The sequence below is a fragment of the Caretta caretta genome, chromosome 4 (genome assembly GCF_965140235.1).
Source record: "Caretta caretta isolate rCarCar2 chromosome 4, rCarCar1.hap1, whole genome shotgun sequence".
Lineage (NCBI taxonomy): Eukaryota > Metazoa > Chordata > Testudines > Cheloniidae > Caretta > Caretta caretta.
Genome location: NC_134209.1, coordinates 105163249 through 105307427, shown reverse-complemented (window position 1 = coordinate 105307427; position 144179 = coordinate 105163249). Strand labels below are relative to the sequence as shown.

The following is a 144179-nucleotide window of genomic DNA, read 5'->3' as shown; positions in this document are numbered from 1 at the left end:
CACTTAGCTGCCCTGTGCCTTTGAAAATCTGCCCTTGGCTGCTACAAAAAGAACTTTATTTACTGCCACTCTTATTATTGTGTTTTAAAAGTGTGTTTTGTTTTTCTGTGTTCACTTCTTGCTCAATATCATTATATTTGGAATTATGGCAAAATAAGTGATTGTTTTCTTTAATTACAGATAAAGTCTTTCTGTTGCAGTGTGTGTTGTTCACAATTTTTTATTACTGCAACAGTGTAGCAATCACTATGAATTGCATTGTTCATTTGGTTCAGTGATGCAGCACCAAGGTCACTGGGTTTCTTTAAGCTAATGGACTATAACTCTAGAAAATGTGCATGGAAATCACAGGGTCACAGTGAGCATATTGTCATGGTCACAGATGTTATTCTTCTGAAATCACTTAGGGGCATCCAATATAGATAAACTACAACCATTGTGCACCTCACTGACTTCTAAAGATGGGCTAGCAGGAATCTCATGCAGGTAGAATACTGTTTAAACAGTTAAATCAAGGCTTGTAAGTAGAAAATCAATTATTGGCCATTGTTGGCTCTCCCTTCCTGCACAGCATTTCTAGCACCGTTTATCTAGCATCACTGGTGAGAACCTGTACATCACTGATGCTAAAGAGGTAACAGGAGCTCCTGTGAGCCTTCAGTTAGAAGGCAAGAAAGTGGGAGAAGTCAGCACATCAGCAGTCATTTAGCATTAGTTATCTGAGATTATAGCTATTTAGGGTAGCAAACAGTTATAGAATATGCTAGTGTAGCCAGGTTGCTACTCACTGCTAATATAACTCCTTGTGTTTCAGGCTAGGAATGCAGCTCTTGTTGCATTAGTTGCCCCCAGCAGCTCACTCTGCAATTGTCTTTTTTCTGGTAACTTGGCCCTCCAGCCAGGTTACCACATAGTTCACCCCTTCTGGTATTACAAAAGTGCTGTTGCCAGACAGCATTCACCCCCTCAGGCTGTGTAACACTATACCAGTGCTTGGCAGGGGAATCCAGGCCTACCTGCTACATCAGGGAATTACCAATTACCAACTGGGAATTGGTCCTGCTTCGAGCAGGGGGTTGGACTAGATGACCTTCTGGGGTCCCTTCCAACCCTTATATTCTATGATTCTATGATCAGGCCTTAGCCCAGGGACCCTACAGCCAGCAATCCATGCCCTCAGTCCCTATGTAAGCGGGGGAATAGTCCCGCTACTGTGGGGAACTTTCCTGGCTTCTGCACTACCCCGGTGAAGTGGGCTAGCGAAAGGATCAGAGTCCTTGCTCCCACTTCCTTTACCCAGTGGCCTCCCTGCCCTTGAGGGCTCCCCTTCCACTCTGTCTGGCAGAGTCCTCATAACCCCAACAAGGCTGGGCCCAGGATTCCTGGGGGCTTGACCCCCAACCCTGCTGTGGACACCTAGGACAGGGGTTAGGGTGTCCCCACTGCAGGGTACTCTCTCTGCACTGGGCACTTCTCTGATCCACTGACCATTACATACAATTTAAAGCAAATGCCCGTTATTTAATCAATTAATATTAAAAATAAGGAAAAACGGAAGAGGTTAAAGGAGACATCAACCCGCTCTGTGGCAGGGAACATCACAAACAGTATCTCTGGAATGTCAGGGCAGTTCATAGTCTGTTCCTTGTAAGTCCCAGGCCTTCTTCTCAGGCCCTGGCTGTGCTACAGGTTGGACACTTGCTCTGGTGGTGGCCACATGCTCTCAGTGGTAGGACCCTTCTTCCCAGTGTCGCCCCTGCCCCGTTGGGGTTACGATCCAAGCCTGGCCGCAGAGCCTCTTGGCTGAGGCATCTCCCTGTGCTGGGCCCACTGCCCAGGGTCCCCCTCGCTCTCCGCAACTGCTTACTGCACCCAGCTCTGGACTGCTCCAGCCCCAGCTCCAGCTCCACCACTCTGTCTCAGCACTGCTGCTGCTGCTCTGCCTCCAGCTCCCTGGGCTGCTTCTCTGGCCCCTCTGCCTCTGGTTGCTACAGCTCTGCGCCCAGGGCAAGTCATAGAATCATAGAATATCAGGGTTGGAAGGGACCTCAGGAGGTCATCTAGTCCAACCCCCTGCTCAAAGCAGGACCAATCCCCAATTAAAGTCCACTCTCTCTGGGCTGTGCCTCTAGCTTTAAGGCTGCAGCTCTGCTCCCAGGACAGGATCTGCTCTCTGGGCTGCTTTTCTGGTCCCTCTGGATCTGGCACAGCTCTGCTCCCCAGCTTAGCTCAGGCCCCTGCTTGCTCCTTAGCTCAGCCCCACTCTGACTCAGGCAATTCCAGCTCACAGGGAGGACGGGACCCCCCTGGCCTCTTGACTCCCCAATTAGCCTGCCCGCCCTGTCATTCAGGCTCACCTGAAGCACTGGCCTCTCCCCATTGTTCCAAGGGACTGGAAGTCTCAGTGTCCCAATTCCCCATTGACCCGTTCCCCTTTTAGTACTGGGAGCTAGCAACTAAAACACCCCCACTGAATGTTAGTAAGGGGCAACAGTCCCCTTACATCCATCCCTGTTGCTATTTCTCTGTGCTCCTTCTTTCCATCCCTCCCTAGCTTCTCTCTCCTGGCTCTGGGTTTACCATTGGAGCCTATGGTGCTCCCTGTGGCTACTTCACCTCTCCTCGTCTCTTGCCAGACTCCATACTGCAGGGAACGATTCCAGTGCTTACGCTCCCCTGGGCTTGCTCCTGACAACCACTCTCCTTCCAGGGACTCACCATAGACTCCTTCCTCTATAGCCCCCTTCAACTGTCAGTCTCTTGGCTTGACAGTGCTGGCCCAGCTCTCCCCAGATGGGCAGCACTCTCAATTAACTCTAGCCCTCCTCAGGTGATGCTGGGTGACCTAATTGGCCTCTCAGGCCCTCATTACCCCCATCAGGGCTGGCCAGAGTGGTGCACACCCCATCACAGCTAAGTCAAGTATTTAACATATATTTAACACAGTACAGTGGTGATCTGGGCTGGCTGCTTTCTGATAAGCATAAATGCTCTAGTTTTGCAGTTACGTCAACAACATTCATATTTTTCCATACATAATGTGTGCTTTACAAACTCAATAATTAGAAAACAAATGCAGTTTTCTTGGAAGCGACATGCAAGAGGTCGAATTAGCATGGAGTAAATGGGAGATTTGCAATGCACTTTGCCCTACTAGTCAGTGTATGCTGATCCAGGACATTTAACAGGATACTTTATCCTTTGTAACCCTGATGCATGTAAGGTGACTTAAGTGTGTGACATACAGGTGCTCATTACAAGGACCGTGGTAGTACCACAGATTTCCACAGACCTGTTTTCAGAGTATCATTCTCGCACCAATGCTTCCCCTTTTGCGTGGAACAGCCACATATGCTTGGACCACCACAATACAGTATTTAGGCCAGGATTGTTTTGAACAAGAGGGCAAAGGGTGCCCGTACAAACTTAACTTTGGCATGTTTTGATTTTGGGGTTCTTAACTTTGCAACCTTAGCACTTCCTTAATGTAGATTTGTTTGTATCTCTATTCAGGGCTTTTGCTAGAGCCTTTACACTTTTTTTAATGCCCTTCAGTAGATAATCTGGCTAGACAGCCCTGGGAAGTCAAAACTGGAACTGGCTTTACCTACCATCACACTGAAAATATTATCTGTCTTATGCTCAAAACTGATAACAGTGCCAGGCTCCCATTACTTCATGTGGAAAACTTTGTGAAGGAAGCAAGGGCTCCTCCTTTAGAGAGTGTGCACCTAACTACACAGTGCAAGAGATAAAGGCCTGGATTTGCAAAGGTACTTACGCACTTTAAACTGAAACTTAGGGACCTAACCCACAGACTTAGGTGTCACGGTGATCTGCCCAACTCCCACTTGGCTGCCTCTTAAGACTGTAGGCACCTAAACTCACTCAGCACCTATATTTTTGAAGTAAAAGTTTCATCACCACCCTGGGCATGTGCACTCTAGGTATCCAGGCACCTATCTTCTGCCTAAGGCCCAGAGCAATCCACAAACAATGGGGAAGAGAGGTGTTCATCTGCATAACTCATGTGTGGGACCCAACCCAGTAGGGGTGGTCAGAGGCCACCGAACTCCACACAAAATAGCCAGAGGGTGAAAGCCCTCCCTTATAAACTTTAGTCAAGCGATTAGCACCTTCCTACAGGAGGCGGGAGACCCCTAGGTCAATTTCCCCCTCTTCCTGAGGAGTAGAAAGGGATTGGACTAAGGGGTCTCCCACCCTTTAGGCAAGTGTCCTAATCACTTGGCTATGGAATGCTCTGATATGGGGTTCCCCAATCTCTCCTATTGAGGTTGTTGCATTGTAATCAAATAATTGAATAATTAAATCATAATTTGATCAGACAAAGACTGAGAATGACTTTATAGTCCTCTGGTTAGGGAGCTCACTTTAGAGGTAGCAGATTAGATTCTAATCTCTTCTGATCATCAAGAAGGGGGGCTTGAAAAGGGGGTCTCCCACATCCTGGGTAAGTGCCCTTACTGCTGAGAAAGATTGTTATTAAATCCTTGTCCTCCTCCAGCTGTGTTGCATGGAGTTAGATGGCCTCTAAGCACACCTACTGTATTGGTCCTAGGGTCCTAGCACATGACATAGGTAGCAGAATGCCCAGCTTCTCCCAGTTTGTGGGTTGCTAGCAGAGACAGGTGCCTCCCTGTAGCCTGGACATAAGCCCCTATCTCTAGGGAGGGGATGGAGCTTAGGACACACCCCTCTCCTCTGCATCTCTCATTGGCTAGCATGCTGGCTTTGTGGATCACATTCTAAGATGCCCTTCTCTCCCTATTCACTTTACCTGGAGTGAAGGCACCTTACTTAGGCTTTGTGGTTTGCAGTGTTGTTCCTGTGGTTTTGCTAAGCACCTAACCATTAGGCACTGTAACATCTAAGCCCCTTTTGTGGAGCTGGGCCAATGGCTACTGCAGAGCTCTTGCCTCATTCATAGAGTGCACTTATTGTGCATTTAAAAGTCCTAGAAATATGTAGTGAGTAGTATGGAGCAATTACTGATCCACACCTGCACAGTAACCAAAAGTTGCACTTATCCAGATTTTTTTAATATGCAAAAAAGATCTGACATGCTCATTGCAACACTGTTGGTATTGGCAGTTATTAAAAAGTGCTATTATCTTTAATCTACTGCAGATGTGCCATTCAAACCCTCCTAATTTAGCAAAGTCAAATGGGTTTTCATTACAAAATGAAAGGCATCTCTCTCCTTAAGGGTTATCTTCCACCTCATTTCAACTTTTTGTCCCCAACTGGTTCAAAGCTAGAAGTATTAAAAAGGTTGCAAATTTATTTTCGAGTGAGAAGAGTGTGCTTTTTTACTCTGTGTGCTCCAAAAGAGCCGAACAGTTCGTCAAACTTGGAAAAAGTAAAATCACACAACACCAAGGACCTTTTTTCCTACCACCAGTCTGGTAGTATTTTACACTCACTTTGCTATCGTCACTTTACACAGGTGTAATTAACCACACAAGGCTCAAGACAGTGGAGAAGCAGGCCCAAACCCTGGACAATTCAGCACAACAGGTAAAGTTTCAGAAAATTATAAGCAACTGAAAAAGGGGTCTTAGAATGAAAATGCTTAGGCAACCTTAGCTAAACCTGTTGCTCCAACTGTTATTTTTATCTCTCTCTCCATTACACACACATCCCCCCCCCAATAAACAAACAGGTCAATAAGAACAAAGGGCATGTTCTATTGGAGAAGCAATTAGAACACAGAAGCTTAGGACTTCAATTTAAGAGCTAATTACAGAGGCACAGTAAAACCTCCATATTATTTAAAAACTAATTATGCTTTATGAGTTTGCAGAAGTTCACTGAGAGTATGCAGGCAAATTAACATTACCTATACAGTAAAATATTATGGGTCAGATTTTGTGCTGGTATAAGCTGACAGATTCTTTGAAGTCAGTGATGTTTTCTCAAGTTACAAAAGCAGAGAATTTGGCTCTATCTACAGAAGGACTAGAAAACAATTCAGGTCAATATCAGCACATCTCACTCTCTCTACTGTCGGCAAGTAGTCTGACTTTCATTAGCCTCTTGTAAATAAAACCATAGTCACTGTGATCTTAAACAGGATGAGACAAACGTCTTCTCTCAGGGGCTTCCCTTGTTCACTCTCTGAGCTGTTCTCTGGATTCTCTTTACACTCCATTCTATTTTAGAGGAGTCTCCGACTCATTTAAGGGAAAAGTAAATCAACATGCGCTTTTTGGACAGCAGGACACTCCAAAACATTCTTGGGCAGCATCAGCTGTAACAAACCTTTCAGTTTCTGGCAACAGCATCATTCACTTAATAGTCTGGTCTGAAGCCTCACAAGTACATGATAATTTCTCAGTCTAGTTGACCATACCTTCTACAGAATCTTCTGGAACCTTTCCTCCATATCCCTGTAACATGACTGCCAATTTGCCTCTTGTACACCATATGTGCCCTGTTGAAATCATTGTTTGAAATGAGAGAAGAGAGGCTAAATAACCATGCTTTTTGTGTGTGTGCAGTTTGTAAATGTAGCAGGATGGCCACCGCTCCTGCCTCTAAGGGCCTAAAACAGCCCTGGGAGAGGGCTGGGGAAAAGCTGGGCTGATTGGCAGAGCAGCCACAGCTGGGGCCTCACCCTAAACAGACCCAGCAGGCCTTATAAAAGCCAGGAGTAGAAGAACTCTCTCTAGCCCCGAGAGGGAGGGACCTGGCTGCAGAGACCTGAATACAGGATCCAGTTTGGAGCAGGGCTGGGGAAAGGCCAAGGGAGCTCCAGCTTAGGAAAGCCCGAGGCTGCAGGCCTGGGAAGGCCTATTAGGTACAGGGGTTGCAGGGGCAGCCACGGATAGGCAGAGGCAGCGGTCCCTTGCCTGTGATGAGTGGCTTATACTGCAGTATGCCCCAGGGAGTGGAGGCTAGTTGGTGCCTCAGTCTTAGGCTACTGCCAGTCAAGGTGAGGCTAGTTAGTGCAGTGGTTCCCCTGGGAAGGGGGAGACCCAGAACTGTGGGGTACTGCCAGGGGGAAGCACCCAGTTAAAGGGGCACCAGGGTCCTGGGAGGGACACAGGAGCCAGCAGCAAGGTGAGACACCAGCCAACAGAGGGCACTCCAGAGGCTGGAAAGCTAATTCCCTGAGACAGCCAGCAGGAGGCACTGCCAGAGAGTCTGTGCCCAGTTACAGTAAATATTCAAGCTTGAATTTTCACATTCATAGTGAGGTGTGGCAGGTCTGGCACCACAGCACCCCTTTGTGGCAGGGGTGGGTGAGGTGTTGGTACCTCACCACTCGAGTTCCCACACCCACCCTTAAAAGGGTATCCTGTTGTGGTCTAATAGCCAGTCTCCCCACATTCATCCCTTGGTCAGGGTGGTGGGCCCCAACAGCCAGAATCCATACTACTTCCCTGAGTCATAGGGCAGTGAGTCCCAACAGCCAGAGTCCATACAACTCACCCCACATGTCAGGGAGGTTAGTAGGGGGACCCAGACCCATCCTCTCTACCAGGTCCCACTAGTAGCAGTGTTTCCCTTGCCCCAACTTCGTGGGGATCCATCCACAACACACCAAGCATCCTTACAGCACCAACACTATTCATCTCTAGAGTTCCCTTGGGGCACTTCTTACCAGAACCACTGGATTCTCCACTTCAGGGGGTCCTCCAGTCTGCTCTCCTCCCGTGGCATCCTCTATCCGGGCTTCAGGGTGCGTCCTGGCTACTGGATCCAAGAGTACTAGCAGTCTCCCCTCAAGGGCCAGCCGCACACCTCCTTCCCCTCCAGTGGTCAGCCTTGACTGAGGCTGCTCTGCAGGCTTTTATACTTGTTCTCCAGTTGGAGCATGCCCTGCAAGGCTTCCGGGGCATGGCTTCCTCTGCATGGAGGGAAGGGTTAACACCTGCGGTACCAGTGTGGGGCCACTCTGCCCCATCACATGAGGGTAGCGCAGAAATCAGAAGATAGACCATAAAAATGATTTTTGCTACTTTTTAAAAGTTAATGATTTTTAAGCTAATCTAACGAGTAGCTGGGTTCTGACTCATGATTATTGAACTATTAGTGGCAACGCTAAAAAAAAGTTAAAAATTTGTGTGTGTGTATATGAGGAGAGGAGAAAACATGAATTAAAAATCACAGCGTGACCAATTATTATTTTATAATCTTCTCTTTAGCAAGTTGAAACTAATGGCCTACCACACTTTTCTTTAATCTTTCATGCAGGGATGCGGGGAAATGAAATAGCCTGGTACAAATAGTCCAGGGGGGGAAGAGTATGGTGCTGTTGGGTTGGTTTTGGGAGAAGCATGTCCAAAACAAAGCAATGTGATGGTGATATCCTGCCGTCACACATGCGTGTTTTGTAGTGATTTCACTTGAGGCCTGATCATTTTCAACCTATTGTCTCTTTACATTTCCGTTTCACTACCGTTACATATTGGAGAGTAGCACAGTGATGTTGTTACTAACTAAAGGCCCTTTAGAAGTCACCTTGGTAAAACTGACTAGAGAACCAAAGAAGATAAGAGACTAGAGGAATGCTAGCACCTTATAATGCTTCTTTCAGGTGGAAAAGATCTGAGGTATCATGAGTAAATTAGGGGGGTGGTCACCAATTCATGTGTTTTCAGTCCCAGCCTGTCTCAATCTGTAGGAGCCCCCACATCCATGGACTAGTGGCAAAGAAGCTTTTGCAGGTTCAGAGGAAGAGGAGGATTCTACAGAGTCACTGCCCCTACAACACACATTCACTGGCTTCTGGTCACACTGGTAAAGAGGAATATAGACCTAAATCTGCAAAACTTTGAAGCACACTGAGATGTGTAAGAATGAGACACTGCATTATAGACACACTAACTCCTCCAACAACACACTCTATTTCATGTGCTTAGCCAACTGTGATAACAAACACAAGTACAAGCAAATGCCAAGTTATTCTTTCCTTGGGTTCCCATTGTCATCTTCTGTGGGTTTTTCTCTTGGAATTAAGCTATTTGGGGTATGTTTTGTCTTCATTTTGACAAGCACATATTGGCGCTTAATAAGTAGAATCAAATAACAATAGTTGCATCACTTCGCATCACACATTTTCTCTTCTCGTTTGCATTTGTTCTGTCAATGGCCCTTTGATGGCAAAGTTGCAAGGTGTCCTTTATTTCCTTAAGTTATGCTTGTTGTTTATTAACATAAAAACATAATATGGAGGGCTTGTTTCACTGCTGCCCTGTACCTTCTGTAGTCATTTACCCTAATGCAGAGTGAGTGGAAAGTGGGTATAAAATGCTGCCAGGTCAGAATAGAAGCATTTTACACCTCTTTTGCATTGGTGGAAATGGCTATACAATGTGCAGGACAACTGTGAATCAGGCTTTGATTGTTTAATTTTTTAAAATGGAAAACCTCTAAAACTCTCTCAAAACATAAACACAGCCCTTAATTTATTTGAGTTGTCTTCTTGTTGCTGTGTTATGAAAAGTAAGTGAAGCTCTATGTGTATCTTTCCCTCTTGGTGGAGGTGGATGAATACAGCAAATATTTTTCCATAAATAATCAGTAGAATTTTTAAAAGAATTTGGTCAGTTCATGCTTGTGCCCCTTTTGCGTTTGTTCCCTGACAACACTAGTGTGATCAAGGTGTGCTGAAGTTCAGCAAAACCAAATTTCAAAGTTGCCCTCACAAGCATTCACAGCAATCAGCTATTAAATTTTCAAAGGCAAGTATTTGCGCCAGAAGTGGTTGTAGGGCTCCTTCAATAAGGAAGTAGAAACACATAGCATGTGGCTCATCTGAGCAATCACTACTAACCCGGGCCCCAATCCTGCAAAGACCTACAAAGGTGATTAGTTTTACACACTCTGAATAGTTTCACTGAGGTCAGAGGGCCTACTCACCCAGCACAGAGTTAAACGTGTGCATAACTCTTTGCAGGATCGGGGCCCTAGTCAATTCAGATAGTGAACACTGAATACCTACACACAACTATTCACTATCAATCCACAGAGGTAAAATACTTAGCAGAAAATTCACTGAATAGTTTTCAATAATGAATACACTGGAAAAAATCAATGAATATTCCTCAAAGAGAAAAATGGGTAAAAACATTTATTACAATCTAGTTTATCATTATGTTTATTATTCAGTTCTGCCTTTACAGTGTTGTTTCTGGAGCCTTTTTATGACTGCATTCTTCAGTTTTTTTCACTAATAGAGGATTCTGCCTCTTAAAATGTTAAAACATACCCAAACATTTTATTCTCTTCTGATGGCTTGATACTCCCAATAGTACTTTTTGAAATATTTTATGCATTTTGTGCTCCAGCATTGTTACAAAATTGTTGGGTTGCTGTAATACTAACAGCAGTGAATAGATTTTTTTTTCCTGTATACAAAATGGGTGAGATCTGTACTTTGCTGGCACAAATGCAGTTCTGCCTTTCAGGAGAAATATTTAGTAGTTACCTTTGCTTTGAGCAGTGTTTTTTTCTGCAGTGACAGCAGGCAGTGGTTTAGTGGCAATTTTAGACTCTAGCATTACTGTACATTATGTACAGTACAATGAGGCTTTGCAGAGCCACATTTATTTAAAAAAAGAAACCAAACAGAATGAGGTTTCTAGTTTGCTTACTTTGTATTGTAACAACTTTGCTCTTGCTGTCCATCTTTGGCAATTCTTCAACATTATAAACAAAGGCTGTTCAACCTCTTAAGAAAAAGGAAAGACTTTTTTTAATGTTCATGTAAAATGCCAAATTGAACATTACTTACATTAAAACAATGACTTTAAACTTTTCACTTGAGTTACTATGCCTATAAAATACTGCATTGTTATTGCTTTTCACTTACCCCTTCCACAATACATGTTATCCCCATCGAAACACTGCAAGTACACAAAAAGAAAAGGAGTACTTGTGGCACCTTAGAGACTAACCAATTTATTTGAGCATGAGCTTTCGTGAGCTACAGTTCACTTGCTGTAGCTCACGAAAGCTCATGCTCAAATAAATTGGTTAGTCTCTAAGGTGCCACAAGTACTCCTTTTCTTTCTGCGAATACAGACTAACACGGCTGTTACTCTGAAACCTGCAAGTACACAATCATTTTTTAAAATGACATTTTATTTTGCAGATTTCCTCCCTAAATACCTTATTTTTATTAGTATCGGAGCAAAATGTTTAAGATTTGAGACTTTTAGAATGTCATTATTAAAGTTATCACCCTGTTTCTATTTCTTTATCCATCATCCATTAAGAAAATAAAAGGTAAATCACAATCTATTTTTTGTTAATGGAGTTTAATGTGAATCTAGGAGGACTAAAAGTAAAAACACCCACACAAATAGAGTATAATCAGGCTGCCACAAAGTACATTTCAGAAAACAGTCAGAAGTGCAAAGAGTCCATAAAGTAGAGCACAGGGATAAGCCACGAGAAGCTGCTGGCCTTCCATGGCTAATGCAGAGATAAAAATTTTGGAAGCTGACAGACTGCACCATCCAATAATAATCAGAGCTAAGGAAGTTCCAAGTATCCCCCTATGAAGCAAAAATAAAACAAGGGGAATCCACTGGTTAACATGTGCAGAATGAAATCTTATCAGAGTCTAGTTCATGTCTAAGATCTTGTTAATACGGCAGTAGTCACTGGAACAAACAAGGAATGACTTATGTAATGAAAGTCAAGGTTGAGCAGTGAATTAAAACAATAAAACATCAAGCAAAATGGCATTGATCCATTTCAGATGGCAACAACAGCTCTGTCAATGGTATTACTTGGAAGACTAGCAAGCTTCCAACTACTTTGTCCAGGTCTGTAAGCAAAACTGGGCTCTGAGCTTTTAAATTTCAAAGTGAACAGAAGTCCCCAGCAGCTAAAAGCAACATGCACAATATGTTATGATTTAAATGGAGCTATATGGATTTGCACTTTTTACCAAGGCAGCCTCATGGTCTAGAGGCCATGTGTGGTAGGGAATATGAGCTTGAGAAAAGACAATGTCTTGTATCACACACTTGTGATCACTCACACTGGCTCTTACATAATTCCTTCTCTGCCCCACTGGCATAGAGCACATACTAGAAGCATGTCAGGAGAAGGAAAGGATGTAGCAGGTGCATGCTGTGCAGTAGCAATTCCCATCTAGCATAATAGCACTTTGGGGGGCGTTGAGAAATTGGTCCAATTTAGAGTAGAACTGTGGCTGCTCTGCTTTGCACTGGGGGCCAAATTGGCCACTCCAGGCTGGCTCCAGGATTGATAGTGATGGAAAGATGGCATAAAGTCACCTTTTCCCCCAGTCAGCCAAGAGCTGCTTAGCTGCACTTAAAGATTCAGTTCTCAGTCTAACAGCACATTTCTGCTGGAATAAATGGTTTAGCACCAGTATGGCCCTGGTGCCAGTGGTGTCTATGAAGGTCAAATCCTCAGGCACCTTCCAGGAGCACAAAAGTCTCAAAATGCAAGGAAAATGCTGTGCTTATGATGCATTGAAGGACTGGACAACAGAGCCTATTCAGGCAGGCTGCATTTGTGTGCCATGGAGCCAAACTCGGAGGTAGCAATTTGCACAGGAACATGGAAGGGGATTTGTGGTTAGTACCAGGATAGGTGCTTGGGATCTGCACACAGCATGGAGCTACTGACCAGAGCACAAAGTTGGAGAATAATTGCTGACCACGTCTTCACATACCCTGTAGATGGGCCCACATCTGTGCACCAGTTGCTGCAGACTGGGCCCGAGGATTCCATTCTTCAGCCTCATGCTCACTTACCTTAGCACACAGCCCAAATAAATGGGATATTCACTCTGTTCAAGGATTTTGTCTAAAGAAGGGTTTTCGGGGTAGGGATGAGGAAGGGAGATCAGCAAACTGCTTATTTAAATCTATTCTTATCAGACACTATTACCCCTAGAAAATGTAATCAGCTTGTGATTAGGCACATTGCCATCTTAGATTGACATGAGTAGCCCTGTGAAAAACTGAATTTTGTTTCACAAATATTTCCATGAAAATTTTGGCCATTTCTTTTGTGCCATTTTGCACCCTCCTTATCCCAAATTTTGTTTCATTCAAAGTTAAAATGAAATTGCTAATTTTGCATCAAAAATATGAAAAAATGACAATTTTCATGTTTATGACCTAACAGCTATCTTTGCTAAGAGAATGAGCTCGGTTCCAATTACAGAATTCTCTCTGTAACTTATCTTAGGTAAATTTTCTGTGAAAAAGAGACCAAACTAAAGCTATTCACAAAATTTAAAATTAGAAATTGACAAAATGCTTAATCAAAATTTCAAACTTTGACCAAAGAAGAAAAAAAAATCACAAAACAATATTATAATGTTTTCTCTGATGATTTTGATCAGCTGTATTTAAAAAACAAATAAACGCTTCCTTGAAAACTGCCAGTTGCCTTTAATAGCTTGCAGTTAGATGACCTCAGTATTTGTAGTATTGAAGGCATTTCCTTTTGTAAGTAAGGATGCACAAGGGAACATTGCAGATACTGATGTAATCTTATCTATTTCTGATAAAATTGGCAAGTTTTAAGAGCTACCACTGTAAATATTTTTGGATTTCTAAAGATAGACTTTTAGTAGGTTTACAGCGTATTACAAATGTACTGTATGTGCTTGGGGATTTTCTGAAGCAGACACCAGCACCCTGATCAACTGTAACAGCTGCTTTGGAGTTAGCCCCATCTGTACTGTAAATACATATGTGCACCTTTTATAAATCCAGATTATTAAACAGGCTAATCAAGTAAATATATATATATTGTTGAGACAACAGAGGGTTCCCTGACTGTCCATCATGTCAGGGAGAACATAGAAACTCTTGAATACATGGATTATGGCCAGGATAGACCATAACAGATCCATGGAAATGTGAGGCAAGGACACTGTCAGTGTGCTAAAAATGCTTATGCCAACAAAAACATTTGCTGAAAAACAATATTTAGACTTAATTGGTGCTTTTCTAAATAAAGTAACTGAGAGCAGATTTACATTTTCTAGCTACAGTCTTCTAACTATGCAAGGCACATTCCATATTTTTTGGTGTTAAAAACAAAATAGAAATAAAATAGATCGGCTTTAAGTTTTAATAAGTGGGGAGATACTATTTATTATCTATTTTGCTGTGGTGCCCAGAGGTTCCGGTCAGGGCCCTGACCTCCTTGTTCTTGGCACTGTACAGAGGCAGATACAGACCCTGTCTTAAAGAGCTTACAGTCCAACAGGCAGTCCAATATATGTATAGTCATACTATTTTTTTTGAACCTTGCAATTAGTTTTTTAATTATAGTACTTTTTTGCTGAGTTGCCTCAACTACCCCTCAGTCACCTGCTCTATTGCACCTTAGGCTAATCGTTAAGGGTTTGCTGATTTCTCATAGGTGTAACAACAGAGCTGGGTCATGACAAGGGATGGCAATGAGAGGATGTGATGCTGTCTGGAGTGGTTCACAACCATGAGTGCGCACTTCAGGGCAATATGTGTGAGGTAATATCTTTTATTGGACTAACTTCTGTTGGGGAGACAGATAAGCTTTCGAGCTTACACAGAGCTCTTCTTCAGGTCGGGGATCATACTGTGGCACTGTAAGTACTTTTCCCAGACCTGAAGAAGAGCTCTGTGTAAACTCGAAAGCTTATCTGTCTCCCCAACAGAAGTTAGTCCAATAAAAGATATTACCTCACCCACCTTGTCTTTCTAATATCCTGCGATCGACAGAGATACAACAACACTACTGACCTCAGGGCAGACTGTTAAAACACAGGGCAGAGACCCCAAACTGGTTGTATAATCTATAATTAGATTTCACGAACCCAGTAACAAGTGTGAACTCCTAAAGCAGTATAACAATCTTACCATGGAGTCAGAGACAGTCCCCTTGGGCACTCCAATCTATCTTGCCACCCAGGAAAGATGGACTTAGTGATAGATGATACACCAAAGATCACAAAATATTCAGATTATTCCCAGTCCCAAATGACTAGTCACTCACCCCAGGTCAGGTTGTACCTTAGATCTCACACCAAAGACAATGTTTGTTGCCAATCCTATAGTAAACTATCAAAGGATTTATTAACTAAGAAAAGAAATGAGGATCATTACAAGGTTAAAGCAGGCAAGCACAAATACACAAATGAGTTAGTCTTATGGTTTTAAAAGGTGAGAGAGTTACAATAATCTGTCAGCTCGGAATGTCTTTTAGGGCTAACACAGACTGACCCCAGGGATTTCTGCTTCAGTTTTGTAGCTCCAGCCTTGTGAGAGTTGAAACAGAAAAAAAGATTAAAATTTTTCTTTATCAGTTATTTTTATTTCCTTCTTTCCAGAATTCAAGCTGATGGGATGAGCCCTTTTGCATATAGTCTTTGCATGGGTGCAAAAGGGCAATTAACAAAGTTTTTGTATTTTGATGGCCCATTTAGTTTTGATAGGCAGGAGACACTCCCTCCTGACTGGGTTCACAGTTTAAGAGCAAACATTTTTTACAGTTACAAAGCAAAAACTTAAATATTACCTTATAGCAGGTGATGAAGAAGTTATAAGCGAGGTTAATGTATGCAGCAACTTAATAAATTCTAAACACATTGTTATGAGGCCAATATCCATCTTAACCATACTAACACATAGGTGAAACAGGCTAGTTTCCAGCAATGAATTTGTCAGTGCTTGGCTGAGGCCTATAGCCTTGGCAAGAGTTGGCACCTGGACTGCCAGTGTCACAGAGGATAGTAGATTTATGTTGCTGAAGGCAGTTGAAATTAGAGATGGGCCAGTACTAAAACCATTTACCCAAACATGGAGGGTTAGTACAAAAAAGTTGAAACCTGGATTTGACCAAGTAGTGGTGTGGTTTTACAAAACAAAAAACAGAGTAAAGGAGATCTGTCAAATCAAAGCCAGCCTCGGTTTTGAGCACAAATTTATTTTAAATAAAGATAGTTCCAAACTGGAACTATTTATCCAAATTCACCAAACTTTGGGGCTCATATAAAGTGGGACAGATCTCTGAACCATTCTAGAACTAAAAGTACACACACACCCTCTCTCTCACACACACACAATTTGTCCATTTCCACCTGAAAATACTAACATTCTTTTTCGTTCCTTCATGTACTGATATTTTCCTTCCAATTTTTAGCGATATAAAGTATCCTCTAGTCTTAGCATTAAAAACCTTTGTATAACGCTAGTCTAAATTATAGTAATCCTTATGGGTTCTGCCATAATACTCTGATACTTACTGTAGTGAGAAGAAGACTGCACAGCTGGACAGGACCACCATGGGTAGCAGGCAGTAGCCCAGTACACTGGCAACACAGCCATACGAGACACCTGCTATGCTCATCAGGTTCAGTAAAGCATGTATTCCTAGGCACCCAACAGCACTGATGCCATATACATAGCCAAAGTGAACTTTTCCTGCCTGAAATAAATATGAGTAAGTACAAAACAGCACACATGTACCATAAACACTGGGAGGAAACAGAATGAAAGCATGAGGTGTGATCCTCTTTCTGCTTATACATATTTTACACTTACTTCAGTTATGCCATTTTATGTGTGATCAGAATCAAGGCCAGTATTTTGGGATTTTTTCTCCCCTCAAATCAAAATATCCTAAGATAAATCTTTCATTAATAGTTTATATTTTAATTTGTATTGAATGGATAGAAATACAGAACTCAATTCTCCTGTACTAATCAGGCTCCAATGAAGGACAGGAAATGGTTAGGGAGACTCAGGAAGGTGTTAGGAGTCCGAAGATAAAAACAACTAAATTAAACTTTTGGTTAAATATCAGGAAAATCTGTCGGATTAGGAGATGTGAGGCTGTGGGCCTCCCAAGAAAAGTGGTGGGAGGCCCGTCACTTTAGACATTTCATACTAGATTGGTTAGTGGGGATGCCGTACTACTTTTTTGTAAAAAGAAAAGGAGTACTTGTGGCACCTTAGAGACTAACCAATTTATTTGAGCATGAGCTTTCGTGAGCTACAGCTCACTTCATCAGATGTTTACCGTCGAAACTGCAGCAGACTTTATATACACACAGAGAATATGAAACAATACCTCCTCCCACCCCACTGTCCTGCTGGTAATAGCTTATCTAAAATGATCAACAGGTGGGCCATTTCCAGCACAAATCCAGGTTTTCTCACCCTCCACCCCCCCACACAAATTCACTCTCCTGCTGGTGCTAGCCCAGCAGCATCACTTGCCCCATAACCTCAGCCATGCGGAACGCAATGCCATCCACAGCCTCAGAAACAACTCTGACATCATAATCAAAAAGGCTGACAAAGGAGGTGCTGTTGTCATCATGAATAGGTCGGAATATGAACAAGAGGCTGCTCGGCAGCTCTCCAACACAAGTTTCTACAAGCCATTACCCTATGATCCCACTGAGAGTTACCAAAAGCAACTACAGCATTTGCTCAAGAAACTTCCTGAAAAAGCACAAGATCAAATCCGCACAGACACACCCCTGGAACCCCGACCTGGGATATTCTATCTACTACCCAAGATCCATAAACCTGGAAATCCTGGGTGCCCCATTATCTCAGGCATTGGCACCCTGACAGCAGGATTGTCTGGCTATGTAGACTCCCTCCTCAGGCCCTACGCTACCAGCACTCCCAGCTACCTTCGAGACACCACTGACTTCCTGAGGAAACTTCAATCCATCGGTGATCTTCCTGATAACACCATCCTGGCTACTATGGATGTAGAAGCCCTCTACACCAACATTCCACACAAAGATGGACTACAAGCCGTCAAGAACACTATCCCCGATAATGTCACGGCTAACCTGGTGGCTGAACTTTGTGACTTTGTCCTTACCCATAACTATTTCACATTTGGGGACAATGTATACCTTCAGATCAGCGGCACTGCTATGGGTACCCGCATGGCCCCACAGTATGCCAACATTTTTATGGCTGATTTAGAACAACGCTTCCTCAGCTCTCGTCCCCTAAAGCCCCTACTCTACTTGCGCTATATTGATGACATCTTCATCATCTGGACCCATGCAAAAGAAGCCCTTGAGGAATTCCACCATGATTTCAACAATTTCCATCCCACCACCAACCTCAGCCTGGTCCAGTCCACACAAGAGATCCACTTCCTGGACACTACAGTGCTAATAAACAATGGCCACATAAACACCACCCTATACCGGAAACCTACTCACCGCTATTCCTACCTGCATGCCTCCAGCTTTCACCCTGACCACACCACACGATCCATCGTCTACAGCCAAGCTCTGCGATACAACCGCATTTGCTCCAACCCCTCAGACAGAGACAAACACCTACAAGATCTCTGTCAAGCTTTCTTACAACTACAATACCCACCTGCAGAAGTAAAGAAACAGATTGATAGAGCCAGAAGAGTTCCCAGAAGTTACCTACTACAGGACAGGCCTAACAAAGAAAATAACAGAACGCCACTAGCCGTCACCTTCAGCCCCCAACTAAAACCCCTCCAACGCATTATTAAGGATCTACAACCTATCCTAAAGGATGACCCAACACTCTCACAAGTCTTGGGAGACAGGCCAGTCCTTGCCTACAGACAGCCCCGCAACCTGAAGCAAATACTCACCAACAGCCACATACCACACAACAGAACCACTAACCCAGGAACTTATCCTTGCAACAAAGCCCGTTGCCAATTGTGCCCACATATCTATTCAGGGGACACCATCACAGGGCCTAATAACATCAGCCACACTATCAGAGGCTCGTTCACCTGCACATCCACCAATGTGATATATGCCATCATGTGCCAGCAATGCCCCTCTGCCATGTACATTGGTCAAACTGGACAGTCTCTACGTAAAAGAATAAATGGACACAAATCAGATGTCAAGAATTATAACATTCATAAACCAGTCGGAGAACACTTCAATCTCTCTGGTCACGCAATCACAGACATGAAGGTCGCTATCTTAAAACAAAAAAACTTCAAATCCAGACTCCAGCGAGAAACTGCTGAATTGGAATTCATTTGCAAATTGGATACTATTAATTTAGGCTTAAATAGAGACTGGGAGTGGCTAAGTCATTATGCAAGGTAGCCTGTTTCCTCTTGTTTTTTTCCTACCCCCCTCTCCCCCCAGATGTTCTGGTTTAACTTGGATTTAAACTTGGAGAGTGGTCAGTTTAGATGAGCTATTACCAGCAGGAGAGTGAGTTTGTGTGTGTATGGGGGTGGGGGGGATGTGAGAAAACCTTGATCTATGCAAGAAATAGCCCGACTTGATTATGTAAAGAGTTGTCACTTTGGATGGGCTAGCACCAGCAGGAGAGTGAATTTGTGTGGGGGGGTGGAGGGTGAGAAAACCTGGATTTGTGCTGGAAATGGCCCACCTGTTGATCATTTTAGATAAGCTATTACCAGCAGGACAGTGGGGTGGGAGGAGGTATTGTTTCATATTCTCTGTGTGTATATAAAGTCTGCTGCAGTTTCCACGGTAAACATCTGATGAAGTGAGCTGTAGCTCACGAAAGCTCATGCTCAAATAAATTGGTTAGTCTCTAAGGTGCCACAAGTACTCCTTTTCTTTTTGCGAATACAGACTAACACGGCTGTTCCTCTGAAACCTACTTTTTTGTAATTATGTATCATTGTTTTCTTAAAAATTACCAAGGACACAATCTGTTTAGTAGATAGCAACACTTCTGTTTTCCTTTGTGCATTGGGGACATCATGTACCCTTTCATTACAGCAGTTTGAATCTTTCATAACAAAACACCATACTTGGCAAGACTTGGAGTCTCTTTCCCCTACAAACCCTAAACTCTGACCAGGCTTGATAAGTTTGTGAACCTTTGGGGGATGTATGTTGAATTTCAGGGTGAATTTATCCCTTCCTTCCCTTGGCTATGATAGGAAAGTCACTGTTGCTTCTGAACCCAACCCTAGCATGTATAGCACAAAGTATTGTGACTCTGCTTCTTCATGGTATATGTTCTCTGCCACATTAATCTTTCCAGTAACCATCAGCAAATCTTTTTTTGCTCCATTTAGAGAGTGATTCTCCAGCTCTTTTTCAGAATTTCTTTTTAGTGAATGTAATGCTTGTGAAAGGTACCTGGCCTGACAGCTCTGGAGACATATCTTCTAATTTATCCACAAAGCAAGTACAATACAGGCAGCAGCCACAGGACAAATTTACTCATGACGTTCCAATTCTAATTTTGATGAATCACCTCTAGCTGTGAGAGAATAGCTCAGTACCCATTCCACATGAAATGTTTGACCTCTCAGGCTGCTAACAAGTGGACTGAATGCTGACAGTTGGGGTAGTATTGAGATTTTGACACCTGTTTTTTTAGGAATTAGAGTTCTGGGTTGTAGCCCAAGGTCATCAAATTTGCGCCTCTGGCACAATGGAACTTCTTACCATAAGGATAAAGCTTGTCTATGCAGGAGGCAGAACTTTCTTAGAGGCTGGCTCAAGATTGTAGAACTAACTCCTCAAGGAACTAAGGGCCATCACAAACCACACCACCTTCCACTCCAAGTGAAAGGCACATTTCTTTGACCTTGCTTTCTAAACATAAACATACTCCAACATGAGTATACTATATATATATAAAAATAAAATACATTTGTATAGATCGTAAAAAAATCCCAAATAAGATATTCTACTGAACACACAATTCTCCCCCTGGAGAGACGATGAAAGAACAAACATGAGAGATGTTAGTCATTTTGCTTAACACATTCCGGGAATGTGCTCAGATACTACGGTGATGAGCATGGTATAAGTACCTATATGGATTAGATTAGAATAGAAATTGCACTGACCTCACCACCATCATTTCCAATAGTCCAATCAACAGTCTTTAGATTAGGTAGCAACAAGCTGCAGGCACCACTGATCTGTGCCAGATTTGAAACAGTGACCAAGAAGTAAAAAGCTCTATATCTCATTACTGACAGTATATCTACATGGGAGATGGAAGGTATAGTTTCCAGTTCAATTAGACATACCCAGATTAGCTCGCATCAAGCTAGTGTGCTAAAAGTAGAAGTGTAGCTGCAGTGTCACAGGCAGCTAGCCTTCTGAAGTATGAGTCTATCCAAGAACTAACCCAACTCACCACCGCGGCTACACTGTTATTTTTAGTGCGATAGCTTGATCAGAACTAGCGCAGTTACGTCTACACCAGCTGGAAATTACACCTCTGGCTCCAGTGTAGAATACTGTATCTTTCTCCATCCTGATATAGACCATGCTGATATTGGTTAGGGCACCTTACCTCTTCTCAAGCTTCTGTTATAGCCCTTTCATATTAACCTAAAATATATGCATATTTTTAAAACCCTAATTGTTACATCAGATTACTAACAACTACCATTGGAGTCATTGCAGGTTTTTAATAGGTTTAACATTTCCAATTGGTTTGGGCAATAGTTTTTAGAGATCAACTGATGCATCTGTCTGCAATACAGCATGTAACAACAATCATCAACTAATATTTTATATTGTTTCAGAGTATTTAATTAATTGACACAGCCCTACTTAGAAGCTTAATCTAAGATTAACAAATTACTATGACAGAGACAAAAGAAGGGAGGTTAGCAGCTAAATGAAAATTCCACTTCGAGCACTGTTTGATTTACAGAGAATTTATGTCTGGTGCAGTAGAAAGGAGGGAAAAAAAGAGGATATAACTGAAGGTGATGGCCCTGATTTTCTTCTCACACCATTTTTGCACCAGTGTAGCTCCCCTGACTTCAATGGGGATAGTCCCAAAGTACATGAGATCAGAATCAGGCCCTACTAGTTTGGCAGAATTTGAACTGGGATGTGTTAAATTTAGTGCACTCAGTCTTGTGGAAGGAACAAAATTAAAATAAAATAAAAATCTTGGGCCTGGATTCTCCACTGCCTTTCATCTTGTGTTCTCAGACCTGTGTAAAGTGAGTATAAAATGCTACCACTTGTGCAAGTGAATGCAGAAGTTTGATTTGGTGGCATTTTATACCCACTCTCCACGAACGTGAGTACGCACGGTGCAGAGCAGTGGAGACCCAAGGCCTCTGGGTCTGATTCTGCTGTCTGTCACCTCTAACTGTAATGGAGTTGCCTGCATGAGAGGAGAATCAGGCATTACTTCCACTCTCACAATCCTTACTAGTGTCCTTCCTTTTTTACTAATCTTCAAAAGAAAGGCTACCATTTGAAGAACTTTTCCATAGCAATAAGCTTAAAACAAAATGTAATTTATAAATTATTTTCTGGAACAAGCCTTCAGTTAAATTATGTTACTATTCCTATTATAAGAGAATTATTTCATTCAGAGGTATACCACAGCTTGCAAGGCTGAAAAGCCAGTTCAGCATTCAAATATATCAGAGATAAAACCAAACAACTTGAAATTGTTAGATGGCATATGAAATCCTGCATTCTTACAGGTCAGAAGTTTTGACAATAGTCTGGCACAGCCATATGGATTTGAACCATTTTTTGTTTACTGAACCTTATCATTAGCATGACTGTAATTCCTAGGAGCCCTAGTCATTGACTAGGGCCCCATTGTCCTACACACTTTACACAGAACAAAAGGATGGTTCGTGCCTCAATCTGCCCATTGGCCCTGATTCACTATCGCTTTATTACAGTTTCACTCATTCATTGGAGTCACAGCAGGGGTGAAAGTAAGTTAAAGGACTTACCGGTACGCGAGAGTCCTGAGCAGGGGGCGTGGCCTTAACTGGAAGAGGCAGGGCTTTAAATCCCTGGGCCCTTTAAATCTTGATTTAAAGGGCCTGGGGCTCCAGCTGGGAGCCCTGGGGTCAGGGGCAATTTAAAGGGCCCAGGGCTCCAGCTGCTGCTACCACAGCAGAACCCTGGGCCCTTTAAATCACTGAGGAGCCCTGGGGGATCCCGGCTGCCACTACCCCAGGGCTCTGGGCTGTGGCAGAGCTTTAAAGGGCCTGGGGCTCCGCTGTGGTAGCGGCTGTTGGAGCCCCAAGCCCTTTAAATCCCCGCCTGAGCCCAGTTGCCCAAGCCCTGGGGTAGGGTCGGCTGGGCTCCATCAGGGATTTAAAGTGCCCTGGGGCTCCAGCCGCCGCTACCGCCCCGGCCCTTTAAATCCCTGCCGGAGCCCCGCCGCCGCTACCCCAGAGCTTTAAATTGCCATCTGGGAAAGCCGGTCCCGGTACGGCGCACCAGTATGCCGTACCAGGGCGTACCAGCTTACTTTCACCTCTGAGTCACACTGGCCTAAAACTGGGGTAACGGGTGAATCAGGCCTCGTATTTCTACACCTCAGGATGAGCAGTCTCAGTGCCTACATTTCTAATGATGTTTTAGAATATAGTATTTTAGTAACATTTGCTATAAAAAAAGGTGGGGATGCAATAACTGAAAAAACAACAAAATAATGAATATTTTCTTTCCTCCTCTCCTTTTTTCTGGCATTTCCCACCAGTTTTCTGGGTGTAGTCATAGGATTTAATAGCATTTCTCCTATGGCCTTCTTCTACCTGGCCTCCACTCTCTTTTCCTGTTGTTTCCTTACTTTCCCTCCTCACTCTTCTGCCTCCTTCCCTTCAGCTTTTTCATTGATATAAATAACAATACTCGCTATTTATATTGAAGTTTGCATGTTCAAGGCACTCCACAAATATTCCTAGGATCTGTAAGAGTGTTCTGATTCAGCAGTTTATCATAGAGGAAATAGAGAATTAGAGCCTCCCTGCCACCCCCTGAATTAGAGTGCCCCATTGCTAGGGAAGCACTCCATTCCTCAAAATTGCCACGCGTTTTCACTCCCTTTCTGATAAACAGTTGCCAACAACCAGTGCAATGCTTTAGTAGCAAAGGGGATCCCCATTGTCTCTGATCAATGGTTGAATTAGGAGTCTTTGGTAGCTTCTTGTTCAGCTTTCCTGCTATCAAACAGCTAGTTAGTAGAGAGGGGTAAGGCAGGAGATGGGGGACGGGAAATAAGAAAGAAGGGAAGAAGTTTAAATACAGCCCATTTTTTACGCTTGCAAGGACATCTGAAAAAAAGTACTACCAACATTAATTGACAAGTATGGCGAATTTTGAAAACTAAGGTATTTTGAAGATTGTTCACATTTTCATACTGACTGACTGCTAGCTGCACAAGGAGAGATTTTCAAGAATTCTTTCCTTCCCCACAATAATAGTGAGAGAGGTCCATTTGCAATAGCAACAAAACTGAGGATATATTCATGCTGGAATATCTTCCTAGTCTCATTCCAATTTCAGTGTGGCCCAAACCCCACAGATCGAAAATCATGAGTCAGATTCTCAAAAATCATGAGACTGGCCCAAAAAAAGCATGAAATTGTAAAATAACCATTATCAAATCACATTTTTCAGCTGTCTTTTGACTTTAACTCTCCTCTATTCCTCTGCCAATGTGTGTGTGATAACTGCAGGCTGAAAAGCCAACCTTTAATGCACACAAAATTGCATGCCTCCCTGGCTGCTCAAATATAGACTTCACTTACCCTCTCCTCACCCCTAAGATAAGGGAACTGCCATCTGTTTCCTATTGCTGCCTCTTGCTGCCCCCTGACTTCTCTACCTGGGGCCCAGCAGCACCCCTTCTCTGACTTCACCCTTCCCCTGCCTCCTTCTGCCACAGGACCCTTTCTTTGCTATAAGCTCACACAGGAAGGCAGGACTCAGTGGCAGGACAAGTCTGTGTCCTTAGCTCCAAGGCTTTTACACACAACTCTGCCCAGCTCTGAAAATCACGGGATCAGAGGAGCTTCTCACATCATCCCTCCAAAATCCTGTGATTCGCGAACCATCTACATGAGTTGGCAATGCTGACTTCCCCTGGCTGCTCAGAGGGGACTCCTCTTACCTCTTACTCCTCTTACCCTGCCCTGAGGCTGGGGGAGCTACCATTCTATCCCCTCAATCTTCCACTCCATCACTGTCCTCTGCACCTCCCTCAGCCTCCCTCTTCCCCCCAAACCCCTCTTTACCCTATTCCCTTGCAACTCCTAAACCTTCTTCCTGTTTTCCGCAGTGCTCTGCCTCTCCTCACTCTCCCCATCCAACTTTCACAGTGTCTCTGCTGCTCCTCACAGTCCTTGGGTCTTGTTTAGCTTCTTGAACCACAAAGTGGCAGCTATTTTGCCTGTGGGGATGGCTTCAATCTCACTGGAAACAGGGGGAGGTGGCAGCAAACCTTGTTGAGAGAAGTCTCACTTCCACATGCAGACAGACTGTAGGGAAATGGTGGCCATCTTGCTTTTTTCAGCCCCTTTGACAATAATAGGAGATGGTGCCATTTTGAATAAGGGGGAATTCGTGACTTGGCACCTTTCATCATGTTTTCATGAGACAGGTAAAAAAACCCAATATCGCTAGAGTCACGTTAAAATTGCTAGAGTTGGCAGTATTGCAACTTAGGTCTTGACCCTGCAAACTGCTCCATGTGGTGGATTCCTTGTGAGTGAGTGGAGTCTCCTTGACACATACATTGTATAAAATCTCTCTCTCTCTCTATATATATATATATATATATATAGGCATATATGAAGCCTCCAGAAAATGTGCCCTGCTCTTATACTTTTATTGAAAGCATTTTACCTGTGTTACATCAAAGTGTAATTTTATATTTAAATACTGTATATACAAGCTGTACAGCAAAAAGATGTTCTTATATCCACTCTCAATAGATGCTGAAGAAACATTTCATAGATCATAGAATAGAATCATAGAATATCAGGGTTGGAAGGGACCTCAGGAGGTCATCTAGTCCAACCCTGTGCTCAAAGCACGACCGATCCCCAATTAAATCATCCCAGCCAGGGCTTTGTCAAGCCTGACCTTAAAAACTTCTAAGGAAGGAGATTCCACCACCTCCCTAGGTAACGCATTCCAGTGCTTCACCACCCTCCTAGTGAAATAGTTTTTCCTAATATCCAACCTAAATCTCCCCCACTGCAACTTGAGACCATTACTCCTTGTTCTGTCATCTGCTACCACTGAGAACAGTCTAGAGCCATCCTCTTTGGAACCCCCTTTCCGGTAGTTGAAAGCAGCTATCAAATCCCCCCTCATTCTTCTCTTCTGAAGACTAAACATCCCCAGTTCCCTCAGCCTCTCCTCATAAGTCATGTGTTCTAGTCCCCTAATCATTTTTGTTGCCCTCCGCTGGACTTTTTCCAATTTTTCCACATCCTTCTTGTAGTGTGGGGCCCAAAACTGGACACAGTACTCCAGATGAGGCCTCACCAGTGTCGAACGATCACGTCCCTCGATCTGCTGGCAATGCCCCTACTTATACATCCCAAAATGCCATTGGCCTTCTTGGCAACAAGGGCACACTGTTGACTCATATCCAGCTTCTCGTCCACTGTCACCCCTAGGTCCTTTTCTGCAGAACTGCTGCCGAGCCATTCGGTCCCTAGTCTGTAGCGGTGCATGGGATTCTTCCGTCCTAAGTGCAGGACTCTGCACTTGTCCTTGTTGAACCTCATCAGATTTCTTTCGGCCCAATCCTCCAATTTGTCTAGGTCCCTCTGTATCCTATCCCTACCCTCCAGCGTATTTACCTCTCCTCCCAGTTTAGCGTCACCTGCAAACTTGCTGAGGGTGCAATCCACACCATCCTCCAGATCATTTATGAAGATATTGAACAAAACTGGCCCCAGGACTGACCCTTGGGGCACTCCACTTGATACCGGCTGCCAACTAGACATGGAGTCACTGATCATTACCCTGTTGAGCCCGACAATCTAGCCAGCTTTCTATCCACCTTATAGTCCATTCATCCAGCCTATACTTCTTTAACTTGCTGGCAAGAATAGTGTGGGAGACCGTGTCAAAAGCTTTGCTAAAGTCAAGGAACAACATGTCCACTGCTTTCCCTTCATCCACAGAGCCAGTTATCTCATCATAACTTTTTCATTTTGTACCTGCTCAGCATCTTCCAAAACTGCACATAGTTGTTATTTTACAGTTATGAACTTTACAATCTCATGACTTCTGCCTTACTGTACCAGTAGCAGTGTCGCTCCAAGGGCCAAACAGAAAACCATGGGCCCAGTCAGGTCTGTCTCATTCATAATGCTGCCATCCACTGGTTTTATTGAGTTTAGAACTGTTAATGTTTTCAGCCATATGTGATCAAAATTAATCCCAAGTTCTGCAAAAGGAAAGTTCCATAATTATCCATGATTTTTAGAAGCCTTTATATACAAATCCACTAGATACCACAAGTCCAAAGTAACAAAATGAGCCGCTTTTTTTTTTTTCCACAAGGAAATAAGAGTGCAGTAGAATGTATTCTGATTCCAGCTTCTCATACAGTGTCTTTAGGACTGAATTCTGACTTCAAGCTGGGATAATTAATTTATTAAATTGAATCTTATGTGATAGACCAAAAATACTGACAACACTGTCCACATAATGTTTGGTTTTCCTATTTTTACAATATATATGTTTCTAAAATCTTATTAATGGAGACCTCAAATAATATGCTGATCAGCAGTAACTGCAGAATTCAAGGCTTTTTAGAACATCAAGGACATCAGAGATACATGCTTTAATTGTGGAAATCTGACAAGAGAAGTGTCTTAATGCTGTATTGCTAGAGGCATTTAAAAACATGACACACTTCCCTTGGAGGAAAAGCAAAAATAACTTATGTATGGTTTTATGGGCTTTTTGCACTTACACAATTATTCCTGTGGATTACTCAATATTGGATGAAATCCTTCCCCGTTGAAATCGATGGGAGTTTTGTCATTGACTTCAGTGGGGCCAGGATTTCATCCTTAATCTCTGCAGAAATATTCAAACTCTCAGGAATAACTTTTTTCCTGTAATGCTCCAGTGCGGGTTAGGACAATATTGGAATTGGATAGCTCGCATTTGTGGGACCAACACCCAATTCAAAAAGCAGATGTCCAAGTCTTGCACTCTGCCAGCCCATTTTTTTTGAGAGAGAACACTGAGACCAGATATACCGTCTATACTCTTTCTAATTATGCTACTGTAAATATAAATTTTAACTGGAAATGGGCCTGACCCACACCCCAGATCTGAACACCTCTGGAACTTTGTGGATCAAAACAGCCTTGTTAACTGCGTGTGGTGCTTGCTGCTTGCAGGTTTGGGACTTCTACATTCTATTTACAATAGGCACAACAATCTGGCTCTTATGGAAGTCAATGGTAAAAATCCCATTAACCTCAATGGTGCAGGATCAGGCTGAATGTGCCTAGAATTTACTTTGCTTCATTATGTTGAATCAGTGACAAACAAGTCCAGTTTTACCCTTATCTATTTGTTACTTATAAAGCAGCAATATTTCTGTAAATAGAAAGAAATCTTCACCTGTTCATTAGCTAAAAGTATTAAGACTTGAACATACCTTGTTTATAATAAACAGCACCTCTTTTACAGTCTAATGGTCAACTAGCTGAAGGTATGCAGGGTGCACAAACTTTCTCCAGTTTTCCACTGAAATAAGCAGCCTTAAGTCTTTTTAACTAGTAAATTTATGACTAGGTATGCAAACTATATTATAATACATGTTTATTAATTATAAGTACCCTCACATGATGTCTTATTGTGGGATATAAATACAGAGGGGGAAAATTGCTATGAAGCCGGAATACAAAATTTATTGTTATGCTGTCACCTAGTGGTAGTAAAGTATATGATCTATGGGCCATAAAAATGAATTAATACTTTTGTTTTCTATGCAAATTGTGGCACTGCCCTTCCAATCATAAACATGTGTCTATGTTAGAAATACAAGATAACAAATCAACAGTAAATTTTTCTGATTTGACAGTCTAGGATTGATTATTATTTCTTAAAATGCACAAGTAAGGATTTTGATTGTGTGTTGTCAACTAGCCAAAAGTTACAGTTCTTATACAAAAGCTTACCAAGTGAATTTGTAAAAAGTCTGGTTTTGAGACAAGGTATGCTAATACAAATGTAAATGAGGTGAGGTTTGGTTGTTTGTATTTATTTTGAAGAGGCTAGGGGATTTAATATTACTTCCAGTTTAGGACAATACCTAATACCTATTAATATGTGGCTCGGATCTGGGCCCTGGTACAAAGATCTGCCTACATGGATGCAATGCAAGACCTTGGACACACTCTCCCTTTTTTCTTCTCTAAACCTGATCCTGAAATCCCCACTAATGGGTATTTGGAGTGTGCAAGAACTGCAGGATCCAGCTTCTGGCAGATGTCCATCCTGCAGGATTCAGGGATCTTGGTTGAAGTGATGGAGAGGTACAGGCTAATATCAAGTCTAACTATTGGGGGCGGTGGCTCTGCTGGATATTAATATTTCTCTAGTGACTTTCATGAGTTAACAAAGAGAACGATATATATATATATATATGTAGCCACACAAAGTTAATATTTTAATTCTTTACCTTCTAGCAAAGGAGGTTCTTCATCAAAACTGTCAGCATAACTAGAGTGAGATAAAAACTCTGGATTGTATGTTGGGTGCAAAATCTGGCCTATGTAACTTTGAGAAGACGAAAGCATTTCTAGAGGGACAAAAGCACCAGGTTGAGGTGAATCCTGTGCCTGGCACCTACAACAATAAGTACAGTTAGACATCTGGGTAAGTACTAGTCAGTCAAACAGGCAACTTGTGACAATCAACCTCACAATAACCCAAAGCTGTCCACTGGTGTATTTCCTTTGTGATCAGACTACCAGCTCCCTCCCTACCTAAATACACTGCACTCCTTCCTCTTTCATTGTACCCTGCACACTGAATAAGGAAGGGGTCCCCAGGATAAAATTATCTTTAATTTCATGATTACAAATGATCATAATACAGGCACACACTAGGGCATTTAAGGTTGCAAGGTCAACCTGATTTTTTTTTTAAACTTTATAGCCTCAATGACACCTTCAATTTATTTATCTATTTTAATGGAATATATATAATTATATCTGAATGTATGTTTTTCTTAAACACCTGTAAAAAGTTCTAGCAATGTGTGATTAAAAATCAGTATTAATAACATGAAGCCTAATTATTTCCTAATTATTATTATGTAGTGTACTTGTATTCCTGTAATGCCTAGAGGCCCCAGCTAAAACTAAGCCCTCATTGGGCTTATATATAGCACTGCACATATATATATAGTGTCCCCAGAGACCTTACACTCTAGATAGTGAAGATAGACAAAAGGTGGGGAAAAGCCATGTTGCTCATGTGGCATGAGGTACAGAGAGAATAAAGTGATTAGCTCAAGGTCACCCAGGAGGTAAGTGGCAGAGTTGGGAGTTGATCACAGATCCCCTGATCCCCAGTCTTAACCCACAAACCATTCTTATTCCCTGTGAATTTCAACATAGATTCATAGATATTAAGGTCAGAAGGGACCATTATGATCATCTAGTCTGACCTCCCGCACAATGCAGGTCACAGAATCTTACCCACCCACTCCTGCAATAAACCTCTCACCTATGTCTGAGCTATTGAAGTCCTCAAATCAAGGTAGAGGGGGCCTGATCCTTGGATCACTTGTGCAGACTGGGGGACTTAATTGTTTCCCTGGCATCATTCCATTTAGCTGCAATAGTGTTGGGGATATGGAGATGGGAAAATGATTGGCTGAAGGCAGCAGGGAAAGGGCTTGTGGGGTGTGTCCCATAAACAGTGGCGGCTAGGGGAATCCAAAGGAGTTGTGCTGTCAGGGAGCCCAAAGGGAATGGGGGAGAGTGATTAACCTGGCTTTTAGTGGATCACCTTGCCTCTACAAACTCTCTGATTAAGGGGGGACATGGGCAAAAATCCCATCTGCTATGACAGCATCATTTTTGGAAAACTTGGTGATGGGAACCTCCCAGAGTTTTCCTTTTATCAGAGCCTCTCTCTCTAGGAAAGACTAAATAGTCCCACCTGTGCGGGAGGAGCGGGGGTGGGGAGGAGGAGGGAAATGTTCTCTGTCTTTCTATTGCTACTGCATCCATTTGGCTAGTCACATGAGACCTTAAATGCCATTGAACATTTTGACATCATTTCTGGCAATTAGACATTGTACTTTGTTGCTAAATGAAACCCCCCTTTTTTAAAATAAATCAATATTTTCTTCTTACATGGAGTACTTACTTTTGGCTTCCATAAAGATTTTCATGGGCCCCTGAATTGCTATAACCTTGATCTTGAATATCAGTGGCATAGTTAGACTGGTAAAAGTCTGATTCAGATTGCTCAAAGTTTGACATTCTGGGGAAAAAAAGATTTATAATATTGATTAAAGTAAATCTCTATTTTTTTTTGTTAGAAGTACTAAATTGAAATAACGAATGGTAAACTCTAGAGCCTCAAACTTAGATGCGTAGTTTCTCAAGGTGAACTAACATTAATTTGAAGTGACAGAAATAAATACAATTTGAGCTCACTTTTGGTATCACCATAGAAATAATTTCTTACCTGCCAGCTCTCATGTGTGCTAGTGTGTATTACTTTAAAAACTTAAGGAGATTTAAAAAATTACTAACTCTGAAGAAATCTCACATGACTGCCTGCCTGGCAGCATTATCAAAAGTGACTTCAGAGGCAACGTCTCAGTCAACAGTGGTTTCGAAGGATTCATTTTCCTATTTTAAAACAAAACGATGACCATGTCTGAGACTTAGTGAGATGAGCTATTACTTTTTTAAAAAGAGTGGTTTGGGAATTGAAGACAATAACTCATTGACTTTCAGGCCAGAAGGGATCATCATGATAATCTAGTCTGACCTCCTGCATATCTCAGGCCATATAACCTGACCCCCATACACACTCCTGTAGTAGGCCCAGAACCTGTGGCTGAGTTAGTGAAGTCCTCAAATCTTGATTTAAAGACTTCAAGTTACAGAGAATCCATCATTTACTCTAGTTCAGTGGTTCTCAACTGTGGGCCACTGCGTGTTCAGGGAAAGCCCCTGGTGCGCCGGGCTGGTTAGTTTACCTGCCGCATCTGCAGGTTCAGCCGATCGCAGCTCCCACTGGCCGCAGTTCGCCGCTCCAAGCCAATGGGGGCTGCGGGAAGTAGTGCGGGCTGAGGGATGTGCTGGCTGCCCTTCCCGCAGCCCCCATTGGCCTGGAGTGGCGAACCGCGGCCAGTGGGAGCTGCGATTGGTTGAACCTGCAGACACAGCAGGTAAACAAACTGGCCCAGCCTGCCAGGGGCTTTTCCTGAAGAAGCAGTGGACCACAGTGGAGAACCACTGCTCCAGTTCAAACCAGCAAGTAACCCACACTCCTTGCTGCTGAGGGGGGCGAAACCCCCCAGCGTCTCTTACAATCTGATCTGGGATAGGATTCCTTCCTGATCCCAAATATGATGATCATGTGGGCAAGACAGCTGGGAAAGAATTCTCTGTAATACCTCAGAGCCCTCCCCATTTCCTGTCCCATCTCCAGCCATTGGAGACATTTGCTAATAGTTCATGGATGGGCCATATGCCATTATAGGCAATCTCATTATACCATTCCTTCCATAAATTTATCAAGCTCAGTCTTAAAACAAATTAGGCTTTTACCCTCACTGCTCCCTTTGGAAGGCCTTCATCTAATTTCTAGATTTAACTTATTGATGTCCAGTGTGTATATATAACTATTTTCTAAGTTGCTTGTTTTAATATATTGCATGAGTATCATAAAATAATGGGCTGCTTAAAATTGGGAAATGGAAATTTTACAGAACTTGGTTATAGGATTTCTATATATCAGCATTCCAATTGGAGTATTGAAGTTGCAGGAGATGTACTTATTTTAATTGGTGATCTAAAAAGGGATGAAATATTGTATAATTTGGGTAATAAACTAGATATACAAAACCATTTACACTGGTTTTACACTAGTTCTCCTACCAGCCACTGCAGATGTGGCACAGGCCAAGCAGAGGACAGCAGGCTGCCTGGGACAGTTTGTCGGAGAAAGATTTTGTTACATCACCCCAGGAAGGGGAATACATATGGTGACCCACTCGGAGGGCCGAGTCATGGAGAAGGCTGAAGTTCCTGGAGTGAGGGGGCAGCAGGACAAGAGGACAATGAAGAGATACCGCCAGAGGAGGATGCAGCAGCTGGAAGAGCTAATCCCAAGGATCGTCAGGAAGAGGCACAACCAGCAGTGAGTTGACCCCAAGACAGGGGCCAGCCATGCCTTATTTTTTCTGTAAAGTGTCATACATGTTTATGGCATTATAGAAATTAATAAAATATTCTACACACTGTATACATCTTGCATTAGTAAGTCAGTAGCACTCCCAAATTTGACTGAGGTGCCTCTCTTATTCTAATTACAGGTAACTATGGTCCAATATACTGGTTCCAAACCTGCCACTCTTACTCACATATGGAATCCCTTTTTCTTTAATGGGGCCACCACAAGATTAAAGACTGAGTCTCTTATGTACAATTAGTACAAATATGCTGATACCCCATGATTGGCAAAGATGTTGACCCTTGTGCAGCCTCTCAAAATCTTGCAGTTCCTGCTCAGAAGAACTGCATTAGTTCGTCTGCATCCAGGGACTTAGGCAATGCAGAGCCAGTGGGTGAGCAGAATTTGCCCCAAATGTGTAAATGAATATTCATTTGGCAAGCAGTCTAGAAAATGCCAGCATTTAAAAGGTTAAACTCTTTAAAATATTTATAGAAGTTAAGCAGCCTGACTTATAACCATGACTATGTCCGATTTGACTTCTTGCTGGATTTTAATATTTGACTTAGGATTCTGTATTATTTCTGCATTCCTTACCTTGCCCTGCTTTCTGTTGTCATCCCACATTCCTGATTCAAAATATGCTTTTCACCTAGGCTACTGTACAATTGCTGCCTAGCCTTTACATGTCTCAAGCACATCCTGCTCACAGAAAAACTCTTTGCCAAAACAACTTATTAAAGTTAAAAATATCAGTAATTCCTTGGGGTGCATATGAACTGTATATTCAAAAAGTTTCATATTACATCCCATAATCAGACTAATCTGCTAGAACCTGATCCCTTCATTTATCAGAAAAGTTTAAAGTAACAGACACATCATATATCAGTGTTTTCTTAACAGTAAACAAATCATAAAGGTTTCCCTAATTTAGGAAAAACTGATTTATGTTTGCTAAATTGAGTAACACATGGTTTATTAGAAACCTGATACTAGTTCTGAGTTATGCACAATAAAAAATTAGGAGCTCAAGTGTAATAAATCTTAGAACACAATCTAAATCTTTTAAAATTTAATTTCTAGCACATCTTATGCACTGAGGTGCTTTTCACATTGCTCTAAAGTACGAAACAACATCACAAGCCGTTATTTTTCAAAGTATACTAAAATTCATGTATTATAGAAGATGTAAACTCAATTTCTTAAATGGTTAGGAACTAAATGTAGGTAACATACCTCTCATTATATTAAGTAAAAAATCCTCCTGTACATTGAACTTATATGTTGGAAAAACAACTACGATATCCTGTTGCATTAACAGAGATGAGCTTGTGCTATTTATAATGTTCTAAATTTGTCCTTTGAACAGATGCAAATGACTGAAAAGAACCTGTCAGTATCATGGATGACATTTAATACCACATGCAAGAGTTTACTAACAACAATACTAAGCAATCACTGGTGGTGGGGGGTGGGGGGCGGAAGTTCTAGGATTTTTAAAACCCAATTTTAACTTAGATTGTAAAATCTTCAGGGGTAAAGTCTCTGTTTTTTTACTACATGATTATATAAAACGCAGTAAAATGAAGTCCTCAACTAAGTCTCTAGGCGCTACTGTAATAGTAATAATATATAGCATGCATATAACATTCATAAATGCTGCATAAATTAATATACATATGGATGCGTGTTCTATAATCTGGGTTGCTACAAAATGACTAGTATGGTAAGGATTTACAAATAGGGTACTTTAGCAATCCCCAAAGATAACTCTCGATTGGCATGCATTTTAGCACCAGATATTTAGCCAATCATAACAATCTCTGCCTTTCTTGAACCATTTACCTGATTGTGTCTTGATAAGCACTCGGGCGGATTAAGGAACAGGACATTAAATGGGATATATTACTGGGTCATTAATCTATGCCTCAGGTGCATTTTAAACTATTCAAGGTTAAAAGCCAGATTACTTCAATTTCACATGAGGTGTATTAATGGACCATTAATACATGCCCTACAGTGCTTTAAAACTAGCATAATATAGGTTCCATTTCATTTGAAAAAGAAAGGAAAATACTGACATATTACACTTTCGCTGCATATACACCTCCAGAAAAATAGTTGAGAAGTGAAGGATAGGAGAAAGTAGGAGAAAAATATAATGTCAGTTTCAGCTAATTAAAAGGGTTTTCAAAAGTAATTTAAACTGTAATATTTATTAGGGCTGCTATTCAGGGCTTGTCTACATTGCCCCATGGTTCTGATCATGGGAGTGTGAACAGCAGTGTGCACCAAAGTACAGTGCTGTAACTCCATTGTGTGGATGCTGCAGGTGTGGTTCCTAGTTTGCATTTATGTAATCCTCTTCAAACAGGATTACTGTGGGTAAACTAGGAACCTTTTATTTTGTGCCTCCACATCCTTGTGGGGGAGTTACAGCACACTGCTATTCACACTCCCATAGTCTGAACTGTGGGGCAGTGTCGACATAGTCTTCTTAGACTTCCTCTTGTGATGCTAGGCTCCTTTTCTGCCATTGGTGCACTAATAGCATTCACTAGTGCTTCATTGGTCTGCTAAGTGCCTTTTCAGTTTCAACACGGAGTAAAGCAGTAAAAAATCTAATTGGAATGGTCCCAGCTTTGGTAACATGGACTTGATCCTGTTCCTGTTCAAGTCAATGAAAAAACTGCAATTTACATGAATGGGGCAGAAAGGAGTCCTATATTTTTAAGATGGTGAAAGTTTGAAAAATAGACATGGTCCTATTATGGGATGATATTGAAAGCCATGGTCCCACCTCCAAATCTTTGTTTAAATAAGAGTTTGTGTTTTCAAACTATTTCTTTCCTCATTTTCTTATTGGTGTGCCCAAACTTTTTTACCTGCGTACCTTAAAACGGTGTTGAGACTTGTATTAGAGAAATCCCAAATTTTACCTTATCTTATTGAATCCCACCATAACTAGAGCTTGCCAAAGCTCTACAATTTTGTGGTTAAAATTAATCTCACAATGACAGTATTTTTATGAGGAAACCTTCCAAGTTCTGGGAAGCCAAGTGGAATTTCACATTGGACATCATCAATAGAAACTTCATTATTACATGACTAAATAGGCACACAAGCACTGTACTAATTCATGGGAACAGTGCTTGCTTGGTTAACATTGTCAGTTTGAGGTTGAAAAAGATGACAAATTCCAGAATGGCATCAGCAGATTAGAGCAGGGCTCTTATGCACTTATACCAAGTCGCCTGATGTTGAAACTCTAGAAGTCAGTTTATGCTGAAAAGTTGAAAAAATAATTTGTGTCAATCAAAATGGGACATTCCCTTCCCCCCCCCCCCCAAAAAAAAAAACAAAACCCACCAACAACCAACCTTCAAGTTAGGAGTAAGGATTGACGTTGATATAGGCTGAGAGACTTTGCCACATTGAGGAGTAACTTACGACCTGCTGAGAAGTGCTGAGCACCCATAACTCCCATTAAAATCCACTGGAGAGGCAGGTGCTCAGCACCACTCGGGACCTGTAACTGTGAGAATTGGGCCTCAGCTATGAAGGATTAAGGGGAGTGGTAAATAATGAAGGGGACAGGATGCAATCAAACAATATGCATTTAAATGCACTCACCTCTGAAAAAAAACCTCTAGGAACAAACAGTGCAGGCCATACTTACAGGAAGAGAAACACTATCCTAGGAAACAGTGACTGAAAAAAAAAAATAGGGGTCATGCTGGATGATCAGCTGAACATGAGCTCCCAGTGAGACACTGCAGGTAAAAGGGCTAAAGCAATCCTTGGATATATAAACAATATCAAGTAGTAATATCAAGTAGGAATAGGGAGATTATACTTGGTATTTGGCACCAGTGCGCTCACCAACAGAATACCGTATCCAATTCTGGTGCCCGCTCTTCAAGAAGGATGTTGAAAAATTGGAGAGGGTTCAGCGTAGAGCAATGAGGATGATTAAAGGATTAAAAACATGCCTTACAGTGATAAACTAAATAGATTGAGCTCCTTGAGTCTATCAAAGAGAAGGTTAAGGGGTGACTTGGTCACAATCTATACATATGTAAATGGGCAACAGCAGTTTGGTAACAGAGGGCTCTTCAGTCTAGCAGAGAAACATATGACAAGATCCTGACTAGAAATAAAGTGCAAATTTTTAACAGTGAAGGCAATTAATCATGGGAACAATTTACCAAGAGTTATGGTGGATTCTCCATCACTGGACATTATAAATCAAGATATGCTCTACAACCACAGCTACCGGATATGAAGCAGGAATTAAATCAGGGAAATTCTATGTCCTGTGTTACGCAGGAGGTCAGATTAGATGATCACAGTGGTCCCTTCTGGCTTTAAAATCTAAGAAAAAGAAATTAGAATACTCAAAGAGGTTAGAAGACATGGAGAACCATTCTTGAAAGAATAATCTTAGACGAAGAAAGGGATCAGAGAGAAGTATTAATCAGAAGATGGGAGTCAGAGGTAAAATGAATACAATATGTTATCTTGTTACAAATGGCTCCAAAGCAATGAGCCTGAGTGATGGGACGACTGTACCCAGCAGTTATACAAATATTAGCTGAATCACTAGCTGACTTGCCACAACAAAGGAGGCCATGATACAACTGGATGAATTTGAAAACAGAAATAATTACCTGTGTAGGCCTCATAACAGAATACCTATCTAATCTCGAGACTTCTATTCACAAGTATGAAAAATGTTAATAACTTGGGAACAGACTGTCATGTATAAGGATGAAAATTTTATTGTCTGTTCCAAGGGAAGGTGACAACTGGAACCACTAGAAAATGGTAAGCATGTTTTGTGGGGGAAAAAAAAAAGATTTTTTTTCTAAGGGAAAATCAAATTGGTTTTCAAAATCAAAATTTATTTTTGTTTTCTACCTTCTCTCCTCCCCCAACCCTTTCATAAGTGACAAAGTTAAAAAGAGAAAGGGGAAAAAACAAAGTATTTTCAGTTTTCAAAAACAGACATTTTAAATTTTCAGTTTTTTGTGGGGGCAAAGGGCAAAACAGGGAAATTTTCAAAATGAAAATGTTTGATAAAAATATCTGTTTTTGAAAATTTTTAATTAAAAACATTTCTATTTGCTCTAGTGAGAACAAGAGAGAGCGATGACAGAAATGGATTGTTTTGGTTATAAAGCTGCTACATTATACTATATTCAATATTTTTCTTTGTTAGCACAGAGAATCAGTTATGATTATCAGAGCAGTTATTCTGTAGGTTTTTCAAATGATTCAATTCATCATATTAAGGAATAATTCAATAGTGAAAAGTAAGCTTAATTACTTACATTTACAGGCAAAATTGTAATTTTATAAATGGAGCATTATGAAAATGTCACCATAGAAAATAGGGTAATTTAATTATTTAATAGTTATATAGTTTAATACTGCTATTAAATAATTATTTACTGAATTATTGATTTATCATATAAAGTGCACACTAAATTATTATTATTTATTCCCAGGATATGCCAGCTAACTGGGTATATGCTAAGGGTCAAAAAATTATTGCAGAAATACCCAAACTAATAACTTCACACTTATGGATATCTACAGAGCACAAACAGTTTGATAGACATTGAACACACAAGTAGAAGATATGGGTTCCTGCCCCAAAGATCTTATAAAGCAAGGCAGACGTATACACAAAGGATAGGGGAAGTTATGGAACAAAAATTAGATGATTGACTAGCGATGCTTAGCAAGCCTCTTAATGTACATCTACACTGTGATAAAAGGCCCGCGGCACGGCTGCCGTTGGCCTGGGTCAGCTGTCTCAGGCTGGCAGGGCTTGGGCTGTGGGGCTAAAAATTGCAGAGGAACCACCTGTTGTTAGTGCTGCTGTGTGCCTTGTGTTGCTCCTCTGCTGTTCATGTTATCTGCACCAGCGTAGCTTGCAGCTTGTTGATTCAGCAGACCTTGATGTTACTCCTAGAGAAAGACCTCAGGCTCAGTTCAGTGGCAAAGGTACTCGACCATGTTTATTGTCGTCAAAGCATGGTCCTAGCGCGCCATACAAGCTACACTAATACATGTATGCCTGTGACAAGATACCAGCTCAATCAGCATAATATGATGTTGTCCCCTAGGCCAATACAAAAATTACTTCTTTTATACATTGATACACTCCAGATGTTGTTACCATCTTGTACCTCATAGTTCTCAAAAAATAGCCTCATCCCTTATCCTGTCATCCCATCCTTATTTTTGCGAGGGGTTGTGTGTTCTTGTACCATCCTCTCCTATCAGGAATTTTGTGGTTAGCCAATATCTGGATGTTACTATTCTGACAAGGCCTATTTTGGTTCACTCAGGGCATGCAGAGGAATAAAAATTTGGCCACTTTTGGGGGGGCACTTTCTGTTCCCCTGAAGTGAAGAAGCTGGCTTTCCCCCCATCCCTTCCCCAGCAGCCACAGGAGATGGATTTCACCCCACAGCTCCATGGTCAGAGGAACTGTCATCTGCTGCCTTGGTCTGGGGCCAGAGGAGTTTGCTCTTCCCACCACAGTCCCAGAGGAGTTCTGTGCCCCCTCTGATTGGGATGCCTGTGTCCCTGCTTGCCCCCCCTTGCACTTACCTCTGGTTCACTGCCTTTGGTTCATAGTGTTAACCATGCCTAGGGCTCCAGCAAAGCCTAATACAACCATTAACAACTTCAATTAAATTGGTGATGAAGACTTTTCTGCTGGATTCTTTTCCTTGTGCTACCCCCTTAGTGTCTACCCCTTTTGGCTCGCTGAGAATGTATTTCTTTCTGTGTTTTGTAGATGTGTGATCCATACCAGCCTCTACATTTGAGGAAATTAAATGACAAAATGATCACATACATCAGTTTGTAAGCATATAAAGGAGAAAGTGAATATAAACCCCAGAAGAACTTGAATGCTTCAAGGCTTCAACCAGCTACTTGCAAGAGTTGGGAGGAGATTCCCCCCTCCCCCCCACTATAAAAATTTATTCTGTTTTGGGTTTTTTTGGTGGGGGGCAGGGAGCTTGGTCTCTTTCCTATGAGCACCAGGGATGGCCACAGCTGGAGATGGGACACTGGGTGGGGAGGACTGGGAAAGTCTCCCCACCCAGTCTGAGGCAGCACTGAGCATTCTCTGTCTCAACTGTTTACCTGGCTGGTTCTTGCCCACATGCTCAGGGTCTAATTGATCACCTTATGAGAGGTTGGGAAGGAATTTTCCCCCAGGTCAAATTGACAGAGACCTTAAGGGGTGGTTTCCCTTTGCTGTCTAATGTGTGACTGTGGGTTGCTGGCCCATATTATTTGGCTATATCTCACTTAAACATTTCCCTGCCATTGCAGAGGCCTCAGGCATTGGTGCGCCTCAGTCCCGCCTATTCTTTGCCTGTGGCACAGAATAGTATCATCTCCTATGTGCTTGTAATTCTTTGGTCTACTTTTGGTTGTTGGGTTTAGTGTGCAGGTGCTGGGTGCTGTTGGTGGCCTTTAATATACAGGAGGTCAAAGTAGATGATCCCTTCTGGCCCTAGGACACTATGAATGTAAAACAGAGATTTATATCTAGGGAAGAAAAGAACAGCATGGTTAATATTTGAAGCGTATTTGTTTCCATTGTAATTGTTTTCTCTTTATGTTGTATATACATGTATATTAAAATAATCAGTAATAAAAGGAATATTTCAAATAGATTCATAATAAAAGTAATAAGGGCTTTTCATCCATAGATCTCAACGTGCTTTCCAAATGAAGTAAGTATCCTCTCTGTTTTACAGATGGGGGAACTGAGGCACAGAGAAGTGAAGTGAATTGCCCAAGGTCACTCAGCAAGCTAGTGGCAGAGTGGGAACTGAACCCAGGTCTTTTGAGTCCCAGTGCAGTGCTCTCTCCACTATTAAAAGGGGTATGGTGTTTTACCAAATAATCTATGACTGTTTCTAGAAGAAACCTTGAACAAACTCCTGGGACTGTTTGCAGGCAAAGCTGTGAAAAACACTATTAAGAGACTCAAGTTAATGTTTGAAAAATAGGCTGCATAGTATTTTTGCTTTTCACGACATTCTTAGTGGATCCACAACTGCTCGAATCACACATCCTACATAATCATCATGGTCCCACTGAAATTGTATTGGGATCAAGAGACTTGGCAGCATTTTAATGAAAGTTTCTTATACCCTTCCACTGAGGTTAAGACTTCTAAGGTAGCACTGTAATGATTTCTTTACAATAGCATGCACAAACACTATATACTACATTAGCTAGAAAAGAGCAGGTACAGGATTCTGTGTTAATAATCAGTGGATTAAGAGTTGCCTAAAGGGAGTGTAAACTACAGAAGGTTTGTTCTAATTTTTGGAAAAAACAACACATACCCAGGCCTCATACCCCTAAGGGGAGGCACAGCAGCATGGCAATTTTGGAATAAAATCTCAGCTTCCTACCTGAACTTAAGTAGGGGCAGATGAGCATAGTTGGGCTCAGAGCCTCATAAAGGAGGTGGACTGCTTTCAAGGGAAAAAGACAAACTGGTTGTTTGTAAATGAGGACAGGGAACTCTGGAGACATAAGTTGCTTTGTATATATTGTATTGCTTTGGGTTTGTATTGCTTGCTTAGAATTTAAACAATGTTACACTTTGTGAACCAAATATGGCTAGAGACTGTTGGTTGGTGTTGTTTTGGTTCCACCTGGTGGGGGAAATGAGGAACCCAAACCTTGTGAATAAACCTAAAACACCAGAGACAGTTTTCACTGATTAATCTGGGACTCCTGGTGAATTTCTGTTTAGCTGAGTGGATCCTGACCTTGTCAAAAATTGGAACACACAGATACAATGCAGGTTACAGTGGAAGGAAAACAGTCAGCCAAAACTGAATCACTGGTAGGAGAAATATGAACCAGGGAAGGCCCATGAGCTGCACATATGTAGTTCATGGCTACTTTGTCAGCTAGTCACTAGAAAGAATATGTCAGCTGGGGTGAAGTCTTCAAGAGAACAAAGACATATGCTGTGTTCCTCCCTTCCACCCAAAGGAGGAAGAGAGGGCCAGTAGGACTGTGTAAGGAGTTACATGGACAAGCACTATGGACATGAAAAGAAATGGAACCACATACCAATCAAGAACCAAAGTCTTTAACCATTATTGCACAGTAGGGTACCAAAACAGACACCAAGGAGAGCAGAGAGCAATGAAAGCAGGAATCTGACCCTCCAGGATCGTGATGGAAAGGGCACGGCCTTATCAGAAGTAACATAGGTCACAGAGTGTATACCCATCAATCATATTCCAAATAACAGATTGGCATTGAAGCAGGACACACTGTCAGTAAAGGCATAGTTGGTAGCACCATCTATAGTTAAAGTTGACCAACACTCTCCATTATAAGAGCTGGTTTTCTGTTACTTTTAACTTTGCCAAATCTTAAATGCTCAGGTTGAAACTTTCCATACCAGGAGTCTGCCTCAAGGTGAATATTTTTTTTAAGCTTCAGCAAGAATAATTCACCCATTACGGAGAATGGGTTTAGGGAAAAATATGTTGTGGAAAAAACGGTATGTGATCTTGCAATACAGGCTATATTACAATGCATACTCACAATTATTGTTATTTATTATTTGTTTTTATTATTTGTTCAAATTAAGGTTGCATGGAGAAACGTAAATTCTGACATTTCCTAACTTTTGAATACTTAACATGCAATCTTAACATTTTTTATGTAGTTTCTTGAGTGTATTTATCAATCATTTATATTACAGTAGCACACGTAATTTGTTAGATGATATCCATACCGTTAGGATCACACCAATTGGCCAAAAGTCAATAGCAAAAGTTTGACAGACAATTTTGTCAGAGCACCTACAGAGCAGAGACGAAGTTATCTGCAGCAAAGGACAAATACCAGGCTTGTTGTGTGAATATCCAGAGGCAAAACTGGCAGTGGGAAAAATGCACTTAGGAGTGTTTATTAAAATGATCATTGTTCAATGTAAACTTTGCTAGAGTTGGTTCCAAATGAGAGAGAAATCAGTCTGAGTTTAAACTTTGCCTGGCAATTAAAGGAAGAGGAAGAGGTAAGAAAGCTCAATTTATGGTCCAATTTGTATCAGTTTACCACTTCCAAAACAGGTATATCTGCTAAAACATAGTTATTTTAAGAAAACATGTCATGATCTATTATGTTAAACAGTTCTTGATTATTATCATTTAGGGCTCCAGCAATGCCCCCAAAATGTGCTGTTTCCCAAAACTGTGGCAGACAGAGTACCTGCCCTGAAGATCATGCAATCTAACCAAAACTGATATTGCCCTCTTGTAGGAAAGTCACCAATCATAGGCCAACCATCATAAACTTAAGAGAGACTGAGTGAGGGAAATCTTTGCTTAAACTTTCTCTGGAAAAAAAAAAAACCAGTGTATTGCAATAATCATCCACAAGATGGTAGGATTTTTAGAATCAAACCACTCTGGACAGAAAGGATCCTTCAAGCCATTCCTTTGGGATATCTTTAATATTTATATCTCTTAGAAGCAATCCTCCCTCTTCAGAATGCTCAAAAGCATTTGGTTTACTTGCAACTCATATCTGAGATTACCAGCAATACAAGATTATAACTGACCGCCTCTCCTCCATTGGCTAAATCTAGCTGTGTAACACAGACAATTTACTCTGAGAGAAAAGCAATTAAAATAGGGATTAATTAGCTTGACCTGATCTGTGTCTGGAGGGAATTAAATCGAAATAGCAGGGAACATGGATTTTATTCCTTCAGACATGGATCATATGCACTCATAGATTACTGATTTGATCCTCCCAAATGTCCCACATAATGTGACCTCATGTACAAGCAACAAAATGAAAATCTCTGATCATGTCATAATGTGTCATTTATGTTTCCATTTCAGGCACAGAAGACCTAAAGAAAAGAAGGTGTGACAATACTTTCCTCTTCAGTAACTTTGGCTGGTGAATTACTTTAAAGATATATTTAATTAATAGAAGCATAGTGACTATATTACAGGAACCAAATTGTGTTATACCATGTGACTATTGCACTAAAGGACATTCCCCAGTACGGGAAACTTTCTTATGTGGATGGGCTCTTGGGCACAGTAATGAAATCCGAAGGCCATGGTTTTTCAAACTTGAATATTTAAATTTAATTGCCTAAATCCATATTTAGGTACTCAAATAATTAGCCTGATTTTTCAGAGACAATGGAGCTCCCACTGATTTCAATATGTCCTGACACCAATGCATGTTGTGTTCATGGGTGTAACATTTATTTTGCTGTCTCTTGACAAGCCCTCCTCAAAATCAACCACCCCTGGCTTAACAAATGGTTGAGTGTAAAAGCCTGTTGAAACGATATATTTGCAAGAGGGTAGATGAGAAAGCTGGATTCCTTTGTGGGCTTGAAACCTGCATCTGTACTGCACAAAATAAACACCTATATTCTGCATGGGCCACCATAATGCCAAGTGTCATGCACAGGCCTGGGATTGTGGTTGACTTCCCCACTCTCTTCATTCAAATACTTCTTATAGACCCACTTCCTCTGTGAGGCCTATGTATTTAAAAAAATTAATATACAGATTACATGAAACCTTCTTGTGGCCATTCAGTGCATTTTTTTCTATGTCTGTGTCTCAGATGGTGGTATCTCTTGAGCTGTAAACTGGGACACAACTTCCGTACAAGATTCAAAGTCCTTGAGTCTCAGTGGTGTCATAAAACATGGCATGCTTGCTGTGTATGTGCCAAAGGGTCAAAGTACCACATCAGCAACAGTGATCGAAGGACCACCCTTTAATGCCACCAAAATATTCTGTGCAAAGTGACAGAAAATAAGGACATTACCATACCCAGAAGCTTTGCAGAATGACAGGTGTGTGCGCTACATCACTGCTGTGGGATTGTCAAGGTTCCTTCCTCACTCTGAACTCTAGGGTACAGATGTGGGGACCTGCATGAAAGACCCCCTTAGCTTATTCTTACTAGCTTAGGTTAAAAACTTCCTCAAGGTACAAACTTTGCCTTGTCCTTGAACCCTATGCTGCCACCACCAAGTGTGTTAAACAAAGAACAGGGAAGGAGCCCACTTGGAGATGTCTTCCCCCCAAAATATCCCCCCAAGCCCTACACCCCCTTTCCTGTGGAAGTCTTGATAAAAATCCTCACCAATTTGCATAGGTGAACACAGACCCAAACCCTTGGATCTTAAGAACAATGAAAAAGCAATCAGGATCTTAAAAGAAGAATTTTAATTAAAGAAAAAGTAAAAGAATCACCTCTGTAAAATAAGGATGGTAAATACCTTACAGGGTAATCAAATTCAAAACATAGAGAATCCCTCTAGGCAAAACCTTAAGTTACAAAAAGACACAAAAACAGGAATATACATTCCATTCAGCACAGCTTATTTACCAGCCATTTAAACAAAAGGAAATCTAACACATTTCTAGCTAGATTACTTACTAACAAGTTCTAATACTCCATTCCTGTTCTGTTCCCAGCAAAAGCATCACACAGACAGACAGACCCTTTGTTCTCCCCCCCCCCCCGCCTCCAGCTTTGAAAGTATCTTGTCTCCTCATTGGTCATTTTGGTCAGGTGCCAGCGAGGTTATCTTAGCTTCTTAACCCTTTACAAGTGAAAGGGTTTTGCCTCTTGCCAGGAGGATTTTATAGTTCTGTATACAGAAAGGTGGTTACCCTTCCCTTTATATTTATGTCAGGGACTGTGTGCCTTTATTCATAACTTACATTACAAAGCCTTCAACTGTCATGATAGTCAGACACTGATTAGTTAATTTATGTTGTTTTTCCAATACAGACATAGGAGGGTCACAGAGAGAGAGAGAGAGAGACAGAGAGAGAGAGAGAAGCACAATATAGTTTGGGGAGAAATGCTCCTGGGACCAACAAGCAAAAATGCTGTTAACAATTTTCTGCACCACGGGTGTAGAGTAGGTAGGGTGTTAATAATTGTATGAGTATGCAGTCACCAAGGATGGCCCTCTCTGAACTAACTACCATCAACCAACCCAACAATTATAGACTTCCATGTAAAAAATGACTGGCCTCTTGTCATTGGCTACTCCATATGAACGTATCTCAGTTCCTTTGTCCTTTCCCTTCACTGCTACCAACTAAATTAAGGTAGCTGTTCCCAGTGGATCAGGAGAAATTGCTGCCATGGGCCACCATCTGTGGCATGTATGGCTTTGTAATGGTTCCCAGTCCACTTCTTTATGGCATCATTTATGTTGTATCTCACTGACTGATAGAAGTCGTTCCTGTAGCATTCATAGCTGGCGAGCGAGCTCTCCAAATGGCTCTCTTCACATATTGTGAGACACTGCTCAAATCTGCGCAGAACAGAGTACTCGTTTTGTTTATCACCTTCCCCATGAAGATGTTACACTCATGACTAAAATTGAGGTTTCTACACTTCTCCTTCTCTGCATTCTCCCCAGTTTGGCCAAACACAACTGGTATAGAACCATTCTGGATTGTGCTTGGAATTTCTGCGGGGAGGGTATTGTACACTCCCAACAATGGATTCTTTGAGAGGCCAAGTGCCTGTGGAGCCATGGATGTCTGTTCCATAGGCTCTTCCACTTACTATAGCCTGACACAACTAGGTGATGCAAAACTGTGGGATCTGAACATAGAGTTTGCAACAGCAGAAAGTAATGTTTTTACATCTTTCACGAGGAAATTGCATCACTTTTTCTCAGATAAGGACCTAGACATTGTCATACAAACTTTGATGTACATCTTACACCAGTGGCTCTCAACCTTTCCAGACTACTGTATCCCTTTCAGGAATCTGGTTTGTCTTGCATACCCCAAGTTTCACCTCACTTAAAAACTACTTGCTTACAAAATCAGACATAAAAATACAAAAGTGTCACAGGTCACTATTACTGAAAAATTGCTTACTTTCTCATTTTTATCATATAATTATAAAATAAATCAATTGGAATATAAATATTGCACTTACATTTCAGCGTATAGTATATAGAGCAGCACAAACAAGTCATTGTCTGACTTCGGTAGTGCTTTTTATGTAGCCTGTTGTAAAACTAGGCAAATATCTAGATGAGTATCCCCTGGAAGACCTCCGAGTACCCCCAGGGACATGTACCCCTGGTTGAGAACAACTGGTTTAGACTACTGCAATTCTCTCTACCTGATGTTGAACAACCCCCCACACAAAAGTTGAAGTTGGAATAGCATATACACCTCTACCTCGATATAACGCTGTCCTCGGGAGCCAAAAAATCTTACCGTGTTATAGGTGAAACCGCGTTATATTGAACTTGTTTTGATCCACCCGCCCCTCTTTCCCCCTGGAGCGCTGCTTTACCGCGTTATATCTGAATTTGTGTTATATTGGGTCACGTTATATCATGGTAGAGGTGTAGTAGCATACTTCATATGAAACAAAGGCAGGTGCCAACACATTACACGTGTGCTTCACAAACTCCGCTGGTTCCCCTTTCTCTTCAGGGCAGATTTCAAAGTCCTGGCCTTAATTAATAAAGATCTTAAATGGATTATGATTGATTACCTGTGGGCCTGTCTCACCCTGGAAGACAAATACAGTTCACAGGACAATTCAGATTGAAAGTCCAAGCTTAGACTATCAGGGTCTATGGGCATGGTCGGATAATGCACTTTATGGGGTGTGATTTCTAAAGCACACTAACGTGCATTAATTGGTCTGTGTAGAACCTGCTGGTGTGTATTAAAGGCTCCCTACTGTACTTTAATATAGTACTACTTCAGATATCACTATGTTAAAGAACACCAGCAAGGTGGACCAATTAACACACAACATGTTTGTGCACTTTAGAGATCGCACCCCGTAGAGCTCATTACTCCATGTAGACAAGCCCTAAGTGGCAGGACAATGGCTATGGAACTTCTTGCCAGTAGATGTCAAATTGATATCAAGTCTGACTGTATTTATGTCTACACCTTTTAAAGAAAGAATAGCACCTGTAATAGGGCCCAAAGAATAGTGTCTATACATGATGTTCCCAAAAAAACCCACCACCACCAAAATAACATAAAACCTTACCATTTAAAATCACACACTCCTGTTCATTGGAAAGAAGGAAAGAACATCATTTTCTCTATAGACTCTGACACTTCTTAATCTTGGATATTGGGAACCATAGTGACAGGCATTTTAGAAATACCTAAAGTAGATAGATCTGTAGATTAAATTAAAACAGGATGCATCACTGAGCAGACCTCTGGTATCTTCATGATACAGCTCCGGGCCTTGCCCACCGGTGACAGCAATGATGCTCAAAAGAACAATAACCCATTAGAAATATTTGCTCTTGCTGAAGGACAGGTAATTACAACAATCAGTAGGTACACTGACAGAGGCATCCCTTCTAAATGGAAATTTAAAATAGCAACATCCATATTGCACAGTAAAATGACACTCAGAATGTAGAAGATGTTTTCATTTTGTTGGTGCAGATTCTGTGCAGCAAACCAGAGATCTCCTTACCTAAATATTTTTAACTGGTTGGCCCTCAATCTCTTCAGCTTCTGGGCAGTCTATGGTGCTGCCACTTCATTAATTAATGCACTCTGCAGCTGAATGGGGTAGAATTATTAACTTTTTAAAAAAATATTTATTGAGATTCTATCTAGCCACACTTGCAGGACTGATCTCCTATTCCATTCCTCCTTTTCCCCCTTCCTATTAACTTCTGGAACATCTGCTTTCCAATTGTACAGTCAGTAACTGTGATGACATTGGTGTGCAATAAAATTAGTTACATCTGATCTGGAAAAGATGCTTTTAAAAATCAAAGAGACAATTTTTTCTTTAGAGACAATAATTCCCATTGACATCACTTGAGATTGGATACCTGTATGTAAAGGTAGAATTTGGTTCTATAGCTTAGGTTAATGCTAGCCAGTTTACAGATGTCATCAACAACACTTTGTTGTACATCTTTTTCTTATCCTACTGCTTGAGAGGATAAGGAAAGGTAAGTGCAATGCCAAGGCTTTGTGTAATAAGTCCCCAAATAGTTTTTAAAAGTTTGACATGTATTTATTTAGGGGCTAAAAGAATTGGGATGTGACCGACAGAGATGGTTTTGTGGTTTAGAAGCCAGGAACACTAGCATTCTAATTCAGGCTCTGAAAATGAATTTCCTATAGCGCTGAGCAAATAAATTGACTTGTCTACCTCAGTTTCCCCATATGTAATAACAGTACTCTTTCCCACAGCCTTCTTATTGTAATGCTAACACATAATTGGTAATCACCAAACTGTTACAAGAGCAACACCTTATTTAAAGCAGGCAAGTTTTTACAAAGGAAAGGATAAGGAAAAGCAAAAATTATTTCTATTTTAATTAAATTGCAGTATAGTTTTGGGTGTCCAAGTTCATACTGAAATGGAAGTAAAATGTTAGCAAGTAGCATTCAACTCCTTAAATGCTCAAATGTCTGGTTAAGGAGCTCCAAAAAAACCTTAATTCTATATCTTCCCTATCCCTAGGATTATTCATAATCCTGCTAGGCTTTTTTATTTGTTTTCCTTTCACCATTCTCCAGCAGTAATAGAGTCTCAGGACTGCCCTATATATTACTTATATCAATGACTCTAAAATCCAGAAGTAAAGTAAAGGCAATAAATTGTTTTTGTAGTTTATTATTTTTAACAGGCCCATGGAAGAGACTGCATTCTTTTGTCTCCCCCATCTCTATTTGTAACAGTAAACAGATCTACACAAACTATTCAGACTGAACCTACTATAAGTTAATTTTAGAGGTTTGATTTTTTTCTGGGGGGTGGGGGCAGTGGCAAGGATAGCCATTAAATCAAAATAAAATAATAATTAATAAAGACCTGAAAATGTTTTACACTAAACCACTAACTGTAAAAATCTGTAAAAGCCATCTGTAAAATTTAGAACCTTCTTGAAAGATTAATCCAATAACACAAGGATGAAAACACACTTTAAAATGTCACATTACTATGCAAAAGAAGATTCATAAGCAATAAAACTCTTCTAATCAATAATGTTTACAGGGCAAATATTCTCTTCAATATGCAGTTTGTTAAAATGATGCAGCCTATAAATATGTTTGAACTATTTTGAAATCACAAATCCAGAAGAATATGACAACGCTCATTAGGCACACCCAAGGAATTCTAACCAGTTCTAAACCAAACTGGTTCGCTCATGTAAAGCCACTATGTCAAGGTTGATTCCCCACTCTGGCACTTCGAGTGCAGAAGGTGGGGGCCTGCAAGGATTTTAAAAATTAATACTTGCCACTCCAGGCTTGTATTAAACTCCCAAGGTTACAGCTTTTCTCTGACCTTGGCTTGGTAAATGCTGCCATCACCCAAATGCAACCCACCCCCCTTTTTGGAACCCAGGAAGGTGCACTTGGGAATTCCCTCCTGTGGGGTACCCTCAAGCCCTTTCACCACCAGCCCCCTCCGGGGAAGAGCTGAGAAAGAAAACAAAGGAAATTAGCTGTTGCCCACAGCTAATTAAACATATACACAAACCTCTTCGGACACCAAAAATATCCAATCCTGTTCTTAAAAAAGGTAAATTTTCTTAAAAACAGAAAAAGAAAATACATCTGGAACTTAGGCTTTTGCTAGATTTAAAAAGAGCACTTCCAAAAACTAAGCAGCCAAAATAGCTCTCTTGAGGTTCAGCTTAAAGGTTACAAGCAAACATAAGCATCTGGGGTTAGCACAGAGGAGTTCACTAGCCAATAAGAAATAATCCTAATTGCATCTTCTTAGACATTCCCTGATTACTTACATATTTGGGGTTTCAGATAAGCAATCTTTAGGTATGATCTGATGATTTCTCATACCTGGCTTTCAGCTTCTCAAAGCATAACTGCTCCCTGTTCCCTTCTTTCCTGGAGAACCACACAGACAAAGGGAAGTTTTTTCCCAATTTTAAAAAGTTCTAGCCCTCCCATTGGCTCTTTTGGTCAGGTGCCCACTCCTTTCCTTTTACCTGTGGGCTTGTTAGCCCTTTACAGGTAAAGCAAGTAGAGAACAGCTTCTAACAGGGGTTTTATAGCTAACTGGCTGGCTGGGTGTCCATAAAAGGGAGCTACCTCCCACCCTCCTTCATTTATCACACACTAATTATACTTTACATCCTAAGAACTTAATTTGGGGTGTGGGGAAGAAATAGCCTTCCGTATGGCTGACTAGGATGTGTTGGAATTATGAATGCTAGAAAGTAAATTAGAAAATAACTCTGATACACTGATATTCCACCAAATGGACTGTAGAGGATAAATGCCACATAAGGAGAGACCTTTCTGACTTCTCCTTTGCTTATCAAATACTGGATTTTCTTAATTTTCTCTGGTGTAGCTAAAAGGATTTTTGATGCCTAAAGGGTAAAGCTTCTGCATTTAGGGATATTACAGTATCTATTGATGGTCTCCCATGTGGGAACTTGGTACAGTCTTGCATTTTATAAGTAGCTAAGTGACACTCTCATTTTGGTACCCAAAACGTTGTGCCACTCCTTCCTTTTCACATATGTTCACTATTCCCAGAGACTTTCTTTAATTCAAGGTGGCATATTCATGCTGATCAACAAGATAAAAGACATCATAGCCTTGTCTTGCAAATTTCTACTCATTTACCTTTCACACTGACAACAGGGTTCTAACAATTAGGGCACCATTAAGATACTCTGGCGCCTTAGCACACAATGACATGCCCCCTCAGGGCCGGCTCTACAGTTTTGGCCGCCCCAAGCAGTGAAAAAAACTGCCACCGCGAATGGCAAAACGAAGAAGCTGCCGCCGAATTGCTGCCACGGCGGGCGGAACAGAGACGCTGCCGCCGAATTGCCGCTGTGGTCGCAGGAACTGCCGCCCCTTTCTAACTGACGCCCCAAGCACCTGCTTGGAACGCTGGTGCCTGGAGCCGGCCCTGTGCCCCCTCTTCCCATGGTTCTGTCCCTGTGATCCTATCCTCCCTCTTAGATTGGCAGTGGGATCCCCTCCTGGCAAGGCAGGGGGAGAGGTGCGGGCCCCTACTTCCTCTGGAAATGGCAGAACCCCCCCCCCCCCCCCCCCCCCCCCCACACACACACACTTGAGTAGCTGAGGAAGAAACATTGGTCTTTTCTTCCCTACTCTGGAGACTGAAGAGTAGCAACAAGAGAGCCCCCTGCTAGAACTTACCCAACAGCCAAGGTATTTCTGCTGGGGTAGGTGGGTCAGGCACATTGCATTTTTCTTCTCCTGCTACACAGTGCTCTGTTGGGATGGCATTGGCATCTGCCCCCAACCTCCAACCACTTTTGGTGTAGTTGACGTTCTATTAGGATGCCCGGGGCAGTTCACATTTCCCACAGTGATTGTTTCAGGCTGGCTACACTCATGTTTTCAAGCATTTCTTCACAACCACAAGGGCTAGAGAACTTACCTGTTTTTTAAAAAATGAAAGCTAAGATTCTTGACATAATCACATGACTCCAGAAACTGAGGCCGTAGGTACAGGCCTATATTATCTATGCCTTATTCTGGGCCTGCTGAGAAATGCACCTTTTACATTGATCAAGAGGCATCCCTCCCTTCATCCCGAACCTAAAATGTGACAAGAAAGCAATCCTGCATGCACTCAGTGTGGTTAGCCTTAAATTTTAACTGGAAAGAACAGGAATATTTAGACTTACTGATTGGCATTTAGTGTGTTTTGGAGCAGCAAAAAATTGGAAAGCAGCTTCCAAAGCCTTGATTTCCCAATGGATTTACTGAGCTCTTCTTCAAGCACACTTTATTGAAAGCGTCCTTTGTTTCCTATTAGTCAAAGCCCATCAGATCATGGGTCTTGATCCAAAGGGGCCTGCCTCTGTAAAAGAGATTTGCAAAGTGGTCTCTTGGCATTCCACCTACTCATATATTAAAAATTAGAGGATATATGTTAGTATCTTGTCTCACACACTGCATGGCCGGGGTGTTCTAAGGGCTGAAATTCAGTAGTCTTTTCTTTCTCTCTTTCAAGACTCAAAAGGTATATGTTCCCCTCCTTAATTCAGCTCCTTGGCAATGCTGTTTAAAGCCTATGAATATGGATTTGGAGCTATCCCCAGCTGAAAAGGGTATTTTCCCTTTACCTGTTATATCACTTCACTGTGAGATTAGTTCAAGTTATCCTTATGCCTGCCCAGTTGTTATTCTGAACAGCTGACATTTGATGTCAACTCATTTTGTGAGTGTTAGTTGTAGAGAAGTGACTCTCTTTTGTGTGATGCCCTGTGGAGAGGGCAGAATCCATTACTCTCACAGAAACCCATTTGACAGATTAAAAAGAAAAATACTTTTCTTTTTACTGGCATCCTGGAGACTATTTCTATTTTTACCTTTTCATCTCCATAGTTTCACAGTACTACGACAGATTGCTCCCAAATACTTGTATCTGATTGAATTGAAAGTGGCATGTTTTATACTATGCTTAATAGATACCATCAGTTACTGATCTGTTTGTTGTTGTGTATGCATCTATATCATGCTAAGCAATTTTGACTGCATTTAATAAGCTTGTATATTTCTATCAGCGGAAAAACTTGTTTATTTTTTATAGGTTTCAGAGTAGCAGCCGTGTTAGTCTGTATTCGCAAAAAGAAAAGGAGTACTTGTGGCACCTTAGAGACTAACAAATTTATTTGAGCATAAGCTTTCGTGAGCTACATCATCCAATGAAGTGAGCTGTAGCTCACGAAAGCTTATGCTCAAATAAATTTGTTAGTCTCTAAGGTGCCACAAGTACTCCTTTTCTTTTTACTTTTTATGTTATGTATCACATTACCGTGTGCTATTTTATCTCATATACTCTTTGACTAGTTGCACTTATGAGCATTTTGTTGATGAATAAGATTACTGGCTTTTATAAATGCTCACTTTTGCAATGTGGTCAACTTGTTGAAAAACAAAACATAACACTTCTTGTCAAACCTGAGGTAATTCAGGGTATGACAGCATTTCAATTAGGAGCCATATTTGCTTCTATTGCTTTGCATTGCCAATACCTCATGAGAATGAAATTGCAGTGATGAGCACAAAATTGAATGCTAATTGATTTTAAACTCTGTAATAAAAACTTATTAACCCTTTGATTCCAATAATTATTGACAGTCTTTTCAACATTTCATCAGTGTGTAGTGTGACGGGGCAAGGCCAGATGGCTATAGAAAAGTAATGGGAGAAAGATATATTAGCTCCAGGCTACACAAATCCCTGGTACCAGGATAAGTTAAATGTCAGCTGCTCCAGGTCAATTAAGACACTTAGGACCAATTAAGAACTTTCTAGAAGTTGAGCTAGGTTGATTGGGACACCTGAAGGCAATCAGGGACTGGCTGAAACTAGTTAAAAGCCTCCCAGTTAGTCAGGTGGGTGTGGATGTCAGGAGCTGTGGGAGGAAGTTGTGCTGTTGGAGAGACTGAGCAGTACACATCATATCAGGCACAAGGAAGGAGGTCCTGAGGTAAGGGTGAAGTGGAGCTTGAGGAAGTGGGGGGCTGCTGTGGGGGAAGTAGCCCAAGGAATTGTACAGGTCATGTTTCTAAAAGGTCAGCTACCATAGTTGATACTATTAGGGTCTCCGGGCTGGAGCCTGGAGTAGAGGGTGGACCTGCCCCACGCAATTAATCACTGAGCCTGGGAGACAACAGAGACTGTGCAAGGGAGGATAGCTTCTCTTCACCTCCCTTGCTGGCTTATGATGAAAATGACCCAGTAGACTGTGACCCTTGTCTCTAGAGAGAGAAGGGTTATGTGGAGGGTCACAGTGAGCCTCTGAGGCTAGCAAAATCTGCCAGGAAATGCAGGACCCACAGAGACAAAGAACAGAGCTTTGTCACAACCGGTGTTAGGAGGGGGATTTTGTTCACAGCTTGGTGGAAGAAAGAGGCTTAAGAAAAAGTGCACTGGGGTTTTGGATTTTTTTTGTTTTGGTTTGTTTGTTTGCTTTGTACCACAATGGAGGATGTGGTAAGAGCTCTGGTACAAGCCACAGCAGCCCAGCAGGAGGCCCTGGGTTCAGGCAATGGTGCAACAGGAGTCTATGTGGCTACAGCAGGAAACCAATCAATTATTGATGAGCCAGGTGACCCAAGATTGTGCCCTCTTGAGAGAGAGGTGGTGGACCAGCTGAAGATGCTCATCACCCAGGCCCAGGGGTCTAACAGGACGTGAACCCTGAGGGCCACTGGTTGTCTGCCAAAGATGATGTCAGAAGATGACGTAGAGGCATATCTCTGCTCATTTGAAAGGACTGCTCAGAGTGAGATGTGGCCCCAGGAGCAGTGGGCCAGCATTCTTGCCCCTTTTTTGTGTGGAGAGTCCCAGAAGGCCTACTTTGACTTGCCTGCCACTGACTATACCCATCTGATTGTGCTAGGATCTCTGCCTTCAGATGGGTATAGTCAGTGGCAGGCAAGTCAAAGTAGGCCTTCTGGGACTCTCCACACAAAAAAGGGGCAAGAATGCTGGCCCACTGCTCCTGGGGCCACATCTCACTCTGAGCAGTCCTTTCAAATGAGCAGAGATATGCCTCTACGTCATCTTCTGACATCATCTTTGGCAGACAACCAGTGGCCCTCAGGGTTCACGTCCTGTTAGACCCCTGTTAGACCCCTGGGCCTGGGTGATGAGCATCTTCAGCTGGTCCACCACCTCTCTCTCAAGAGGGCACAATCTCCTCCAGCTGGAGACCCTGGTCATGGACCATTACATGCGGGGACTGCTGCCAGATCTCCACAAATGGGTAGGCCAGAACGATCCACCCACGTACGATGAGACGATCATGCTGGTAGAAAGACGGCTGACAGCCAGGGAACTGACCTGACTACCCAAGGAAGGCCCCTTTCGAAGCAAGCACCCAACCCTGGAAGGTTGGGCAGCCAAACCCCCGGGGAGTCCAAGGTGGAAGAAGGGGGGGGCAAAAACCAGCGGTGACCTCAGAAGGAAGGGATTGGCCTGAGTGTGGGGAACCCCAGGACTAAAGCCGCTAACCCCTGGGATAGGGGAGTGATTAAAAGCAATTATAGATGTTATGCATGTGGGGAGTGGGGACACATAGCAGCACAGTGTCCCAGCACCGAGGAGTTTATGCAATGTAACTTGGGGGATTGGGAGGTCCCATGCTCCCTTATCCACCTCGCGGGGATCGCATTAGCCCTGCATAATTACACCAGGCCAGTGAGGATAAATGGAGCAGAGATTACAGCGCTTGTGGACTCTGGGAGTACTATCATGCTATATCAGGTAAGCTGGTAAAAAGTAGTCAGCTGCTACAAGCCAAACGCGTAGCAGTGATGTGCGTGCATGGGGCCGTGAGCCATTACCCCACCATCCCAGTGGAGATAGAGGCTCAGGGGAACCCCATTGAGGTGACCTTGGGTGTAGTTCCTAAACTCCCATATCCTGTAGTCATTGGGAGGGACTATCCAGGGTTTGATAATTTACTCCCCCTGGAGAGGCTGGAGGGAGGTGGGGACCCTGAGGACAGCGACTTGTCACCGGGGGAATGTCAACCCCCAATGTTTGCTGAGATTTCTCAGGATCTGTTCTCAGCCCCCCGAAAGACCCGGAAGACAAAAAAAAGAGGAAGGCCATGAAGACCTTGGGAACTTGGATCCTGACCCAGGGCCAGAAGACCTCCCTTGTAGACAGATGGACACGAGCAGCCAACAGAGAAACTTCCACCACAGAAGGTGAGCCAGAGGCTGCCCCCAGCCATGACAGCGGCGAACCGTTGGAAGAAGCAGAAGCTGGCCCCTGGGAGCTTGGGCAGATTAGTTCCGGGAGAGAGCCTTTCGGGCAGGACCAGGTGGAGGACCCCAAATATGATAACGCCAGGAAAGAGGTGGCCGAGATCGATGGGATACCCATGGATGGAAAGGTCCGGGGTCCCGGACCTTATTTTATAGTGAAGAAAGATTACCTGTACCGTGTGGTGCAAATGCAGGAGCAAGAGATACAACAACTTCTGGTGCCACGAAAACATCAAAAAACCATATTGAGTCTCGCCCACAGTCGCCTGTTTGGAGGACACCTAGGGGTAGAGTAAACCCAGACACAGATCCTGCGGAGGCTCTTCTGTGGTGAGGTTCTTCAGGAGTACATGAAGATGTCCGGCGATACTGCACCTCTTGTCCAGAGTGTCAGTTACATAGCCCTTGCCCACACTTGTGGGCTCCTTTGATACCTCTTCCAATAATAGAGGTTCCTTTTGAATGGATAGCCATGGATCTGGTAGGGCCCCTAGAGAAGACCGCTCGGGGCCACCAACATGTGCTTGTTATACTGGACTATGCAACCCGGTACCCGGAAGCTGTTCCCCTATGCAACACAGCTTCCAAGACAATAGCTAAAGAGCTAGTACAGATCTTTGCCCATGTTGGGCTACCCAGGGAGATATTGACTGATCAAGGGACACCTTTCGTGTCCAAGTTGATGAAAGATCTCTGTTCGTTGCTCCATGTACAAGCCCTACGGACCTCTGTATACCACCCGCAAACAGATGGCCTTGTGGAAAGGTTCAATAGGACCCTCAAGGCCATGATCAGGAAAGTGGCGAGCCGGGATGGGAAAGATTGGGATACCCTCTTGCCTTACCTCTTGTTTGCCATCTGGGAGGTTCCGCAAGCCTCCAAGGGTTTCTCTCCATTCAAACTACTAGATGGGCACCACCCCCACGGCATATTGGATATATGAGAAGCCTGGGAAGAAGAGCCAAATCCTGAAAGGAACATAGTTGAGCATGTACTGCAGATGAGAGATCGGATAACCCGAGTTATGCCCATTGTACGGGAACACTTGGAAAAAGTACAGGAGACCCAACGAACCCATTATAACCACCAAGTGAAGCTTCGATGGTTCTAACCAGGGGATCGGGTGATGGTACTGGTGCCCACAGCAGAAAGTAAACTGTTGGCCCAGTGGCAGGGACCCTATGAAGTAATCAAAGCCGTGGGAGAGGTGAACTATAAGGTGCAGCAGCCAGGCCGCCAAAAACCAGAGCAAATTTACCACCTCAATCTTCTAAAACCTTGGCACGATTGAGAGGCATGCTTAGTCATACAGGAGACCCTTCCCCAGGAGGATAACTTACATGAGCAAGTGAGGATATCATCTGACTTGACGCCGATCCAGAAGATCGAGGCATCACAACTGAGATGTGCTCGCTACAAAACCAGGGAGGACGACTGAGACCTATCACCATATCCATACGATCCCCGTAGCTAAGGTAACATTGAGACCCTATCGAATCCCAGCAGCCAAAAAAGAAGAAATCAAGGCCAAAGTAAAGAAAATGTTAGAATTAGGGGTTATTGAAGAATCTTACAGTCAGTGGTCCAGTCCAATTGTTCTAGTGACTAAACCTGACGGTACTACAAGATTCTGTAATGACTTTCGCTGACTGAATGAAATATCTCAGTTTGATGCATACCCCATACCACGCATCGATGAACTGGTTGACCAACTGGGTCGTGCCCAATTCTTGACTACACTGGGTCTGACAAAAGGGTACCGGCAGATTCCTCTGACTAAAGAAGCTAAAGAAAAGATCGTGTTCTCCACCCCAGACAGGCTATTCCAGTACACCGTCCGCCCTTTGGGGCTACATGGGGCCCTGGCCACATTCCAGCACTCACAGCACCTCATGGATAAGCTGCTGCGCCCCCATACTAGTTATGCAGCAGCATACCTAGATGTCGTCGTCCATACGCCAGACTGGGAAACCCACTTGGAGAAAGTTTGAGGCAGTACTGTACACCTTAAGGCAGGCTGGCCTCACTGCTAATCCCACTAAATGCACCATAGGGCTAGCCGAGGCTAGGTACCTGGGATATATTGTGGGAAGGGGCATAGTGAAGCCCCAAATGAATAAGCTAGAGGCAATTCAAAACTGGCCCCGGCCTACCCGAAAGAAGCAGGTACACGTGTTCCTAGGCGTGGTAGGCTACTACTGACGTTTTACTCCCCACTTTGCCAATAGGGCAAGTCCCCCTAACGGACCTGGTGAAGGCCCGAGGTCCAGACATGGTAAAGTGGATCAAGGCAGCAGAGGGGGCATTCACAGACCTTCGGACGGCCCTCTGTATTGACCCCGTACTCATAGCCCCGGACTTTAACAAGGAATTTATTTTACAAACAGATGCTTCCGAGGTGGGGTTGAGGGCGGTTCTGTTGCAAATGGTGGGAGAAGAGGAACACTCAATCCTCTACCTAAGCAGAAAGCTTCTCCCAAGAGAACAGAAATATGCAGTAGTCGAGAGAGAAGGCCTTGCTGTCAAATGGGCTATGGAGACACTGCGTTATTACCTCTTAGACCAACGATTTATTCTTGTGACGGACCATGCACCCCTCCAGGGGATGCAGCAGAATAAAGAAAAGAATGCAAGGGTCACCAGGTGGTTCTTATCCCTCCAACTATTCCAGTTCCGCATACGGCACAGGGCTGGATGCCACCATGGCAACACTGATGGTTTGTCACGAGCATACTGCCTGGCATCCCAAGTTGCCCAACTCCATGGTGTTGAACAGTGGAGGGGGAGGATATGTGATAGGGCAAGGTGAGATGGCTATAGAAAAGTAGTGGGAGATCGATATATTAGCTCCAGGCTACACAAATACCTGGTTCCAGGATAAGTTAAATGGCAGCTGCTCTAGGTCAATTAAGAACTTTCTAGAAGGCAGGGAGATTGCTAGGTTGATTGGGACACCTGAAGCCAATCACGGGCTGACTGAAACTAGTTAAAAGCCTCCCAGTTAGTCAGGTGGGTGTGGATGTCAGGAGTTGTGGGAGGAAGTTGTGCTGTTGGAGAGACTGAGCAGTATACACCATATCAGGCACAAGGAAGGAGGTCCTGAGGTAAGGGTGAAGTGGAGCTTGAGGAAGTGGGGGCTTCTGTGGGGAAGTAGCCCAGGGAATTGTACATGTCATGTTTTTAAAAGGTCAGCTACCATAGCTGATACTATTAGGGTCCCTGGGCTGGAGCCTGGAGTAGAGGGTGGGCCTGGGCTCCCCCCTTTGCCCCTCCCCCCCAATTAATCACTGAGACTGGGAGACAACAGAGACTGTGCAAGGGAGGATAGTTTCTCCTCACCTCCCTTGCTGGCTTATGATGAAAATGGCTCAGTAGACTGTGACCTTTGTCCCTAGACAGAAGGGTTACGTGAAGGGTCACAGTGAGCCTCTGAGGCTAGTGAAATCCGCCAGGAAACATGGGACCCATGGAGACAAGGACAGAGCTTTGTCACAGTAGCTACATGAATCCCTTACCTTGTGAATTACCCAGGAAATTAAATCAATATATATTTGCAGTACATGGTATGGAGCTAGCTAATTTACCCTAAATATTGTGGGTTTTACATTTTAAATCCTGAATATCAGTAAGTACCTGAATTTTTCAAAACATGTAGCTGATTTAATGTTATGCAAAATAACTAAAATAATTTACATAGACAACTTTTATTTACAGTACTTTCATATCCCCAATAATGACTAGTGCAGTACAGAATATGCAAATTGCAGTGGTATGCACATCAAATGTAACAGGATTATAAAGACCCTAAATTCCAGCCATGTACCACTTCTAAATTTATATGTAGGGAAGCATCTTGCTCTCTAACACTTTAGCATGTTTTCTTTTTGAATGGGACATATTTTTGTGACCTTACTCATGGATTGTGTATTGCTCTGTATTGTGCTGTATACTGTATCATCTCCTCACAGACCTCCTGTGATGATCCTTGATGTACATCTTGTAGTGTTTACTTGCACGTGTAATGATTGTGTGTTAATCTGCTGAATGCAATATTTAGCTGCACCTGTGGGAACTTTTTTTTCTAGGCTCCTCTCAGATCTCATATACATGCTGTGTTGTGTACAGTGCTGTGGTGCTTCAGCCCATTGGCCTACGTAAACGCATGAACACATCCCTTTAACACACACAAACACTGTGTCTGGTGATTTTGTATCTTCTTCTGCTTGAACACTCTTACGATGTGTCAAGACAATACTTTGGGAACAGATACTGCTGTATGCTCAGTGAGTTCAGTTGAATGGAAGGTGTGTGGTTCTTCTCATGTTAAATCTGGTGTAGGGTACCAGCTATTATTGGATGGCTCTTGCAGTGAAAGTGTGTATATATGTTCTGCATCATTACACTCAGTTAAATCAACATTTTCAATGCATCATTCTAAGTTATCCACGTGCAGCAGAAAAACGACTGATCTACTCCTCATCTGTACCCTACGGATCATGCTTTTCTGGATTCATGGCCCTTGTCATACCCATTCTCCATTTCCAGAACACCTTTATCTTCCCCATATCATCTCCTGGACTTGCTTTATTTGGCATGTCTTTAGACAAAGAATCTGATACAAATCTTTGCAATTGTCTTAGCTGAGTGGCATGCTGGTATTACCTAAACATTTTATTCAATTACAGCTGAAATCCTGATTAGATGGGACAAGTGAGAATAGAAAATCAAATATATCTAAACTGAGTAATTAGTGAAATTAGACTCATAGATGTTCACCCCTGTCTAGGAAACATTTACACAATATTTCCATAGAAGAAAAAAGCATGGACACTAAAAAATAAATGATAAGGGTTAAACTGGGGGAGGGGAGGGTTTCAAGGGTTCCTATAAGATTCAAGATTAAACAAGACATCAAGTTCTCATAAAATGATATGAGACACAGAGAGAGCGAGACCACCACAAGCTGGTCTGAAATATGTGAAAGATTTGATAAGATCAATTTGCAATAATTAACATGAGGAAAAACAGATAGGAGTGAGTTTTCTTTAAATACTCTTCTTGTAAAAATTTTTTTGATTATTAAAGCAGAATGGACAAGGTTAAATATCTATGCTTTGGGTTAGGTGTAGACAGATGACACATGAGATAAAAATATTAAATGCTTTCAAGGTAACAAACTATTATTTGTACTGTTGTAGCATTTAGGGCTTTTAATTAGGAATCAAGGTTCTATTGTGCAGGGCACTTTAAAAACAAATACAAACAAGGCAGTCCCGTCTTGAAGAGCTTACAAGTATAAGATGAAAGACAACAGGTGGATGCAACAAACAGATGTGGGGAAAACAAGGCAATAGTGAGAGAGTAATGAACAAAATGTAACTGTCTGATAACACAAATGATTTGGCAAATAGTGAGAACACCACACACCACCAGGATTCCTGTCTCACAGAAGGAATTTCAGTGCAAGTCTATTACCAAGTAATTTCAAACTATACGTAGCATAGTATAGTATAAAACCAGTGTAAAGTTCTCAAAAAAACTGAAGGAAATGTAATCAGAAATGATCACAAGAACATATCTGTGGAGAGCTTCTGAAGCTGTCAAGAGAATCCTGGTAATAAAGAAAAATATATTACTTTAATACATGGGAATAGAGAAAGTGCTTTCCTAGATTTGTTATACTATGTATTTATATTTTTTGAAATTGAAAACAAAAACTATTTAGAATGTTGACTCACATTTTCTCTACACTGCCTATATTTTTGTTGTGGTTAACAGATAAAGAAATTTTTAAAAATTAATTAAATGTAATACTTCAAATGGATTTGTACAAGACAGTCCATTATGTGTACCTTGTTTTGGAAGACTATGATGGCAGATTAAGAAATTAACAGTTGGGCCAAGTTACCTTATTTCTCCATTCATAGGTAGGAAAGTTTTCTATAGCAGAGACTTCCTTGTACGTATTCTTATATATTATTAATAAACCTTATATTTCTTAATTACCTTTCATCTGAAGTGCTTTATAAAAATAGGCCCAAATCCTGAAAAGGGATCCACTTAATGGATCCTTATTCATATATGTACCATTTGTGGATTAAGGCCAAAATAAGACCTCTCTTGCAGAGAAGAATTTCATTCTCACTGCTGCACTAAAAATGTTGCTGATGAATTTATAATTTCAAATATGATTTAACTGAAGTCAAGGTTTCCAGTAACATGGCAACTAAAGACAGCCTTTAAACTAAATGTTGCTTCTTCTATACAAATGTATTTAATCAGCTATTTAGATTAACATACATTTATTCAGATTCTTCATTTTTACATTATTATTATTTTAGTAATGGTGAAGGATGCATTTACTTAATCGATGACTGATTTTGTACTTGTGATTTGTGTCAAGCCACATGTGGATGGAAACTGGGATTCAATTAAAAATGCACAAAACCAGCATTTTTAAATTGTTTTTCATTAGTTAAACAAACCCCCCTTAAGTAAGTATGTTTATCAAAACATGTTTTGCATTTAAAAATAACAAATTTATTAACAAAGGAATAATGATCTCTAATTAGGGAATTGGGTGGGATCCACAAATGGACTGAGGTGCTTAACTCCCATTTTTAGGCACCACTATGGTCCACAAAACTCCCACTGAGCTGCCACCTAACCCTGTAGGGGCCTATGATTTTACCTCTGGAGAGGCACATGGTAGCCTCACTGTAGCTGACCATCTTAGCATGCACACTGCTGCCTCATGATCGGTATCCGGATACCTATCATCTCCCTCCTAAGACCCAGACGGGTTCACAATTGGGAAAGATAGGTGTTTAGCTGCCTAAATTGCATGTGGGGACCAGACCCAATCTAGTAGGAAGCTTTGTCTCCCTTTGAGGGACCTGCTGCATCACCCAGATGGGAGGGGCAGCAGGGACTAGAAAATGGGACCGTGATGGGCCCAGCTCCATGAGGAAGGGCTGCTCAGGCTGAGCAGTTATCACTCGCTGTGGTCTACACTGCGGTTACAAAAGGAGTACTTGTGGCACCTTAGAGACTAACAAATTTATTTGCGCATAACCTTTCGTGAGCTACAGCTTAGGTTGACATAAGTCGGCTTAATTTGACCTATATCCGTGAACACACTACGGCCTTGGTCCTGCCAATGTAAATACCCTACTTACACTGACCTAACGCCACCTCCGTGAGAGGTGTAGGGCTTATGTCAGTGTAATCAGGGTGATTCACCATCCATGTAGACACTGTGTTACTTACACCGGCTGTTATTCTTTCTTGACTTTCCTGTCCAATTCCATAGAGACCTAAAATTGACAAAGTCCACCCTGCTCTCAGCCTGGCTGCTGACAGGGCTTCCCCCTTGGAAGTGGGCTGCTCCCCGCCCGGCTGCTGCCCAGGCTCCCCCCTCGGAGTTGGGCCACTCCTGAGAGCGCGGGCGGCGTCAGGATCCCAGCAGGGAACGGAGGGGCGGGGGCAAACCAGTGGGGAGCCAGGAACCCCAGGGGCAGCCCGGCTCTGAGGGGCGCGGGAGGAGCTGCTGCAGGCGGGAGAAGCCAGGCTCGCAGCCCGCCCACCCCCAGGAGGCGGCTACTGCAGGCATGCGCTGTACGTTGCCCTCACGGAGGCGGACGGAAGGCCGCGGGGTAGACGTGCCCTGAGGGGCAGGACCAGGAGAAAGGGCAGCTGCTTCCCCCACCGCCCTTCAAGCCGACTCCGCGCGTGCGCAGTTGCTACAGAGGCCGCTGCCCCTCCTGGACCCCGGCTCGCCCTTGTGCTTCCGGGTCAGCCTCTCACCGGCGCGTGCGCAGGGGCCGGCCTGGGACTGGGGCTTTGGCCCCGGGCAGCGACTGGCTCGTGCGGCTTGGCGGTGAGAGCCCCCCGCGGCGACCGGCCCCGGCCCCGGCTCCGCCCCCGGCCCCGGCCCCGGCCCCGGCTCCGCGGGCGCTGCGCCAGCCGTGCGGGGCTAGCAGGGAGCGGCTGAGCCGGGCCCCCGGGACAGGGACGCGCTGACAAGCCGGTGCGGCTGGCCGGGGAGCGGGCTCGCGCCCCTTGGCCCGAGTGTGACTCTGCTCCCGTCTCTCCTGCCGCAGGCTCCCGCCGCTGCCCTGGGCGGGGCAGGTCCCGCTGAAGCTTCCCCTGGATGGATCCCGCAGCTCCCCTGAGCCGGACGGAGCGGAGGCGGTTCTGCGGAGCCCGCGGCTGAGCCCCGCGTGGCCGCTGCCTCCGCGCGGGCTGCGTGTGATCCCTGCCCCTCGGGACAGCATGTTGTCGCTTGTGACCAGGGCAGCGGGGGTCTGGGGCAGGCTGCGGCGCGCTTGTAGCGCTGCTGCTTTGTTATGCCCTCAACCGTGGATGGAAAAATGCCCCGCGGATCATGTTGTGTTCTCCAGTCCCTATAGTTCTCATAAGAAGGTGATGAGCTTTTTTTTTGTTGGAAATAGATACAATATTTGAAAACTAGTAGTACTGTAGGGTAGGGGATGGAAATCCCTTTAACCCAAGTGGATGTCTCCTTCGCCCTTTAACTTTTATTTCTCCTCTTAGCAAGAAGGCCTAACTCACGCTGTTTGCGAGGATTAACCCCTGTTTGCATTTAATGCATACATCAGACAGAGTGAGTTAAGCCTTCCTGTTAAGCAGTGTTCTCAAGCATTTCTATGTTGTGACCCCTTTTCCTATTTAGCAGTATGGGATAGGCAAGATGGCTGCGACTTGCTAACATGTTCTTGACACACCCCTCCCCCAGCATGAGAAGACTGGTCATAAAATAATTACAGGAACAGGTTTCAGAGTGACAGCCGTGTTAGTCTGTATTCGCAAAAAGAAAAGGAGTACGTGTGGCACCTTAGAGACTAACCAATTTATTTGAGCATGAGCTTTCCTGAGCTACAGCTCACTTCATCGGATGCATACCGTGGAAACTGCAGCAGACTTTATATACACACAGAGATCATGAAACAATACCTCCTCCCACCCCACTGTAAATCTAGGTCACTTAACAGTACTCACTGCCAATAGCAGGGATCTCTGTGCATATTCAGTGGCCAGCATCTGCCTTTCTCCTCCCTGACCCTGGTTGTGTATAAGCCCTGGTCTACCTCAAAACTTAGGTTGACCTAGCTATGTTGTCCAGATTTTAAGCCCTGTGAAATATAGTTAGGTTGACTCCCACCGTAGACACAGTGAATCGATAATCTAGCTGCTGCTTCTGAGAAGTATTTAGCTATATTGACAGAAAAAAAAAAAACGTTTACATGGACCTATGAAGTGTCTATAGCTGCACAGCTGCAGCACAGTAGTTGCAGTGTAGATTCGGAATGTTTTAGTAAGGAGTTGCTGTTTGTGGTTCCTGGTTCAATTTCCTGTGTTGTTTAAAAAAAAAAAAAAAGTTTATTGTCCTTAATAAGAGAACAAGCAGGAACATCAAGGAAATTTGAGTATTTTCCATACATAGTAGCTGGGATGGTTCATGCTCCCTCCCTTCCCCAGCTCAGAAAAAAAACCAAAAAAACCCACACAACTCAAGCTTTTACTTTCATGAGGAAGAGAGTGGGGAGTCTTCATCGTTGGGCTGGCACTGCTATGTATATCTGTGTTCTGTATTTTCACCCTTAACTTACATCAGTTCGAGTAAAAGGTGGTTTATGCTACGTTCTTACAACTGTCTCAGCTCTAGTCACTGATCTTGCAATACTTCCATAAACCTTCAGGATTACATCCTGAATAGTTGATTATCTTGACGATGATAGGTAATTTTATTTGTACAAATTTAAATAAATGTAAATTGTACAAAATATGTAATTGTCACCCCACGGAAAAAGTATCAAGCTTTGTATTTTTCATAAAAAGTGTGGTATGTCTAACATTTACAGCAAATTTAATGACTGATCTAGCACCTTTTAAAAATTAAGGTGGCTTATAAGAATGTAACAAACAAACCGAATTTCATTGGAATACAGCAGAACGGTATTGAGCTGGCATTTTTGTAAGCATAACTATGGTCAGTTCACTGCTTCAAAAGATAGTATATTCATATCAGTCATTTCCCAAAAATGTTGTTTTGGTGCTTGCCTATTTTCAGTCAGTTGGATTTTAATGTTTGCTCTGGTTCTAAATAAAGTTTGAAACTCAACTGTGTCTAATGGTCTGAGCTCAAATTGGGAGCTAGGTACTTGAGTCCTAATTACAGGTTTCAGAGGAACAGCCGTGTTAGTCTGTATTCGCAAAAAGAAAAGGAGTACTTGTGGCACCTTAGAGACTAACCAATTTATTTGAGCATGAGCTTTCGTGAGCCACAGCTCACTTCATCAGATGTGTACCGTGGAAACTGCAGCAGACTTTATATACACACAGAGAATATGAAACAATACCTCCTCCCACCCCACTGTCCTGCTGGTAATAGCTTATCTAAAGTGATCAACAGGTGGGCCATTTCCAGCACAAATCCAGGTTTTCTCACCCTCCACCCCCACACACAAATTCACTCTCCTGCTGGTGCTAGCCCATCCAAAGTGACAACTCTTTACATAATCAAGTCGGGCTATTTCCTGCATAGATCCAGGTTTTCTCACTTCCCCCCCACCCCCATACACACACAAACTCACTCTCCTGCTGGTAATAGCTCATCTAAACTGACCACTCTCCAAGTTTAAATCCAAGTTAAACCAGAATATCTGGGGGGGGGGTAGGAAAAAACAAGAGGAAACAGGCTACCTTGCATAATGACTTAGCCACTCCCAGTCTCTATTTAAGCCTAAATTAATAGTATCCAATTTGCAAATGAATTCCAATTCAGCAGTTTCTCGCTGGAGTCTGGATTTGAAGTTTTTTTGTTTTAAGATAGCGACCTTCATGTCTGTGATTGCGTGACCAGAGAGATTGAAGTGTTCTCCGACTGGTTTATGAATGTTATAATTCTTGACATCTGATTTGTGTCCATTTATTCTTTTACGTAGAGACTGTCCAGTTTGACCAATGTACATGGCAGAGGGGCATTGCTGGCACATGATGGCATATATCACATTGGTGGATGTGCAGGTGAACGAGCCTCTGATAGTGTGGCTGATGTTATTAGGCCCTGTGATGGTGTCCCCTGAATAGATATGTGGGCAGAATTGGCAACGGGCTTTGTTGCAAGGATAAGTTCCTGGGTTAGTGGTTCTGTTGTGTGGTATGTGGTTGTTGGTGAGTATTTGCTTCAGGTTGCGGGGCTGTCTGTAGGCAAGGACTGGCCTGTCTCCCAAGACTTGTGAGAGTGTTGGGTCATTCTTTAGGATAGGTTGTAGATCCTTAATAATGCATTGGAGGGGTTTTAGTTGGGGGCTGAAGGTGACGGCTAGTGGCGTTCTGTTATTTTCTTTGTTAGGCCTGTCCTGTAGTAGGTAACTTCTGGGAACTCTTCTGGCTCTATCAATCTGTTTCTTTACTTCTGCAGGTGGGTATTGTAGTTGTAAGAAAGCTTGACAGAGATCTTGTAGGTGTTTGTCTCTGTCTGAGGGGTTGGAGCAAATGCGGTTGTATCGCAGAGCTTGGCTGTAGACGATGGATCGTGTGGTGTGGTCAGGGTGAAAGCTGGAGGCATGCAGGTAGGAATAGCGGTGAGTAGGTTTCCGGTATAGGGTGGTGTTTATGTGGCCATTGTTTATTAGCACTGTAGTGTCCAGGAAGTGGATCTCTTGTGTGGACTGGACCAGGCTGAGGTTGATGGTGGGATGGAAATTGTTGAAATCATGGTGGAATTCCTCAAGGGCTTCTTTTCCATGGGTCCAGATGATGAAGATGTCATCAATATAGCGCAAGTAGAGTAGGGGCTTTAGGGGACTTCAAATCCAGACTCCAGCGAGAAACTGCTGAATTGGAATTCATTTGCAAATTGGATACTATTAATTTAGGCTTAAATAGAGACTGGGAGTGGCTAAGTCATTATGCAAGGTAGCCTGTTTCCTCTTGTTTTTTCCTACCCCCCCCTCCCCCAGATATTCTGGTTTAACTTGGATTTAAACTTGGAGAGTGGTCAGTTTAGATGAGCTATTACCAGCAGGAGAGTGAGTTTGTGTGTGTATGGGGGTGGGGGGGAAGTGAGAAAACCTGGATCTATGCAGGAAATAGCCCGACTTGATTATGTAAAGAGTTGTCACTTTGGATGGGCTAGCACCAGCAGGAGAGTGAATTTGTGTGTGGGGGTGGAGGGTGAGAAAACCTGGATTTGTGCTGGAAATGGCCCACCTGTTGATCACTTTAGATAAGCTATTACCAGCAGGACAGTGGGGTGGGAGGAGGTATTGTTTCATATTCTCTGTGTGTATATAAAGTCTGCTGCAGTTTCCACGGTACACATCTGATGAAGTGAGCTGTGGCTCACGAAAGCTCATGCTCAAATAAATTGGTTAGTCTCTAAGGTGCCACAAGTACTCCTTTTCTTTTTGAGTCCTAATTGTGGCTCTGCCACTCACTTGCTGCGTGGGCAAGCTCACCTATGTTTCCCCATCTGTAAGATGGGAACTCTTACTGAACTTGTGGGTATTTGAGGTGTGATTAGTCAATATTTGCATACTTTTAAAACAAAGCAGAGTTGTAGTATTACCATAACTTAAAAGGCTCCAAAATGTTTGGCAATAGACATGGAAGGATAGCTTATCTATTTACTGTTCTGAGTTTTTTATGCATTCTTTCCCTTTTAAAGAACAAACAAAAAGAGGTCCCATTATTTCTGCTGAACATAGTGTGATAGCATATTGCAGCAGCAATATTGCTTTTTTGCTTCTAACAGTACTCTAATTCAGTGCAGTTGGAGACTAAGCAGTCCCTGAACAGTGCATGAGTTTTGTTTTTTTGGGGGGAAAAATGAGTTACAGCATGCATAACAGTGCCTGTTACATGGCCCAGAAAATGGCCTATATAGGAGACTTAGGATTTGATCCTGCAGTCTTTATACGGATATCACCCATGGAAGTCAGTGGGAGACTTTTTTGCCTAAAAATTTACATAATTGGGTTCTGAGACTCAGTTGCGCAATCTTTGTAGCTGATCGAAGGCTAAAAGTCAGCCACAGAACAAAGTTTGCTTCAGAAATTTATAACATCCCTCCAAAAAGGACTTGATTGGCCACTTGATGTACTTACATGGCCGGCTGGCATATTCACATTCTGCAGAATTTAAACTTTTATTAAGGTTAAAAAAGTTGTAAATGTATTTTCTAAATGTAAGCATTTATACACTGTTTTTTCCTGCATCTGCAGATAGTTCAAAATAACTGTTAGGTGTTAACACCCCACAACTCCAATTAAACTTATTGGGATGTTAATACCGAAGACTGTCACTTTAAAAGGCAGCATTTTATTTTGCAAGTATTAGCAGCTAGGATGGGGAAAGGGTTGGGTGGGGGTAAATTGCTGCAGGAAAGCAAATATAGATGCGAGAAAGAAGCAGAGGAGGCAGTGAACCAAAGTAGTATGAGGAAGGAAGAGACAGAAATAGGAGGGATCATGAAGCTGAGCATATTTTCTTGCTGAATGGGTCAATAAAATATTGACTAATTAACAAATCTTAATACGTAGCGGCATAGTCTTCCCTGAGTCTTTGCACGCTACCTGCTGATATTAGTGAGAGTTCCACTTCGGATTGCTCATATGCATGCCTCAGTTTATACCCTGGTTCTCCCTACAGCTAAAAATGCAATTCAGTCCGCTCCAGGAATAAGTTTGACATTCTTTGACTAATATATACAGAGGGTCATAAGCAAGGACCGTGTCCAGATTTATTTTTTTTTTGGTTTAGGTGACTTGGTCCTCTTCCGTCTGTCACCTCGTTCCAACTTTCTACCTCCAGTGCCTGAACTGGCGAGTTGGTGACCAGTCTGTCTTTGAAAAGCTATTTGTGTGTCTTTTCTTTGCCCTCTAACTCTCCTTCCTCTTGGTAGTTTAATAGAATTGATACTTAGTAATTATTGGGGGAATGGTTCCGAAAAGACTAATTGTGTAGTGGAATTAATTGCTCAGGTTACACTTGCAGCTGGAAATGAAACTTCACAGAATGAAAAGGTGAGCCATAGCATAATCTCAATTACCTAGTGTCTGAAACACTTGCACTATTTACCTTATTCCCTAGCTTGTCCTCAGAATTATTTTAGAATGCTTAAACATGTGCAAAGCTGCTTCAAAATACTCTATTTACATTTTTGTCCCGATAGAACATTGAATAGATTTAATGGTAGCTGTTCATGTACTAATCTCACAAATGTTTGTACAAGTTACTGAAACAGACTTCAGTGGCAATGCAAACCCTGATGGGGAAAGGAAGAGGAGATGGAGGAGAAGTAACGATGAAACTGTTTTTCAAGTTCCAAAAAAACAAGGGAATGAGGAGTTACTAGTTTCATGTATACAGTATCATTCTGCACCCTGGTTTGTGAAATTACACCCTAATCTGTTTGTGAATAGGAATCTCTACATTTTATGTTTTTCAGGAAAAACTGGATATGTCTATATTTCCTGTTGAAAATATTAGAAATTTCAGTATCATAGCTCATGTAGACCATGGCAAAAGCACTCTAGCAGACAGGCTATTGGAAATTACAGGTAAGCATTGTGATTAGACATGGTGTTTTTAGTTATCTGTACTTCTTATGTGGGCAGGCACTGTGCAGACTTCTTAGTACAGTTCTACCACAGCATCTCTAATATCCATGCTGTTCTAGTCCTGGGCTTCTCATGTACATACACCATCAGTTGTACAGCAAGATAGATTTTGGTGTATTGCAAAATAATCTCAACTAGACAAACAAAAAATAAAATGAGGAGGGTGGAAAAGAACCAGGGAGGGGATGTGTTGGGGAGTCGGATGAATAGATTATATTTAGAAATGTAGTGGTCTCTGTGCAACTCCTGACAAACAATAAGTAGGTCAGTACCTACAATATTTATTGTACTTATTGTCAGAGTTTGTAGGGCATAGAAAATTTTGGGCAGTCAGAAGGGGACTGTTAAAACCTGGAAATTAAGAGAATGGTTTTGAGGGGTAAAATTTAACACAAGTACTTCAGGGTCATCCCTCCCATTTCGATGATGGCAGATATTGCTGACTGACTTTGGAGCAAAAAAGTCTTTTGTATGTTCTTGTGAAAATGGAATGGTCAGGGGAAGGTATGTGTCACATACTTTATAGCTTGGTGTACTGGGCTGAGATGTGGGAGATCCAGGTTCATCGCTCTTCTCTGTCTGATTTAGTTCTTCTCTCTATGTGCCCCAGGCTCAAAAACGTTCCTGGCAAAATTTTGTGGAAATGCTACATATCTACAAAATATTTAGGCTTTAACAATATAGCACGTTACACAGAAATTTCATTTAGATGAAAATGTTTCAACCTGCTCTAGTTCACATCACTCTTAGGAACAAGTAGTGGACCTTGTTTCATGATTATGGCGGTGTAGCTTTCATGAAATCAGTATGGCTATATTATATTCTGGGTGAGTGTATGCTGGGAATGCACACCCATTTGTTGACCTGTCTCTGCAGTGTGCACATTAAGAATTCAGTGCAGATCCTGTGGGGTCTCTGCTGTTTGCAGATCTGCTGACTGTTTCATGCCCGAAGTAGAAAAGGTGCAAGTGGCAGAGATGCTGCTTCATTTGTGAGGTTGGATTTCTAGTAGACATGAAGGAAGTGTGCTGCTATTGAATGATCCAAGGGGTAAGAATTCCTTCGACCCCGACCCCAAAGGAACTCCCAGGCTATGGTCTGGAGTATGATTTATAGGTCTTTAGCCTCCCTCAGGGTCTCTGTAGCTTCAGAAACATAACACTGCATCATTTCACATTACAAGAAGTTATTTTTGTAATCACAAGATCTTGAAACTTTTATTTTAATCAAAAGCTTAGATTCTGCATAAACTGATGGATAAGCCCCACTCATGAAGGAAAGTGTCCTGTGTGCCTTTGGAAAGTGGATTTGTCGAGCTTTGCTCTTACATAAAGTCACCATTTAAATCTATATTTAAATTTTGGGGAAGGAATCGTTTCCCCTTGGATCACTCAGTAGTTTGCTATGGTCTGTATTAGAAACTATTATACTCCTTTTAGACTGTGCAAAATTATACTTGCGTAAAATAAGATCCTAATTCAATTTTTAAAACGTGTTTTTAGGAACAATTGCTAAAACTGACCAAAATAAACAAGTGCTGGATAAACTGCAAGTGGAACGGGAAAGAGGGATCACAGTTAAGGCACAGACTGCATCTCTCTTTTACAGTTATGAAGGAATGAACTACCTCTTAAATCTCATTGACACACCAGTAAGTTAAGTATTAAATATGGCTAAAAATCATATGAACCCTAAATGTCCTTACTTTAAAATACTCTTACTCTTTTGAAATGTTAGGTTTGCCCATCATTCTGTGCTATTAAATTTGTAAATTAATCCTGAATATTTTTCCTCCACAGGGGCTTGAGCTGATGTGTTAATATCATACAGATGAAATCAACCAGACTCCTACTGCAAATGATTCTAGTTAAAGTTGTACTTGGTGTTTTAAATACCAATTTTTCTTCACAGGGTCATGTAGATTTTAGCTATGAAGTATCACGGTCACTGTCTGCCTGTCAAGGTGTCATTCTTGTAGTGGATGCAAATGAGGTAGAGTTCCAAATTCTTATGTTCTGCGTAATAAAAAGTATTACCTTATGAGGTTTCCTAAGTCGCTTAAACTTCCACTTTTTTGTTACCCTTTGGAAAAAGTGCTATTGCCACCTCAGCAAAGAATGAGAAAATGACTTCGGAAGTACCAGTTAGACATGCGCCTGTGGATATGCTAGTTCTATGAAATGAACATGTAATAAGCTTAACCAGTAATATTGCAGGATTAGTCCCCTGCTTCCTACAAAGTGCTGAACTCATCCTCTGGGCTGTTGAGTGCCTTCAACTCCATTAAAGTCTGTGGAGATGAAGGCACTCAGCTTCTTCCGGGAAGTGCTCGGCAGCTCACAGGATAAAGCCCCCAGAGCCAAGTTGATTCTGGAATTCTGATGCAGTAACAATGCAAATCAGACCAGTGTAAGACAAGTATACTCATTTTGTTTAGTTTTGGGATACAGTCAGCAGCACTTCAAACTGTTAGATTTTGAATTTAAAATTTTGCTTTGGGGAGCAACTCTATCTATAGTATACTATTGCTAAAAACTATACTAGTTAACTGGTAAACTAGTATACTAGTTTAGCTATACTAGCTAAAAACATAACTCTGGTATTTGTGCCTCTTCAGAGGGCCAGAATAGATATCTAGTAAACAGTTATTTTCAGGAAAATTCATCTTGTTAAAGCAACAGGATATCAAATAACATTAGATGTTGCTATATTTCTGAAAGTGGACCCAAGTCAGTAGTTGTAGGCAGGTAAATAGTGTTAAACTGTGTTTGTTTAAACTTTAATTTCAAATAGGATGTGCAGTTGAAACCTGAAGTGCTTCCCAATAATGGAGCTATAGAACACTGAAATGAGATTGATTTGTACAATTATCTGTCATACTTTATATTGAAGTTTCATTTATAAATAGTTTATAAAGGGCTAATGATTATTAGCGGTTATAACCATGTTTCAAACATTAATATCTGCAAACTAAGTGTATTCTCTGCCATTATTCAAATCATTTATGAATATATTGAATACATAGATAGTGAATTATGATATTTTTTGTCTTATCTATCCCTTTTCTAATGGTTCCTACCATTCTGTTTGCTTTTTTGCCTGCAACTGCACATTGAGCGGATGTTTTCAGAGAACTATCCACGATGATTCCAAGATCTCTTTCTTGAGTCGTTACAGCTAGTTTAGACTATTGCTTTGTACGTGTAGTTGGGATTGTTTTTTCCAGTGTGCACTACTTTACACTTAACACTGAATTTCATCTGCCATTTTGTTGCCCAGTCACCTAGTTTAGTGAGATCCTTTTTAAGTCTTTACAGTCAGATTTGGTCTTAACTATTTTGAGGAATTTTGTATTGTTTGCCACCTCACCACTCACCCCGTTTTCCAGATCATTTATCAATATGTTGATCAGCACAGGTCCCAGTACAGATCCTTGGAGGACCCTGTTACTTACCTCCCTTCATTGTGAAAGTTGACCATTTATTCCTATCCTATTTCCTATCTTTTAGGCAGTTGCTGATCCATGAGAGGACCTTCCCCCTTATCCCATAACTGCTTATTTTGCTTAAGAGCTTTTGGTGAGGGACCTTGTCAAAAGCTTTCTGAAAGTCCAAGTATGCTATATCCCCTGGATCACCTTTAGCCACATGTTTGTTGATCCCCTCAAAGAATTATACTAGATTGGTGAGGCATGATTTCCCTTTATAAAAGCCATGTTGATCCTTTCCCAACATATGTTCATCTAAGTGTCTGATAATTCTGTGTTTTTGCTGTAGTTACAACCTGTTTTCTGGATGCTGAAGTTAAGCTTACCAACCTGTAATTGCTCCCCGCTGGAGCTTTTTTAAAAAATTGGTGTGACTTAGCTACCCTCACGGGGTCACTCACCACACTGGTGCCTCCTTCTTGGGCGTCTCAGGAATTAACTCAGTCCTAGAGGGTGCATCCTCAGGTGATGGTGGCTCTTCCATCCTCTCCTCCAAATGCAGACCCGTCACGGCTCCTTTCTCTTGGCATCTGCTTCCTGGCACAGCCCTCCGGCCATGTCAACAGCTGGTCCCCCCAGGGGACTCCAACAAGAGTCTGGCCACTCCTCACAGCGACTTGGCAGTCCACAGCTGGGCCGCTCCTTCCTTGCTAGCACCCGGCCATCCCCGGTACTGGTCTCTCTGTAGCCCTCTAGGATGCCAGTCTTCTCCCTAGGGCTCCCTGCAGTAGACTAACTCACTCTGGTCTGCAGCTTCCTTTTATATGACTGGCTGGGCCCTGATTGTCTGCAGCCACTGCCCGAATTGGCTGTTTCCCCTGCAGCTACTCCTTTGGCTGCCTGCCACTCAGCCTGGTTATCTGGCTGGTCACAGAAGCTGATTTAAGCAATAGGCTATGTAACACAGTAGTTCTGTAATACCATGTTAGCATTTCTTCAGAGCTCTTAGGTGGATATCAGCTGGTGCTGGTGACTTCTTATTGTTTAAGTTATCAATTTGTTCCCAAGCCTCCTGTATTGACACCTCAATCTGTGACTGTTCCTCAGATTTGTCACCCAAGACATCAAATGGCTCTGCTGTGGGGATCTCCCCCACGTCCTCTTCAGTGAAGACCGATGCAAAGAAATCATTTAGCTTCTTGCAATGGCCTTGATTTCCGTGAGTGCTCCTTTAGCACCTCAATCATCTGGTGACCCCACTGATTTTTGGGCAGGCTTCCTGCTTCTGGTGTACTTAAAATTTTTTTGCTCTTAGTTTTTCTGTCCTTAGCCAGTTGCTCTTCAAATTCTTTCTTGGCCTGTTACCTTATACTTTTATGCTTGACTTGCCTGATTTTATGCTCCTTTCTATTTTCCTGAGTAAGATTTGATTTTCAATTTGAAAGGATGCCTTTTTGCCTCAGACTGCCTTTTACTTTGCTGTTCAGCCATGGTGGTATTTTTTGGTTATTTTATTGGGTTTTTTTGTTTGTTTGGGGTTTTCATTTAGTTTGAGCCTCTATTACAGTGTTTTTAAGTAGTCTCCATGCAGTTTGCTGGCATTTCACCCTTATGACTTTTCTTTTTAATTTCTATCTATGTAGCTTCCTCATTTTTGTGTAATTCCCCTTTTTGAAGTTAAATGGTACTCTGGTGAGGGTTTTTTCATTCTCTCCCCCCAGGATGTTTAAATTTAATTACTGAGCGGTTCAGTTATATTCATCTTGTCAGTCAGATTCTCTGTTCCATTTAGGATTAAATCAAGAATTGCTCCTCCTCTTTTGGGTTGTAGGACAAGCTGCTCTAGAAACAGTCGTTTATGGTGTCAGCATCCCTTCCTTAGGAGACATAATTGAAACCTGTTACTGTGGGGTTTTCTGTTTTTGTAGTCCCTTGAATCTCCCTGAGCATTTTACAGTCAGTCATCATCCTGGTCGGGTGGTAGGTAGTATATTCCTATTGCTATACTGTTAGTGTTCAAGCATGGAATTTCTATCCTTAGAGATGCTATGGTACAGTTTGAGTCATTTAAGATTTTTAGTTTGACTCCGTGCTTTCTTTCACATACAGTGCCACTCCCCCCCACCAGAATGACCTACTCTGTCATTTGTGTATATTTGGTATCCTGGGATTACCATGCACCATTGATTATCTTCATTCCACCAAGTGTCCGGGATTCCTGTTACATCAATATTTTCATTTAATGCCAGGCATTCCAATTCACCCATCTTAGTACTTAGACTTCTAGCATTTGTATATAGGCACTTGTACATTTTGTCAGTATTCAGTTGCTTGTCTTCATGTGTGATGTTTAAATGGAACTGTTTCATTTGACTGTTCCACACTAGCTCCTACCTGTACTTTATCAAAATCTTTCCTATCCTCTTACTTGGATATAGAGTTCCCCCTTTAATAAATTCATTCGTAAATAGGGTGACCAGATGAAACCAACAGAATACTGGGACACATGGGGGAAGCAAAAAAAAAAAAAAAAAAAAACCGGCCGGAGTCGAGTTGCCGAAGCGCAAAAAACCCCCCGAAAAACACCAGAGCGTCCAAAGCTGCAATATTGGGACGTCTGGTCAACCTATTCTTAAAGGACGTCTTTGCCCAAATAGTCTGTACCTCTGCACCTGTTGGCTTTCCCCTTGCCCTTACTTTAAAAAAATCCTCTACAATCTTTTAATTTTACATGCCAGCAGTTTTTGTTCCTCTTTGGTTTAGGTGGAATCCATCCGTCCTGCATAGGCTCCTCTTTTCACAAAAGGTTCCCCGGTTACTAATAAACCTAAACCCCTCCTCCCTATACTATCATCTCATCCATTTGTTGAAACCTTCCGGTTCTGCCTGTTTTTCTGGTTCTGTGTATGTGTAAATGGAAGCATTTTGGAAAATGGTACCATGGAGGTCTTGGACTTAATCTCATACCTAGCTGCCTAAATTAAATTTAACAATGCCCAAAACCAAATTTTTTTGTTGCAAGTTGAATGGGATGTTTTGTTTGACCTGAAATTTTTTCCAAATTTTCGATTCACTGGAAATTCTGAAAAAATTCAGTTTTGGTTGACCAGAAATGATTTTTTTTTACAGAACTGCCAACCAACTAACAAATCAGTTATTTGTACTGCTCTAGTTATAAATACATCAGTAATAGGTGATTATTGACCTCCTGGATTCTCTAACAATTGCTTTATTAAAATATCTATTACTTTTTAACCTTTTATAAACAGAACCTTAATATTAGGTGTCATCCAATTATCGTTTAAACAGGACTAGGTTCATACACTATCGTAGAAGGGAATTATTTTTCAGCATTAATAAATTTACTATTACATTATGAATATCCTCTTACACTTTTAGATAATGGTAATATAAAAAGCATGGAAATAGGTGTATTATTGAAAACCAATTAAAGAAAATAACACCTCCCAAAAAGAAGGGATGTGTGTAATAGGAAAATAGGCTTCTTTCTGTTAATACCCCAAACACAGAATGTAGTATTGGGTAATAAAACACAGTAGTATTGGGTAATAAAATGTTGTTTATGAATACTTTCCAGGGTATTCAAGCACAAACGATGGCAAACTTCTATCTTGCTTTTGAAGCACAGCTGGCAATAATTCCTGTTATAAACAAGGTAATAATGTTTTAGACTTATATAAATAGCAGTTTTTACATAACCGTGACAAAATTATGAAATACAAGAAATGTATCACCAAATTGAAGAATGCAACAAAAGATGGAGTGAAGTTTACTCGTGTTTTAATCGGTCAATCTGAAATAAATATAGTTGTAAATAGAGAGTTATCCCCTGTTTAGTATTTTAAGCTATTTGCAGTGAATTTTAGTTGCTGTGAAAGGTGTCATTTTACACAGTATGAGAGGTAGGAACTTTACTTGGGTGACAGCAATGAAAGATTCCCCACACAGTGGACGTTAAGCTTATACAGCCTTGTCTATGCTAGTGTTTTAGGATACGTCTTGTGTTTTAACAACTCCCTTAAATCCTAGTAAAGGCAAAACCAAACTGGAGGGTGTAAGTTTGGAGGATTGGGCCAAAAGAAATCTGATGAGGTTCAATAAGGATAAGTGCAGGGTCCTGCACTTAGGACGGAAGAACCCAATGCACAGCTACAGACTAGGGACCGAATGGCTAGGCAGCAGTTCTGCGGAAAAGGACCTAGGGGTGACAGTGGATGAGAAGCTGGATATGAGTCAGCAGTGTGCCCTTGTTGCAAAGAAGGCCAATGGTATTTTGGGATGTATAAGTAGGGGCATAGCGAGCAGATCGAGGGACGTGATCGTCCCCCTCTATTCGACATTGGTGAGGCCTCATCTGGAGTACTGTGTCCAGTTTTGGGCCCCACACTACAAGAAGGATGTGGATAAATTGGAGAGAGTCCAGCGAAGGGCAACAAAAATGATTAGGGGTCTGGAACACATGAGTTATGAGGAGAGGCTGAGGGAACTGGTATTGTTTAGTCTGCAGAAGAGAAGAATGAGGGGGGATTTGATAGCTGCTTTCAACTACCTGAGAGGTGGTTCCAGAGAGGATGGTTCTAAACTATTCTCAGTGGTAGAAGAGGACAGGACAAGGAGTAATGGTCTCAAGTTGCAGTGGGGGAGGTTTAGGTTGGATATTAGGAAAAACTTTTTCACTAGGAGGGTGGTGAAACACTGGAATGCGTTACCTAGGGAGGTGGTAGATTCTCCTTCCTTAGAAGTTTTTAAGGTCAGGCTTGACAAAGCCCTGGCTGGGATGATTTAATTGGGGATTGGTCCTGCTTTGAGCAGGGGGTTGGACTAGATGACCTCCTGAGGTCCCTTCCAACCCTGATATTCTATGATTCTATGATAAGTTAAACTGTCCCCTCAGCTCGTTTACTGTGCATCTTTAGCTCGTTGGGGTGTAAGTTATGTTAACTTAAGGTACTTAGGAACATGTACCTTGCATCACTTCTGAGCTTGACTCACTCTGAACCTTAACCTTGAGAAACACAGAAAAACAGCATTGTGGGTGAGATGGTGTTCCCTTACTCTGTTCACTCAATTACTTCTGCTGAAACTATGAAGAAAGGTAAATTAATGTTAAATGTGTTGGTACTTTTTCTTGATGGATTTGCTCGATAATATTGCAGGCCATCATGATGAAAATGCATTCATTTAAAACACTGTACATCAGTCTGTTACAGAATTCTCTGTCTTTATTTTAATTTCTGGTAAATCACACAGCCAGCTTTCTTCAAAGATCACTTAACTTCCACCATGGTGTTCATTGTATTCCAGCATGCATTTTCAGTCCCGCCACCCCTTCTATTTTCAAAGGTGATACGTGTGTGAGAGTATTTGGCTTATCTCTTAATCAGTATTCAAGAAATATACTTTAATGAGCTTTTAAGAAAAACACTCCACAAATGACAAGATCTACCTGTAGGGTTGTGTGGGTGGAAAAGCAGGCGATAGGTTATTGTTTCACTAGTTAAGTGAAATGTGTAGACGTAAAATTTTTTTCTCAATATCTGCGCTGGAAATAAGGCTGAGTAGTGTTTTACCCTTGTGCTAGATGCAGACTTGCAACATCACATTAATTTTTCCAACTGAAGTACAAAACCTACTTTCCTTCTTTTTATTAATAATTTTTTGTTGCAGTAAAGCATTCCTTTCAAAGGCACCAAAGGGGGGGCGGGGGAGAGTCTTGCCAGAGGTGAATAAGCAAATAGACTTTTACAGTGCTGGGCTATAGTGTAGTTTATAAAGCTATTTTGAAACTTGCGCCCTGTCTTTACCTTACTAGCAATCTTGTTAGCGCTATTCTATAAGAATTGTTGTTATATGCAGGTCTCTAAAAGATGGGAGGACTGTTTTAAGACTCATTTTAGGGAACACTTTAGTATGAATCCTTCTGATAAAGACAGCTGTTTATTTACTTGCAGTATTCATGATCTCATTTTTTCTAAAATTTTATTTTGGTGAACTAGAATTCTGACATGCAAGAAGAGTGTGTGTGTGTGTGAGAGAGAGAGAGACTAGTATTTCAGATGTGTAACAGGAATATTGTTTTGTAGATCGACTTGAAGAATGCAGACCCTGAAAGAGTTGAGAAACAAATTGAAAAGCTATTTGATATCTCTAAGGATGAATGTATTAGGGTAAGATCTTTTTAAAAAATTTTAAAAATCTGGATGTTTAGCAACTGGATGATTATTAAATTTCTTAAAATCCTGTCTGGAGCTGAAATGAAAAATGTGCACTCTTTAAAAAAGTAAATCAATTCCTGAGTTTTTTTTCTTTTTCGATATGCAGTGTATATTTCGTCTTACTGTGTTAAGGAGAGGGCAAAGGTCCTTTTTGAGATTAATGTCCATCTAGAAAACAGAAGAGTAATGAAAACACTTTCAAATAGAGTGTCAAATTTTGGGGACTAATGGATAAAGGCTTCAAGGAAAATTCTGAAATTTCCTGTACTGTGGGTGTGCCAGATTCTATCATGTTCTCTTTCCCTGACGTCTTTCCGTCTGCGTGAGATGTGTCTGTTTCTCCACTATGGAATGTTTAATAGAGTTTAACAAAGTCTTGAGTTAACATGCCCAGCAGCTTGCCCGTTGAGTCTGTAGCTGAGCATCATACTTTTAACATGTCAAAATGAAGATGGCATTGTCCGTTTAATAGATAATGTATATCAGCAGACTTATTCCCAATAAAACTTTTTTTCTGAACTTGTTCTAGATTTCTGCTAAACTAGGAACGAATGTGGAAAAGGTGCTTCAGGAAGTTATTGAAAAGGTTCCAGCGTAAGTTTTGGTGTTTTATGGAGCCAGAGGTAGACTCTGCCTATTTATGATAGTAACTAGCTTTTGGTAACTAGACAGATTTTTGAGCTGCCCTTTTAAATTCTTATACCAAATCCATTCTGCATGAAATTTCTCAATTTGTGGTTTCCTGTTACTGGAGTGGAAGGGCAGGAATCTTATTTTTGAGGTGAATAGGACAAGATTATTTCATTTTGAGAAATGAAATTTGGAAAAGAGAAATTTTTCATTGCTTGGTAAATCCTTTCAACCGTGTATGTATTTACTCTCCCTCCCACCCGCCACTGTATATATGGGAATTATTAAAGATGAATATAACACAAAAACCATTAACATAGGTAACATTATATGAAGTGGAGAGAGAAAGAAAATCCATTACATTTGAACACTACTGATGTAAGCCCATCAGGGGAGCATAGAGAAAGCAAGACAATTTTTAGAGTAGCAGCCGTGTTAGTCTGTATTTGCAAAAAGAAAAGGAGTATTAGTGGCACCTTAGAGACTAGCCAGTTTATTTGACCATAAGCTTTCGTGAGCTACAGAAATGAGCTGTAGCTCACGAAAGCTTATGCTCAAATAAATTGGCTAGTCTCTAAGGTGCTACTAGTACTCCTTTTCTTTTTGCAAGACAATTTTTGTGATTGGTTATTTAAATTTCCTTTTTAGAAATGATGTACTTTCCCCAGATATTATTTTGTAAGTAACTGGAGATCAATCCCAGTATGACTCAGGGAAGCACAAATTTCTAAAATATTTATATTTAATCAAATGTTTTAGGTTTTCATTCTCTCTTCTGAGCATTACATTGTTTAGTTAAAATTGTTGCAGGGGCCCGAGTTATGAATACGTATTTTCAGCTTTTACAGCCTGAACTGCAGTTTTATCAAGACTTTTATTTGGAAATTTGACCATTGTCAGCATGTCAAGAGAGGCTGCTAAATCCCAGTTCATCTCTGAATCAGTATTTTGCTTTTCATTCTGTTTGTTTCTTATTAGGTATTACCTACAGTGATAAATGCCAAACAGAACCCAAACGATAATGAAGTCAGTGGGGGATGGAAGAACTGTATCAGGGTGATATTCTTGATTATCAGAACTTTCGTGGGGAAAAAAAACACTGCAATGGTTTAAAATTAATGTCTGCCATCCTGCAATAAAGCTGAGAGACAAGAACAAAATATACACTTAATTTGGAACATTAATATTATTAAGAGAACAATCTGCTGGCACAGGTTTACGATCAGAAATAGAAGTGTGGAATGGCTTAAAAATCTTCTCATAATATTCTGTATGCCATAAATAGCCAATCTCCTGTTTCACACAGCTTCAAGATTTTTGTTTGCTGCACTTAGACTAGCATCTATTTTTGTATGAACATTTTGTTTGAATGTTTTGAAATAGATGAATTTACATTTGACTTTCAATGAAAAATAGTGTACAGTTCATGCTCTTATTTAATACATATTAAATGTATTTTGTACATTTTTCTTAATAGACCCAGTGTTAACATTAGTGACCCATTGAAAGCCTTGGTGTTCGACTCCACCTTCGACCACTACAGGGGTGTCATAGCTAACATTGCGCTCTTTGGTGGAGAGGTTCAGAAAGGACATAAGATTGTGTCTGCTCACACAAGGAAGACCTATGAAGTTAATGAAGTAGGAATTCTGACCCCAAATGAACAGCCAACTCATAAATTGTAAGTAAGAAGTTCTTTGGGGGGAAAAAAAATCATAAAGGAGTATTGGAATAATCAGATATAATGTCTTGAATCTCTAGATCATCTGTTCAGTTTTAGCCTTGGACAGCAGTTGAGGCGGGATTGGGGAGGATTTTTGAAAGCACTCAGCATTGTTTCTCACTGTTCCATTTAAAATTAGGCCAATGCTGAGCATTTTGAAAATCCCATTCTGAAATTCTCTGTCTAGGAGCTTCATGGCTTGAGTTGCTATTCTCAGTCCAGTTCAAGTAAGCAAGTGTTCACAACACATAAATGCAAACCATCAACTTCACTGTTGGGACCCTTCTTTGCAGTGTGAACAGAAAAATCAAGGACTGAATGGGTTTGGTGACAGAACTACCCTTTCATCTATAGAGCTGGTCTCCCTACCAGTATGACTTAAGCACACGTTTAGGTTAGGAGCTTACTGCATAGCTGTTGCTCATTGTATACCAGTTCTTCAACTAAAAGACGATTTAAAACTGCCTAAGTGACTTAGGAGTGAAAAATATTGTTGTCTTTCAATGGGAATTATGATCATAAGTCACTTAGGCACTTTTGGAAAAACACCTTCAGCCTCCTGAGTTATCCATCCGGCACCTTTAATGATCAATCAATTCACACATTTTTAGTGTGTAATGGATGATAAAAGCTTTACTTTCAAGGACACACAATCCCTCCCATTTGACTACACAATGCATTGCCATCAAACCAACACGTTTGGCAGTGTGATATCACATTAATATAATAAAAGTGGCAGAACAAAATGAAATGAGCCACCCTCTAAAAATCCTGAAGTCTGATTTGTATTTTAAAACTATATTTATGATTTTAAAAGGTTTTCAGACTACATAACCACTCCTATGTATGGTGAATCACACCCCCTTGAGATAAAATAATGAGAAGAGAATAACGGCTAGTTGGTCTGGGAGCCTCCTGCCTGCTTCTTTAACAATCACTGGCATTTACTTGGAGTTGGAGACTGTCTACTAGGGGAAGAGAGGTGAAGGGGAATGGGCATTTTAGGCATAAAAATAGGTAGAGGTTTTATTTATTTAAGGTAGGGAAACATGATTTCTTTTTAAAGGGTGTCTAGAGCTAAATGGGCAGCCTAACTGCTGATGGTATTTTAATTGTGAAAGCACTCATAACTCTGGTGCTCACACTTGTTATGGAGCAAAAATAAATTGTGCACTGGGTTTTTCAGGGTTTTTTTTTTTTTAAATTTTCTAGTCCTTTTCCACCTAAATTTTCTGGGGGCACTGATCTGATATCTGGGACACAGAAGCTATCAGAGCAGTGCTTGAATAGCATGCTGAACATGTAGTCTGAGCCTCCAGTTGACCCATAGAAGCTGTCTTGGGTAAGAGTGGAAGTTGGGGGCATCATCTTATAACTGCTGCAGGGACACTCATTGAAGTTCTGTGCATAAGTGCAATGCAGAACAGCATGGAGAGGGGGTGTGTGGTCAAAGCAAGTGAGGCAGGAAGCTGTTCATCTACCCAAACAGGGAAGGCCTTTAGTTTGTCTCCAGATGCAACTGCTGTTGGAAACTAGTTCATCTTCCCGGCAGCGTGAGAGAAAGCACGTTGCCATAGTCAAAGAGTGGAGGTAATTTCTGACACCATTTGCAGATGAATGCTGATTAAAGGCCCTTCTCAGAGGTTTTCAGTGACGCTGGGGAAGGCTGAACTACCTGCTTTGCTAACTGCACAACTCTACATTTAACCATCTCCCTTGGATTCCCATACCACCAGCAGCATACGATGGTGATCCACCTGCTTCCACAACCCAGGTAGTTACTGGGGTTTGAGGGCAAACAGAAGGGTGACATTGCTCCTTGCCCAAGCAGTCCTTTCCTAGTATCTGAAACTGGCTTTGGTAGTGTGTGGGTATTGCTTACTTCTGTGTCCTACATGTCAGAAAAGTACCTCCCATCCCCTGCCTTCAAACAGGAAACCAGGTAGGGCTGGAAATCCAAAATCTCAGCCTCACAAAGACATTTAACCTCTAGTAATAATTAGGTCCTAGATCCATTTGTAAAGAGTCTCTAGGGATATGTAAACAAGGGAGGAACAATTCGGGGTTGAGTATGTGCACTTTGGGGGAGAACATGTGCTCGTATACCTGAGGGGGCTAACTGCAGAGGGAAAAACTTGAAATATTGTTAAATACAATAAATATTTCCACATAATGCCAATTTTATTTAGATATGCTGGACAGGTGGGCTATCTGATTGCTGGGATGAAAGAGGTTACGGAAGCCCAAATAGGAGACACGCTGTATTTACATAAGCAGCCAGTGGAGCCTTTGCCAGGCTTTAAATCAGCGAAACCAATGGTCTTTGCAGGTGAGGAGTATACCAATTCAGAAACTGGAAGCAGTTTTATGTTTCCTACAGGAGTAGGAGAGCTACTCAGGCAACGGAAATTTATGAACATGCATCCACATTAAGGGGATGTGAAAACAGCACACTAGCAGAATGTTACTCTAGAATAGGGGTGGCCAACCTGAGCCTGAGAAGGAGCCAGAATTTACCAATGTACATTGCCAAAGAGCCACAGTAATATGTCAGCAGCTCCCCCCCCCCCACTCCTAGCACCTTGCACCCACCAGCAGCAGTCAGCGCCGTACCTCCCGCTGAGCTGTTTCGCGGCGTGCAGGAAGCTCTGGGGGGGAAGGGGAGGGGGCAGGAAGGGGTGGAGTGGGGGCAGGGCCTCTGGCAGAGCCAGGGGTTGAGCAGTGAGCACCCCCTGGCACATTGGAAAGTTGGCTCCTGTAGCTCCAGTCCGGGAGTCGGTGCCTGTACAAGGAGCCGCATATTAACTTCTGAAGAGCCGCATGTGGCTCCAGAGCCACAGGTTGGCCACCCCGTTCTAGGGTGGTATGTGATGCTTATATAACCTTGTAAAATTTTCCTGTCTTTCACTTGGATAGACAAGACTAAGAAAGCTTGCCAGTGGCTTTTAAATAAGATGCTAACACTTATTTTCACTACGGGAGGATCATCTTAGCTCACATAGGCCTTTCATGGCTGAAAATAAACTTGTACATCTTCACGAATCGTGTAACTAATTTGGACTTGTTCCTCCTGATAAGCAATTTCTGCTGTCTATTATGAAGCATTTTCCATGGGAAAAGCCTTATTTTATTATTAGCAGCCCTTGTTTCACACTTTTTTAAAAAAAAAAAAAAATGTGTGACCAAAACTGATTGTCAAAATGATCCTGCAAAACATTTAAGTATGTGCTTAACTTTAAGCATGTGAGTAATGACGCTGACTTTCTGTCACTGCCTGCTCTCGTAAGTTTACAGGAGGCAATATTTCTGTCTACAGAAGATGAGGAAATAATCGTAAGGAAAAGCAGCAGAAGAAAAGAGCCACATTAATTACCTTCTGAACCTATATTGAGAGAATGGGAAAAGTTTATTTACTTCCTCAGATGCCTGATCATATTGGAGGCTATAAAATAAGATCATTATCTTGGGATAATTTGCAATGTGCTTCTGTAGTCCTTTTCTCATTTGCCAAAACATGAAGCTAAAATGTATCTTTATGAAACAACTGTGAATCTAATGTAAAAGTAAAAAACCAAAAACAAACAAAGAACCCTCAGAATTTCAGGGGTAGGGAGTTCACATACAAGTCTTCCTTTCTTTAAAATCTTCTGCTCAATCTTACCTTTGTGACAGTTGCTTTCCTTTGAAGTTGGATAAAAATCTGAGTGTCTTCTATTCTCATCACGGGCCCTTAGGCTTTTGCTAGGCTGCTGCTTGACCATTTGCATCTTTAACTATGTTTGAGGGAAGGAGTGGTTTACCCATCTGAAACACAAAGGAATGGAGCAGGAACAGTTAATTCTGGCATGTCTTAAACTTTTGAGGGTTTAGCGTTGAAACCTTAATAATGTCCTTCTAACATTTTTTAATGGAATAATATATAGAGTCATAGAGTTTAATGCCAAAAGGGATCACAAGATCATCTAGTCCAGCAGTTCTCAGACTTCGTTGCACTGCGACCCCCTTCTGACAACAAAAATTACTTCACGACCCCTGGAGTGGGGACCGAAGCCTGAGCCTGCCCGAGCCCCACTGCCCTGGGTTGGGGGGGGGGGTAAAGCCTGAGCCTCACCATTCTAGGCAGGGTTCAGCCAAAGCTGAAGCTCAAGGGCTTCAGCCCCAGGCAGGGGACCTGCAACCTGAGCCATGCCACATAGGGCTGAAGCTCTCTGGCTTTGGTTTCGGCCCTGGGCAGCGGGGCTCAGGCTTCAGCCCTGGAACCCATCAAGTCTAAGCCAGCACTGGCAACCCCATTTGGGGTCCCGACCCACAGTTTGAGAACTGCTGATCTAGTCTGATCATCTGCATATGATAGACCTCTGCCACCACCACCATTGTCACCCAGGACCCACACACTAAATCCAACAATGGAAATGAGATAAAAATAAATGAGACCCACAGGAAACTAGACTATTAGGTGCCAGAGGCAAGTGAATAGGACAGACCGAGGTGCATCAGTGAGTGAGGCCCCAGCAGTGGCCAGGAAACGATTAAATGAGATATACTGAAATAATCCTGGTAAGTGACCTGCACCCACATGCTTCTGAGGAAGGCAAAAAAAACCCCAAGGTCACTGCCAATCTGACCTGGGGAGGGGGATTCCTTCCCAACCCCACTTATGGTGATCAGTTAGAGCAAGAACCAGCCAGCCAAGCACCTGAGAGAGAAAATGCTTGGTGACACCTCAGAGCCCTGGCCCACCCTGCCAAGTGTCCTGTCTCCAGCTGTGGCCATCCCTGATACTTCAGAGGAAGAAGATAAAAAAAGGCCTCCCAGAATATATGGGCACATGGGAGGCGGGGAGATCACTTCTTGATCCCTGCAAGTGGCCAGCTAAATCCTGAAGCATGAGCTTTCGGAACATAAACTGGAAGTGAGCCCCAGGGCTGCTGTTCTCTGTCCCCCACCATCACAGGCAAACCTGTCATGCAATTGCACTCATAAATGTGTCCCGCTCTCTCAAAACTAAAGTGTTTGCCCCCACAGCTACTACTGGGAGGCTATTCCAGAATCTCACCCTTCTGATGGTTAGAAACCTTCTAATTTCCAGCCTGAATTTGTTCATGGCCATTTTATATCATTTGTTCTTGTGCCAACATTGTCCTTTAGCTTAAATAGCTCTTCACTGTCCATGGTACTTACCCCCTTGATGTATTTATAGAGAACAATCATATACACTTTCACCCTTCTTTTTGTGAGACTGAACAAGCCAAGCTCTTTTAATCTCATCTCATAAAATAGGCCTTCCATTTCTCTATTCATCCAATTAGCTCTTGTCTACACCTGTTCCAGTTTGAATTAATCTTTCTTGAGCATGGGTGACCAGAATTGTACACAGTATTCCAGATGAGGTCTGACCAATGCCTTGTACAATGTCATTAATACTTCTCTATCTCCACTGGAAACGTCTCCCCTAATATGTCCTAGGATTGCATTTACCTTTTTCATGGATGCATCATGTTGGTTGCTCATCCTCTGATTGACTTATGCACCCAGGGGTCTCTCCTTCTCTTTCATTTCCAACTGATGAGCCACCAGCTTGTAGCAAAAAGAAAAGGTTTCAGAGTAACAGCCGTGTTAGTCTGTATTCGCAAAAAGGAGTACTTGTGGCACCTTAGAGACTAACCAATTTATTTGAGCATAAGCTTTCGTGAGCTACAGCTCACTTCAGAAATTCTGATTATTAGACCCCAAGTGCATGACCTTGCATTTTGTACTATTTAATTTCATCCCATTTCTGTCACTCGAGTCTTCAACGTCATTCAGATAATCTTATGTACTAATCTGATCCTCCTCTGTATGATGATGCCTCCAAACTTTGTATCAACAGCAAATTTCAAGAGCACACACCTACTTTTTGTGCCAGGATTATTAACAAAAATATTGAATAAGATTGGTCCCTAGACTGATCCTTGAGGAACGCCACTAGTATCCTCTCTCTAGTCCAATAATTCACCTTTTCACCTATTCAATCTTTTAGATAAGCAAAGTGCAGTAAAAGTTATTTTCTCAAAAGATGAAATTAGGTTATTTCAGCATGATCTACCATTGGTAAACGCTTTACCGTTTACCTGTATGAATTTAATTATTCTTTCGTTCACAATTTGTTCTCAAACCTTGAATACTACTGAGGTCAGTCTAGCAGGTTTGTAATTGCCTGTATCACTTTTTTTCCCCCTTTCTTAAAAATAAGTACAACATTAGCTATTCTCCAGTCATATGGTTCTACCCCTTCGTGAATAGATTTATTTCCTTAAATCCTTGCTACTGGACTCACAATCTCATGTGCCAGTTCTTTCAATATTCTGGGATGGAAGTTATCTGGTCCCCCACCCCTAACCCCTTCCTCCCAACTTGAAGGCATCAAACTCTTTAAGTTTTTCTTCCACCTCAGTTCCACCTCTAATTTCCATTTCTCAGACATTCATTTCCATCAGCCATTGTGCCTTCGTGAACATGTTCCATATTATCCTAATCATTGAAAACCGAGGCAAAGTATTCATTTAGTTTTTGGGCCATACCTAGATTATCTGTAGTCTCCTTCCTAGCCACACTGCATAGCTGCAAACATCATCCTTCCTTTTTCGCTTTTTTATTTATATAACTAAAAACCTCTTCTTTTAATTTCTTTGGCAAGAGCTAATTCAGCTTGACTTTTAGAAATTATCACTTTATTCCTGCGTTTTCTAACCACCATGATGTAACTTTCTTTGCTGGTAATCCCTTTCCCCATTCCTTATAGGCCTCCGCTTACTCTTAATAACCTTTTTGAGGTGGTTATTCATCTAGCTGCAACTGGAGCCTTTCCGTTCAAGTTTTTTCCCCTTCCTTGGGATGCAGATTTCTCAGATAGTTTTTGTATAGTTCATTTGAAGAAATTCCAAGACTTCTCCACATTTAAATCATTGAGCTCTTCAGTCCAGTTGACTTCTTTGGGAAATTAAGGTAATTAGTTAAAATCTGCCCTTTTGAAATCAAAATCCGTAGTTGACAACCTGGTTTTGATTATCCTTCTATTTAATGTATCAATTTGTGATCACCTGATCCAAAGCTAGTTCCTATAACCAGCTCTTCTACTTACTAAAACTAAGTCTAAAATTGCATCACCTCTTGTTGGTCCAGTGACAGTTTGATGAAGAAAATTGTAATCTGTCACATTCAGGAATAACTGGGCCCTAAGAGCATTAGTAGCATTTATGCTCCAATCTTTATCTGGGCCGTTAGTCTCCCAGTATGATACAATTTCCAAAAGAACTTATTGCTGATTGCTATCCATATCCAAGTCTCCTTGGGGGGAGAAAAGACTGTAATAGACCCATAACATTATCCCAACAACACCTCTTTTACAATCCTTCCTCAAAGTGGTTGTGACCCAAATACATACTGTTTTTTTCCATACTATCACTTGTATTTCTTTACAACAGAGGTTCTCAAACTGTGATGTGTGGACCACCAGTGGTCTGCAAGCTCCATTCCGGTGGTCCGCAGATAGTTCCTTCTAAGATGCGTGCCTGGGCGCCCACACATAAGAGAATGAAGGGCCACCCACCTAATTATTGGAGCCGTGCAGGCATGGCTCCACTAATTAGGTGCCTGGCCCCTGGAGAAGACGCACATGTAAGGTGAGGTGGTGGCCTTGTGGGCAATAGGGAGTAGGTGGGAGGGGGAAGTGTGGTGATAAAATTGGGTAGGGGGAATTCGGGATGTGCAGGGCTGCGGCGGCCAGAGAAAGAGGCGACTTTCCCCAGCTCTAAGGCTGCGGCTGCCGGGGAGAGACGGCCCTCCTTGCCAGCCTCAGCTTGGAGGCTGCCACAGTAGTGGACAGAGGGAGAGACACCCCTCCCTTCTTCCCAGCTCAGGGGCTGCCGTGGCGGGGGAGAGTGGGCACTTCGATTGCATTAGAAAGATAAAACCACTAATATTAAAATATGAATTGTGTGCTTCTATTTGAAGAATAAAAAAAGTTTTTTTTTTTTTTTTTATTATTTAAAGCGCTTTACAATAGTTAGCTAACAGTACAAGCAACATTTGGGAAGATCATTAAGTGGTCCGCCGAGACCCTCAGCAATTTTCAAGTGGTCCGCGAAAAAGAAAGTTTGAGAACGACTGCTTTACAGTTTACTGCTTCATTGATGTACAGTTCCAAACATGTTTACCTTTTATTTCTCTCTTCTTAACCACACATACTCTTCAATGCCTGTATTCCAGTCATGAGTGCTATTCCACCATGTGTCTGTAATCCCTATAATTTCTGGTTTGACCTCCTGCAACAGTAGTTCCACTTACTCCATTTTATTGCCCAAACTCCTTGCATTCTTGAATAAGCATTTCAGTTGTTTCCCTGGTACCTCACCTAGTTTTCTAGCTTGTGGTGTTCCATTATCCCTTACTGTGTCTTCATTTAGCTGATTTTCCTGCTTCTATGTATTGATGCCAGGCATAGAGATATTTTCAAATCTCTCCCAACCTTATTCCCCCATCTTATTTAAAGCCATTCTTATCAGTCATGCCAGCCTTAATCCCAGAAGATTAATACCCCAGGTACTCAAGTGGAGTCCATTAGTTGAGAAGAGTCTTGTTTCCCTAAATGCCTCCCAATAGTTGATCATCCCAAATCCTTGTTGCACCAATCCTTGAGCTATTTGTTGATTTTAATTGTCTTGTCATGCATTCTCCCTCCTTCTCTAGGGACCAGAAGTATTCCACTGAAAATCACCCAAGCTTCCTCTTAGCATCTTACTGAGCTGAGCATAGTCATCCTTGATCTATTTCAGTGGGAATCTAGCAGTGTTCTTCATCTTGACTTGCAGTACAACTTGTGGATTTTTGCCCACTCCTCTCAGGATCCTCTTCAGCTCCATATCCACATCTTGGCGCCTGGGACATAGCACACTCTTCTGTTCTCTGGATCTGTTCTGGTTATAGGCCTGTCAATTCTTCTGAGTATAGGTCACATATACCTGATCATATAGACCTGTCTGTTCCTTGTATTAGTATGAATACTTGCATGTTATCCTCCATTTTCCTTAGGCTCGGGTCCATCATCTCTTCCTCTTTTTTCTGCAGGAACTGGTTTCCCTTCTTTTCTTTCTTGCCACCGCATCTTCTGCCTGTTTTTTCTTCTCATTCTCCAGTGCAGCAAAACTGTTACTTAACTCAGTTTCACACTAGGTGGTCTCTTCCTCTGCTTTGTCCTTATGGTTACGTTTTCCCATGGATCTGGCAGTCCTCCCTTTAGCTCCTTTTGTTTGGCAGGTGTCCACAGATCTTTAGTTGCTGTACCACCTTCTCTGTCCTCTTCTGCATTATACCTTCAAATCCCCTTCTAAATTTCATCATCTCCAGCTTCATCTCTAATCCTTGGATCTTCTCTGCCATGAGCTCCGTCAAGTGACGTTTCATACATAAGTAGCTCCCACCAGTTGTACGTCTCCCCAGCTTCTGCATCTAACCATCTTCTTTCCTATCCTATCCTCCATAGGAGCCTCAGTAGCCATCATTGTTTTATCTTCCTATGCACTATTCCTGGTGGTGGGAGGGGGGAGAAAGGGAAGTATCTCATTCCCCAAACTCTGCTGTTAGCTGTTCACTGCTCCAGTGTTTGTTAGTAACTGGCTTTTAAATCTGACTTTTATTGGAAAGCACAGTAAACACTTATGGTCCAGATTGTGCCTAGGCCTTACATGGGCATGTGCAGGTAAATGGAGAAGTAGTAGAGTGGTACTTCCACCATGTTGGCCTGGCAGTGTGCACCAGAGAGGGTGGGCCATGTTGTTTTCACTCCTCTGCACTGTTCCTCAGACCTGTACCAGCACCACTAATACCATTTGAGGAAGACAGCAGGGCTAAGATACCCCCTACATTGAGAACTCCAGGAGGTAATCTGTGTCCAGGAGGGGAGCTTCTTGGAGCAGAGCAATCTACACTGTTCGCAAAACATGGCTGTGCCATAGAAGCACAACAGAGCCTGTAACTAGCACGAATTATGTGAACCATTTGTCACCCCGACAGTTTCACTATTTAAATGTTTTCACTTCTTATGATTTGATGTGGCACATTACTTTCTTGCTTTTTGTGCTGCACATGTATTTGGAAGGAGCATCTTATCGAAAGGCATTAATTCTGTTTGTGTGGTGTAAATTTATATGTGCAGGGCAGGTTACAGCAGGAGTTATATAAAACTACAGATGTTGTTTTATTGCTTGGGAGGCATTTGAATATTAATCCCTTACAATAGGCCAAAAATGTGTGGGTGTATCTTTCAGAACCATTCAGTTTCTCATAGAGCAATCTTATTTGTTGGGTTTGAATTGTAACTATTTTTCATGATCTTTCTATCTCAGGGGTTCTCAAACTGGGGGTCGGGACCCCTTAGGGAGTTGCAAGCTGTCAGCCTCCACCCCAAACCCCGCTTTGCCTCCAGCATTTATAAAGGTGTTAAATAAATTAAAATATGTTTTTTTAATTTATAAGGGGGGGGTCACACTCAGAGGCTTGCTATGTCAAATGGGTCACCTGTACAAAAATTTGAGAACCACTGTTATATTTGAAGTAATCCTGAAACTTTAAAGTTGCAATTGAAATGTATTCACCTCGTCCTGGTGAATTTCTAAGAATGTGACCATTTCTGGACATTCAGTTCTTTTGAACTCTTTCATATGAGATGCATATTTCTATAGGACAGGTGAATTGGAATGGAAGAAAGGTATATCTAATTCACATTTCCCTATTCATTACATTACATATACTTAGGGGTGTAAATTAAAGATAAACTCTGTCAAGATGTAGCTAAATGGCTCGAAAGGATAAACTGGTTCAGCAAAATCAGGTTCTTTATCATGTCAAGTTTGATTGAATGGTGTACAGTGTAATGTGTTTCTACAGGAATGTACCCGGTAGACCAGTCAGAGTATAACAACCTGAAAAGTGCTATAGAAAAACTGACACTAAATGATTCCAGTGTAACTATTCATCGGGATAGCAGCCTTGCCTTAGGAGCTGGATGGAGGTGAGACTTACTACAATTACTACACTTTAATTTTAGGAAGCGTCTTATAATATATGGGGGGGGCTTGTTGATGGTATAGGTCTTTTACTTCTGGGGATTTTAATTCTAATTCATATTAGGCCTAAAGTGAGTGCTTGATCTTATTTCTAGTCCATTTTCGTGTACAGCACACAATTTGTCTTGATTGGCAGTCTTCCTTCAAGAGAAGCCCTGGAGTAGAGCTGGGAGAAATTTCTCAGATTAATAGTTAATTTGCCAAAAAGTTCAGTTTTTGGGGTGGGTGTGTTTGTTTCTGTGTGTCTGTCTCACTAACCACTGGGCTAAGAGTTATAACACAATTGGGCTGAGAGGAGATTTGAATCCACATCTCTGACCTACCTTACCTACCACCCAGGTGAGTGCCCCCGTTTGCTGGCCAAACCAAAAAAACCCACAATTATTTGCTTGGCTCTATCCTGGAATCAAAGGGCATAGATGTCATTGGTCAGGATTAAGGATTGCCTTTACTGTGCTTGACATTGCCATATCATTTAGTTTCCTAGCACTGTATTAATAATGTAAAATAATACCATAGGAATAGAGTGCACATTTTGAATAACAAAGTATTTTTTTTTTAGGTTGGGGTTTCTTGGTCTTCTACATTTGGAAGTTTTTAATCAGCGCTTGGAGCAAGAATACAATGCATCTGTCATTTTGACTGCACCCACTGTTCCATATAAAGCTGTTCTTTCCTCAGCAAAACTGAAAAAGGTATTGTAATTTAGTTACAGGAGCTTGAAATGAACAGCAGCCTAAAACCTTTTCTAAGCTAGTAAAATAAATTGTAGATCAGTATCTTATAGGTGAAGCAGCAGCGTCTTCTCACTTGTTTAGGTTCCTTAGCACTATACATTAGAAAAATTCCTCAGGCTGTGGGTTCAAAAAAAAAAAAAAAGGAACTCTAGTGTCTCTAAAAAGAAAAGGAGTACTTGTGGCACCTTAGAGACTAACCAATTTATTTGAGCATGAGCTTTCGTGAGCTACAGCTCACTTCATCAGAAGTAGCTCACGAAAGCTCATGCTCAAATAAATTGGTTAGTCTCTAAGGTGCCACAAGTACTCCTTTTCTTTTTGCGAATACAGACTAACACGGCTGTTCCTCTGAAATCTAGTGTCTCTGTGGCTTGCAGCACAGCATTGAAATTTGGCAGGGATAGTTCTGGGAAAAAGGAGGCTCTTTTGCTGGCTCCTTGTGCACATGTACAGAATTGGCTGAGGTACGAGCTCTTGAAAATTGCCATTTATGCCCTGCATTTGTCTTGATGTGAAAAACCCTGCATGTTCTATATGTGCCTGGTAGGGCTGTCAAGCGATTAAAAAAATTAATAGCAATTAGTTGTGCTGTTAATAATAGAATACCATTTATTTAAATATTTTGGATGTTTTCTACATTTTCAATTATACTGATTTCAGTTACAACACAGAATACAAAGTGTATAGTGGTCACTTTATATTTATTTTCATTACAAATATTTACACTGTAAAAACAAAAGAAATAGTATTTTTCAATTCGTCTAATACAAGTACTGTAGTGCAATCTCTTTATCATGAATGTTGAATTTACGTGTAAAATTTTAGAGCCTAAAAGTCCACTCAATCCTACTTCATGTTCAGCTAATTGCTAAGACAAACAAGTTTGTTTACATTTGCAGGAGATAATGGTGCCTGCTTCTTGTTTACCATGTCACCTGTTTTGGATCGTTATCGAGCAGAACCTGTCATCAGCATGGACGCAGGTCCTCTGGAATGGTGGTTGAAGCATGAAGGGACATACAAATCTTTAGTACATCTGGCACATAAATACCGTGCAATGCTGGCTACAAACATGCCATACAAACACATTTCTCACTTTCAGGTGACGTAAATAAGAAGCGGGCAGCATTATCTCCTGTAAATGTAAACACACTTGTTTGTCTTAGCGATTGGCTGAACATGAAGGAGGACTGAGTGGACTTGTAGGCTCTAAAGTTTTACACTGTTTTGTTTTTGAATGCAGTTATGTAACAAAAAAAATCTACATTTGTAAGTTAGTTTCACGACAAAGAGATTGCACTACAGTACTTGTATAAGGTGAATTGAAAAATACAATTTCTTTTGTTTATCATTCTTACAGTACAAATATTTGTAATAATAAATACTGTGAGCACTACACTTTGTATTCTGTGTTGTAATTGAGATGAACGAATTTGAAAATGTAGAAAAACATCCAACAATATTTAATAAATTTTCAATTGGTATTCTATTGTTTAACAGTGCGATTAATCACAATTAATTTTTTGAGTTTACTGTGTGAGTTAACTCCGATTAATCGACAACCCTAGTGCCGCGTCATAACTCCATAATTATGTCTGTGGGGGCATGCAAACCTGATTGATGAGGAAGAACCTTCTCCACCTGGAGACATGCTCTTCTGTTAAATTTTGTATTGCAACGGAGAAGCATTCATGTGGAGCTGCTGACAGATAAAAGATTCTCTCCCCTTCACTTTTGCCTCCCCCCCGTCATGTCTGTCCCCTCATCCAGTGTCAACTTCCAACTGAGCTTAACGAAACAAGACAGGTAATACACAGACTTTGTTTGGAAGCAGTTAGGGTTGCTACACACCTCACATGCCAGGTGTACAAACCCACAGAAGCAAGGAAACAAAGTTAAGCCGCCTAACAGTACATACGATCTATCCTTGCACCCACAGGTACATTATCACTATTACAATTACAGACCACACATCAGAACCGTAACTGTTCATCTACGGATGCCAGCCTTCCATGACACCTTTTATCTACCCTTCAGCGTACATCGCTCCTTGCTAAACTTCCTTTTAGCATACCAAACATCCACAATTGCCAGTGTTGGAGAAAACATCTGGAAAAAGGATGTGTGCAGAAGGGTGCAGACAGGGAAAAATTAAGGCTGCAATCTGTGGCATGTGGTATTACACTGTTTGTGGTATTGATAAGTTGTGTGCTTGTGCGTTGAGGGGTAAGCTAGTCATATTACAGTAACTCCTCACTTAAAGTCGTCCCGGTTAACGTTGTTTTGTTGCTGATCAATTAGGGAGCATGCTCATTTAAAGTTGCACAGTGCTCCCTTATAACATGCTTTGTCCACTGCTTGCAGGAAGAGCAGCCCGTTGGAGCTAGCTGGTGGGGGCTTGGAACCAGGGTGGACCGGCAGCCCCACTATCAGCTCCCTGTTCCCCTAAATTCCCTGTGCGGCAGCTGCCCAGCAGGCTATCAATTGCCAGCAGTTCAGCTGTCCCTCCCCCCATTGCCATGTGCCACACATAGAACACTACTGGGGACACTGATAATATAGATTCTGCACCTATTGCTGGTGGGAACCAAAGAGACATGAGCTCACGTCTCGCTTGTTCTACTGACTTGTGCCCTTCAAAACCCTTATTATTGAGCAAGGCCTCCTATCCGTTGAGAGTTTACACAATGGGTTAGAATCTAGGTCTCTGATATGGGGACCCTGGTGTCAGGCTGGCCATTCAGTCACACTGTCTATAAAAAGAAAAGGAGTACTAGTGGCACCTTAGAGACTAACCTAGTACTCCTTTTCCTTTTGCAAATACAGACTAACACGGCTGCTCCTCTGAAAACTGTCTATAAAAATTTTCCAAATCTATCTACTCAGCTAAGCTGTCTATAAAATGGGACTACTGCATATTTAACCCTCTGTTTGAAAAACATAATTTGTGGTCATGTAACTCAAGACCCACATCATAATGCATCTGCACAAGGGGGCAGAATTAATGTTGCGCAGGCAGGCAGCTTTAATTCTGGCACTTCCTAACTTCAGGCTTATGAAGTCCAGCACTCAGAATAACATTATTTTATTTTTATGTAATTAAGTCTACATTGTGCTGCCTGTGGGAGATCCTGTCTCTAAGTAACTTCGGATCTTAGTACTGAGAGACTGATATACAGACCGCAATTTCTCTGTGACAATATTTCCCACATTTTTCTCTCCCAAAAAGCTGTAACAAGATTTGAATTGAACTATGAAAAGACTCTTGTGATGCATCTGTATAATATTTGTTTTGGCAGGAGAGACAGAGCAGAATTATTTTAATTGGAATACAGTCAAGAATAAAATGGCAAACTTTTCAGTTGTTCATGAGTTTAGTGCTGTCTCATGTAAAGTGAAGGACTTCTGCAGCGTGCCACTCGAGCTCATAAATTTCCCATTGATTTTAATTTAAAATTAGTGAATACCTGTTCCATGGGAGCAATTTACTTTTCAGCACATCTCATTATGGGTTCCACAGATAATGTTTCTAGCAATACAATTATGCAAAATATAGAAATTGCATTTTCTCTGAGCTGTAGCCTTTCAGTTACAGTTCAGCACAAACATAGCATGCAAGGGATTCCATCTCTTCTCACTTTCCTGAAAGTGACTAAAATTGGCATTCACTGGAGTTCAAAGACGAAGGAAGAAATACAGTCATGCCATGAAGCAATATCTCATAATTCAGGTGGTTCTGTGCATCCTTTTAGATACACACAACCCCTTGATTAAAAGGTGACTGTTTCAGAAAAGTGATGGTCATAAGGATTAAAAGTTATGTTGGCCTGAAGTCCACAACTTGTAAGACCAATGATAACACTCCTGGAGCGATGGGAGTAGTGACTGATTTCAGGTTCATTGTCTTGCAAACCATTAGGGCTATAAAAATGAATGCTGTACAGTGCTGGACAGCTTGAAAATGTATCAATAATTTCTTAGCTTACTAGGTCAAGATATCTGACTTTAAAATAACATGTTCTGAGTATCATCTTGCCTTTTCCCAGCAACTTCAATTTTCAACTGATTTTGGTGGCTGCTGTCTCAAATTGTTTAAAACCAGAGCCAATTCTTTATATCATCTAAAAGTCTGGAATCCCAGCAGTCAAATAGTGTAAAGCATTAATCTGTAACTCAGCGTTTGAGACTCCTGCCTCTTACTTGTTGCAGAATTTAGTCAATATGTAGTGAATAATGAAAGTGCCCTTTTCCAGTCTGGGGGTTGGATGTTATGCAGTGAATATTGAACAATGAGGATAAAAAATAAATATTGAGCAAATGCTTTATTCACTGGTCACCTTTCAGCCTTAATGATCTTTTAATGTAGTTTTTGTGTGAAATTCTTCTTCATTGGTATTCATAATAATCTTTCTACATAATGTTTGGACGGTGCATGAATTTTCATAGTGAAAACGAGAGGCTTTTAAAACCATCTTTTGCAGAGGTACAGTGCTCTTACATTTCAGCTATTCCTTTAATCTAATATTAATATTATGATAACCATTGACAGTAGACAAGACTGTATGGTATTTAGGAGATTTTAATTACATTGTGTTTTATTCCTATCCTTCTGCATTGATGGTAAATCTGTTTTTCGGTTCAGTATTTAAACATACCAATTTAGATGGCTGACATTTAAAAATATTCCATTCAAGTACTTTTATGTCTTTGACTGAAATGCGATGTCTGGTAGTGCTTTAAAATCATATTTGCCATGAATTTGAGATAATCACATTTCTCACAAGTGTTTCCCCAAACAATTGCAATATACAACAAGGAGTCCGGTGGCACCTTAAAGACTGACAGATTTATTTGGGCATAAGCTTTCATGGGTAAGAAACCACTTCTTCAGATATATGGAAGAAGTTGGTTTTTTATCCACGAAAGCTTATGCCCAAATAAATTTGTGAGTCTTTAAGGTGCCATTGCACTCCTTGTTGTTTTTGTGGATACAGACTAACACGGCTACCCCCTGATAATTGCAATATAATTTATATAATCTCACAGCATGAAATTTTGTGAAGCTTCCCCCCTTTCATGTATTTTAAATGGGAAAAGTCTTCTAGAAATACTGCCATTGACAAAAAGGGTGGGAGCTAGTGATATACTGCGCTTACGAATAAAAAGTCATTTATATATATGGAGGTCAGAGTAGATGATCATGATAGTCCCTTCTGACCTTAAAGTCTTTGAGGCTATGTGTTTTATGTGACAATTTTTCATCCATTGTAACACCCCTGTAGATTTTTTTTACAATTAAAACTAACTCAATTTAATAAATTGAAAAATTGAGCACTGATGATCCTTCTTTACTTTCAGTGTATTTTAAATTAACCAGAATTAAGACTTACATGTAACAAAAAGATACACTTGTCTATGGTAAGCCACCACAACATTCTGAAGAGAGGTTATAGATGCTCTGCAGCAACGCTTTATTCATTCAAAATAAACATTGATTTGTGTTGACAAAGGGCTTGCTTCTGGGAGTTTTGTGTGAGAAATGCTTGCAGAATTGGGATCACAGTCATGATGCCTAGTTTTTAAAAGTAAACACTCTATTTTGGTCCGCTACATTTGGCACAAAAGTAAGGTAGAGGTAAAATTGTGTGTTTTAATCTACTTGATATTGGAGATAGTTACCTGCCTTACTGTACCAGACAATCATTAATACCTGAGGCGGCAAAGGTAGCTTTACATTTTAATGTTGCTGCTTCCTTATACTTAATGAACATCAAAAACTTATGAAACAAGAAATAATAATGTTAGTGTTCTTATTTTCATAAATAAATTTCCAGAAATGTCTTTCCTCTAATCAGTGGTCTGAGAATAAAGTTCACTAGAAGTACTTGTAAAGGGACTCTAGTGGAAGCAAGTTCTTGATTCAGTTGATGTCTTTCCTTTTGTAGGAGCACGGAAAAGAGGAGATTACTGTTATCAACCCTGCTGAGTTTCCTGATAAATCTTCAGTATCAGAATATTTGGAACCAACCGTTTTGGGGACTATCATAACACCTGATGAATATATTGGAAAAATAGTAACTCTCTGTCAGGTTTGTATAGAATTTTAGTTTTGTGATTGCACTCTTAAACCAGATGTGGTATCTAGATACCACAGTGATGGGTACCATAGGAATGTTTAGTAATAATACTCTCTCAATAATATCAAGATTTAAAACTGTCAGGTCTGAATGACATCACTTTTCTGAATTATAAGGTCATCTAGCAAGGTAATATCTTTTATTGGACCAACTTCTGAAGAAGAGCTCTGTGTAGCTCGAAACTTTGTGTCTCTCACCATCAGAAGTTGGTCCAATAAAATATATTACCTCGCCCACTTTGCGTCTCTAATGTCCTGTGACCAACACGGCTACGACACTGCATACAAGATTATCCAGTGAAAGATAGCTACTCAAGCTCAACCCCGGAGAGTCTTTTAAACAATTGATCCAGCTCCCAATTAAAGAGATGGGGTTTTGCTAGTTTGTTTCACCACTAAGGAGGGGAATCACCAATGGGAGATGCTGGCGGTATTAGGTACAGCATATGTAGGAGTAATTTAATTAAATATAATTTCTATCCACAGACCTGAATAACAGCAGTTTCTCTTGCTTAACTTAGGGAGTTTTGCAGTTTCTTGTCTCTCTGACAAGTGTTGCAAATATGATATGCTTTACCTGACTCTGCCATGTACATATGTTGAACAAAGCAGGATGATGGAAATTATAGTCAATGATTCAAATAATCCCATTCTGGTAGAAAACTAACATTGTTTCCATTGATTACATCTGCAGTACACATTTTAAAAGCTTGATTCTTCGCCCAAACACCTTCCCCTGTTGCATGTGCAATATTTTACTCTATTTTTTTTTAAATGTGTACATTAAAAATAAATAAACACTGTTCCTAAAAGTAGTATTTTATATGGTTTTGTATATACAAACTTTGTCACAAAATGTTTTGTAGTATACAAAATTACAGTATACCTAATTCAGGACAGTATATTACTATGTCTGTTACATTAGTGCCGAAAGTATATATGGGATGAAGACATTGTATAGTTAAATAAATAAATATATAAAAATAAGACTATTGAAAGGAGTTGGGCCCTGATCCTACAAGCGCCCCATCATGGCTGGTCTCCTGTGTCTAACAACCTTGACTTTATTGGGGCTGCCTGTAGATGTAAAGCCCACCCACTAAGAACTGCTTGCAAGATTAGGACATTAGGGAGCAGCAGCAGAAGCTCTTAAGATTTTCAGTGATGAGACAAGAGGCATTAGCAAATATATGCATGGGATGGATCTCTAGACCATTAGTGCAAAAATAGCCGCCACTTGAATTATGATGCTGTAATTCTCCATGAATTCTGGGAATCTAAACAAAACTACTTAACAAAAAAAAAAAGTGCTCAAACTGTCTGATGGCTTGTTGCCAGAACCTTTCTGTGTAATAATAGCCCCATATTTGCCCGTTTGTTCTGTATTTGTGTTGTGAGATTTTTCTGCTGAGGAGAGTTCATTCTTTTAAAGTGTCATATTTATTAGACTCGCAGGGCTGTTCAGAAGGACATGGTGTACATTGATGAGCACAGGGTTATGCTGAAATATATCTTCCCGCTGAATGAAATTGTGGTGGATTTTTATGATGCTTTGAAATCACTCTCTTCTGGATATGCTAGGTAATTTTTTTTCTTAAAATACAGTGTAAGAATTTTGAGTAAGTGCTCAACTCATTATTATCATTAAACACCATATTCAGAGAAGCATAGCCATGTGTAATAGCATTTCCTCAAGGAGTTTACAATGTAGATTAAACATAATAGAGAAGGGGATGACAGATGGTGGGGGTGGGGATATGGCAAGGACAAGGGATACAACAGTGAAAGATTGGATAAACTTACTGTTATGTTCATGTTTGACTAAAACAAATACATCTTTGCTCAGACTGCTACCAGAAAGCTTAAAAAAAAAGGGGGGGGGGTGAATGGGGTGGGGAGAAGGTTACCAGTAGATGTTGAATGTTTCACCAAAATAAGATTTTGTGAAATGTAAGAGATCTTGACTTATGTCTATTTATAATATTGTGTGTGTGCGCGCGTGGGCGCGCTATGAATATTTTGCATACTTAGTAAGGGCAGTGTGTAACCATGTTAAAAATAAAACTATTAAAATCTAATGTTATTAATAAAACTCTACTACAGCAGCTTCTTTCATAAAAGCTGTAGAACGTTCCTGTGGAATAGGAAGATATTAAACCCATTTTGCAGATGAGTAAACTGAGGCAAGGCCATACTGTACATCACTGACAGAACTGGGAATAAAACAGAAGAAACCCGACTTGTAGAAGAAGAAACTCCTGACATTCCCTTTTCTTATATATCAGTTCTGCAATAACAATGGCTAAATGACACACATTGTAGAGAGAAACCATGTATAAGGTATAAGTACAGTACCTTCCACCCATTTTGGGTATTGTGATTGTTATTGGGAATGGAATTTCCTATTATCAGTTCTTCATTAAGTTACACTCAGACCTGCAGGCAGAGGTTTGAAAATCCCAGCCTAATAAATCAGGTCATGTTATGAAAATCAGTGGCAGTCAGTTTAGAAATCAGCTAACATAATTTACTGTGATATATAACTATCCCCTTGCCAGCTGTACATTATGCAGTGTCCAGTGCTCTAATGTGAGAACTAGCATTATCTACTTGTCAAAGGGAACCTTGACAATGTACTTTTATTCATTAATTCTTCTTTCCAGTGTGAGAAGGAAACCTTTCAAAATGTTAATTCATTAATACAAGTCTGAAGCCCAGATGAAGGGATATATTCTCAACTTTGTTCTGAGAATTAAGCAAATAATTTTCTGCATATTGAGATGAAATTTTGTTCCTTTAGGTAAAATAATCTTTACATCTGGTAGCTATAAAAATGTGCATATACTTACCAGCAGCCTTTAGGAGTTTAGGTGAAAGGAATATGTTGCGAGATAAATGGGATTTAAGCCAACAAACCTGCGTCTTATTATTGAAACCTGATCTCAGGAGTTTTGGTAGTAAGATGCATTATGCTTTGATACTGGTCTCATGATTTACTTTTTAATATCCACAATTGTGTTAGATATTTTACTGGCATAAGAATAACAGTTCCCTGCCTAAAAAGATTGCAGTTTAATCAACGTTCATATAATTCAATGGGTAGCAAGAGAGAACTCTTTGATTTACAGTGACAGGATTGCAAGATTGGTGGTTCTGCATGTTGTAGTGAAGTTTTTGGTTTTGTCCTTAAATATGTTTTATGAATATAGGTTTGATTGGATGTTGGGGTTTTTTGTGTGTTGTGTGGCTGAACTGGTAGGGAGAAAGAAAACAGGGAAGGGGAGAGGGTGGATAAAAAGAAAAATGAAGGGGGAGGAGAGTCAGAGGGAGGGAGGTGATTAAAAAGGGGTGTGGTGGAGGGTGGAAATGAAGGTGAGAGAGATGGGGAGAAGCATGATGGCTGGGGGTGGGGGTGAGAGAGAGGGAGGTCTGGAAGCAAATTGAGCATTGGAACCTGACAGGAGTAGGCAGAGAGCAACCAATTAGTCAAATGGAGAGCATATAAAAAACAGTTTGGAGTTTGTTTTGAGGTTTAGGATTCTCATTACATCAGAATATATAAAGGCTCTGCTGGAGCCACTTGGAGGGGAAGTTTCAAAGGCTGAGGCTTTAAGGTTGGTCCAAAGAAGCTCCTCACACTGGTGCTCTCATGTTGGCTTGGTGGGAAAGAAGTTTCTTGGATCTGGTATCCCTGAGTGGCTCCTGGAGAATCCAGTGGGGATGGTGGGTCCTGAGGAGAAGGGGGTCCTATAAAGGTAGCCAGCGAGTCAGGCAGTGGCATAGACAGCTGCAGTGGCACAGGAGCCAGCAAACAGAGCTGCAAACAGGGGAGTTTGAGTGGGAGTTCTGTTGGAGGAGAAGGTATTTGACTTAGGTGAGAAGGCTATGACAGGTGCAGAGGCAGCAGTGGTAGTGACCCAAGCAGCGGAAGACACAATGAAGATGCCTGGATGTAGAAGCTGTGGCATGTACATGATCCTGAGGTGGTACCTGAAAAGAGTTTCGTCTGCATGAAGTGCCGCTTGATAGAGCTGATGGAAGAAAAGATCTGAGGATTGGAGATGCAGGTGGAAACTCTGGTTGAGTTTAGAAGAGGGTTCGAGTGGATGATGGAGCAAAGACATTAGCAGGACCCAAGACCTCTGAGGGGAGACCACTGGGTGAGAAAAGTGGACAGTGGAGGCATGTGACTAAGAGAACCAGGCAGAGAAAAAGATGGGCTAGTGAAGTAGAAATGGAGCTCAGGAACAGGTTTGCAGAGTTGGAAAATGAAGGGGCACAGCAGGTGGTCACTGAAGGTGAGAGGGCAAGGAAGAAGAGAAGAGCACCTAGTCCTACAGGAAGAGGGGAAGAGTCAATGGAGATAACACCAAATATGAGCCCCAGGAGGATACGGGATGGGTTGCAGAGGATTGCAAGGGACAATAGGAATCGAGAGGACTTGCAGCGAGAGGGAACGGGATAGACCAGAGAATCGCACCATCACCAGGAAAAGGCAGGTCTACATGATTGGGGACTCCTTACTGAGAAGAATAGACAGGCCTGTAACCAGAGCTGATCCAGAGAAAAGAAGGGTGTGCTGTCTGCCAGGTGTGAAGATACAGGACGTGGACCTGAGGCTGAAGAGGATCCTAATGGGAGAGGGAAAGAATCCACTGATTGTCCTTCATGTGGGAACAAATGATACGGCTAGATTCTCGCTGGAACGTATCAAGGGAGACTATCCCAGACTGGGGAAGATGCTTAAGGAAATTGAGGCTCAGGTGATCTTCAGTGGGATTCTGCCTGTTCCTAGAGAAGGGCAACAAAGGTTTGATGAGATTATGATGATCAATAGATGGCTCACACAGTGGTGCTATAAGGAGGGCTTCAGGATGTATGGCCACTGGGAAGCATTCATGGACAGAGGACTGTTCTCTCGGGATGGACTTCACCTGAGTAGGGAGGGAAATAGACTTCTAGGATGGAGGCTGGCACAACTGATTAAGAGAGCTTTAAACTAGGAATTTGGGGGAGATGGTTGGGAGATGTCCAGATAATCTCCACGCCAGATTTTAGTATTGAGAGGGAAGAAAACGAAGTAAGAAAGGATACAGCCGTGGGTAGGAGAATGGACATTAGGAGGAAGGGTAGTGTAGATACTAGTCTAATAGGTGATACTGGCAGTAGAATGTCTGTGCCTAATTGGGTAAAGAATGTGAGAGAAGCCAAACAGCAAAAATTAAGATGTTTGTACACTAATGCAAGGAGCCTAGGTAACAAAATGGAGGAACTAGAGCTATTGGTGCAGAAAGTGAAACCAGATATTATAGGGATAACAGATACATGGTGGAATAGTAGTCATAACTGGACTACAGGTATTGAAGGGTATGTGCTGTTTAGGAAAGACAGAAATAAAGGCAAAGGTGGTGGAATAGCATTGTATATCAATAATGAGGTAGACTGTAAAGAAATAAGTGATGATGGAATGGATAAGACAGTCTGTCTGGGCAAACACATTGGGGAAGAAAGCTACTAGAGCCTCCCCGGGATAGTGCTTGGGGTATGCTGTAGACCACCGGGATCCGATTTGGATAAGGATAGAGACCTCTTTAATGTTTTCAGTGAAGTAAATACGAATGGGAATTGCGTGATTTCAGTAACGCGTTTGATACAGTTCCACATGGAGAATGATTAATTGGAAAAGTCGGCTAGACGCAGAGCCGGAGTCGCTCTTGAATTTGTCCTCTTACTGACAGTAGGATCCGCCCTTCTAGGTGCATATCCTATTGGATAAATTGGAAAAGATGGAGATCAATATGAAAATTGAAAGGTGGATACAGAACTTGTTAAAGGGGAGACTACAATGGGTCCTACTGAAAGGTGAACTGTCAGGCTGGAAGGAGGTTACTAGTGGAGTTCCTCAGGAATCAGTTTTGGGACCAATCTTATTTAATCTTTTTATTACTGACCTTGGAACAAAAAGTGGGACTGTGCTAATAAAGTTTGTGGATGACACGAAGCTGGGAGGTATTGCCAATACAGAGAAGGACCGGGATATCATACAGGAAGATCTGGATGAGCTTGTAAACTGGAGTAATAGTAATAGGATGAAATTTAATAGTGAGAAGTGCAAGGTCATGCATTTAGGGATTAATAACAAAAAATTTTGTTATAAGCTGGCGACTCATCAGTTGGAAGTAAGAGAGGAGGAGAAGGACTTGGAGTATTGGTTGATCATATGATGACTATGAGCCGCCAATGTGATATGGCTGTGAAAAAAGCCAGTGCGGTCTTGGGGTGCATCAGGCAAGGTATTTCCAGTACAGATAAGGAGGTGTTAGTACCGTTATACAAGGCACTGGTGAGACGTCATCTGGAATATTGTGTGCAGTTCTGGTCTCCCATGTTTAAGAAGGATGAATTCAAACTGGAACAGGTACAGAGAAGGGCTACTAGGATGATCCGAGGAATGAAAAACCTGTCTTATGAAAGGAGACTCAAAGAGCTTGGCTTGTTTAGCCTAACCAAAAGAAGGCTGAGGGGAGATACGATTGCCCTCTATAAATATATCGGAGGGATAAATACCAGGGAGGGAGAGGAATTATTTAAGCCCAGTACCAATGTGGACACAAGAACAATTGGATATAAACTGGTCATCGGGAAGTTTACACCTGAAATTAGACGGTTTCTAACCATCAGAGGAGTGAAGTTCTGGAATAGCCTTCCAAGGGGAGCAGTGGAGGCAAAAGGCATATCTGGCTTCAAGACTAAGCTTGATAAGTTTATGGTGGGGATGGGATAGCCTAATTTTGGCAATTAATTAATTAGCAGTAAATATGCCCAATGGCCTGTGATGGGACACTAGATACGGTGGGATCTGAGTTACTTCAGAGAATTCTTTCCTGGGTGTCTGACTGGTGAGTCTTGCTCACATGCTCAGGGTTTAGCTGATCGCCATATTTGGGGTCAGGAAGGAATTTTCCTCCAGGGCAGATTGGCAGAGGCCCTGGGGGTTTTTCACCTCCTCTGCAGCGTTGGGCACAGGTCACTTGCTGGAGGATTCTCTGCACCTTGAAGTCTTTAAACCACGAGTTGAGGACTTCAGAAGCTCAGACATAGGTCAGGGGTTTGTTACAGGGGTGGGTGGGTGAGATTTTGTGGCCTGCATTGTGCAGGAGCTCAGACTCGATGATCATAATGGTCCCTTCTGACCTTAATGTCTATGAGTCTATATGAGACTAACCCCTGTTCAGTAGCTAGAAGAAAGGGTGCTGCCTTCCTGCCTGCGTTTTAGAACAAGCTTTTGCGCACAGTGTACTTATAATTCAGTTTTGGAGAGAGAACGGATTTATTAAAATATGGTTAAAAATTGCAGTACTCCTCCTGTAATGAAAATCCAAGTGTTTTATTAAAATGTGTATACAAAACAAATGCTAAAGGTCTAAAAGATTCCTGGAGTAGAGACTATATTATCAATTACAAGGTTGCAGTTGACTTTTTTTTTTCCTTTAGTTTTGATTATGAAGATGCAGGATACCAGGCAGCAGACCTTGTCAAAATGGATATTCTTTTAAATGGAAACTCTGTTGAAGAATTGGGAACTGTTGTACACAAGTAAGTAGATGAACTGGAGAATCCCAATCAGTGAATGAAAATGCTGCTGCTTTATATTTTCAGCATATATTAGTGAAAAAGCAGTGAGGATTTCATCCTGCAACCACCTTCAGGAATGATCTGCAAAGGAAGAAAAATGTTTTATAATTAGGAGAGAATTAAGAATCACATATTTGTGATTTTTAGAAAGAGATGCAAATACTTAACTAGAAAAACAGGAAGTGGAAGTTGTAAAAAGGAGGACAGGTAATTGCCTATAAGCAAAAGGTTCACATTAAGGAAAAAAAGTGTTAATCATTTGAAGAGAGCTTAAAAAAGGGGACACAGATCTTGTGGAGAGGATTGTTGAAAATGAGAAGCAAACTTACCAAAGGTACACAATTGAAAGTTGTCAGTTGTTTCATGCTCCAGATTACATCAATGCCATGTAAATTTAATATTATCTCAGTTTAATTTTGTAACGAGACATTAGATGCAACATTTTGAAGCTGCAGAGGAACGTATACATTGTAAAGTCAGGTGTCCTGTTGCAACTTCCTGCAGTACATGATGTTCTGGTTGTGTTCCTCTCGTTACAACTTTCCACTTGTTCTTCCAACTGCTGTCTTTACTAGTGTCCTTAATTCTCCTCTTCTTTTAGTTTTTCTCTTCCTTCCAAGATGTCTGAACCTTAATCTGCAGTTGCTGAAATTCATATTTACACTTTAGTTATTTTCTGTTATGACAAACTACAATCTTTCCTAAATTATTTGATTTCTTAACTTCAGAGGGTCAGAATAACAAAGCAAAACTGTCTTGCTCCAGGAAGATTGTTTCATTCATCCTTGCAATCAACTCTCTCTGATTTAATCTTCTGGCTTTCAGAATTTTCCATGGGTTCCCTAGTCTCTCACATTAAGCCTATGCCTACTCATTTTCCCACTTGTTCATATTGTTCCTAAAAAATTGGTATTTTATCTCTCATCTGCATCTCTTTGTAGTTGATTATTGCTTTTAAACAGGTACTTCTCTATTTGGGAACTCACTCCTGAACTGCTTCCTTTCATCAGAACTAACCTTAAAATCATTGTTCCCGTTATCCTAAAATTGACACTTAAATCCCACTCAGTATCATTTCCTCTTATCGCTGCATCTTTCAATCTCTCTCCTCACGCTGTAACTAGATTGCATATATTATAATGGAAAGTGTAATGTAACCTAAATACGGGGATTGCTACCAGCATCACCTATCATAAATATACACACCCATACGCATCTTAAATATATATATATTTATAGCGTTAAACTGCAGCTATTTATTTTACTGCATCTATCTATTGTACAGATAAAGGGAAGCTCAAATGTTGCTCTATCAAACTGTAAAGCATATATTTTCAGCTACTGCTTGCTATAAAATGTTTTGATACAGGACATTATAAAATTATTTTTTTTTTTTTCCAGACCACAACAAAACTGTCAACATATAGCTTTGTCTTCTAGCCTTTTTGGAGCTTTTCAGTGTAAATTTGCTATCTCTGTCATTTCATGCTTTCAAAATCTGAAATATGTGCTAGTGCTGAATGCCTTTAGATAATAAGTTAAGAGAAACATTTAAAAATGTTTCTGAACGTAACTGTTTTGTGAGTAAATGTTTGAGAGGACTGTACTGACCTATTAAACCTCTAAAAGATTAAACATCCACCTCCCCTTGTAAAAATCTAAGAAATAACTGCTGAAATTATAATCTTATTTTGTGTGTGTCTGGATTATGCCTCAATCTATAGAGGCAGCCCTTTTATTTCAGTTTATTAAGTTCCTAGCCAAAGTCTGAGCTAGACATTTTTTAAAAACAAAAGATGTACAAGCATGCCAATTGAAGTTCTCCACCTCACCCCCAAAAATGTGTTCCCCTTCAACACATTATCACCCACACTTCTTATCTTCCACAAATAAAATCCTCCCATCTCAAACCCCTGAGACAAGTTGAATTTCTTGCAAACATACCCCCAGGCTAGCCAAACACATTCTATTTGCTATCACAGCATTATTAACTTTAATATAGAGTCCAGGGATTTGAGGAAGTCAAAAAAGGACCAGAATTCTCAAATTATATACCTTTATATCAAAATGCTCTGAACTATACTAAACTTATTTGGGTTAAGTATTCAATATGATACATGTTTTATAACAGTCTGCACATTTAATTACTGAAGATTATTTGAAAAGCGCTTTGTTAATGTAATCAAATTATCATTTATCTTATATGAACTGATAGGCTGCAGGTGCAATGGTCTTTCTCCTCACCTTGGATAGAGTATTATGCTAGGATCAGAATATCTTTGATTTTAATAGGGAAATAGACCCTTTTCAGGAACAATACTTACTGTCTAGAAAACTGTTAATGATGATTCTCAAGTGTTTTCTCTCAGACTGCATTATTCTCTCAGAAAACAGTAGTGAATTTCCCTTTCAGAGACAAAGCTTATGCTGTTGGCAAAGCCATGTGTGAACGTTTAAAAGATGCTATTCCTAGACAGTTGTTTGAAATAGCCATCCAGGCTGCTCTTGGCAGCAAAGTCATTGCAAGAGAAACGTAAGTTACACCTTTTTTCCCTGGCTTTAGCTATCTTTTTAAGATATGATGAGGAGGAAATGTTTTATTTGTTTTTAAATATTTTTAAAATTTGTCCCTTCAGCCATAAACAAACAGATTTTGTTGTAAAATCTAGTCTGTTTAGGGGTAAACAGCAGAAGGTGCTGGCCCTCACCTGCAGCCAGTGGGAAAATTACTTGTGGTGGCCTACATTTTTTTTCCTCTCATTTATATAGTACTAGTCTCCCAAAATAAAACAAATATTCGATCTTCAGATTTGAATCTAATATTCTTTTGATGGCAGTAAAGTTGAATTGTCATATTGTAATTTTATTCAGTATAAAACCAGGTAATGTTTCTTAATGGATCAAGCACAGTAAATCACAAGGGAGTGTGACGGGTAGAATAGTTTCTCTCCAACAAAATCAGGTCACAGTGCTGAGTACGTGGTGAACACTAGGACCCCGGGGACTGAGCAAAGGTAGTTGTTCCCACATACTCACTCCAAGGGAAGTCTAATGCAGGCTCTGCAAGCTAGCTGTTCCCCTGCCAGCACCTACAGTACTCCCACTCCAAACTAACCATGGTTTCTTGGCATGACCCCAGTGCAGTCAGCTTTTGTAGCTGCAAAGGATTGTGGGATTTGGGTAGTGGTAAATAAATAACCCTGGGTGGCTTTTGGGTCCTAAGTGGAAATAGATTCTAAAATGTATGAATAGTAAGAATCATAGCACATATTTAATAAGCTAATCATACAGATGGTAGGGCATTGTCATCAGTTCATTTGCAATAACACTGTGCCACTGGCTCCATTAGGTTCTATTTTTTGCTTAGTGACAGTATTGTAAAGTTTTGAGTGTTAGTCAATTTGAAATAAGTCACAGGTAAGATCATTAACTAGAAAAGGGATTGTACTGTGCTAGTTATTTTTATATATACCCTTTAATGGATGCTTCCAGAATTCAAAAATATCAGACAGTTTGAGGCTTAGCCTCCTAGCTGACTTGGACTGGAGGATTTTAAAAGAAACACTAGTGATCTGTATGACAATACCCAAGCATCCTAGACAAACTACCTAAAAACATTTTGCCACCCATAGATTTGGGTTAATACTGGCTACTTCTTGGAATGTATTAGGGCTTGTGTGTTGGAAATGTACTGACATGTTGATGATGTATACAGATAGTATATGGTATCTTCTCTCCTACAGAGTGAAAGCTTACAGAAAGAACGTTGTGGCAAAATGCGTAGGTATTTTTCAATTCGGGGAGGGGGGTATTTCTGATATTTGAATATAGACACTTTCAGTGGTCCAGCTAGGGGGATATGGTCCATCTCTTTACTCTCCCATGTCCCTCTCCGTACCACACTGTTTCATTTTTGTACTTTGCTGTTTTCTGGCTCACTTGTCCCTCTCACTTTCAAGCTCCAGTGACAAGGTCCTCTTATTTATACAATTATGTTGTTTAGATTTTCATTCTAAAGTACAATTTTCCCTTTATTCTAAAATACAGTTTTCTGATACTGATTCTGTTGTCTGCTTGCACTATATTTACGCTGTGGTTTAGAGAAACTGACAGCTTTTTCAAAGCTGCACATCTACTGTATACCTAAGAGTCTCAAATTCACTATCCCTCAGTCTTTCCCGAATGACTTGGGTGAGTTATTGTGAAACAGTTTCCCTGTAGAGACTCGTCGTGACTAGACTTGACTTTGGGTTTTTCATGGCTTAACCAAGATAATACAGATTCAAGGATGTAGTGCATAACTGTTCACAGAACTAGAGAGAATTACAGAAAAAATTGATTATGCTTGTCAGAGGTCTAAGGACATAAGTTACAGAAGAACCCTTTACTTTCCTTAGTGATGGTAGATACCTCATGTGATAAATGAGATAATGGAAGCTCCTGCCTGTGTAAATGCTTAAATTACAGGTTGTTCACTGGCTCCTCTTCTCCCTCTTAAATATTGATAATTTAGGATGAGTGGTGGGAGTTAGATTTGACCTGAGGTTACATCTAATATAATTAGTCTTTTCAAAAACTGATGGCTAAATAGCTACTGATACTGTATTGCACAGCTCTTACTGTACTATCTATACCATATACCAAGTTAACACATCTTTCCTTTTTAATAGTATGGTGGAGATATTACACGGAAAATGAAGCTTTTGAAGAGGCAAGCAGAAGGAAAGAAAAAGATGAGGAAAATTGGCAATGTGGAAGTGCCAAAAGATGCCTTTATAAGTGTTCTAAAGAGACAATCTGAAAAATAATTGGAGACCAAAACTCTGCAACTCTGATGCTTCTATCTAGCTTTTGCTGCGCAAATGACAGGATGAGGTTAATGTATAACTTATTGCTGGGGGTTTGTTTGTGTTATCTTATCATATTTAATTTTGTACATATGGCTACAGCTATATGGGGAACAAATTTTAATTGGAAGAATGTACTTGAAGTCTACATTTCAGATTTTATTACCATACATTATTTTGTAATGTGTACAATGAAATTCAGCTAGAATGACTGTAGGTGATTATGGAATCCAGTCCCAGGAGGAGCTTGCTTTAAAGCACTGCAGGTGTGGCCAACCCCCAACTTCCTTTTCTAACTCTGCACACAAGAAGTAATAGATGGTGCACTTTAGATCTCAAATTCCTGGAAGTACATTATTTGAAGGTCAGGGTAATATAATTGATTTTTATGTAAGTACAAGGAAAAGGGCACACCAGCTCCACAGTAGTGAAACAAGCTAGACCGTTACTCCACCAGCAAGTGTAAAACAGTCATTTAGGAACTGACAATTAGGAGAGATCATATACCTCAACACAGAGAGTTGGCTTAATATTAGGAGACCTCAAGGCTTCTGAAAACAGCAACTGTAGAAGACTAGGTACTGGGCATTACTGATCCCATGTAATTCCCTTTCCTATCACCTATTTCATGGATACAGGTAAGTGGCAGCACAGAGGGCATACCCCTTATCTAGGTCAGAGTGAAGACATACACCTAATTTATGGCAAGAATGTGAAAGACAAGTATGAGGTGCTTAATTATCTGATGTCTGTTTCAAAAATGGGGGGGGGCAGGGAGGAGTTGCATAATTAGTCTTTAGTTTGCTTCTTAGGAAGTAAGGGTAGATGTTTCTAGCTCTGTCTGTAGAGGGAGCTCACCCACATTCAGCAAATGGTATAACATGCCTCACCTTAGTAACATAAGGTTAGGAACAACCTCTAAAACACAGTTTAGAAAACTGTCATGCTTACAGGAATGAAATCCTTAATTCCAGCCTGTTGAAGGGGACATCCTGCTCTGTGGAAGTGTTATAGGACATGACTTGAGCAAAGAGGTTTTACTACAGGTGAGAAGCCAGCTATTCTGTATTAGGCTCCAACTAAACTTGATGCACTCCAGACAAATTGAGGGACAAGTGTCCTTTGAATAGAAAACTTGTTTCATGCAGTGTTTTAAAGTGAACAGATTAGGAGAAGGTTACACATGACCTCCTGTTTTAATCTAAACAATACCAAAAGAGGGGTAGTGTCAAACTTTAATTACAGCTATAAAACAATCATGTTACTATTACTGTGAGAAAGTATTCTCAGCCAGAGGATTGAAATTAATCCTTTTCACAACTTGCTATTTTAGAAAAACTGCATAAACCAGCAACTGTTTGGCCAGTTTTAATAATCAGTGGTTCTCAAACTTTTGTATTAGTGACCCTCCTTCACCCAGGAAGCCTCTGAGTATGACCCTCTCCCCCCCTCCTTGTAAATTAAAAACACTTTATATTTAACACTGTTATAAATGATGGTGGTGAACCAGGATTTGGGGGTGGAGGCTGACAGCTTGTGACCCCTCACATAACCTTGCAAGCCCCCTAAGGGGTCGTGACCCCCACTTTTGAGAACCCTTGTAGTAGATGAATGCTGCAATAGCAAAAAAACAGAATCTGAAGCATGTAAAATCCTCAGCATGCTCTCACACAGTTCAGTGTAGGGTGGACCACACTTAAATCTTTCTGGAGGTGTTAAAGTAGGATTCTTCAGCCACTCCAGCAAAGTGAGAATTTGAAGTATGAAGTACTTGAGCAGGAAAGATTATTTTTGCATTTAGTTTCTATATAGCAATAGTTAACAAGAGGCTGGTATACTTGATTTGTGTTTGATGTTTTAATAGCAAATTTTACTTAAGTATGTGTTTTAAAGGAGAGAGGCAGAAAAACAGCAGTTTACTGGTCAGTGCCTGTTTAACTATAAATCCACATTTATGGCTAAGGAACATTTTTTTCCCACTGTAGAAAATTACTATTTTGAAAGCCAAGACTATTTAAATATTACAATAGATGAAGAGGAACATACCATCAGATCCAGCCCATCTCTTTCAGTGGATATTTTAAAAGGGAATTTACTGCTGGCATAAAGGAGCTGGTCTGGCACAATATGTTAGCTTTGCCCATATCTAGAGAAAGGTACACTATCCTTTCACTAATCCTTTGTTTTTGAAACCTGAAATATTTACTCTCAGACTACAGTTCACATCAAAAACAAAACAAACATGGTAAGGTTTTTGTGAATTTAAGCTTTACTTAGAGTAACAGTAGAAAAGAGTGGCATTCTTAGTAACAGTTCAACATTTATAGCAATCTACAGTGCAAAGTGGTTCTGTTTACATTCAGACTTGTTTCAATACTAGCCATCTGGATTTTTAGGCATTCTTACTGCCATTAACCTCCCTTTACAATTATTGGATCACAACATCATGTAACTAGGCCATTCATCTCCAAAAAGGAACATATTGAATGTATTCATTATCTAGAGTTCATAATTACCAAAATATAAAATTCCTAAATAAACTTGAAACATGTAACAAAAGTGCTATGGCAGAAGTATAATATGCACATAATTGAATAAGTTATTGTAACTGTTTGAAAGGGTCCTCTATTTTTAGGCAGTTTTCATACTTTTATATGCCTGAGTATTGTACAGTAGGACTTAAACGCCCAGAAGCTATTGGTATAAGATTAATTTAAGGCTACCAAAGTGCAAAAGTTCAATGCGTATTAGATATAAACAGAGCACTTCATAAGCAAAGTTGTGCATCTGTTACAAGTCCATAACGTTTGACATGTGAAAGCCCAAAAGCATTTTGCCTATAGTGAGACAAAAAAATGAGAAGTGTATCTTGTACTGGTGGAGCCGTGGACTTTTGCTTAAGCTAAAGTATAATTTTCTCCCACACAGTCAAACAGTACATTGCTGTGTTAAGAATACACTGCTGTTTATTTCTCATAGTATGTAACTGCCATTTACATTTGCTCTATTCTTGTTTACTTACTGTAGCAGCTAATGAAGTCACATATACAAAATATTAAAACAAATGCACAATACAACAATGTATAGAGATGGAATGTAAATAGAGATACTGGATTTTTTAAAAAATACAGTACTTAAGATTTCCCATTTTAGCCAGTTTTCAGCATATTGCATAGCAGTAAGTTTGTCTGCTACCTAAAAATGGTGTTTACCCACATGGAGTTCCTCAATTCCTTCTTCAGTTTTCTTCTTTCATACTGTACAGTGGGTCCACAAGTTTATTGTGAACATGCATTAAACCTTGGGGGGAAAAAGCAACAGTACCTGTTTTACATTAGTTATCAGCACACATTTCCTATCTACATTGTTTGTTTGCTGTTTTTAACTGCACATAGGTATATACATTAACACATGCATTGAACTAGAGAAAAGCAGAATGGGCACTCAAAAAAAAAATTTAAGATCAACTCTATACTGGCACCTAGCTATTAATTCACTTAGGCTGAAAGAGCAACATGTTGTTCCTGTATTATTTGTGGACATTATACCACGACTACATATGAACGAACTGAATAGGGACATGAATGGGAAATGTAACAATTCTGTAATCATCAGATATGCATGCAGGACCATTATTTAAGACTTGTTTCAATTTAATTTCAAGTACACACTGATAAAGACTAACAAAAATAGCTGTGGGTTTATGTCCAAGTTAGAGAGTGCACAATATTGTTGCATGATTCTCTTAATCTATAGTTTTTCACTACCAGAAATTTATACGATACTTTGATATGCTCATAACAGCCTGAAGATGTTTATGACTACACCTTATGGTATCAAACTCTCAGAACAAAGACCAATTATCTGAAAGGTCAAGAATATACAAATAGAACATATTTACATACATATGAAATGGTCAATTAACTTGCTACAGAAACAGTAATATGTATTTCCTTTAATGTTCAAGTATGCAACCTTTTATCATGGATTACTTTGAAAAGGAATCATATCGAAGAACCTGCTTAGGCACACTCTGCTCATTTAATGTCATTCAAGGTCATCAATTCATTTAATGTCAAAGTGCAATTCTTACTAATTTTCACTCATGTTAACACTTTGGCACTGATACAATTAGGAAATCGAGCTAAAGATCCAGTTCCATTTTGTGGCTGATCAAGAGAATTGTTTACTAAACTTCAGTCAGTTCTTTCTGTGTAAACCTAATGAAGGCAATATATGATTATACACATTCTCCTAAACACATTATCTGAGGACAGTGGACTTGCTCAGGATTAACGAAGCATATATTACTTATTCTGAAGAATCTTTATTACTAGTGCTGATGTGAGAGGTGGAAAAAGCCAAGCCCAGAGCCAAGGCTATAGTTGTAGGGCTAGCAGTTAAAAAAAAAGTAAGTAGGAATATGTTAACTGAATGCGTTTGATACAAAAGATGGTTGATACACAGAGAAACCCACAGTGACACTTAAGCAACTCTTAGAACATGAGAGCTGTCACATTGAGTCAGACTAATGGTTTATCTAGCCCTATATCCTGTCTTCCCACAGTGACCAATGCCAGGTGCTTCAGAGGGAATGAACAGAACAGGCAATCACTGAGTGTTCCATCCTGTCATCCACTCCCAGCTTCTGGCATAGGCTAGGGACACTCACCGCATGGTGTTCCATCCTGGCTAATAGTCATTTATGGACCATGAACTTATCTAGTTCTTTCTTTGAATGCAGCTATAAGTTTTAGCCTTCATGGTATCTCCGGCAACAAGTTCTCTGTGTGTTGTTCTTCTTCAGAGTGGAGCCATACTTTAAATTTGCATCTACACTTTTTGCATTTGATTGCCTGGTTCTCTTTTTGAAAAAAGGGGAGAGGGAGCATATGCCCCAATTTGTGTTTCCCAAAGGAACAAATAGTATTTTTAGATAAGTACTGCACTGCTGCTTTTATGAAGCATATTTAATTTTCCCATTAGTAGATGTGCATTTCAGGGAGAGCACGTTTAGAGGCACGAGTCTGATATTTACAAGCTCTACATATTAGAGGAGAGCAGAGTGAAGATCCATTCTCCACAAGGGCAGCAGAGTTTAGCATCAGGATCACCCTCCCAAGAGGTACCAGCTGGGGACCCACTTCCTGGTTCCAGATTTCACGTTTCCTAGGTTTTACAAGCCCCAGTCCATTCTGGGGCAAAAAGCCCAAGGTACTTGAAACAGCTGATCCAAATGATTATGCATTTAAAACATTACCTGGAGGAGGAGAAGAGGCTTAAATTACTGGATGGCTTGGATAAGGGCCAAGTGAACTGAGAGCAATTGGACTGTCCACTTTCCTGTTAACCTCTGTTGGAAACTATACACTTCCTGAGTTGTGCAGGCAACCAGAGTCCTTCTTTCCTAAAGTGTGTATCCTACAGATTCAGAAGTTTTCTGTGTGTACACATTTTAAAAGTGCTCTTAAAAGTTTAAGAACTTAAAGCATTCACTCCGCTCCTATGAGGATTATTTATATGCCAGTGTTCAGAGTTCAACTGATTTTGCTGTAACCAGATTAAGAGTCTGGTTATTTGTTTTGGGCATACATTAAGTTTTTGCATTCTACAACAAAAGCAGATGAAAAGTTCACCTTCCCCCCACCCATGTACTTTCTAAAAAACATTGTTAGACATCAAGTATGGAAGACTGCAACCCAAAAACTTGAGGTTTTTGGAAAGTTATGAATGAGTGAAAAGAGGACGAGGGGCTACAATTAGAACTAGCTGCTCCAGTTACTATTGACTTCTCTCTATAAACCATAATGCAGATGTTACTGTGCTATAGTTTGAGGTATAGTACCACATATCTGAAATTTTACAAAAATGACTCAAAGTTTTGGAGATGGTGAGAGGGTGGTAGGTAAGTGAAACAAATAGGATAGGCATTTTTGAAACATATCTATTAAGGCCCCGAAAAGAGTTAATCAGAGGACCAGGATTAAGAAACTCCTAATTACTAATCCTGGCTGACATTGCCTTTCCTCTGTGGCCTAAAGTGAGAAAACCGTCTGTCTCCCCATGTATAAGTTGAGGTTGTAAGTTTAAAATGATTAACAATATTTCTAAAAATTACATACACAAAGAAGCAGTACATTATAGTGTAACTGATCAGAGTAATTAAGAAAGTATGAACACCTATTCATACACACAATGTATGTATCTATATGTGTGTGTATGTATGTATCTATATATATGTGAGAGCGGTATTCCCATTAATGTCGTAAGTCTAATTATATGTTACTAAGTTAAGTGACAAGATTATTAATCAAGAGCTATGTGAACTAGTGCATTGAGTCAAAGGAAGCAGTTTTAGTATTCAGTATGTCCAGGCAATCTTGACTAGAATTCTAGATTACAAAGACTAATGATAAAAACTACCTTCAATAGAAGTTCAACACTGATAAACACTAAATTTACTTTTTCAACGAACAGCCAAAATATACACATAACAGAGTAATGAGATACTCATAATTTAAGTCAAGAAGTGAGCTACCAATGATATTGTGGTAAAAAGAAAACCCAGTGGCTTGTGGAAATCCCAAAATGTGGCCTTTCTTAAGTTGACAGTGTCCATTGAATTGTGCGTTTAGAAGAAAAAAATACTTTCAATTAAAGTTAAAAAGCCAGCAGCCCAGATCTCATGGACACCTCAAAATAGTAAGTGTTCATGCCCTGGAGAGAAAGAGGTTCAAAAAATAAACAAACTTCAATTTCTATCTACCGTAACATTAAGACTGGGAAAATGATTACACGAATTTCTTATCCTCAACATCCATAGCCTAATTAGTAAGAGAACAATAAAACAAACCTGATTGCTGTGAAACAACTTTGTTATAAGCAGCAATTTATGTAAGTATAATTTTAAAAAGGCACTCATTGAAAGTGCATTAAGGATCAAACAAACAAGGTAGTACAATTAGTGCTCAGAAAACCGCTTTATGCTAAATATACTTGATCTAATTATTGACATATAAAGCCAACATAGGAATCTCACTAGATTACATAGTGCAGATTTAGTTATAGAAAACACATAGTAGGCAAAATGTCTTCACAAATGATTTCGAAGGCTTGAATAAAACATTTGGGCCTTAGCAACTTCAAAATTCTGGTTTACTGAACAAATGCACAACAAATAAGTCAAAAATGGAAATATACAGCAAACCATAGCAGAAGCAGCAGCTTGAAATGATTTGGGATTAATCTCCATTATTTATCAACATTTTCTATAACCTGAATTTCACTTTGCAGTGTTTCTGAAATCAACAAAGTACAGCAAAAAGCTATGTCCTGTAAAGTCAGGTCTCCAAGATGCTGCTGTTGACGCACATGGCTAATATATTAAATTGCAAGTAGCAAAGGATATAGATTACATCAAAGAAAGTTTACATGAGGGACATATTAAAGAAGGATTCTGTACTTTGCTTCTTGCATGAAAGGAATGCAGCTAAGCTGCTTAGCCACTGTATTACAGACGCTCTTTGTTAGTCTCTAAGGTGCCACAAGCCCTCCTTTTCTTTTTGCGGATACGGACTAACACGGCTGCTACTCTGATCCCCGACTTACGCAACTGTTCCGTTCTGGAAAGCCTTGCGTAACTCAAATTTTGCGTAAGTCAGAAATGTATACCCGAACGTTAAGCAAAAAAACCCACAAAAAAAACAAAAAACAAAACACCCCTTCCTATTTCTAGCTTACGGAACTTTTTCCGTAAGTGCGAATTTGTGTAAGTTGGGTCTTGTGTAACCCGGGAAGCGTCTGTATATTATATTCAAATACAGAGTTCAGCATTTCATATTTGAATATGGCAACTATTTTCAATTGTACATGGTGTACTTGGAGACTAGAATTTAACCCCCAGTCATTTTTAACTTATTAGTCACACAAGAACCTATTCTGTTTCAATTCAGTGCTCACCTTTGAAGTATTTCACAGTTTTAACTCTTAGTTCTAAAGTAGCATCTTCATCACATACGAAGATCGTGCGGGGGTGCTGCTGGAAAGCAGAAACTGTCCACATATGATTGACCCCTTCTTCAATTGCCTTGTACAAAGCAAAAGCTTTATGGGCACCTGTTATGAGAATCATAACCTGGAAGATGAACACAAAAAACAACAACAACACACACACACAAAAGAGAGTGAGTTTTCCATTTACCTTAAATTCCCGAATCAGTTTTTCATTACTAGTTAAATAATGGAAACCTACAATATTTAAACATCTTAAGATGAACAGTTCTTTAACTTATACTCTACTGAAAACCTACCACTTTTCAGAGAAAAATATACCTGCATATTATAACGTGCCCATCATCATATCTAATATCCAAGCACTAACATGTTCCCACTTGACTCCACATTATGAGATGTCAGCCAAAAAAAGGTGATACCTAACGGTCAAAAACTGCCAGAAGTACCTCACTCAAGATGACACATCTACACGTACAGATATCATTCAACGCAATTACCTAGAGTATTCATTATTATTACTACTACTACTGTAGTGCTTAGTGAAAGTCAGAAAGTATGCCAGAAAACCCCTTTGGTTTAGACTTTCATGCAACAGCCCCTAACTATACAGTTACTAAAGGTGACCAGTAAAAGCTAAGATATCAAGTTCTAGTAACTCTACCAGTAATGTACTTATTGTCTCAGTAAGCCAGGCCAAGAAGACATTCAGAACATTACCTGACAACACTTATTTCACAGTTCCATAGATAGCTGTACAAGTCTTCCTTATAATAAAAATCTTACAGTATTTTTATATAAAATAAAACCAGATGTGGCTTTTAAAAAAAATACAGAAACTATACACAGGATTAGCTTAGCCATCACTGAAATAGCCACCTCTGGGAAGAAACAGTAACAGCTGCACAGGAAACCTAAGCAGGAGTTTCAGAGTGGTTAATTCTATAATTCCCTATTAAAATTACAGGGTGAATTTAGGTTGACAATATGAATGAGAATAGGGCCAAGACACTTCGATTTTTTTTTTTGTAAATGAAGAATTCTACAGGTTCTATAGTCATTATAAGTGATCAGGATCTCTCTTTTAAATCTCATCTGAAAGAGGTCTCCAAAAGCACAGTGGTCTGTACAGGTAAATTTGACTAGTTATACTGGTATAACTTCAATCTGTATAACTGTCATGTTGACCCACTTATTCTGCTGTAAGTGTGGTACTCTTTAGTAGAGACCAAGCCTCTATTAAAGCAACATAAGCTAAACTGAAAAAAATCCCAGAATACCATAATATGTCACGGGGTAATGCCAGTACAATTATATTGGTTTAAATTCACCCTGAGATAACACAGAAAACACTTTCCCCATGTATGCAAATCAATGCTGGGGAACTAGTTCAGAAATGGTTTGGAAGAGCAGAGTATTATTGGTGTTAACATTTAAAAAGTCTGAAAAACCAGGCACTGTTAAAAAGGATCCTTTACTCCCTATGGGCCTTCTCAATGGAGCACCTAAATGCTTAGACTGATATGTTGCCATGTTTACGTTATAAGGAATGAACATGTCACCATTAAGAAATGTATCTATTCATAGCATTCTAAAGAAGCCACAAAAACTTGTAATAATTGCTTACTACCAGATGCCCAGTTTAAGTAAACCTCTAATTAATAAATAAAAACTTATTGAAATCTAGTTGCAGATTCAGTAATATACTGTTAACTGGTGATTTATTCATTTCAAGATCCTTCGCATTAGCTCTAATATGATTTCAAATGACAAAAAGTAACATTGCATGTAATTTTACTGATGCAGCTTTGTCATAGCATTCTGAATACAGACACATGCAAATTAAACTAACAATGAGTTCTTACTTCTCTAGCATCCATCACTGTACCAACACCAACAGTTAGTGCCATAGTTGGCACTTTAGATAAGTCTCCATCAAAGTATTTAGCATTTGCCAAAATGGTGTCCATTGCTAAAGTCTTTAACCTTGTTCTTGAAGCCAAACTTGATCCTGGTTCATTGAAAGCAATGTGGCCATCTGGACCAATGCCTTAACAAGACCAAAAAAAAAAAAAAAAAGTCAGTGATCCAGGGTTCCTGATAAGGCTACAAATATTGTAAGAAAAGATTCATGGTAGAGTTTCCTTACTTATTAATAAAAAAATAAGGCAAGAGTCAAAGCTAGTGTGCTATTAAATTAGTTATTAAAATTTGGACACTAACACTTCTATAATTTCTGGTTCAAACTGATTCTCCATGTTAGTAGTAGAAGCCTCCCTTTCTTAAACTGTCTGCGTCAAAATGAAATGCATTTGTAGATACGTTTTGGAAGTGATGACATAAAGGGATTCAATACATGTATTAAAACTATGACTAGCGATCACTGCTAGAGTGTTTTCTCATACCTCCAACGAACAGATCAATTCCCCCAGCTTCTTCAATTTTTTTTTCAAATGCATCACACTCTGCCTGTAGGTCTGGAGCATTCCCATCAAGGATGTGAGCATTATTAGGATCTATGTCAATATGCTTAAAGAATTTATTCCACATATAAGAATGGTAACTCTCTGGATGATTTCTTGGAAGCCCTGGAAACATTTAAAACGAAATGTAAATGGATTTTACTCAAATTAAACTTCCAGATTTACATTAAAACATATGCTGGGCAAGAAATATGCAGTGAATTTCTTAAATTCTGTCTCACCAGATCAAATAAACTGAAGCATTTTATAGACTGGCTATGATTCTCCATTTCCAGGCACCTTATGTATGTATACACTCACTTTGCACAGACATGCATGACTATACAAAATATAAAACACAGGAAATTTTGGCCCAATAATCTGTTCCTAAGTACCTTTAATAAGGAAGTTTCAAACACTTCACAAACATTGAATTAGCCTCAACGTCCACTTCAGTTGGGTAAGTATTATTCTGATTTTGCAGATGAAGACATTGAGCAGCAGGAGGTTAAAGAAACTTGTGTAGAATTACACAAAACTTGCAGCAGAGGCATGAATCTCACAACTCTCAGTCCTATGCTTTATTCAAAACACAAGAATCTGATTTATAGTTTTAATGCAGAAAAAAATTATTTGAATAGGTAGTATTTCTTAACATGAGAGAGATAAAACTTACCTACATATTCATCCATATTGAAAGTCTTTACATATTTAAAAGAAAGATCTCCATTCTTGTGATATTCTATCAGTTTTTTGTAGCATCCCAAAGGTGTGCTCCCTGCATAAAATAAGATTATTCTAATGTTTTGTATGCCAGTAAGACATTTTTAGATGAATTTGCAAAGCTATAAAGGATAAACTCTTTATAAGTCAATTCCGCTACCACGTTAGTCTGTAAACGCAGTGTCAATTCCATATTTAAAGTTGTGATAAACCTTATCCTTCTCCCCAGGGGGAAAAACTCAGTGAGTTTTTTCCACTTTTCTAAACTATGACCCACTGAAATATTTACAAGAACATAACATTTAAAGTTTGAATTAGGCATGTTTGAACTTTTATATAATTATGTACCTATCTAATTTCTAAGACACCTATTGCTCTGGTTAACCAGGCACCAAACATTTCTGTAGCTACTGAATTACATGAGTTTACAACAAAAAAAAGTATTACCTGTTGGTAAACCAAGCGTAAAATACCTTCCCTGGCTTGGTTTGAATTGGATAATACGATTACAAATGTACTTTGCTGCCCATTCACTTGCCAAATCATAGTCATCAAGAATTACCAGTCTCATTCTGATGGTGAACCGCTTACAGGAAAAAATGAGGTTAAACCTGTGAAAAACGTTGAAAACAATTCTTTTTAAAGTCTCATAACATGAAAAATAGAACAAAAATTTAGGTAGGTTTAGTTTACCCTTAGATGTTATTTTAAAAGACTGCGCAGATCTAAAAATCAAGCTTCAAATTTCTAGAATATAATTCAGGGTGGACAAAAAGCATGTTTTTTATGCACTCAGTCAATAACTTTAGAGGGGATTTCAAGTCATCTGTCTTCCCTCAGGTTCCAGTTGGACAACAAATTGCAACATTTGCATCACTGAAAAGGCTACAGAAGATCAGGAAACAAAACTTGATCAGTAAACATAACCTATTGGTCCATTAATTAAAAAAACCTACTCCACAGGGCAAAACTGTGAAAGAGTAAGAGAATGAGGGGATAGACCTTTTGAAACACAGTACTCTAGATCCCAAAGTTTTAAAGACTTACACTTTGATCTTGCAAACACTTACACACAGTTTTATGAATGAATACTTCCACTGAACTCAAATGAGTTCAAGGGGACAACTCACACAAATAAATGCTTGCAGGATTAGAGACTTAATCTGTCCCTCACTGGAAAATGGGGGCCTGGTCAGTTGCTTGTTTTATGATTATCTGAGAAAGCAAAAAAAATCAAGAGTTGCATAGCGTTGTCAGTACAAGGTGAGCTACCTTACCTTTGTTAAGTAATCTTTACAAAGGATTTTTTTTTTAGAACTTCTTGTTATTCCATAACTGGTTGAATTTGAGTGCCTGAAGTTAACTAAGAAGTGACATGCGCTACCTCTCTGTTTCTAGTTCCCCATCAATGACAGGAAGTGGAAACAAAAGACTGGCAGGTTTAATCATAATTATATCATTAAGGTCCAATAGCACATGACCTGCTAAAGTAGAGGTGGGATAACTACGGCCCGTGGGACTGTCCTGCCCAGCCCTTGAGCTCCCAGCTGCGGAGGCCAGCCTCCCTCCCCGACAGCCTCAGCTCGCCATGCCGCCAGTCTTCTGAGCAGCGGGGCTGCGAGCTCCTGCCGCGCAGCTCGGCGGCATGGCTGGGCAGTGTGGCTGCCAGCCCTGGTTCTCTGAGCAGCATGGTAAGGGGGTGGGGAGGTTGGATAAGGGGCAGGGAATCCTGGGGGGCAGTAAGGGGACGGGGGGCAGTCGGATAGCCGTGGGAGTCCCGGGGGGGCCTGTCAGGGGATGGGGGTGTGGAGTGGGGTCGGGGCAGTCAGGGGACAGGGGGTGGTTGGATAGGCATGGGAGTCCCGGGGGACCTGTCAGGGGGTGGGGGGTTTGGATAGGGGTCAGGGCAGTCAGAGGACAGGGAGCGGGGGGGGGTTGGATAGGGGTGAGGTCTCAATGGAGGGTGGTTAAGGGCGGGGGGGTCCTGGGAGGGGGCAGTCGGGAACAAGGAGCAGGCGGGGTTGGATGGGTCGGGGGTTCTGAGGAGGGCAGTCAGGGGGCGGGAAGTGAGAGGAGGAGGATAGGGGGAAGGGGCCAGGCTGTTTGGGGAGGCACAGCCTTCCCTACCCAGCCCTTCATACAGTTTCGGAACCCCGATGTGGCCCTCAGGCCAAAAAGTTTGCCCACCTGTGCTAAAGCTTAGAAGAAGACAACATGATTTAATTGCACCTATAACACTCCTGAGTAAGCAACAGTTCCTTATATCAGTTAAGGACAAATGCCCTCCAGGCATAGTGGCTGAGTGGCTATGGCGCTGAAAGTTGTGGGTTCGAGTCTTGCTCACTCTCACACTGAAAGGCCACCTCCAGTTCACTCTACTGTAAAATGGGTACCTGACCCCAGGTTAGGGCAGTCAAAGATGGTCAGACATGATGCTAGCCATATCACTTGTACAGTTGGCTACGACACTGATGTGCCTTAACTGTGTCAGGCCACTGCGCCATGTGCTCGGGGGAATTCTGATTACCACCAAAGGAAATTATACACTACTTGCATTCACTTAACAGTCAGGCTGTGAGATGTCAGAGGTAGTACAGAATGTACCGAAGACCTTGTATACTAATTTCTTCTACGGAAGAAAAAAAAAAGAAAACCTTTGGAAAAGCTTCTACAGATGCATTACCTAGAAGTTCTATAGAGCTTTAGCAAACCATTCTGGTACCCAAATTCAAGACAGATTAATTCAAACTGACACAGGTACAGAGAAGGGCTACTAAGGAAAATCAGGGGATTGGAGGACCTATCTTCTGAAGACAGCCAAAAGAGCTTGGGCTTTTCAGCAAAAAACAAAGGCTGAGAGGGGATATGATTACAGTCTATAAATACAACAGGGAGGGAGAAGAGATATTTAACAGAAATGTTGGCACAAGAAAAATACATATAAACTGCGAGGTTCTGGAAAAGCACCTTAACGATGGGGGCACAAACAACTTAGCTAGTTGTAAAATGGAGCTTGATTCATTTATGAATGGGATTATATAACAGGGTTGCCTATGAGAGCAAGGGACTGGACTCAAAGACCCAAGAGGCCCCTTCCAATCACATATCCCTAAACCAGGAACTACCACTATTGATCTCTGTAGACTATATCACACTAGAAATGGGGAACAGAAAATGAAATAGTTCAAGTAACATAGGTAGGTAGCCATGCTATTTCTTTTTAAGTTTTATACTATCAATGAATAGCACAGATAGATTAGTAGGAAGAAATGTTTATGAAGAAACATTTATGCTCACACCATCAATTCCCTCCAGCCATTCATTCGTACTCACAAAAACATACATAGCTTGTGACAATGAGGTACCAAAACTTTTTATTAAATTCACTTAGTCCATTAGTCAGTCCTGTTTGCACCAAACCCAGAGATGGCTGAAGAAACACATATGCAGAAAGTTAACCCCTCCTTCAATATAAAACTCAAGAAGGTTTAAGAACTTTGTGGAGCAGGAACCATGGTTGGCAAACCAGAGTAATATGCAGACACACCTGGCAATATGGAATCTTTCAGGGTGGATTGATTTAAATCAGCACTTTAAATAAAGCGGAAAGCCTCCATTTAAAAACAAAAAAAATCCTTTTCCGTTTGTATATCAGTTACTTTCTAATGAAAGGTGCATTCGCACTGGTTGATATAAGCATCAAAATATGTTGATTTAAAACTAAATAAAACCTTTACACTAATTTCATAAATCTTTTTGTTACCTCAGAGGATATACTATAACTATATACATTTAAGCAATTATATAGCTTAATATTTGCAGATTCTGTACATTTTTAGTGTTAGAAAGTGGTGAATGATGTATTTTTTTTTACTAGATAATTAACTTTATGCTCATGACGTGTGTCAAGCTGCATTAGGATGGTAATTAGAATTAATTAAACCCACATCATATAAAATTTATTTTTATTAAACAAAACTACCTTATATTTTGGATACATAAACTTCTCTTATCAAAACATGTTTCACATTTACAACTAAATAATTTATTAAAGGAACAGAGGGATTAACTATAGACAGGACTGGCTTTAGGGAAAATGGGACCTGTGCAAACTTGTATTTTGGTGCCTCTGACACCAGCATTCACTTAACAGTCAGGCTGTGAGATGTAGAGATAGTACAGAATGTACCCATCACCCCTGCTGCTTCCCCGGGTTCTTTCCCCGCCCCATCATCCTCAGGCCCCGCTGCCTCCCCAAGCTCCATTCTAGTCTCGCACCACAGGCCCATCCCACTCCTTGCCTGTTGACCACGACACCTGGGCAGTCACCCGCCCACAAGGCCAGTCTTGGCTGTAGACTGTATATTAAACAGATTTCATGTCAGCCTCGGAAATTTTTCAAATATGCTTAAATGTCAGTGATTTTCAACCTTTTTTCATTTATAAACCCCTAAAAAATTTTGAATGGAGATGCTGAACTCTTTGGAAATCTTAGACACAGTCTGCAAACCCCAAGGGGTTTGAAAACCACTGGCCTAATTGAAAGTTACTTAAGCTTAAGTTCCTAGACACCTAAGTCTCTTGAAAATGAAACAGTATCCTAAGTTGCTTAGGCTGTCCATCAAACTTTTAAAACTAGTAGATCTCGTCCCCTCCCTCCTTGTTTTTATTCATAGACTGGAAGAGAAAGACATGACTCCCTGCTTTTTCAAATTCCCAATTGATTTTTCAACTTAAAATACTTTATTTGGACTAAATAATTCATTCTGTACCTGCAGAAGAGGTTACTGCTGTCAAAAGCTGATTTAGCACTTCCACAAATTCTGCTTTTGCACTGTAGTATTTTGTTTGTGTAGAGAGAGAGATGTAGTTGAGAAATTAGTGAATTTCTGTTTGTATTGCTGTGTATGTATGCAAGGAGACAGAGGAGGGCCATTTACTTGAATGCCCAGAACCATCCAAAAGCAAGGGCTAGCAGTTACCGGGAAAATAAGTGTTCTTCCATGAGCAGGAAAGTTTTCATGATGGGTGGAATTATAAATACTCATAATTTGAGAATTCAGTCAGAGCTCAGGTAGTGAGAAGCTATAAATAGGAGTATGAAACCACTAAGGCGAGCTCAATGAATGGTCATCATGAGATACATGATGGTCTCTAGAGTCACAGACCAGGTTCCAATGCCTGTGATGCCTTTGCCAGTCTCTTGAACCCAGTAGCACAGTTCCTGAGTCCCCTACAGGATCAAGCCCTTAATGCAACACTTAATGCCCTTAATGACCTACTGTGCCATATTTATGAAGCTTGACCTCAAAAGAAATGGTTCCCCCCTCACTCTTCCTTTATACAGACAGGAAGCCTTTAACAATAAGTGTTTGATAGAAACTCATGGATTCAGCATAGGTTTTTTTTTTATTTAAGTGTTTTAAGAGGTCATAAGAAGTTTAGGCCTTAACATATTTTACATTAAATTCAGATTTTGTTTTAATCAGATTTTTAACAAGAAAAACATATTGTTATTTAAACAATAAAAAAATGATTTAAATGTTAAAAGTCTATTCCCCCTGCCCCCCCAAAATATCAGTTTTTACCCACCCTGGAATCTTTAGTCTTAAAGAAAAGAACATTGCCTCATTCAGCAACCTAATCTGGGTACCTAGGCCTGTACCCCAATGACACCACAGCCCCACACCCCAACTACAGCCCCGCCCAATAGCCCCCATTACCCAGCTACACCCACACTTCCCTCGGTCCCAGACCAAAACCTCCGTACCCCCGTGACCCACCACAGCCCCCCTCCGACCAAAATTACCGCCCTGACCCACCACAACCGCCCCCCCCATGCCCCTGGTACACCTCCCAATACCCCTTGCGTTACCCGCCCCAGCACCGCTCGATTTCAGACTGACCCCTCCTCCTTCTCGTCTCCCCCCACAGCCCCAGCCACCTCCTGCTTCCCCTCTGACCCCATCACCCCTCCCAGCGCCGGCCGGCCCACGGCCCAGCCACGGGGGCAGCACTCACGGGGAGCAGGAACCCCGCCACCAGGGTGACCAGACAGGGCCCCCGGCGGGCGAGCAGAGCCAGGACCGCGCTGCTCCCGGGGACAGAACTAACCGAGCTGAGAACGAAACCGACCCGACCTCAGTTCAAGCTGAAGCGGGAGTGACCCGGAAGCAGCTGTGAAGGACCGGAAGTGACGAAAGAGCGAGAGCGAGCGAGAGAGGAGCAACGCGCATGCGCTGGAGTGACTATATCTGCGGTGGCTCGCGCTCAGGCAAGCCCTTGGGTTGAGTAGAGCGCGGGAGCGTGGTGGTTGTAGGGCGTGTGCGGGTGGGCGGGGCAGATGTCGGCTGGGTTCTTGTAGGCGCAGCGCAGGGGCTGTGGGGACGGGGGCTCGGCGGTAGCGGCTACCCAGTACCGAATGCTCCCTGCCGCGGGGCGCGGCTCACGGAGGGGAGGAGGCCGGGTCCTTGTATGTGAGATCGGGACGGACAACGGCTGTGTTCTGGGGCACGGCCTAGGCCGTAGGAAAAATCCTCCCAAATAAGCCCCTGCCAGAGGCGCGCGCGCGGCTTGGGGAAGGGGACATGGCTGGGCGGTTGCAGGCATAAGCTAGGGGTGCAGGGAAACAGACACAGGTTTAGCTATTTGCGGTGTTGGGGTCGGCCTGTTGGCCCCAGGGTATTTGACAAGGGGGGTAAGGTAATATCTTGTATTGGACTAATTTATGTTGGTAAGTTAGACAGGCTTTCAAGATACATAGAACTCTTCAATCACTGATAAAAGACAAAAGCAACATATCCTCCTTGGGTGAAGAGTTTTCACAGAATGATCACTGTATCTCCTCATGCTGCCTTCATCATCAAATGAAACCTGCACAGCACTTCAAAAGATGATATTGGGGGCATAAATTCACCATTAAACACTAAAAATCATGAATTTAAGAGATTGGGTTTATGGCTCATTACTCATTAACAATCTGACACGCACTAATCCTCCTTTGCGTTTTGACTGCAGACTTGTTAACTATCCACTTCACCTTGAATGATCTTTTACAACACGTTAGCGCCTTGTGGTCTTTTCCACCTTGCCGTTAGGGGAGAGGGTCTGAATGCCTTTCCCAGACCTGAAGAGGTCTGTTAGCTCAAAAGCTTGTCTCTTTCACAACCAGAAGTTGGTCCAATAAAAGATACTGTCTCATCCACCTTGTTTCATTCATTTAGAAGATACATGTCAAACATCTTTTTGAAAATATAAACTGTAATTCATAATACTCTACAACAGGGGTCTCCAAACTTTGAGACAAGGGCCATATTAGATTTTGGGCCAAAGCGACTGAAAAAATTAAATATATGCAATATCGTTTAAAAAAATACTTTAGGATTAGTGAGAAGTATGATACTGATGTTTTTCTGACAAAATTGCATTTAGCTGTGGTTCAAAGTTAGTGTACCCTATCATCAAAATTGATTGTACATATTCATCAGACAAGCTCGAGCTGTAGTTGGATTTCACATATTTCATCATTGAAAATGTTTTTTCACACATATAAGTAGTGCCAAACACTGACATTAATCCACAGACAAAGTTTTTTACATGAGCATATTGATCACTTGGCAGGCATTTATAGAACTCTACCAGATTTCCTTCCTTATATTTGTCCTTCAACAAGTCATTGGATTGTAGGTCAATCACTTCCATTTGAAGTTCAGGGGGCAGTTTTTTGAGATCGCAATCAAATGGGTTTTGGAAGATCTGTATTTCTCCTGCATTCACATCAAGGTCAGAGAAAAGCTCCTGGAACTGTAGTTTCAGATCAGAAATGATTTCTTGTGCAAACTTAGCTGGGAATCGTGATTGAGTTTCCTGGTTGAACTTTTCACAACATGTAAAATGAGCAAAGCAGTCCCTCATCAGTTGGGACTTGAAAAGAACTAGTTTTTGCCTGAATGCTGTCACCTGGGTGTACATGTCATAGATAGGCCCGTTTTCCCCTTGTAGTCTAAGATTGAAGTCATTCATGTGCTTGGTCAAGTCTACGAAAAAAGCTAATTTCCAAAGCCATTCACTGTTTGTGAGTAAAGGTAGAAGTCCGTTTTTTTATTTAAGAACATTTCAATTTCAGTTCTAAATTCGAAAAATCGCAAGAAAACCTTTCCACAGCTAAGCCGTCGAACTGAAGTGTGGTAGGGCAAATCATGATATTCTGATTCTATTTCCACCAGAAATGCTTGGAACTGACAATGGTTAAGTCCGTGTGAGCGAATGAAATTCACGGTTGAAACTATGGGTTCCATAACGCATGACAAATCCAAATGTTTCCTGCACAATGCTTGCTGATGAAGAATGCAATGAAGAATCATAGGCTTGGCACAGCCCGCACTTTCACAAGCTTTGTAGATTTGTCCAACCAAACCTTTTTTTGAACCGCACATGTTTCTACCTCCATCGGTTGTAACGCACTTCAGTTGTTTTCATTGCAGGTTGTATTGAGAGAGTGACTTTTCAACTTCTTTGAAAATCTCTTCACCTGTGGTTGTTCCAGGCATACTATGCACAGAAGCTAGTTCTTCCGTAACTTCAAAACTACTGCTGAGCCCGCGAATAAACAACAGCAACTGCGAAGTATCGGAAACATTGGTTGACTCGTCAAGTGCTAGGGAAAACCACTCAAACTTCTTAGCCTTTTCATTCAGCTGGAAGATTATATTACTGACAATGTCCTCGATTCTGCGAGCACCTGTGTTCGCCGAAAGACTAATTGTCTTAAATAAATCTACTTTTTCTGGGCATATTCATATTTGGATGCTTGAATCATACATATTTTAACTAGCTCGCCATTAGTAAATGATTTTCCTCATTTTGCTAATAGGTGTGCCACTTGGAACCTGGCTCTTGTTGCAGCTTCATTCTCGGTTTTCTTCTTAAATATAAACTAGTGACAATAAAGCACGTGTCATGGATTCTAATTTATCTGAACGTAGCTTTCCCCTAAATTGAGAGTAGTTTGACAAGTGCTTGGTTTCATAATGTCTATGAATGTTGTATTCTTTTAGCACTGCGATAGTTTCATTACATATTAAACACAATACTTTACTACCTGATTCGATAACGAAATAGTCCATACTCCATTGTTCTTTAAACACGCAACATTCAGAATCAACCGTATTCTTCTGTCCTTTTCCCGACATAATTGCCCCAATAGCAATGGACTTAAACACAACGAATATACGTTTGTCACTAGTCTGACATGCGCTAAGACAAAAACCGAGGGAAACACCGACGACTCATCACACATCCAGTTCCTTCTGCCACTACTAACCTACCTACTCAGTGTTCATCAGCTCTGCGACCCTGGCAGGAATGCAGTGACATCCTGAAGTTCCACCGCCGCTCTGGGGTTTCCACTGCTGGCCCCTTGCCAGCAGGGGTCCCGCTGCTGGCCCCACCCAGTGCCCGCTGCTGGCCTGGGTGAAGAAACCCAGGCTGGCAGCAGACTGAGACCCCGGCTGGCAGGAGGCCATGGCGGGAATCCCAGGGGTCCCGCTGCCTGATGCAGTGTTGGTTGGGTGGGGGTCGGACAAATCGAAGCCCACGGGCCGTAGTTTGGAGACCCCTGCTCCACAGCATGAGTATAATTTTGCAGTTCTGATCTCAAAAATGATAGCAAAATACTTCTACACATTAAACCAGACTGGGGATATCAACAAGCAGTCTGTTACCTTAGGTTAGAATTTTAGACACCATTACCAGCACAACTGACAAGTGTAGTTTCATACCTGTGCATGCAATTTGTTGTGCACTCCTGACTTCTGCAACATACTTGCTACTAGATGCACATTAACAGGATGCAGCTTTGTGCCAACCATACAGAGTTTGCAGGGGCCAGGAGATCTTTCTTCTGTCTGGGGAGTTTAAATATTTCCTCTATTGGGGAGATTCCAGAAAGTGTGTTTCTCCCTCTGAGGATGGCAGCATGAGCTAAGAGGATTCAGAGCTGTCAAAAGAAGTTGAATCTGCTTGTGCAGCACAGTCAAAGAGAAGAAGATAGTTGATGTGTGGCACCAGTTTGCACAATGGCTATTGTGGATCTGGAGACTTCATTTGGGCTATATATATGGAAAATCCCCATTTGCTGAGCATATCAGATGGTTGGTCTATAATGTGCAGATACTTTGTCATAAATATAAAGGGAAGGGTAAACCCCTTTAAAATCCCTCCTGGCCAGAGGAAAAATCCTCTCACCTGTAAAGGGTTAAGAAGCTAAAGGTAACCTCGTTGGCACCTGACCAAAATGACCAATGAGGAGACAAGATACTTTCAAAAGCTGGAAGGAGGGAGACAAACAAAGGGTCTGTCTTTATGCTGCCTTTGTCGTGGATAGACCAGGAGTGGAGTCTTAGAACTTTTAGTAAGTAATCTAGCTAGGTATGTGTTAGATTATGATTTCTTTAAATGGCTGAGAAAAGAATTGGGCTGAATAGAATGACTATTTCTGTCTGTGTGTCTTTTTTGTAACCTAAGGTTTTGCCTAGAAGGATTCTCTGTGTTTTGAATCTAATTACCCTGTAAGGTATCTACCATCCTGATTTTACAGAGGTGATTCCTTTACCTCTATTTACTTCTATTTCTATTAAAAGTCTTCTTGTAAGAAAACTGAATGCTTTTTCATTGTTCTCAGATCCAAGGGTTTGGGTCTGTGGTCACCTATGCAAATTGGTGAGGATTTTTACCAAACCTTTCCCAGGAAGTGGGGTGCAAGGGTTGGGAGGATTTTGGGGGGAAAGACGTGTCCAAACTATGTTTCCCAGTAAACCCAGTTAGGGTTTGGTGGTGGCAGTGGATATTCCAAGGACACAGGATAAAATTAATTTGTACCTTGGGGAAGTTTTAACCTAAGCTGGTAAAAGTAAGCTTAGGAGGTTTTCATGCAAGTCCCCACTTCTGTACCCTAGAGTTCAGAGTGGGGGAGGAACCTTGCATACCCCAAAACACTATCATGTCTTTTTTTAAGAGATGGCTGTTGGGGTGTCAGAAAATGTTTAGACACTTAGACCTAAGAACCTCTGGATGCCAACTCTCAGAAGGAACTGGGATGTGTAAGGGTACAGGGTTCTCCTGGTTTCACCAAAAGAATATCATATAAGGTCTCATGAAAGCGTGGGTCATATGGGTCCACTTTCTTAATCTTTACAAGATGGATGGAGGGATAATATTTAAGGAGTTATGTATTTCTATATAAATTATGTTCTTAAAGCATGTAAAGTGACATGCCTCAGAATGATTTAACTAGACAGAAAGCACATCTGAATGAAGTATTCTAAGATTTACAATGGAGGCACATTTAAATACTGAATCAAATGCTAATAGAAGGATATGAAATCAAATTGAAAGATGCACACAGACAGAAACAAGCTGCTGGAGGTTTATCCTGTTTCCAAACTAAAACAAGGATTTGGAGATTATTACTAGGGGTGCAGGTTGAACTCCCAATTATTTCTTCAGTCTGTGAGGACATGCTTCTGGCAGGCTTGAATTATGAAAGGGGTATCAACCAAACTAGAACTGTTGATTAATGGTAGTTAACTCACATGATTAACTCAAAAAATTAATCGTGATTAAAAAAATTAATCACGATTAATCACAGTTTTAATTGCACAGTTAAACAATAGAATACATTTTCATATATATTGTAATCTGTGTTGTAATTTAAATCATTTTTACTACAAATATTTGCACTGTAAAAATGATAAAAGAAATAGCATTTTTCAGTTCACCTCATGCAAGTACTGTAGTGCAGTCTCTGTTGTGAAAGTGCAACTTACACATGTAGATTTTTTTGTTACATAACTGTGCTCAAAAACAAAACAATGTAACACTTCAGTGCCTACTCAGTCCTACTTCTTGTTCTACCATTGCTAAGACAGATAAGTTTGTTTCCATTTATAGGAGATAATGCTGCCTCTTCTTATTTACAGGGTCACCAGAAAGTGAGAACATGGCACTTTTGTAGCTGGCATTGCAAGGTATTTACGTTCCAGATATGCTAAATATTCATATGCCCCTGCATGCACTGGCCACCATTCCAGAGGACATGCTTACATGCTGATGAAGCATGTTAAGAAAATAATGCGTTAATTAAATTTGTGACTGAATTACATGGGGGAGGACTGTATGTCCCCTGCTCTGTTTTAGCCATATTGTGCCATATATTTAATGTTACAGAAGTCTCGGGTGATGGCCCAACGCACATTGTTCATTTTAAGAACACTTTCACTGCAGATTTGACAAAATGCTAAGGTACCAATGTGAGATTTCTAAAGAGAGTTACAGCACTTGACTCAAGGTTTAAGACTCTGAAGTGCCTTCCAAAATCTGAGAGGGACAAGCATGCTTTCAGAAGTCTTAAAGAACAACAGTCCGATGCGGAAACTACAGAACCCGAACCACCAAAAAAGAAAATCAGCCTTCTGCTGGTGGCATCTGACTCAGGTAATGAAAATGAACATGTGTCGGTCTGCACTGCTTTGGATGGTTATCGAGCAGAATCCATCATCAGCTTGGATGCATGTCCCCTGTAATGGTGGTTGAAGCATGAAGGGACATAGGAATCTTTAGCACATCTGGCACGTAAATATCTTGCAAAGTCAGCTACAACAGTGCCATGTGAATGCCCGTTTTCACTTTCAGGTGACATTGTAAACAAGAAGCAGGCAGCATTATCTCCTGCAGGTGTAAACAAACTTGTTTGTCTGAGTAATTGGCTAAACAAAATGTAGGACTGAGTGAACTTGCAGGTTCTAAAATTTTACATTGTTTTCTTTTTGAATGCAGGTTTTTTTGTATGTAATTCTACATTTGTAAGTTCAACTTTCATGATAAAGAGATTGCACTACAGTACTTGTATTAGGTGAATAGATAAATACTATTACTTTTGTTTTTTACAGTGCAAATACTTGTAATCAAAAATAAAGTGAGCACCCACACTTTTTGTATTTTGTGTTGTAATTGAAATCAATATACCGGAAGATGTAGAAAACATCCAAAATATTTAAATAAATGGTATTCCATTATTGTTTAACAGTGCGATTAATTGCGATTAATTTTTTTTAATCGCTTGACAGCCCTAAACCAAACTGTTCAAAAATGCAGAGGAAAGAACTTGGGGTAAGCTATTTTGTAGGAGATAGGGGAATACCTAATTAGTTAACAATAATCTAGAGAAAGTGTATTATGATTGTTTTATATGTAACCATTTGATTCCAAAATTCACTATCCCTTGAATTTCTGTTCTTTGATAAACTTATTTTCAGTATATCTTTATATAATATTGATGGATATCTGTGTTAAGTAAACTAGTGATCATGAATTGAATCTTACAAGCCATGTGTACTATTCTTTTTTAGAATAGTGTATCTAAGGGCTGAGCACTCCAGAGGGGCGTGCAGAGGACTCGGGGCTTGGTGTGTGCCTGCGAGTAACCTGTACACAGAGTGAGGCCTGCAGAAACCTAGAAGGCAGCTTGTGTTGCCAGAGGCTGGTAGTTTCAGGGAGCTGATCTGTAGGAGGCACAGGCAAGAGTTCCTCACATTAATGTCTACACTATGAAATTAGGTCGAACTTATAGAAGTCTATTTTTATAAATCTATTTTATACAGTCAATTGCATATGTCCACACTAAGTGCATTAAGTCGGCGGAGTGCGTCCTCACTACCGCGGCTAGTGTCAACTTTCGGAGCATTGCACTGTGGCTATCCCACAGTTCCTGCAGTCTCCACTGCCCACTGGAATTCTGGGTTGAGCTCCCAATGCCTGATGGGGCAAAAACATTGTCACGGGTGGTTTTCAGTACATGTAATCAGTTGCCCCTCCCTCCGTGAAAGCAATGGCAGACAATCATTTTGCGCCTTTTTTCCATGCAGACGCCATATTGCTGTCAGCAGACGGTGCAGTAGGACTGCTAACTCTTGTCGTCATCCACCACTTCCGCTGCAACTCTGCTCTCCTGGTGCCATGAATCCACCTCACAGGTCCTCTAGTCGTTCTGTATAAATATCTATTCTCGTGGCATCCGTCGTCATCCATCGCTTCCGCTGCAACTCTGCTCTCCTGAAGATGCCATACCACGGCAATCATGGAGCCCCCTCAGCTCACCACTGCTGTTGTGAGCGTTGCAAACACCTCGCACATTATCCTGCAGTATGTGCAAACCTGCAAAACCAGATGAGGAGGCAACAACAGCGCGATCATGATAGTGATGAGGACGTGGACAGAGACTTCTCTCAAAGCACTGGCCCTGGCAATTTGAAAAAAAGAAAATCAACCTTCATGGTGGTAATGGGGCAGGTTCATGCTGTGGAACACTGATTCTGGGCCTGGCAAACAAGCACAGACTGGTGGGACCTCATAGTCTCACAGGTCTGGAATGATTCCCAGTGGCTGCAAAACTTTTGCATGCGTAAGGGTACTTTCATGGAACTTTGTGACTTGCTTTCCCTTGCCCTGAAGCACAAGAATACCAAGATGAGAGCAGCACTCACAGTTGAGAAACGAGTGGCGATAGCCCTGTGGAAGCTTGCAATGCCAGACAGCTACCAGTCAGTAATCAATTTGGAGTGGGCAAATCTACTGTGGAGATTGCTGTGATGCAAGTAGCCAACGCAATCATTGAGCTGCTGCTGCTGTCAAAAGTAGTGACTCTGGGAAATGTGCAGGTCATAGTGGATGGCTTTGCTGCAATGGGGTTCCCTAATTGTGGTGGGGTGACAGACGGAACACATATCCCCATCTTGGGACTGGACCACCTTGGCAGCCAGTATGTAAACCACAAGGGTACTTTTAAATGGTGCTGCAAGCACTGGTGGATCACAAGGGATATTTCACCGATGTCAATGTGGGATGGCCGGTAGAGGTGCATGATGCTTTCATCTTCAGGAACTCTGGTCTGTTTAAAAGGCTGCAGGAAGTAACTTACTTCCCAGACCAGAAAATTACCGTTGGGGATGTTGAAATGCCCATAGTTATCCTTGGAGATCCAGCCTACCCCTTAATGCCATGGCTCATGAAACCATACACAGGCACCCTGGACAGTAGTAAGGAGCAGTTCAACTATAGGCTGAGCAAGTGCAGAATGGTGGTAAAATGTGCATTTGGACATTTAAAAGCTTGCTGGTGCAGTTTACTGACTAGGTTAGACCTCAGCGAAACCAATATTCACATTGTTATTGCTGCTTGCTGTGTGCTCCACAATATCTGTGAGAATAAGGGGGAGACGTTTATGGTGGGGTGGGAGGTTGAGGCAAATCGTCTGGCAGCTGATTAAGCAGAGCCAGACACCAAGGGCGATTAGAAGAGCACAGCTGGGCACCCTGTGCATCAGAGAAGCTTTGAAAACCAGTTTCGTGACTGGCCGGGCTACGGTGTGATAGTTCTATTTGTTTCTCCTTGATGAAAACTCGCCCCCTTGGTTGACTCTACTTCCCTGTAAGCCAGCTGACCTCCCCTCTTTGATCACCGCTTTCAGAGGCAATAAAGTCATTATTGTTTCAAAATCATGCATTCTTTAGTGGTTCATCACACAAATAGGGAGAAAACTCACAAGGTAGCCTGGGAGGGGTGGGTGAGGAGGGAAGCACCGGCTGGTGTGGTGGATGAGGGGAGGCGGGAAGGACAAGGCCACACTACAGTTCAAAACGTATTGAATGCCAACCTTCTATTGCTTGGACAATCCTCTGGGGTGGAGTGGCTGGGTGCCCGTAGCGCCCCCCCACGTGTTCTTGGGCATCTGGGTGAGGAGGATATGGAACTTGGAGAGGAGGGCATGTGGTTATACAGGGGCTGTAGCAGCAGTCTATGCTCCTGCTGCTTTTCCTGCAGCTCCACCAGATGCCTGAGCATGTCAGTTTGCTCCCCCATTAGACTCAGCATTGCATCCTGCCTCCTTTCACCGTGCTCCTGCCTCCTTTCATCGTGTTCATTTAACGCTTTCCTGGACTCTGCCGTTGTTTGTCTCCATGCATTCTACTGAGCTCTTTCAGTGCGGGAGGACTGCATGAGCTCTGAGAATATTTCATCGCGAGTGCATTTTTTTCGCCTTCTAATCTGTGCTAGCCTCTGGGACGGAGATTACTGGGGGAGTGTAGAAACATTTTCAGCTGTGGGAGGAAAAAAAGGGAGAGTAGTATTTAAAAAGATACATTTTAGAACAAAGGAAAGACTATTTCACACTGAATCAAGCGATTCACATTACACAGCACATGTGCTTTTGGTACAAGGTCGCATTTTGCTTCTTATATTGAGTGCCTGCCAGTTTGGTGTGAGACATCACACACACTCGGCTGGGCAACAGAATTCGGCTTGCAGGCAGCCATGGTAAGGCAAAGGATTTTGGCTTCTTCAACCTTCATAACATGTGGCAACGGTTTCAAACAGCAGCGCCCTCCTTTCCCATACTAAGCAAAGCCCATTGGGTTGGCCATTTAAAAGGAGGGGCTGTGGTTTTAGGGTAAATGTGCAGCACAACCCAACCCCTACCCCAATTCTCTGGGATGATTGCTCCCCCCCACTGCATGGCTAATATCAGGGAGGATCCCTGTCAGCCAAATGCGAACAGCTCAGCATGAACGGGCCTCCCCTCACCGCGTGGCTAACAGCGGGGATGATTTCTTTTCAGCCAAAGGCTAACAGCCCAGTAGGAACGGGCACCTCTGAATGTCCCCTTAAACAAATTTCCTGTATTTCAACCAGGTGACCATGAATGATATCACTCTCCTGAGGCTAACACAGAGTGCCTCCAGGAGAGCTTCATGGAAATGTCCCAGGAGGATTTCCACTACATCCCCAGACACGTTAACAGACTTTTCCAGTAGCTATACTGGCCGCAAATGTATCCCAAGTCTTCAGGGCAAATTAATCATTAAACATGCTTGCTTTTAAACCCTGTATTATATTTACAAAGGTACACTCACCAGAGGTGCCTTCTCTGGCTTCATGGTCCGGGAGCCCGCCTTGGAAGGGTTGGAAGGGTATTGGCTCCAGGGTGATGAACAGTTCCTGGCTGCTGGGGAGAAGGGATTCTCCGCTTGCCTGCTATGTGCTATCCTCCTCCTTCTCCTCCTCATCCACAAAATCCTCATCCCTGTTGCATGAGACTCCCCCTTGTGTGTGTCCACGGACAGTGGTGGGGAAGTGGTAGGAACTCCCCCCTAGAATTGCATGCAGCTCATCATAGAAGTGGCATGTATGGAGCTCTTACCTGGAGCGACTGTTTGCATCCTTTGTTTTTTGGTAGGCTTGCCTCAGCTCCTTAACTTTCACGCAGCACTGCTGTGTGTCCCTATTGTAGCCTCTGTCCATCATGCCCTTGGAGATTTTGGCAAATATATTGGCATTTCGTCTTTTTGCCTGCACGGATTGTTCTCCCCATACAGTGATCAGATCCAGTACCTCCCATTAGGTCCATGCTGGAGCTCTTTTGCTATTCTGGGACTCCATAGTCACCTGTGCTGAGCAGCTCACCACGGTGGCCAAACAGGAAATGAAATTCAAAAGTTCCCAGGGCTTTTCCTGTCTACCTGGCCAGTGCATCTGAGTTGAGAATGCTGTCCAGAGCTGTAACAATGGAGCACTCTGGGATAGCTCCCGGTGGCCAATACCGTTGAACTGCATTCACACTACCCCAAATTCGACCCAGTGAGGTCGATTTTAGCGCTACTCCCCTCGCCAGGGAGGAGTACAGAAATTGATTTTAAGAGCCCTTTAAGTTGACAAAACAGGCTTGGTTGTGTGGATGGGTGCAGGCTTAAATCGACCTAATGCTGCTAAATTTGACCTAAATTCGTAGTGTAGACTAGGGCCAAGAGCAGGTATTGGTGAGGTGCTTCACAACCCTGGGTACCTAGCAAAGGAAGTGTCACACTTGCCAAAGTCTGTCCTTTTTACAGTGCAGTTGGCTCTGAAATCCCCTGTTGTGGAGATCACATATGCTTCCATCATCTGAAGTCAATGGCAGCAGGGTTGAATCTCAAGCTGTTTTAATACTACAGATGGATATATTTTATGAAAATTTCTTCTGGTCTCATTAAAAGGAACCATAGAAACTGAATCTTCTCAGGACCATCAAGATGAGAAGAATATTGCAGAAACAATTTTTAAAAGATTTATTGTGAAAGCATCTCACAAATGAGAGACAGGAGTAGTAATCTACAGTGACAATGTATTTCCTATCATTGAAAGTGAACAGGCCTGTTCCAACCTTTTCCCAGGGTTGGGATTTTATAAGGCTGTAGAGTCTCCTGTGGATCAATAACCTTTGCACACAAAAGAAGCTCTCCCTTGGTGTTACCCCAAAATTCAGACAAAGCACCCCACAGTGGCCTTTCTACTCTAACAATCCAGTTGTCAGTTTGGTCTGTTTTGGGACATAATAGGAGGTGGCCTTCCCTAGAGGAATTCCCCAGGTTTTCCAGGGAGTTTGTCTCTGAGCAGTAGAGGGCTCCCCAGAACAGACTAGTTCCATTAACCCTTGGGAGTACATGGATTCAGTCTGCTCAAAGGTTTAACACTCAGGCAGTAATTTCTTCTAAAACAAAATCTTTATTTAACACAATATTCCCTAATACAATAAGTCTAATGCATATATTGAAAGAATAAACTCAACATAACAGCATGAATTAGAATACCAGCAAACTCTATCAACACATATACATATTCAATATTATAATATTCAAACACCCAATACTGTGATACTATACAATTAACAGTTTTTTTGGTTAATTCTGTATGCAATGGCCAGTCACATGCCTTGCTAACAGCAGTCTGCATTAAACATATAGAGGCATACACACATGGAGATCTAGCTTT

General features: G+C 41.3%; 3 protein-coding genes and 1 long non-coding RNA gene across 10 annotated transcripts; 2 read left to right on the top strand and 2 right to left on the bottom strand.

The window, feature by feature from the left end:
- Positions 1 to 11365: 11365 nt before the first annotated feature.
- YIPF7 (Yip1 domain family member 7) lies at positions 11366 to 31240 on the bottom strand. The gene is made up of 5 exons (XM_048848434.1): positions 31124 to 31240; positions 29424 to 29590; positions 27022 to 27167; positions 16253 to 16434; positions 11366 to 11528 (listed from the first exon to the last, which is right to left on the bottom strand). The coding sequence occupies exons 1-5, from the start codon at positions 31237 to 31239 to the stop codon at positions 11366 to 11368; spliced, it is 774 nt and encodes a 257-aa protein (XP_048704391.1). The 5' UTR covers position 31240.
- A 33246-nt stretch (positions 31241 to 64486) lies between these two features.
- On the top strand, positions 64487 to 117443 carry GUF1 (GTP binding elongation factor GUF1). 3 transcript variants are annotated; one of them, XM_075127951.1, is made up of 18 exons: positions 64487 to 64619; positions 65105 to 65426; positions 71479 to 71590; positions 73153 to 73301; positions 73562 to 73642; positions 78676 to 78753; positions 81182 to 81265; positions 81843 to 81907; positions 83421 to 83624; positions 85856 to 85995; positions 94590 to 94713; positions 95331 to 95463; positions 101451 to 101594; positions 103089 to 103222; positions 109136 to 109237; positions 111690 to 111809; positions 113020 to 113056; positions 113947 to 117443. In XM_075127951.1, the coding sequence occupies exons 2-18, from the start codon at positions 65277 to 65279 to the stop codon at positions 114082 to 114084; spliced, it is 1995 nt and encodes a 664-aa protein (XP_074984052.1). In that variant the 5' UTR covers positions 64487 to 64619; positions 65105 to 65276; the 3' UTR covers positions 114085 to 117443. The 3 variants fall into 3 exon arrangements, with proteins under 3 accessions (XP_074984052.1, XP_048704386.1, XP_048704385.1); XM_048848429.2 differs by lacking the exon at positions 64487 to 64619 and adding an exon at positions 64651 to 64881; XM_048848428.2 differs by lacking the exons at positions 64487 to 64619; positions 73562 to 73642 and having other exon boundaries at positions 64945 to 65426.
- On the bottom strand, positions 109010 to 131517 carry GNPDA2 (glucosamine-6-phosphate deaminase 2). Of its 5 annotated transcripts, XR_007356440.2 has the most exons (9): positions 131340 to 131476; positions 125766 to 125929; positions 125272 to 125373; positions 124539 to 124721; positions 123999 to 124183; positions 122083 to 122257; positions 117340 to 117423; positions 109606 to 109921; positions 109010 to 109357 (listed from the first exon to the last, which is right to left on the bottom strand). XR_007356440.2 is itself a non-coding variant. In XM_075127952.1 (8 exons), the coding sequence occupies exons 2-7, from the start codon at positions 125887 to 125889 to the stop codon at positions 117362 to 117364; spliced, it is 831 nt and encodes a 276-aa protein (XP_074984053.1). In that variant the 5' UTR covers positions 125890 to 125929; positions 131340 to 131476; the 3' UTR covers positions 109010 to 109921; positions 117340 to 117361. The 5 variants fall into 5 exon arrangements, 4 of the variants coding, with proteins under 4 accessions (XP_074984053.1, XP_048704389.1, XP_048704388.1 ...); XM_075127952.1 differs by having other exon boundaries at positions 109010 to 109921; XM_048848432.2 differs by lacking the exons at positions 109010 to 109357; positions 109606 to 109921 and having other exon boundaries at positions 116370 to 117423; positions 131433 to 131517.
- LOC142071926 (uncharacterized) lies at positions 131506 to 134118 on the top strand. The gene is made up of 2 exons (XR_012668177.1): positions 131506 to 131592; positions 133802 to 134118. It is a non-coding gene; the product is annotated as an uncharacterized LOC142071926 (long non-coding RNA).
- Positions 134119 to 144179: the final 10061 nt, after the last annotated feature.

Bases quoted from the DNA above. Each gene is read 5' to 3' on its own strand.
- YIPF7 (XM_048848434.1), bottom strand. From the start codon at position 31,239: ATGTCAAACTTTGAGCAATCTGAATCAGACTTTTACCAGTCTAACTAT. The intron at 27,168-29,423 runs GTAAAGAATTAA...TTCCTTTTGCAG, and splicing joins AGAACCTCCTTTGCTAGAAG to AACTTGGGATTAATTTTGAT. The intron at 16,435-27,021 runs GTACAGTAAGGC...TATTTATTTCAG, and splicing joins TTGGAGCGACACTGCTACTG to GCAGGAAAAGTTCACTTTGG.
- GUF1 (XM_075127951.1), top strand. From the start codon at position 65,277: ATGTTGTCGCTTGTGACCAGGGCAGCGGGGGTCTGGGGCAGGCTGCGG. The intron at 81,908-83,420 runs GTAAGTTTTGGT...TTTTCTTAATAG, and splicing joins GTTATTGAAAAGGTTCCAGC to ACCCAGTGTTAACATTAGTG. The intron at 85,996-94,589 runs GTGAGGAGTATA...GTGTTTCTACAG, and splicing joins GAAACCAATGGTCTTTGCAG to GAATGTACCCGGTAGACCAG.
- GNPDA2 (XM_048848432.2), bottom strand. From the start codon at position 125,889: ATGAGACTGGTAATTCTTGATGACTATGATTTGGCAAGTGAATGGGCA. The intron at 124,184-124,538 runs GTATGAGAAAAC...GGTCTTGTTAAG, and splicing joins AATTGATCTGTTCGTTGGAG to GCATTGGTCCAGATGGCCAC. The intron at 122,258-123,998 runs GTAAGAACTCAT...TTCATCTTCCAG, and splicing joins CAGTGATGGATGCTAGAGAA to GTTATGATTCTCATAACAGG.